Below are 144179 nucleotides of genomic sequence, written 5' to 3'. Positions count from 1 at the left end.
CGAGGAAACCAGAACTGAAAGAGACACGTGCACCCCAATGTTCATCTCAGCACTGTTTACAATAGCTAGGACATGGAAGCAACCTAGATGTTCATCAGCAGACAAATGGATAAGAAAGCTGTGTTACATATACACAATAGAATATTACTCAACCGTTAAAAATAATACATTTGAATCAGTTCTAATGTGATGGATGAAACTGGAACCCATTATACAGAGTGAAGTAAGCCAGAAAGAAAAACACCAATACAGTATACTAACGCATATATATGGAATTTAGATGGTAATGATAACCCTGTATGCAAGACAGCAAAAGAGACGCAGATGTATTGAACATTCTTTTGGACTCTGTGGGAGAGGGCGAGGGTGGGATGGTTTGGGAGAATGGCATTGAAACATGTAAATTATCATATGTGAAAGGAATTGACAGTCCAGGTTCAATGCATGATACAGGATGCTTGGGGCTGGTGCACTGGGATGACCCAGAGGGATGGGATAGGGAAGGTGGTGAGAGGGGTTTCAGGATGGGGAACACATGTACACCCATGGTGGGTTCAAGTCAATGTATGGCAAAATCAATACAATGTTGTAAAGTAAAGTTAATTAATTAATTTAAAAAAATAAAATGAGATAATAATAATAGTAACTAGTAAAAAAAAAAAAAAAAAAAGAGAGAGAGAGACAGAGTTTAAATCAACAGTAGACTATGGGAACCAGTGTTGCACCTAGGGATTGTATTCAACTAGAAAAATGCATGCTGAGGGATTTCCCTGGTGGTCCAGTGGTTAGGACTCCATGCTTGCACAGCAGGGGCACAGGTTTGATACCTGGTCAGGGAAATAAGATTCCACAAGCAGCCCAGCACAACCCTCCCCCCACCCCCCAAAACCCCCAAAAAACTAGAAAGGAAATGAATGCTAAAACCTGAAGAGACTGGAGCATTGATCCCACAAGCTGCTCAGCACTGCTAAAGAAACCAACCCTCCGCCCCCAAAACTGGAATATCTAAGCATGCTAGTTTTTTTTTCTCCCCGTTTCTACATCGTGTCAAGAATTGTATTTATTTGTGCAAAGGTTTTTACCTTTAAATTAATCCAATGTATTGGAAGCCAGTAGGACTCTCTTGTTAGGGTCTAATATTAAGTGTTTGCACAATGCCAGGTGCTGTTCTAAGTGCTGGACCTGGGTGGGAACATCTCATCTTTGTAACACTGTATGATGAAGACACTGTCTTCTCTGTTTTTCATCTGTGGAAACTGAAGCATGGAGAAATTGGACAACATGTTCAAGGTCATAAAGCTGGTAAACGGTATGAGTCAGGATTTGGATCCAAATAGTCTGTGCCTGTAACCACTATCTACATTGCTTACCAAGAATAGTCTTTGAGGATACCTTTGAATTTTTATTTTTGATGTATGATGCTAAAGTATATCAAAACTATTTAATCATTTTAAAAAATAATAAAATAATAATCAATTTCATATACAGTTGAAGCCATGTGTACATACCTTTCTAATCTAATTCCCTTCACTTATCAAATATGAAGATTTTGATATATTTTCTTTAGAACTTTCAAGGAAATAAAAACAATTATAAAATGAGTTGAAGGCTTCTCTCTATCTCCCTCCATTTTATTCCCTTATTCCTTTTCTAGAGATAATCAATATTTTGGATAAAAACCAAAAACTTAACACCTAGCCGGTAGTTATCCCAAGACAAGGGCTTAGAAAATGTTTATTAAGTAAATGAATTATTGAATTAATATACAAATAATTGATGAGTTGTGATTTACACACGCATGAATATTTGCACTCTTCATTTTGCTTAAAATGGTGTTAAAACAACTCAAGGCATTGCAGAGCAAAAATTTTCCTAACTTTTTTCATTAATATTTTTCTAACTGAGTTATCAAGGTTTATTCTGGTTAGATGGTGGAATGGATAATTTGTTGTTTAACCCTCCAGGTAATTCCCCTAGTCTCCTCTTCTGGACCAACTTTAAAGTCTTTATTGAATTTGTTACAGTATTGTTTTGTTTTGTTTTTGGCCACGAGACATGTAGGATCTTAGCTACCCAACTAGGGATTGAACTCACACCCCCTGCATTGGAAAAGGAAGACTAAACCACTGAACCACTAGGGAAGTTCCCTTCTCTTAATAGCTTCTATTTTCTCTAGGAGCATCCATGAGATTCCAGATAAACTGACTCTACTTCCAGGTCCAAGAGTGAAGTATGTGACCCAGGCTGAGGAATCAATTTATTTGATTGACTACAGAGATTGCTTTGGAGTGGTGGGGAGGCAGGAGGGACATATGCTAATGAGACTGACTCTCTGGACATCTGTTAGAATGTTGACACAAAGGCCACTCATGGAACAGATAGTTCTAGTATGTGTATGAAGAAACCAAAACTGCTGCAGCTCTCTTTTGCTGCTATGCAGAAAGACAAACGAAGGAGGAAGTCAATGCATCAGTTCAATTCAGTTCAGTTGCTCAGTCATGTCCGACTCTTTGCTACCCCATGAATCGCAGCTTGCCAGGCCTCCCTGTCCATCACCAACTCCCGGAGTTTACCCAAACTCATGTCCGTCGAGTCGGTGATGCCATCCAGCCATCTCATCCTCTGTCGTCCCCTTCTCCTCCTGCCCCCAATCCTTCCCAGCATCTTTTCCAATGAGTCAATTCTTCACATGAGGTGGCCGAAGTATTGGGAGTTTCAGCTTCAGTATCAGTCCTTCCAGTGGATATTCAGGACCGATCTCCTTTAGGATGGACTGGTTGGATCTCCTTGTAGTCCAAGGACTCTCAAGAGTCTTCTCCAACACAACAGTTCAAAAGCATCAATTCTTCGGCACTCAGCTTTCTTCACCGTCCAACTCTCACATCCATACATGACTACTGGAAAAACCACAGCCTTGGCTAGATGGACGTTTGTTGGTAAAGTAATGCATAGATTGGGGGAAATAAAAGGAAGCTCAGAAAAATTAAATCAGAGCTCTAATGGCAACATGAACATCTGAATCAACTTATACCCGAACTAATCTATGCCAGATATTCTCATTATATGAACCAATAACTTATCTATTGTTAAGAATATTTTAAATTATTATAAAATATATCTATTATTATAAAATGTATCTAATTATGACTATAAAATATATCTCATAAATTATTCAGAGGATAATTTAATTATTGCTTATAGTCTAAACTTAACCAACAAATTTAACACTTTGCCCTGTTTGCCTCTGAATTTTTTTAACTTTTTATTTTATATTGGGGTATAGACAACTGACAATGTTGTGATAGTTTCAAGTGACAGCAAAGGGACTCAACCATACATTTGCATGTATCCATTCTCCTCCAAACTCCCCTCCCATTCATGCTGCTGCATAACATTGTGTCTCAGAATTTTTGAAGAAATAATAGCAATAAGAATCAATTTCAGACAACATGGAAGTCAGGCGTACATACCTTTTCAATTTAATTCCCTTCATTTATCAAATATTAGCATTTTGCTATATTTTCTTTAGAACTTCCAGAGAAATAAAAACAATGCCAGAATTAGTTGAAAGGTTTGGTCTACCCCTCCTCATCCTATGTCCTTAATCCTTTACTAGAGATAACCAATATGCTGAAATGTGTATCTTTCCAATCCTTTTAAAAGTTTTAATAACTTTGTTACATATGCCATCATGGTAATAATAATCTATACTTTATCAGTTTTAAACTGCATAAATGATATATGGTGGTGTCAGACATGTTGAGAGATAATGAAAGCAATATAGCATAGTAAGAGGCACTGTAAGGAAAAAGTTGGAATAATATGCATGTGGGTATAAATGCTGATTATATTTATTTTCTTACTTTTTATGACCTAGGAAAAGTTACTTAAATTGTTTGAGCATCAATTTCCTCATCTGGAAAATGGGTATAAAAAATATGCAGTTCTTAGGGTTATTTTTAAGGAGTAGGAAAAACATATTGCATGAAAAGTGTGTTGGCTAGCACTTCGCATAGCACACAAATGTTAATATTTGAATTTATATCAATGGAAAGAAAGACCAAGAGGATGCAGATATCAGGGGAGTGGCATTTACTAATGAAAAACCCCACAGGTGTTTTTCATGAGCGTGAAGCATTCCTCCAGCTAAGCTCATGTTATGTTAGGTAATAAATGTTATGTACATCTTCTGAAGTACATATTCACTTTTTGATTTTCCTAAAAACTATTGCTTATCATAATTCCTTCTTTTGCTAACTCTAAGAAAAACCTACCATGGCTGAAAGCAAAGAACATGCCTATGTTTCTGTCATCTTCGACTTAGGAGTCTGCAGTTTTTCTATGCTTCTCAATTTTTATTTCTTGCCACACAAGGATGATATTTCAGTGAAATGAGCGAAACAGTAATAATGCAAGAAGGAGTAGAATTGAATAAGTATATTGCTAGTTACTAAGATTTCCAGACATTTTTTGAAGATGTTTTTATATTTAAATATACTCTAGTTGTCCTTTTACAAGAAGTCTCTTACAGAAAGTTTGCAAAGGGTCTCTCTGTCACTGATCATATGTTCTGATATTTTTGAAGATCCACGAATAAATCTACAGAACTTTCTGCTAATATTTACAGACTCCCTCACTCATGTATTCAACAAACATTTGACTCCTTCTGTGAGTTCTTGGGGACTTCCCCAGTGGCTCAGACAGAAAGAATCTGTCTGCAATGCAGGAGACCTGGGCTTGATCCTTGGGTTGTGAAGATCCCAGGAGAAGGGAATGGCTACCCACTCCAGTATTATTGCCTGGAGAATTCCATGGACAGAGGAGCATGAGCTCCTTGATATGAAAGATCTTGCAGTCTGAGATACCTACACTGATTTCGAGATAAATGAATTTAAAGTTTAGCCTAATGCTTGGAACATAGTAGGACTTTATCACATCGTTGTTAAATAAGTAGATGATTTGCTAAGCAGTAATGCCTGCTGGCATAAAGAAAGTAAATGGGTCTGTCTCATAATTTTCTGGGTAGCTATGCTGGAAATTTACATGGATATCCAGCAAAGTATTTTCAAAAGATGTATAACTATAACTTGCATTCATTTATCTCTTTTCAAGTCATGAAGTCATTAGATTCCCACCCCCCCCTTGGATCTGGCTGATCATTTGATACTTTATCATGGATACAAGTCTTAGAAACAGAAAGCATTTACAAAACAAGTTATAAAGAAATCCCAACACGAATGGTACATGGTGGATGTGAAGAGACTTGGGTTTAGGGCTTGGTTCCTTAACTGGTTTCCTATGTGACTTTCACTAAGTCCTTTCTCCTCTCTGATCAGAGAAAGAGGAAATGAGATTAGATCAATTGTGAAGGTTTTATTCTAGTGCTAGACTTTTAAGTGACATTGAAGTTCAAAGAATATTGGAAAAGGCACTGCGGTATTAATGGAAAAGCCAGGCAGGAATGGTTCAGATTCTAGCTGTTTTGCCAGCTCTGTGGCTGTAGGCCAGTTGCTTAGAGAAACAAGGTGATGTAGTGGGGAGGAGCATGGCCTTCAGCTCAGTTCAGATCTCAGTTTTGCCATTGAGTAACCCTGTGGATTGGAACAAGTTAGTTAATGTCTTTCCACTTCCTTTCCTCATATTTAACGTGCACTTAAACCATAGGCTTAGAGTAAAGATGAAACAAATGAGCATTTGGAAAGTGTAACAATATGTGAATATGTATTCATATACATGTATGTATACACACATACATGTATCTGTGGTTCCCAGGTGGTGCAGTGGTAAAGAATCCACCTGCCAAGGTAGGAGAAACAAGAAATGTGGATTCAATCCCTGGACTGGGAAGATTCCCTGGGTAGGAAAAGGCAACCCACTCCAGTATTCTTGCCTGGAAAATCTGATGGACAGAGGAGTGTGGCGGGCTACAGTCCATGGGGTCACAAAGAATCAGGCATGACTGAGAGACTGCACATGTACACACATGTATCTGTATGAGCGTGCATATATATATCTGTTTATATATATATTTTTTTAAGAGCTATCAATTATACTCTATATTTGCATGTATGCTAAGTCACTTCAGTCGTGTCTGACTCTTTGTGACCCTATGGACTTTAGCCCCGCCAGGATTCTCTGTCCATGGGATTCTCCAGGCAAAACTACTGGGTTGGGTTGCCATGCCCTTCTCCAGGGGATCTTCCCAACCCAGAGATTGAACCCCTGTTTCTTAAGTCTCCTGCATTGGCCAACAGGTTCTTTACCACTAGCGCCACCTAGGAAGCCCAACTCCCTATATAGGCATATATATACGCATATGTGTATCTATATAGATGTATGTACATACACATATACATGGACTCCCCTAGTAACTCAGCTGGTAAAGAATCCACCTGCAATGCAGGAGACCCCGGATCGAATCCTGGGTTGGGAAGTTCCCCTGGAGAAGGGATAGACTACCCACTCCAATATTCTTGGACTTCCCTGGTGGCTCAGAGTGTAAAGAATTTGTCTGCAGTGCAGGAGACCTGGGTTCGATCCCTGGGTTGGGAAAAGCCCCTGGAGGAGGGCATGGCAATGCACTCCAGTATTCTTGCCTGGAGAATCCCCGTGGATAGAGGAGCCTGGCAGTCTACAATCCATGGGGTTGCAAAGAGTAGGACACAACTGAGCGACTAAGCACAGCACAGCACACGTGTACACACACACATATACATACATAGTATAAGTGCTATCTTTTAAATATGTGTACATGTATCTTTCTACATATATCTTTTAATAAACTGATATGTGTGTGTGTATATATATGTTTGGGCTTCCTAGATGGCTCAGTGGTGAGTTTGGGTAAACTCCGGGAGTTGGTGATGGACAGGGGGGCTGGCGTGCTGCAGTCCATGGGGTTGCAAAGAGTCGGACATGACTGAGTGACTGAACTAAACTGAACTGAAAGAATCCACCTGCCAAACAGGAAATGTGAGTTCAATTCCTGGTCTGGGAAGATCCCTTGGAAAAGGAAATGGCAACCCATGCCAATATTCTTACCTGGGAAATCTCATGACCAAGGAGCCTGGCAGACTACAATTCATGGGGTCACAAAGAGTCGGACAGGACTGATCGACTAAACAACAACAGCAACTATCTGTCTATCTAGTATAACTAATAGCTTTTATTAACATCTCTAGGCCCTATAGTTTCCCATACCTACAGTTAGGATAATAATACGTACATCATCAGTTCACCATGTTTAGTAGGGCTGTGGTGGAGATTGTATAGGCACTGATTGCATCAACTTGCTGAGAGCTAAACACATGTTAGACTGGGTACTTTACATGCCTTTTTTTTTTTTTTTTTTTTTTAAGGTATTGATGCAATTCAGAAGGACAGAGTTTTGACTGGAGCCGAACTGTGATGGATTGTTAAGATTCATAATATCATTCTCGCTAAATATATAGCATATTATTTATGAAAGTAAACTGTAGGTGACAGGCATTGTTCTAGGACAGAGATGAATATGAAAGACCAATTACCCAGTCTTTGTTTAGCATATATTAAAAAAAAAGACTTAGCCAACATAAAAATTCATAGCTTTGGTAGCAAAACTTTCTGTAAAGTAAATGAAACAATGCTAGGGAACCATGACTGATGGAAAGGAAATGGAATGAGATTTAGAAAACTACTAAAGGTATATATATGGAATTTAGAAAGATGGTAATGATAACCCTATATGCAAAACAGAAAAAGAGACACAGATGTACAGAACAGACTTTTGGACTCTGTGGGAGAAGGCGAGGGTGGGATGTTTCAAGAGAACAGCATCGAAACATGTATATTATCTAGGGTGAAACAGATCACCAGCCTAGGGTGGATGCATGAGACAAGTGCTCAGGGCTGGTGCACTGGGAAGACCCAGAGGGATCGGGTAGAGAGGGAGGTGGGAGGGGGGATTGGGATGGGGAATACATGTAAATCCATATCTGATTCATGTCACTGTATGACAAAAACCACTATAATGTTGTAATTAGCCTCCAACTAATAAAAATAAACGAAAAAAAAAGAAAACTACTAAAGGTAAAATGTACAGGTATTAAAGATTCTGTTGAGTCTTTCAGTTCAGTCACTTAGTCGTGTCCAGCTCTTTGCGATCCCGTGGACTGTCACATGTCAGGCTTCCCTGTCCATCACCAACTCCTGGAGCTTACTCAAACTCATGTCCATCGAGCCGGTGATGCCATCCAATCATCTCATCCTCTGTCGTCCTCTTCTCCTCCTGCCTTCAATTTTTCCCAAAGTTGGTCTTTTCCAGTGAGTCAGTTCTTCACATCAGGTGGCCAAATTATTGGAGTTTCAGCTTCAGTATCAGTCCTTCCAATGAATATTCAGGACTGATCTCCTTTAGGATGGACTGGTTGGCTCTCCTTGCAGTCCAAGGGACTCTCAAGAGTCTTCTCCAACACCACAGTTCAAAAGCATCAATTCTTCAGTGCTCAGCTTTCTTTATAGTCCAACTCTCAAATCTATACATGACCACTGGAGTCTTAATTAAGGGGAAATTGTTTTTAGTACATTAGTACAAAGATGAATAATACATTTCCCTTTGAGATAATATTTTATAACCACTTTTCTTCTATTTAACCTGAATCTTAAATATCTATGGTTTCCTTCCTTTGCAAGTTGTTTCTGTTTCGGGTTCTCTGACAGGTGGATGATCCCCAGATGTAATGAACACACACTGGATTGTGTTTACACTGTGTCAGACAAGTGAGGTGTTTGACAATTTTAATTTTAATTCAGGAATTACTTTTAGGGTTATATAGGCAGAGCCTTCCAGGTGACACTAGTGGTAAAGAACCCGCCTGACAAGGCAGGAAATGTAAGAGACATGGGTTTGATCCCTGGATCAGTAACATCCCCTGGAGGAGGGCATGTCAACCCACTCCAGCATTCTTGCCCAGAGAATCCCTTGGACAGAGGAACCTGGAGGGTTATACAGTCCATGGGGTTGCACAGAGTCAGACTCAACCGAAGTGACTTAGCACATATAGATGCCTGTGGCACATATAAATGTGTGACTTAGCGTATATAGATGACTTAGCACATATAGATCTTGTAGTTTTAAGCTTTCTGCTAGAATTTGTAAGGAAGTTTCAGGTATGGTACTTGGTTCAAGAGTTTGGGTGGTATCTTTCCATCCATCTGTCATTGACAACATGAGCATGAACACAAGAAAGTCTTGTGAACTTGGAAGGGAAAATTAAACAGTTGGGAAATGAGGCCAGGAAGACAGCTTTGGTGCTGTGTCTATCCCACCTTGCTCTTCAAGCAATTTCAACTGGGGTGCACATGGACAACATGATCACACACTGTCAGGGTATAAATAATGTGCAGGAAACCAAGGGGCATTCAAACCCAAAAAGCTATGGAGCATCTAATATGAATTTTGTATTTTCTTTTTTAAAATTTTTTTAAGTTTATTTTTTCAAAAGAAGGATAATTGCTTTATAGTATTTTGTTGTTTTCTGTCAAACCTCAACATGAATCAGCCATAGGTATACATATATCCCCCCCTTTTGAACCTCCCTCTCATCTTCCACCCCAACCCATCCCAGTAGATTGATACAGAATCCCTACTTGAGTTTCCTGAGCCATACAGCAAATAAATTGGCTATCTATTTTACATATGGTAATGTAAACTTTTGTGCTACTTTTTCCATACATCTCACCCTCTCCTCCCCTCTCCAAATGTCCATAAGCCTATTCTCTATGTCTGTTTCTCCATTGCTGCCCTATAAATAAATTCTTCAGTACCATTTTTCTAGATTCCATATACATGTATTAGAATATGATATTTATCTTTCTCTTTCTGACTCACTTCACTCTGTATAATAGGTTCTAGGTTCATCCACCTCATCAGAACTGACTCAAATGCATTCTATTTTATGGCTGAGTAATATTTCATTGTGTATATGCACCACAACTTCTTTTTTTTTAATTTATTTATTTATTTTAATTGGAGGTTAATTACTTTACAATATTTTAGTGGTTTTTGCCATACATTGACATGAATCAGCCATGGGTGTACATGTGTCCCCCACCCTGAAACCCCCTCCCACATCCCTCCCCATCCCATCCCTCAGGGTCATCCTAGTGCACCAGCACTGAGTGCCCTGTCTCATGAATCAAACCCGGATTGGTGATCTATTTCACATATGGTAATATACATGTTTCAATGCTGTTCTCTCAAATCATCCCACCCTCGCCTTCTCTCACAGAGTCCAAAAGTATGTTCCTTACATCTGTGTCTCTTTTGCTGTCTCGCATATAAGGTCATCATTATCATCTTTTTAAATTCCATACATATGCATTAATATACTGTATTGGTGTTTTTCTTTCTGGCTTACTTCACTCTGTATAATAGTCTCTAGTTTCATCTACCTCATTAGAACTGATTCAAATGCATTCTCTTTAATGGCTGAGTGATATTCCATTGTGTATATGTAACACAGCTTTCTTATCCATTTGTCTGCTGATGAACATCTAGGTTGCTTCCATGTCCTAGCTATTGTAAACAGTGCTGAGATGAACATTGGGGTACATGTGTCTCTTTCAATTCTGGTTTCCTTAGTGTGTATGCCCAGCAGTGGGATTGCTGGGTTGTATGGCAGTTCTATTTCCAGTTTTTTAAGGAATCTCCACACTGTTCTCCATAGTGGCTGAATTAGTTTGTGTTCCCACTAGCAGTGTATGAGGGTTCTCTTTTCTCCACACCCTCTCCAGCATTTATTGCTTGTAGACTTTTGGATAGCAGCCATTCTGACCAGCATGAGATGGTACCTCATTGTGGTTTTGATTTGCATTTCTCTGATAATGAGTGATGTTGAGCTTCTTTTCACGTGTTTGTTAGCCATCTGTATGTCTTCTTTGGAGAAATGTCTGTTTAGTTCTTTGGCCCATTTTTTGATTGGGTCATTTATTTTTCTGAAATTGAGCTGCAAGAGGTGCTTGTATATTTTTGAGATTAATTCTTTGTCAGTTGCTTCATTTGCTATTATTTTCTCACATTCTGAAGGCTGTCTTTTCACCTTGCTTATAGTTTCCTTTGTTGTGCAAAAGCTTTTAAATTTAATTATGTCTCATTTGCTTATTTTTGCTTTTATTTCCATTACTCTGGGAACTGACTCATAGAGGATCCCTATGTGATTTATGTCAGAGAGTGTTTTGCCTATGTTTTTCTCTAGGAGCTTTATAGTTTCTGGTCTTATATTTAGATCTTTAATCTATTTTGAGTTTATTTTTGTGTACGGTGTTAGAAAGTGTTCTGGTTTCATTCTCTAACAAGTGGTTGACCAGTTTTCCCAGCACCACTTGTTAAAGAGATTGTCTTTTCTCCATTGTATATTCTTGCCTCCTTTGTTGAAGATAAGGTGTCCAAGGTATGTGGATTTATCTCTGGGCTTTCTATTTTGTTCCATTGATCTATATTTCTGTTTTTGTGCCAGTACCGTACTGTCTTGATGACTGTAGCTTTGTATTATAATCTGAAGTCAGGCAGGTTTATTCCTCCAGTTCCATTCTTCTTCCTCAAGATTGCTTTGGCTATTCGAGGTTTTTTGTATTTCCATACAAATTGTGAAATTATTTGTTTTAATTCTGTGAAAAATACCGTTGGTAGCTTGATAGGGATTGCATTGAACCTGTAGATTGCTTTGGGTGGTATATTCATTTTCACTCTATTGATTCTTCAGTCCATGAACATGGTGTATTTCTCCATCTATTTGTGTCATATTTGACTTCTTTCATCAGTGTTTTATAGTTTTCTGTATATATGTCTTTTGTTTTTTTAGGTAGATTTATTCCTAAGTATTTTATTCTTTTCATTGCAATGGTGAATGGAACTGTTTCCTTAATTTCTCTTTATGTTTTCTCATTGTTAGTGTATAAGAATGCAAGGGACTTCTGTGTGTTAATTTTATATCCTGCAACTTTCCTATATTCATTGACTAGCTCTAGTAATTTTCTGGCAGTGTCTTTAGGGTTTTCTATGTAGAGGATCATGTCATCTGCAAACAGTGAGAGTTTTATGTCTTCTTTTCCAATCTGGATTCCTTTTATTTCTTTTTTTCTTCTGATGGCTGTGGCTAAAACTTCCAAAACTATGTTGAATAGAAGTGGTAAGAGTGGGCACCCTTGTCTTATTCCTGACTTTAAGGGAAATGCTTTCAGTTTTTCACCATTGAGGATAATGTTTGCTGTGGGTTTATCCTTCTATGCCTGCTTTCTGGAGGGCTTTTATCATAAATGGATGTTGAATTTTGTCAGAGGCTTCCTCTGCATCTATTGAGATAATCGTATGGTTTTTATCTTTCAGTTTGTCAATGTGGGGTATCACATTGATTAATTTGCAAATATTGAAGAATCCTTGCATCCCTGGGATAAAACCCACTTGGTCATGATGTATAATCTTTTTAACATATTGTTGGATTCTGTTTGCTAGAATTTTGTTGAGGAATTTTGCATCTATGTTCATCAGTGATGTTGGCCTGCAGCTTTCTTTTTTTGTGGCATCTTTGTCTGGTTTTGGTATTAGGCTGATGGTAGCCTCATAGAATGAGTTTGGAAGTTTATGTTCCTCTGTTATTTTCTGGAAGAGTTTGAGTAGGATAGAAAGAAGAAGACAAAAAGAAAGACATCAAAAAATACTTGAGGAGGTAATAGTTGAAATTTTCCCTAAAATGGGGAAGAAAATAGCCACCCAAGTCCAAGAAACCCACAGAGTCCCAAACAGGATAAACCCAAGGTGAAACACCCCAAGACACATATTAATCAAATTAATGAAGATCAAACACAAAGAGCAAATATTAAAACCAGCAATGGAAAAACAATAAATAACACACAAGGGGATTCTCATAAGGATAACAGCTGATCTTTCAATGGAAACTCTTTAGGCCATAAGAGAATGGCAGGACATACTTAAAGGGATGAAAGAGAAAAACCTACAACTCAGATTACTAGACTCAGCAAGGATCTCATTCAAATATGAAGGAGAAATCAAAAGCTTTACAGACAAGCAAAAGCTGAGAGAATTCAGCATGACCAAACCAGCTCTTCAACAAATACTAAAGGGTCTTCTCTAGACAGGAAACACAGAAAAGGTTTATAAACTTGAACTCAAAGCAACAAAGTAAATGTCAACAGGATCATACTTATCAATGATTACCTTAAATGTAAACGGGTTGAATGCCCCAACCAAAAGACAAAGACTGGCTGAATGGATACAAAAACAAGACCCCTATTTATGCTGTCTGCAAGAGACCCACATCAAAACAAGGGACACATACAGACTGAAAAAGAAGGGCTGGAAAAAGATATTTCACGCAAATGGAGACCAAAAGAAAGCAGGAGTCGCAATACTCATATCAGATAAAATAGACTTTGAAATAAAGGTTATGAAAAGAGACAAAGAAGGACACACATAATGATCAAAGGATCAATCCAAGAAGAAGATATAACAATTATAAGTATTTATGCACCCAACATAGGAGCAACGCAATATGTAAGGCAAATACTAACAAGTATGAAAGGGGAAATTAACAGTAACACATAATAGTGGGAGACTTTAATACCCCACTCACACCTATGAATAGATCGACTAAACAGAAAGTTAGCAAGGAAACACAAACTTTAAATGATGCAATGGACCAGTTAGACCTAATTGATATCTATAGGACATTTCATCCCAAAACAATGAATTTCACCTTTTTCTCAAGTGCACATGGAACATTCTCCAGGATAGATCACATCCTGGGCCATAAATCTAGCCTTGGTAAATTCAAAAAAATTAAAATCATTTCAAGCATCTTCTCTGATCACAATGCAGTAAGATTAGATGTCAACTATAGGAAAGTGAAAGTCGCTCAGTTGTGCCCAAATCTTTGCAACTCCATGGACCGTGGAATTCTCCAGGCCAAAATACTGGAGTAGGTAACCTTTCCCTTCTCCAGGGATTTTCCCAACCCAGGGATCAAACCCAGGTCTCCCACATTGCAGACAGATTCTTTACCAGCTGAGCCACAGGGGAAGCCCACAAGGGAAGTAGATGTCAACTACAGGAAAAAAAACTATTAAAAATACAAACATATGGAGGCTAAACAGCATGCTTCTGAGTAACTAACAAATCACAGAAGAAATCAAAAAAGAAATCAAAATATGCATAGAAATGATTGAAAATGAAAACACAACAACCCAGAACCTATGGGATTCAGTAAAACCAATGCTAAGGGGAAGGTTCATAGTAATACAAGCTTACCTCAAGAAAACAAGAGAAAAATCAAATACATAACCTAACTTTACACCTAAAGCAACTAGAAAAAGAAGAAATGAAGAACCCCAGAGTTAGTAGATGGAAAGAAATCATAAAAATTAGGGCAGAAATAAATGAAAAAGAAATGAGACTATAGCAAAAATCAACAAAACTAAAAGCTGGTTCTCTGAGAAGATACATAAAATAGACAAACCATTAGCTAGACTCATCAAGAAATAAAGGGAGTTGAATCAAATCAACAAAATTAGAAATGAAAATGGAGAAATCACAGCAGACAACACAGAAATACAAGGGATCAAAAGAGACTACTATCAGCAACTATATGCCAATAAAGTGAACCACTTGGAAGAAATGGATGAATTCTTAGAAAGTATAACCTTCCAAAACTGAACCAAGAAGAAATAGAAAATCTTAACAGACCCATCACAAGCACAGAAATTGAAACTGTAATAAAAAATCTTCCAACAAAAAAAAGCCCAGGACCAGATGGCATCACAGCTGAATTCTACCAAAAATTTAGAGAAGAGTTAACACCTATCCTGCATTTTCTTTTAAATCTTTAAGATTGGGGATAATAGGAAGAGGAAAATAAAGCTATTTTAAGTCCTTTGCTACAGGGGAAATAGTGGAACAGCAACCTCTCTCTAAGGAGGAATTAATGGGAACTAATTTTTCCTGAGAATCTTTAGTTCTAGATATTATGCACTGTGACAAGCATTATCTAAAAGTACAACTGAGGGACTTTCCTGATGGTCCAGTGATTAAGACTTCGCCTTCCAATACAAGGAGTGTAGATTCAATCCCTGGATGGGATTCCATATCCCTCGGGGCCAAAAATAAAATAAAATAAAATAAAGGTACAATTGAACAACATACTACCTAAATTTGAACAACAGTTTCAGTGTACAGAGATCATTCATACTTGTTCATTGATATCATCCCAACAGATCTGTTTTATGTGTATTCAGTGGTTCAGATGTATGAGTTTTGGATCAGAATCAGTGGATTCAAATTCTAATTTCACTACTTTCTTGGTATGTGACTTTGAGGAGAGCCTTTCTCTTTGTGCCACATTGTTCTTATTTGGAAAACAAGAATGAAGATTATATTGACTATCTGTGAGGACTAAGTACTGTAATAATTGTAAAGCACTAAACATAAGACAGTGGCTTGTACATACCAAGAACGCAATAAGTGGTAGCTGGTATTATTGTTGTAATCCTACAGTCCTAAGAAAGAGGCTTTGGAAAATTTAGTGTCTTACCCAACAACATACAGATAACAAGTGTTTAACTTTGTGCTCTTATTTTTTGGATATGCGTTGCATTTAATGTCATATAATTATATGGAGGAGGAAAATGTCAGGCATATCACCTGCTCTTAAGAAATGCTCCTGGTCTTTTCTTTCTTGAGGGTAAAAGGAGACTCATGCCATAAGAAACTATAGAAAAGTAAGTATTGGATTATATCTTACTTAGCATTTATTAGTCATACCCAAGATGATCAGAAAGTGTTCACTGAATACATTCAAAGTATTTGAAAAGTTTTTTTTTGTCATCTCTTCAGAAAGGTTACATTGAATGATGAATAAAATAGTATTAATTGATAGAAAGCTTTAATTTGAGGAACTAGCAAATTCTCAAAATAAATCCCATTATAAAGAGATTAATAATAATAATAATAAAAGTACTTTCATTATTTTTGAAAATTGAAAGTCCCTTGACTATATCAAAGGAGAAGCTAATCTGAGGTGGAGAATTAGGCATAGGAGCAATGAAAACAGGTCACCAGAAACTTTCTCTTTATTTGAGTCTTTCACTCTCCATCATAATTCAATGATTTCCATTGCTCAAAGGATAAATTTCAATGTGCTTAAATGGGACTGAAAGGCTCTCCAAAAGCTGAGTATGCCTTCCTCCCCCCACAGCTATCTCCCAGTATTTCTTCTCTGTATTTGAGAAATGCCATCTGCTCAGTCCCACACTGTATGAATCTACACATGAGTCACCTCTCATGCTTTTTCCACTGCCCATGACCCTTGATCTCAAATCTTTTCCAGACTAAATCTTACTCATTCTTTGAATCTCGACTGAGGATCATCACTTCCAGAAAGTCTTTGCTGACAGGGTTAAAAGTCTGTTCTCCCCCATGTGACCTCTATATCACTGCTCTTATATCATGCTCTTATATCTTATATACCATGCTAATGCTCTGTGTGTTGCATGTGTATTTCCCCCTCTCACTTCCCAAATTTGGGTTTCTTAAGAATCTTTTCTGGCAGTTTGTCCTTAATTTCCCTTTCAGGGTAAATTTATGCCCACATTTCTCTGTAAACACAGCAGATTTTTGGGGCAGTAAGAGGAGTGCTATGCAGCACAGTTCAGTCATGCCCAAGTCTGTGTGACACCATAGACTGTGTCCCCCAGGATCCTCTGTCCCTGGGATTCTCCAGGCAAGAATACTGGAGCGGGTTTCTATTTCCTTCTCCAGTGCATGAAAGTGAAAAAGTGAAAGTGAAAAAGTGAAATTGAAGTCGCTCAGTCATTTCTGACTCTTAGAGACCCCATGGACTGCAGCCTACCAGGCTCCTCTGTCCATGGGATTTTCCAGGTAAGAGTACCGGAGTGGGGTGCCATTGCCTTCTCCAAATAAGAGGAATAATTCCCCACAAATCCTAATTCCCAGTATTACGTAGTAGTGCTTTTTCCTCTTCCCACCTCCTATGCCCCAACCCCTTTGTTACCGTTTAGTCCCTAAGTTGTGTTGGACTCTTTTGTGACCCTATGGACTGTAGCCCTCCAGTCTCCTCTGTCCATGGGATTTCCCAGGTAAGCCTACTTGAGTGGATTGCCATTTCCTTCTCCAGGGGATCTTCCTTACCACTTACCTGAATACAAAAGTGCACCATACAAGATGAAATTTTAGCACCAGATTAAAAGATGCTTTTTTCTCTATATAGTTCAAAATTACATCCTTGTCTTTATTACTAGTAGAAATTTTCCAGAATCCCCAGATCATAAGGGCATCATTTAATGAGGTAAACAAGCACCCTACTCCCCCGCTTTTAGCTCAGGTTGCCAATATGCAAACTTTCCAGGAAAGTTAGGCATCATTAAGTTTATTTCCCACAAACAATTCTCTTATACATATTAGAAGCCAACTGATTGCCAATGAATCTCCTTATGCATGGAAGGGAAAGGCAACTTTGGAACTTATAAAAATCATAGACTCATTGAGTTTTAAATTTGCAAAGGAATGGATACACAAAAGCTTGGAATTTTACCACTTTAAGCCAAAAACAAAATTTTTGTGAGCAAGAATGGCTTCTCACAGGACTTCCCTGGAGGTCCAATAGTTAAGACTCTGTTCTTGCGCAAGTCGAATAGAGTTCAGCATGCCATGTGGTATGGCCAGAAAATGTCATATATGAGATATTAAGCTTTCTCATAACCACATTAAAAAAGTGAAAGAAATAGGTAAATTAATATTAATAATATTCTAAACACCATATACTCAAAATACTATTTCAAAATGTAATAAAGATAATATATGAATATAAACAAAAGGTAATCAATATAAAAAATGCAAGCAATTAGTGTTTGATGTATTTTATAGTAAGTTCCAAAAATCCAGTGTGCATATTATACTTTTAGCACACTTCAATATGGATGTGCCTAGTAGATACTGTATTAAATACATGGTATCTACATATGTGTGCCCATGTATGTACACCAGTGTAAAGGACAGGGACTGTTCCACTGCATTTTTTTGTACTGCTAATGAAAAGGAAAATGTCCTGTGGTATATAGGAGTACTTAAAAACATATTTTAAATAATGGATTAAATTAATAAAAAACTTAATTCAAGAATAGAAGACAGTTCTATAAATATTAAGGATATGAATGTGTTTAAATAAGGAAAATGTGCCATTTTGTGGTTGACACACTGTTTATGATTCCCATAAACTTGGAAATAAGGAGCATTTTCTGGTGCAGATATAATGTTTTCCAGTAGAGGGCAGAGATTTAACTGCAACTAGACAGCGAGAACTTAATGGTATAAGATAGCTTATTCAGTGTGGGAGATCTATTCATACTTAAACTTTAGAAATGGAAAACCAGTAAGCGTTCTCACAAGCAGACAATTTTGTTATACTGGTAACTTCCCCAGTGGTTCAGGAGTAAAGAATCCACCTGCAATGCAGGAGACTCACAGGAGATGAAGATTTGATCCCTAGGTTAGAAAGATGCCTGGAGGAGGAAATGGCAACCCACTCCAGTATTCTTGCCTGGGAAATTCCATGGACAGAGGAAACTGGTGGGCTACAATCCATGGATTTGCAAAGAGGCAGATGTTCGGACATGACTGAGCACTAGAGCACACACACATACACACGCGCATGTACTCCCCAAACAACTTAGGCAGTGGCTGTGTGCAGAGACTGGGATGGGGTTGTATTTCTAGTTTAAGTTATCTTAATAAAAGTCTAATTATTTAATAGATGGACTACTTTAAGTAAAATTCACAAAACCTTTTAGGATAGCAGTTCACACAGAAAGCTCTTTTTTTTTTTTTTTTTTTAGCTTTTTGATTCTATATTGGAGTATGGCTAGTTAACAGTATAGTTATAGTTTAGTTTCAGGGGCACAGCAGAGCTACTCAGCCATACAAATACATATGTCCATTTACCCCCAAACTCCCCTCTCATCCAGGCTGCCGTATAACATTGAGCAGTGTTCCCTGTGCTATCCAGTATGCTTTTGTTGGTTTTCCATTTTAAATAAAGCAGAGTGTACATATCAATCCCAAACTCCCTAACTATCCCTTCCCCCCAACCCTTCCCTCTGGTAACTATGTTTGTTCTCTAAGTCTTCACACAAGATATGTCTGTTCATGCCCACTTGTTCTTAAAGATCATTCCATTGATTGCTTTCTAAATTTCATAAATATTTTAATCTAAGCCTCTTTTGTCAGTGCCTTTGTATTGGCAAATAATTTCTCAGTCTCCACCCTTTTCCCCTACTCTCTTCTTTTATTGTTTGTCTCATTCCTTATAAAAGCACACAGAGGAAAAGGAAAATTATATGGGATTCAGGCATTTCTCAGAGCTGGAAAGAATGTATTTTAAAGTTCAGAGACTTTCCTTGAGCAAGCATGCCTTAACATATATGTTCATGTGAGTATTTGCTTCCAACTCAAACTTCTCAGATAGCATTTTACTTATTTTCATAATATTGTCTTGATAAAAATATTTCTGTAACTTCAAATGGCACTGATTTCAGCATCAGCTTATTAGTAAGTCTAAGACACTGATTTCATCAGGATACCTTGTTTTCTTTCCCAAACACTGCTTCATTTCATTTTAGAACCCACATTGCTTTATAGTGTATAAGTGGAGGTCACTTTTGCCTGTTTTCAAAATAACATTCACCTACAAAGAAGAATGACTTTTTAAAAGTTTAGAAGATAGTTCCCAAAATATGTTGGGCAGTGATAGTATCTAGAATAAGCATTCAGTCTCTCAGAGGAATTATTTTGAAATAATGTCTCTTGATAAGTGAGCAGTTCAGGTATCACTCACTATACAAGCATTAAACTCATCCCTAAGTAAGTTCAAGTTAAAAGAAGAGAATCTGCAGATAATCTTAATTGCATGCGATACTATCTTGACAAATCCAATTACCTGACCTAGGCTATAAGATGAGCCATAATCTCATATGGTGTTAGCACACAATTAAGACTTTGCTAATAATAGCAAACCTGGCTAGTCCATGAGGTCTTATATAGCAAGCCTGAATTTATCTCAATTTATTTGCAAATCATTTCCTTCCTGACTCTGTGAAGTTGGTCTACAACCACATTTATACAAACTACTTGCTGCCCAAATTAGAGCTTATTTTCTGTATATGTCTTTTTGGATCAGTTCCAACTCCCATTGATCAAGCACTTAACTCTGTCAACTGGAACTCCAAACATGACTGTGATCCTATCCTTGACCACAGGGAGTTTAAAGTTGGTTAGCAAACCAGACACTTAAAACAATTTTAATTTCTCATATTCAGAACTCTGGTAGAGGGATGCAGTGGTATCTGTGAGAGAAGATTCATTTATTCATCAAACATTTATTATATACAGACTATGGGGAAAATACCAAGAATATAAGGTGTCTTGGTGGAGTTCAGCTCCTAGTTGGAGCTTATAGAGAAGCAGTGCATGTAACAGACCTTAGTCACCAAGGAGGAAAGAATTCATTTAGTTGCCTAGCATTTTCTCTCAGTTTGAATTAATCTGAATTTTAGGAAGAGTCTTGTGTCTCTGAGAAACTGATCTTCCTCCTGGTCCAAGTTCTTCTAAACTTTTAAAATTGCCAAGAAATTCTGTATTTTCATCCACTAAATCCTGACCTCTTTTTCTCTACCTCTTTTGCCCTCTGCTATCTTCCTGTTTCCCTCATTTACATGTCTGGATCCAACGTTCACCTAATGCACAAAGATTCTGACAATAAGTCTCTTTCCCAGTGACTTAACCATCATAGATGACACAGATGGCATTCTGTGTATGGTGAAAGAATATTAAAAATCATTTAGTGGCTATTTGGGTGTGAATATATCCTTGTAACTCAGAAATACAAATAGTTCAGTCTATATAAGGTTTTGCTTTCAAGAAGCATTGTCACTAGCTAAAACCAAAACTGACCTAGAGAAATTCCAAACATTACTCATGTTCCTTGTGAGAAATTAAAACATATCCAATTCACAACTTCAGCAACACTTCCTATATCCCATTTTCTCTTCTCATTTTTGTTGCATACAATTCTCAGGAGATATGCTTATTTATGACCATCCTTACAACTTCTACATTCAATATTTCTTCTTCCAGTAAAAGCAGCTCTTTAATTCTCTTTCTCTCCCTCTCTCCCTTCCTCTCTCCCTCTCTCATTACATTGATTAAGTCAATCATTTTTTCTCCAGTCTTCTTTTTTTACTCTGATTCTGCATGCATTATTAAGCTTTGACCAAAAATGAATCCCTGGGCTGAGAAGAGGGTGTTGCGAGTTGGCAAGAAGAGGAATCCTCTTTGGAGGCCAGATGAGTCAAAAAGTTTGCAAACACTCCAATTATATTAATTTTTTCTTTATATGTGCATATTTGCAGCTCTAACATGCGAGATGAAAGATTTTCATAATCCAAGGTAGATTGAACCTAAGCTTTTCAAGAAAACCACTGATTACATGGTGATTTTACATTAATAAACTCGGTGTGATTAGGTCTTTTACTCTATTTACAGCTCCCATTTTTATAAACTAATGTCCAAAAAGGCATAGAGTCTTGTTTTTATTAAAACCAAAATCTGATGTTCTAGGAATGGGAGTTGTTAGATGTGGCTTTGCCCCCAACAGTGTTTTCCAAATAATCGGTTGCAAATGTTGAAACAGGGTACCAGTGAAGAGTGTTCTGTAGGCGTTTGGGTAATTCAGATCTGCGTCTTGGATAACAAACTGATACAGTGACTACTGTTGGCTCCTCCAGTCTTCAAACTTCCTGGTTTTCAGAAAGGGCTCTGGATGTGTTTCAAATTGGAAAGAGCCAGAAGAAAGGAAAACAAGTCTTCTTGTTGACTTGAACTTTAGTTTGTTTTCTAGGAAATGTGTTAATTCACATTTTGCTTCATTTTCTCTGAATTTCCAAAACAACTATACTATAGTTTAAGCCACATTTTAGTGTTTGACAATAATTTTATGCTTATTTCTTTTATTTGTATCATCTTTGTGTCCCTCACTGGCTTCTAGGATACAGAGAAAGAAATTCATCTTATAATTTTTTAGCATTGTTCCCATCTCCTCAGAAATACAGAATAATTGAAAATTCTGAGAGGAGTCAAATGAGAATAAGTTGAGAGTTTTCTGTGTTGCAGGTATTATGCTAAATGTATTGAAATATTTTTTTTTTCTTACTGAAACTTCAGAACAATGCTGTGAGATTATATTATTTTCATTTTTTTAAATGAAGATTTTGAATTTCAGAAAGGCTATTTTTATTTGTCTGATACTTCTAGTGAGTAGCAAGCACATCTGAAATTTCTGGGATTTTTTTCCTGTTTACTTTTTAAAAAATTAGTTAACTTACTTATCTTTATTTTTGGCAGCACTGGGTCTTCATTGCTGTGAGTGGGCTTTCTTTAGTTGCAGTGAGCAGGGGCTATTCTTTGTTGCAGTGCCCGAGCCACTGCAGTGGCTTCTCTTGATGGGGAGAGCAGGCTCTTGGGCACGTCAGCTTCAGTAGTTGTGGCCCATGGGCTCTAGAGTGCAGACTCAACAACTGTGGCACACGGGCTTAGTTGCTCTGTGGCATGCACGATCTTCTCGGACCAGGGACTGAACTCAGGTCCTCTGCATTGACAGGTGGATTCTCAACCTCTGTGACACCTGGAAATCCTCCTGCTTCCTTTTTATTTCATAAAATACATTTTATATCTCTGTGTATGTATTCATATAAATATCTATCTATTTTAAAATACTGAACTCAGTAGAGTACGGATAGAAATGGATTCATTTTTCAATCACTGCCTGAAACCTGCTATGTCAGTTCCCCTTCACTGTCTCTGACACCATCTCAGGAAGTCCTAGCTGTTGCAGTCACATCTCATCTAAAACTTGAAATAAAACTTTCATGTTCAAAATTTTTCCTCCCAAGTCAAACTTGACCCTCAACTTCCATGGTCCAGCAGTGGGAAAAGAGATGGTCTGTTTTCCATCTCTCATCCCTCTAACTCTCAAGTTCTTCCCTTCCTTCTTCAACCTCACGGATGCCTCTGGATACTCCAGGTTTGGGAAATTGAAAATGAATGAGAAGAATTGATTGGCTTTGTTCTCCCTTAACTATTCAATGACTTCTGCATGAAAGACGCCCCAAATGCAGATATCTGTGAAGATCTGAATACAGAATAATCTGTTAGATCATTTCATTATAAAGAAAGATCTAGTTAGTGTGGCTTTTCATTCATAAAGTTTGGAGAATGAATGTGAGAGGATTCAATTAAGAAATGAATTAAAATATACACCAATAAGAGAAGAAAAACAATAAAGAAAGATTGCAATAGAAAAGACATTCAGAGGATTAGAATTGGTAGAAACACTTGTGTGAAAAAAAAAGATTTGTGAAATCTTTGCAAGAGTATTGATATGAAGAAAATGGAGAAGACTTGTGAAGTCCGTTCTGGATTGACAAGAGAGATAAAGGAAATACAGACTGAAAGACCATCTGTCTTTCATTTCCCAAGTACATGTTCATTGAAATTCTTATTCACAACATATGAGGATTTGATGCCAGATTCTGTAATTGCTTAGACTCTATAAAGAGTTTTGGAATCAAGCAATAATAGACAAGCTCATAATGGGGACTGTGTGCTGAAGAGTCAAGAAGAAATATAAGAAAAAATAAAGAATATATGCTTTCGTTTAGAAAAAAATGCAGTAAGTTTTACAATCCTATGGGAATTTTATTTCCAAACAGAGTCTTCCCATTTCACATTTCACTAAAATTTAAGTAACTTATTCTCTCAGACCATCAGCATGTCAGTTGCTTATTGTGTTGTGGCTTGTTGTGTGGTCTACTTGCCTATTGGAGTCAGACCTGAAAACTTTTATCTCTGGTCATATTTATTCAAAAATTATTTTCAAGTGACTTCAGATTTCACTTCAAATGTTCATGGAAGCATAATTGGTATTTTTCTAATAACTTAAAAATGTTAAGTAGTAAATTTCTTTTAAAAGTTTCTAATGAAATGTCTTTATTTTGTTTTAGTATCTTATATTTTCCCCTGATGGCTCATTGGTAAAGGATCCACCTGCCAATATAAGAGACATAGTTTCAATCCCAGGTTTCCAGGATCCCCTGGAGAAAGAAGTGGCAACCCACTCTAGTATTCTTGCCTCTATCCATGGAAAAATCGCATGGGCAGAGAAGCCTGGTAGGTTACAGTCCATGGGGCCACAGAACAAGTTGGACATGACCTAGCAACTAAACAGTCTTATACTTTATATATTTATAAACTTTCTATTTTATCACCATGTTGTGATAGTTTCAGGTACACAGCAAAGTGACTCAATAATAGATATATATGTATCCACTCTCCCCTAAACTCCCCTCCCATCCGGGCTGCCACAAAACATTGAGCAGAGTTCCCTCTGCTATACAGTATATCCTGTTGGTTATCCACCTTGAATATAGCAGTGCCTGGCAGGCTATAGTCTTTAGGGTCGCAAAGAGTCAGACAGAACTGAAGTATCTTAGCACACACGCACACATGCACATATTAATCTCACACAGAGTGCTTGTTTAGATGGCTGAGCCTGTGGAGGTAGAAGAATTGCAAACTACAATGTAAATATATTACATGAATCTTGTTTTAAAAGTTAACTATAAAACTATAATTTTTGGATATCAATCCACAGTCTTTGAATGTCAACTAAGTGTCTATAACAATAATAATGGTCAGAATCCATTGACTATTTCCTCCACTAGTTGAAACAGTATGTCATCTCCCTAAAACATGAAGTGCTCATTTGGAGAAGTTGTCAAATGCCCCGTTTCTCTCTCCCTTCCCCACAACCTCCACTATGCACATGTACACAAACACATCGTGGATCCCACCTCTATGTCTGTTGGATATGGGCTACATTTTCCTACAATATAATAATCTTTAGTAACATTTTAAAATATGAAAAGCTTTCCAAATTCATATATTTTAAAATAGTTGTACATTCTCAACATCAGGGCAGTAATAAGGTTCAGTTCAGTTCAGTTCAGTTCAGTCGCTCAGTCGTGTCCAACTGTTTGTGACCCTATGAACTGCAGCATGCCAGGCCTCCCTGTCCATCACCAACTCCCAGAGCCTACCCAAACTCATGTCCATTGAGTTGGTGATGCCATCCAACCATCTCATCCTCTGTTGTCCCCTTCTCCTCCTGCCCTCAATCTTTCCCAGCAGCAGGGTTTTTTCAAATGAGTCAACTCTTTGCATCAGGTGGCCAAAGTATTGGAGTTTCAGCTTCAACATCAGTCCTTCCAATGAATACCCAAGGTATTAAGGAATATGCTGGTCCTGACAGGGAGAAAAGGAATATACTCTTAAGAAAAGAAGCAAGATTTAGACAATGACAAGAACTGGGAGAGGATATATGGGAGTAGACTTTGAAGGTGTTTGATTGATTAAGGAGGCTGGAACACATTTAATAAAGGAGAGTTTATCAATCTCAGAACACTCTCTGGATATACAAAATGTAAAATCCTGGCAAAAACACCAAGAGATGGTGCAAAAATGCTACAAAGATGACTCCTAGAAGAATGGAAAAGACTATGGCTAGAACTGCTGTGGCTGATGATGAAAGAAGGTATTTTAATATTTCAAAGATTTGGTTGTGCTAAAGTGGATACTGTATATAACATCAGAGAACTCAACAGAGAACAATGTCCCCTGTGAATACAAAGAAACTACACCATTTACTAAGCCAATAAAAATTGCACTTGTAAGTGGAGCAGCAAAATAGTTTAGAAGTCCAAGGGTAACCTCTGATTGAAAATAGGAAGTTCTGTTTCAGAACTGAGTTCTGTAATACAGTGCGGTTGATAAAACCCCAAACAATAGAGGCAAGATGTTTTTGCATAATTGTCAGAGGCCAGGTAGACAATATCAGATCAATAGCAGGGGTGCCTGACTACAAAGAGCTGCAGACATAGTCAATAGAACTTGTTTTGTCTACCATAGATGGGTGACTAACAAGATTCCTACTCAATATATACAGTCATAAAACAGTGAGGGATGATCAAGAGAATAATGGCAATAGCCCCATTTAAATATCACAGTCTTTTGCCCAGTGTTAGAGCTAAGCTTGTTTTTGGACTTAAAACCCACTGGTTGAAAGAGAAGTTGGATCCATTACTACAGAAGGAGTCTATAAATTCAAGGCAAGTTTCCATGGTAATTATTCCATGTGGTATCTGTCCTCTGTCCCCACATATCTTTGATGTAATCATGGGAGGAAAAGAAAGTACAACGACAGCAGATACTTCAAGCCAGATGAAAAGAAGGGGAAAATACAGCAGTTGCTGATTTACTGTGAGAAGGAAATACTGCCTAAAGGTATTGTGAGTTTCCTGTTTTTGGAAGTGAGAGAAGTTTCCTTGATTCAATCCTGATTCTGCTCTCTGGGAATAACTCCAATGTTCAGTGTTCTCCCTGGCCCTTAGTTATTCCATCTGGAAGGTTTTTATTCATGCATTATCTTTCATAATGACACCTAAATAAGGGGCTGGGATCATGCCCTCATTGAGGGGTATATCATCCCGAAGTCCATTTCCAACTGGTTCAGGTGCAGAACTTCAAAGTTTTTTAAGGTTTGAAAAGACAGATTTTTTTGCTTTCAGCTCATTTTTTTTTTCAGTGTCAATACGATTCCCAAGAACATTTAGTAAGCTTCTATTCTATCTGTTTATTGACAAACTCATAGGCTACTCTCCACAAACATGTTCTTTTTATTTTTATTTTGTTTGTTCTCAACTCTGCTATCTTCCTTCCCTATATGATTTGTTCTTTAATGATGGCTATTTTGAAGCTTCTTGAGATAATGTGCTTTAGTAGAAAAGTTACATTTCTAAGTTTATCTTTGCCTCAGAGTTGAATGTTGGTGAGACTTTTTTGTTCTAATCCTTTTGTAAGCTTCTATCTTATCACTCAATGTGGTAGATAGAAATATATAACTCCTACCCAAAGGTGTCCATGTTCCAGTATCTATAAATGTGTTAGCTAACATGGTGAAGGAACTTTGCAAATGTGATTTAATTAAAGATTTGAGATGGAAAGATTGTTCTAGATTATTCAGTTGGGCCCAGTGTACTCAAAAGAGTTATTATAAAATTCCAAGTCAGAGAAGATATAGAAGCAGAAGTCACAGTGTTATGCAGACCAGAGCCAAGGAAGTGGGCAGTTTCTAAAAGCTAGAAAATTTGGTGTCTTTTGCTTCTACCACTTCTTACACCTTTCATCCTGGAACTGACATGTCACAGTTCCATTCACATTCAGTAGGGGAGTAATAGTCACATGCCCCTGAAGATTCAAGGACAAACTGAGACTTGTAGAACTGTGGCTGGGAAGAAGAGTTAATGGACTGTACTTAACACATAGAAGTTCTGTTGTAGTCAGAAGTCTTTCGGAGGGGGTATTTTTGCTGCAGTCTGAATTTAAGTAGGAAACAACTGGATAGATAGGTGGGTGGCTTGATATTAATCAAGCATTTAATAAATACAAATTAAATGAATGCAGGTTAAAGAGCATACCTTGGGCAGAAAGAAATATAGCAATTTGAGAAGCAGATCCTTGTAGGCAAGACGAAGTGAATATTGTAAAGGGTATTTGATGGTCAGAATACAATAAAGACAAGAACCAAACAAGGCCAGATTTTGTAGATCATGTCATTTTTTAGAGTGTTGTATGTGTGTGATGAGATTCATTGATGGATTTTAGAAGTGATTGTGGTTCCAGTATATGTTACAATGGATGCACCTAGGTACAGCAGATATAAGAAGACAAATGTGAGATTGTGGTAGCAGTTTTGGTGAGAGAAACAGTGGCTCTACTTTGACTTAAAGAAACTAAGATGAGAAGAGTGGATAAATTTGTGATATATTTTGGAATTTGTGCTTTCCATTGGAGTTATTATTCCTTCCAGTTTGAAATCATATATGCACAATCACACATATGCCAAAGAATTTTATTTATTTTCATCAGAGTTATTGAAAAAAATTACTCAAAATTTTTATTCCAAAGGTACAGACAGAAATGTGGAAAATATACATTAAATTTAGATTAAGAAGATTATAGTGACTACAAGTAAACTGAGTGCCAATTTGAGCTGACTGAAGTATAATGTGCTCTGAAAAATCAAAAGCAAATTTTCTTTAATTAGCTTTTGTTTGTTTCCATGCTGTAAGTTCTGTGGATCTTAGCTCCCTGACCAGGGAGAGAACCTACTCCCCTGCATTGGAAACATAAAGTCTTTAACCACTGGACTGCCAGAGAAATCCTCAAAAGGCAAATTCAAATAAAAAAGAGTGCCATAACGAACTCTTACTCTCTACCATGGGCACAGAGAAAAAGGAGATATATGCCATGTATTTGTATTAACATACTAGAGATTAAGCAGGAAGTACTATTTCCACTTTGCCTCCATTTCTAGATTTTTTCATTAGATTGGGGAAATGGAAAAGGCACAAAAAGAGGAAGAACATGCCAAGAGGGGCCACTCAGGCACTTGCAGCAGCTGTCCTGCAAAAAAGGAATTATAAAGGAAATATCAGCATAAAATAGATACAGTGTGTGTCCCATAATTGCAAAACCATACTGAATTCCCTGTTCACTTAAGTCGGGTTTCACATCTGGTCCATATGTGTAATTGGAAATCTCAGAATTGCATTTTCATCAAGGAAGATAAAGATGCCAAGAGCTTTACTAGAGGATTTATTTGTTTGTGAGTAATATGCAAGGAAATATGACAAAGAGAAAGCTATGCCTGGAACTGGGATTTAGCACTAGTAACTGAGAAAAAAAAATCTTCCTTTGTAAGGAGGCATATAAGAAGTTGTAAACTTTCATTTGATTTAGCGTAATTAATTACTGAAGACTGAAACAAAGCATAGATGACGTACAGTCAATCTAAAATCTTCTGGGACCTTTTGTTAAGACCAAAAATAAGCACAAGGGAAAGTGAAGGTTGAAAGTTTGAATTACTAAAAGTACATTGCTCAAATTCAGGAGAAAATTGCCTGCCTACTTCAATGCTTAACCTGACTGATTCTACATGATGCCAAAATGTTCAGATTGTTGGATAATTAGAGCTGAGGATAAACGATAACTTGGTGAATGGTGGTTCTTCTGACTTGTCATCCAGGTGTCCTGACCCAACAATGAACACATATTTTATTGCAGATGATAGTAATTTGAATTCAACATGTTACATAAAATCATCAGAAAGATTACTATTGAATACAAATATTGTATATTGCCTAGTATTATAGCCTAGCACTCATCCTAATCAACAATTTCACATTTTCCACAATGAGCATTTTGCTGTATTCACTTATGTTTGCCTTAAACAGGCAGGTGAAGTAGAACCCTAATCTTACTCAGTGGCCCCAGGGTGTGGGCATCCTGAAAGGCAGGAAAATGAAAGAAAGGAAGAAAGTGAAAGTCACTCAGTTATGTCCACCTCTTTGCAACCCCATGAACTATACAGTCCACGGAATTCTCCAGGCCAGAATACTGGGGTGGTTACCCTTTCCCTTCTCGAGGGGATCTTCCCAACCCAGAGATCGAACCCAGGTCTACCACATTGCAGACAGATTCTTTACCAGCTGAGCCACAAGGGAAACCCAAGAATACTGGAGTGGGTAGCCTATCCCTTCTCCAGATGATCTTCCCGACCCAGGAGCAGATTCTTTACCAACTGAGCTATGAAGGAAGCCCTAGAGGCAGGAGTTCTTGCAAAGTACCTATAGCTCTGGCCAAATTGTATGTTCTCATTGAGCTTCAGTTTTCTTCTCTTACAAAATAAAGGCATTAAAATGAAACACCATAGCAAAAATACTTTGGGCTGCAGATAGCAGAAAATCAACTAATAACTTCAACAAATATTGGTTTGTTTTCCTTACATAGGAAATGGTCTGGAGATGAATTGTCTTAACACAGGGCCAGTGAATCCACATCACCCTTTTAGACATAGGATTCTCCCAGATATTTGCTCCACTATTCCTAGGTTGTTTTTTACCTCATGGATAAAATGGCAACCATAGCTCCAAACACAGTTCCTACATTTAAGGTAGCAGTAGGAAGAACAAATGGTATTGCCTACTGTGCTGGCTCCTTCCAGTAGGAAAGTATACACACACACACACACACACACACACACACACACACACACACACACACACACATTTTAAAAAAGGAACATAAAAAAATAAAAATAAAAAAAAATAAAAAAGCAACATGTATTTATGATCTCACAGTTTCTGTGGGTCAGAAGTCTTGACATGGTTTAGTTGGGTCTTCTCCTTAGGATCTCATTAGCATACAATTAAATGTCAGCTGGACTGTAAGAATATATGATTTTTAGAAACAAAGTCTTATTAGATTTTTGTCTTACATATCAGTAACCAGAAATATGTAACATGGCCATGTCTAGTTGACATATAAAAGCAAATGTAGACCTGAGCACATTTTTACTCCAAACCCAAAGTACTATTAAACAGAGAGAAAATGGGACATGACTAGTTTAAATGAAAGCTTCTCTCACAGGGATTACTAAAGTCCCTTTCAAAACTCTGTGATGGGGAAAGTCGGGATAGATAAGGTTTAGTGGAATTGCCAAGTTGGTATTAAGAAATCATTGTTCAGTTCTTAACGACGATTTGGAGAGTTGCCTGTAACTGAGAAGAACCCTTGGGGTCTTCTCATTTATGACTACAAAACAGAACTTTCACCGAAAAAATTATGTGATTAGAAAAGTAACTTAAAACAGGATAACTTCTAAGTTTTTGGAAAGATTATCAGCATTACTTCTAGGATTCATGGGCTTTGTGAGAAAATTCCTGCACAACTTTTAATTAACGGTTGTCAAGACATTGCTTTTTTATATGGCAACCAGATGTATCTTTTTAGTTTGATTGTACTCACACATTTTCTGCTTTTTTGAAAATGGAAATACATATATATGTATGTATATGTGTGTGTATATATATATATATATATATATATATATGCATGTGATATGCACGTGAGTGCATGCTAAGTCACTTTCGTCGTGTCTGACTCTGTGCAACACTATGAACTGTAGCCGACCAGGCTCCTCTGTCCATGGGATTCTCCAGGCAAGAACACTGGAGTGGGTTGCCATGCCATCCTCCATAGGCTCTTTCCCACCCAGGGATGGAATCCACATCTCCTGCGTCTCCTCCACTGCAGGCACTTTCTTTACTGCTGAGCTACCAGGGAAGCCGGTTTATATATATATTTAAATAAAATCTGGGTATTTACTAGATTTCTTCAATCTTCTATGTCATATGTGTTTGTACGTATATGAGTCTGATGATGGAAAATAAAACTACCTTGCCATAAGATTCTGAAAGGTGAGCATACAAAAACAAAACTTAGGTAGAGACTTGGGAGGGTTCAGATATTTTAATAAATATTCTGTTCTGCTGAATTACTAGAATCAAAGAAGTTCACATGACTATGGGGAATTTTGGGGTATTCATTTATGCATTCAACAAATAATTATAGAGCAATTACTATATCCTAGAATGATAGGATAGTATGGTAAGAATTACTAGTATTATAGGAACTGCCTAGTCTCTGGGGGTTATAGTAATGAACAGGGTGGAAAAAAGCTTATCAGGCATTTCTTAAGTTGGCCTCACAAAAGGAACAACTGGAATTTAATCTGAAGGTATAAACACTAGTTTCTACACATTTATAGAACATTGCCAAAGTGATGAAGCACTTCATGCACTTTACATGTACAACTTTTTTGAGGCAACTTTTCTGTATGCAACTTAAAAGTTTAAAATTTAGATCCTATAATCTATCAACAATTATTTGGGTCTCTTAATAGAAGACTTTAAATGTTTTCCAATAACATTAGCTTAACAATGAACACAAGAGACTATGAGATGACTTAGAAGAGGAATAGGGAACATGGAAAACTGGGGCAATGTTTTCGTTTTAGCTCTATCTGTAACACACACAATTTACCTGCCTCTCCCTTTCATCACTTTAAAATAAGAAGTCAGGAAATGCACTATAAAGACCCTTAGTCTTCAAAACTAGAGTTTTTCTTTTAAACTACAGATATTTAACAACTCTGACTTCCTTTATGGGAATGCAGAGTGATCTTCTCTAAGATCAACCTTTACAGGAAGGAAAAGAAGGTTGATCCTCACTCAGTTCAGTTCAGTTGCTTAGTCGTGTCCAACTCTTTGTGACCCCATGGACTGCAGCACGCCATGCCTCCCTGTCCACCACCAACTCCCAGAGTTTAGTCAGACTCATGTCCATTGAGTCGGTGATGCCATCCAACCATCTCATCCTCTGTCTTTCCCTTCTCCTCCTGCCTTCTATATTCCCCAGCATCAGGGTCTTTTCCAGTGAGTCAGTTCTATGCATCAGGTAGCCAAAGTATTGGAGTTTCAGCTTCAGCATCAGTCCTTCCAATGAATATTCAGGACTGATTTCCTTTAGGATGGACTGGTTGGATCTCATTGCAGTCCAAAGGGACTCTCAGGAGACTTCTCCAACACCACAGTTCAAAACCATCAATTCTTCGGTGCTCAGCTTTCTTTATAGTCCAACTCTCATGTCCATACATGACTACTGGAAAAACCACAGCCTTGACTAGACGGACCTTTGTTGGCAAAGTAATATCTCTGCTTTTTAACATGGTGTCTAGGTTGGTCATAACTTGCCTTCCAAGGAATAAGCGTCTTTTTATTTCATGGCTGCAATCACCATCTGCAGTGATTTTGGAGGCCAACAAAATAAAGTTTGCCACGGTTTTCACTCTTTCTCCATCTATTTGCCATGAAGTGATGGGACCAGATGCCAAGATCCTAGTTTTCTGAATGTTGAGCTTTAAGCCAAATTCTCACTCTCCTCTTTCACTTTCATCAAGAGGCTTTTTAGTTCTTTTTCACTTTCTGCCATAAAGATAGTGTCATCTGCATATCTGAGGTTATTGATATCTCTCCCGGCAATCTTGATTCCAGCTTGTGCTTCATCCAGCCCAGCATTTCTCATGATGTACTCTGCATATAAGTTAAATAAGCAGGGTGACAATATACAGCCTTGACATACTCCTTCTCCTATTTGAAACCAGTCTGTTGTTCCATGTCCAGTTCTAACTGTTGTTTCTTGACCTGCATACAGATATCTCAGGAGGCAGGTCAGGTGGTCTGGTATTCCCATCTCTTTCAGAATTTTCCACAGTTTATTGTTTTCCACACAGTCAAAGGCTTTGGCATAGTCAATAAAGCAGAAATAGATGGTTTTTTGGAACTCTCTTGCTTTTTTGATGATCCAGCAGATGTTGGCAATTTGATCTCTGGTTCCTCTGCCTTTTCTAAAACCAGCTTGAACATCTGTAAGTTGTTTATGTATTGTTGAAGCCTGGCTTGGAGAATTTTGAGCACTGCTTTGTTAGCGTGTGAGACGAGTGCAATTGTGAGGTAGTTTGAGCATTCTTTGGCATTACCTTTCTTAGGGATTGGAATGAAAACTGACCTTTTCCAGTTCCACAGCCACTGCTGAGTTTTCCAAATTTGCTGGCGTATTGAGTGCAACACTTTCACGGCATCATCTTTTAGGATTTGAAATAGCTCAGCTGAAATTCCATCACCTCCACTAGCTTTGTTCGCAGTGATGCTTCCTAAGGCCCACTTGATTTCACATTCCAGGATGTCTGGCTCTAGGTGAGTGATCACACCATCATGATTATCTGGGTCAGGAAGATCTTTTTTGTACAGTTCTTCTGTGTATTCTTGTCACCTCTTCTTAATATCTTCTGCTTCTGTTAGGTCCATACCATTTCTGTCCTTTATTGAGCCCATCTCTGCATGAAATGTTCCCTTGGTATCTCTAATTTTCTGGAAGAAATCTCTAGTCTTTCCCATTCTATTGTTTTCCTCTGTTTCTTTTTGCACTGATCAGTGAGGAAGGCTTTCTTATCTCTCCTGGCTATTCTTTGGAACTCTGCATTCAAATGGGTATATCTTTCCTTTTCTCCTTTGGTTATCGCTTCTCTTCTTTTCCCAGATATCTGTAAGGCCTCCTCAAAGAGCCATTTTGCTTTTTAGCATTTCATTTCCTTGGGGATGATCTTGCTCCCTGTCTCTTGTACAATGTCGCAAACTTCTGTCCATAGTTCATCAGGCACTCTGTCTATCAGATCTAGTCCCTTAAATCTATTTCTCACCTCCACTGTATAATCATTAGGGATTTGGTTTAGGTCATACCTGAATGGTATAGTGGTTTTCCCTACTTTCTTCAATTTGAGTCTGAATTTGGCAATAAGGAGTTCGTGATTTGAGCCACAGTCAGCTCCCAATCTTGCTTCTGCTGACTGTATAGAGCGTCTCCATCTTTGGCTGCAAAGAATATAATCAATCTGATTTCGGTGTTGACCACCTGGTGATGTCCATGTGTAGAGTCTTCTCTTGTGTTGTTGGAAGAGGGTATTTGCTATGACCAGTGCATTATCTTGGCAGAACTCTATTAGCCTTTGCCCTGCTTCATTCTGTACTCCAAGGCCAAATTTGCCTGTTACTCCAGGTTTCTTGACTTCCTACTTATGCATTCCAGTCCCCTATAACAAAAAGGACATCTTTTTGGGGTGTTAGTTCTATAAGGTCTTATAGGTCTTCATAGAACTATTCAACTTCAGCTTCTTCAGCATTACTGGGCATAGACTTGGATTACCGTGATATTGAATAGTTTGCCTTGGAAACGAACAGAGATTATTCTGTCACTTTTGAGACTGTATCCAAGTACTGAATTTAGTACTGCACCCAAGTATTGCTTGATCTTAGACAAGATTAAAAACACTGTTTATAACTTCCCCTTTCTCCTTGTTTGTGGAGGCTCAGAGATGTAGACGATGCCTACAGATCACCCAGGCTCAAAACTAAGAAGGCCTTACCTGGAGAGTTATTGTACCTAAAGGTAAAAGATAAGGGTAGTATGGGGCCTTCCCTGATAGCTCAGTGGTAAAGAATTTGCCTGCCAATGCAGGAAATGCAAGAGAGGCAGATTCAATCTCCTGGAACAGGAAATGGCAACCTGCATGCTAGCGCGTCGCGAAGACTCAGACACAACTGAGCAACTGAGCACACACACAAAACATGGAGAACGATGCTAAAAACATGTCCTCAAAATAACAAGGTCTTAGCAATTCCCAATTTCCTTCTCCCACAGCCCATGGAAAGCTCTTTTCTATTCTCAACTTCTAATAGCTTGACTATTTTCAATACCACATTTAAGTGCAATCATACATTATTTGTCCTTCTGTGATTGGCTTATTTCACTTAGCATAATGTCCTCAAGTTTCATGCATGTTGTCACATACTGTTGGATTTTCTTCTTTTTAAGATTAAAAAATATTCCACTGATGTGTCTAGAGATATTATATTGTACATTTAAAATTTTGAGATAGTAGATCTCACATTGAGCATATTTACCAAAATATTTTTTTTTAAGGAAAAGAAGTAACAAATACTTAATGGAGACATTAGGAGGGAAATTAAAAAAAAAAAAAAAAAGTGGAAGTGAACCAATGTGGGATCCAGGAAGCTAAGCTGAGCAGACTCAGTGGCAATATACTTTTTATTTTATATGGAAGTATAGCTGATTAACAATGCTGTGATAGTTTCAGGTGTCCAGCAGAACACTCAGTCATACATATTCATGTATCCATTCTCCTCCAAACTACCCCTCATCCAGGCTGCTACAGTCCCCTGTGGTGTATAGTAGGTCCTTGTTGGTTAACCATTTTAAACGTAGTAATGAGTACCTGTTAATCTCAAACTGATATTTCAAATCCATTTACCAATTTGGGACATGTTCTTATAAATGATTAAAATGGAGGCTTTGGTGTAGTCAGTGTTTCATTGGAACATGAATCATACTCAGTTTTCAATAGCATAACTTCCTTTTTATTTCTTTAAATTTTTGGCCACATCCGCAGTGTGTGGGACCTTAGTTCCCCAATCAAGGATTGATCTACACCCTCTGCCTTGAAAGCCAAGTTTTAACCATTGGACTACTGGGAAAGTCCCAATAACATATCTTTCAATATGTATGCAATGAAATTTTCTACTGAATTTAGAAAGGAAGTCTATTTATGGTAGATGTATATTAGGCCTACCCCCCTCTAATGGGATAAAAGCAATTTTTTTTGTATGCAAAATTTTTAGACATTTTGCTAGGTAAATAAGGACATTCCTGGTGGCTCAGATGGTAAGGAATCTGTGGGAGACCCAGGTTCAATCCCAGGTTGGGAAGATCCCCTAGAGAAAAGGACAGCAACCCACTCCAGTATTCCTGCCTGAGAATTCCACGGACAGAGGAGCCTGGCTAGCTACAGACCATGCTAGCCAAGGGGTTGCATACTATCCATGAGGTTGCAAAGAGTTGGACATGATTAAGCAACTAACACTTTCACTAGATAAATAAAAATGACACTATATTACATAGATTAGATAAAAAATATTTGTTGGGTGGGAGGTCTAAAGTTGAATCTGTTGATAATGTTTTTGCCTCTCCTAGGACTATAGTAGAAAAGGATATGTGTATTCTTTGAAAATTTAACAGAGGCTTTGCCTACACATATAAATTCATTTTAAAATGTATTAAGTTCAGTCAACCAGTAAATACTTTGTCATTTTTCTATAAATTAAATTTTTTGCTGAATCATGCACATGCATGCGTGCTCAGTTGCTAAGCCATGGCTGACTCTTTGCAACCCCATGGACTCCCCTCCAGGCTCCTCTGTTCATGGGATTTTCCAGGCATGAATACTGAAGTGGGTTGTCATTTCCTTCTCCAGAAAATCTTCCCGACCAGGGATCAAACCCATGTCCTCTGTATCTCCTGCGTTGACAGGCAGATTCTTTACCACTGAGTCACCTGCAACCATGCACATTTTCTTCCAAATTTAGTTTTTTTGTTGATTTTTACATAGAACCTTTCAAATTACACATTGAGAGAGAAGGATCACCCTTTGCTGGAGTTATATCATTAGTCTGTAGTTAATGTAAAATTTTAGAATTAGATATTTGGTTTCAACCTTTTACTTATTTAATTAATAAGGAGCCCTCTTTCAGTTCATGTATGAGACTGGCGGACTATCCTCCAATTATAATATGCTAGAATTCATGATTCTACTTTATATATACATATAATAACTCAGGGTTAAGTGTGTGTGCATGTGTGTGTCTGTGTGTTTGTGCATGTGTGTTTCTGTTGGAGGGAGCTCATATTGTTGTGAAAGATGAAAACTTAAGTCCTTATGTGAGAACCACCAGGCTGCTGGAGGCAGGGAGCAGTGATAAAGAGCCTGACCTACCAAAGAAGTGAACCTGACATTTTGGGAGGTGAATTAACTCTTATTTTAAAATTTACATAAAATAATTTTAGCATCATTTTAAATTTGGAAAATGCATAGAAGGTATTGTTTTCATATTGAAAATTAGGAGAATGTTTTGACAAAGATGTTTGAAAATTACTAAGCAGTCTGCTGAAATCGCTCTAGGTTAATAAATTCAAAAATCAAATATTATTTGTACATTTCTTGTAGCTTTTCCTCTGTGTCACTGTAAAGACTTTTCTTTGTCATTTGTCTTGGCATGGATAGCTTATTTTTCTATTCTCCATCTCTCTTCCAACATATTAGCAAGTTGAGCTGGATAAAAGTTATGTTGGGAAAAATAAGTCATCAGTCTTCTAAAGAAAAAAAATTTCCCCCTACCTCATAGCATAGAGGTAAAAAGCAAAAGTATGGATTCAGAAAGACAATAATTGCAAACCTGGGATAAGTTATTGTCTATAAATTTGCAATTTCATATTAAAATAAAATTGACAAGTAAGCTGAAGGTGATTTAAGGATTCATGAGGAAACTGTTTGAAAAGAAGTATGAAGAAGTTCGCCTTCTTTGAAGCTCGAAAAAGCATATTTATAATAGTAGTTGTATTATAATAGAATAGCAATAATAATGGAAATAGTAATAGTAGTAACAATTGTTATCCATAGCAGAAGTCACCTTTAGCAATGCCTATTTTGGTATAAAAAAATCATATGAATAAGCCACTTAACTGTGAAAATAATGAAGTAAATATATATTCCTTATTCATGAGGAAGGCTTCAACCAGCAAAGTAATCTAAACTGAGGTGCATCAAAGTAACCTGCTACATATTCTCTTTGGTATCATAATCTGGTTCATTAACATAAGCAGAACCAGGCCGGATTACAATTCTTTCCCCTCAATCTTATTTTATTACCAAATATTTGTGTTTGTTTGCTCTAGGGAGGTTTGTGCATGTGTGTGTGAATATGTGTGTGTAAGAGAAAAACTCAGGATGGATTTTTCCTTCACTGTAGAAAAAAGTACTTGAGAAAGAATGCTAGAGTGCTTCAGGAACAGAACTCTAGTGTATCACACATATTTAAGTTAAAATTGCCTGTCTTTGAGATATTCAAAGTCTCCTTCAACAGCGTATATGATCTAAAAAAAATCAAAGAACAATTTTGTTCTTGTCATTTGTTATCACTTAGCACCTCCTACTTAGCATAATGCCTGATACTGGAAATTTTATATCTGGTGGATAAATAGATGAGATAATTTCAAATGAGTGAATATCCACCAGAGCACCCACCTCTGTAAATAGATGTTGTCATTCCATTCATTTGGGGGACAGAATTAAGTTGTTCCTGATCTTTTGGAAGGAAGTCTTCTCAGCTCTGGGGCTAGAAGAAAGTTGGATATAAACTCCAAGACATGACATGAAAACTGAATCTTCTTGTAAAGAATTAGCTTGCTTTCAGCTCAGAGAAGCAGCAGGGGTTTGGAAGGGACTGTGAGGGTGGATTTGGTCTTTATTTCTTAAGAATATCTATTTATCGTAGCAAAATGTTCAAATAATTAATTAATTTGTTTCATAGTCTGTTGATATAGACATCAAACTACTAATTATATACATAATTATATGTGGGGCTTCCCAGGTAGCACAGTGGTACAGAATCTGCCTGCCAATGCAGGAGACACAAAAGACACGGGTTCGATCTCTGTGTTGGAAGATCATCTGGAGAAGGACATGGCAACCCACTCTGGTATTCTTGCCTGGGAAATACCATGAACAGAGAAGACTGGCAGGCTACAGTCCATGGGGTCACAAAGTTTTGGGCAAGACTAAGTGACTGAACACGCATACATAATTATATGCAATATACATAGAATGCATATTTATATATATAGTTGTGTATTTATTTACACTTTAAAAATTATTATCCTAAGAATTTAAAAATATTATAGTCTTGAACCAGCAGCAATTAACCTGGAGACATGAGATTTTAGGTGATTTTCTGATTCAAATCAAAGTAGGAAGACCAACTGGAGAGACAAGTGAAAGATAGGACAAAGACCTGAGGCATATACATGTTTTTGAGAGGAAATCTCAGACACTGCTCTGGAAGAGGAACCTGGTACACTTAGAAAGGATGGGAGATTGAAATTTGGGTATGAAATTAAATGTCACCTTATTTCTAAATGAAAGTTGGTGAGAAAGTGATACACTCATGACATCCTCATCACCACATCATCATCCCTAGGAAAACATTGTCTGGCATGTAGAAAGTCCTCCTTAAGGTAATGTCATTGTTACCATTATTATTTTTACAATTATTACTCTGATTGATGTGGTGCCCAACCAAACAGTACATAGCGAAGCATCTATTACACAATGAAGTGAATCAGCTACATGTATACATATATATCCCCTCCCTTTTGGACCTCCTTCCCATCCCCATCCCCATTCCACCCATCTAGATCATCACAGAGCACCAAGCTGAGCAGAAACTACACAAAATTGTAAAACAATAGTACTCCAAAGGAAAAAAAGAAAGATTGCAAAAGAAAAAGGAAAAAAAAGTACCCCTTGTATAGCACAAGGAACTCTACTCAATATTCTGTAATGACCTATATGTGAAAAAGAATTTTTAAAAGACTAGATATGTGTATATGCATAACAGATTTACTTTGCTGTACAACAGAAACTAATACAACATTGTAAATCAACTGTACTCCAATAAAAATTAATAAAAAATAAAAATTATATTGCAAAAAAATATTTGTTGAATACCCTGTACTTTTGTAGATGTGATGGGTGATACCAAAACTTAACACTTGCAGTAAGAAATGTAAATTCAGCTCTTCAGATAAAGCATTTGTTCATAAAAGATCAAACCAGCAAAGAAAAAAGAATATAAAATTTATTTAGTACAAATTCATTTAGTACTAAATGCTAAGGAAGCCCATTCATTTTCACTTAGTGCTTTGAGTCATGTCTGACAGAACTGGGCCTGAGCTCTCAGAGACAAATCATCTTCTTTCTAGTTGAGGCTAGGACAAATATCAAAAGATTTCTCATAGTAGTTTTGCTACCCACACAACCTAAGAGTTGAATGAAGACTTAAAAGAATGACAAATTAGTGGCAGGATGTGGTTTTCAGGTCTAATTGTGTTTTTTTGCCAAAGATAACAAATGTCATTTTATTTCTTTTTTAAAGAGACATAAGTAAACTGTAAGGAAGCTGTTAAGGAATCCAGATAGTGAAAATTCATGGAAAAGTGAGGCATCGTTTTCAAGTCCCAAGAGTTGAGAACAAATGTGATTATCCAATGTGCAGGGTGTTCTAATTAAGAAATGAGTTAACAGTTACCTTTTGAGTAGCCCTCTCTATTGCTGATTGTCTATAGCAGAAATGTTCAAAGAGGCCAAATGTGCTTTGCGGAACTGACAATAAAGTACACAATATTTTGGTCAATAAACTCAAGCCAATACAATCTTTGCATGAATTATGCAGAGAAAATATAAACCTTTTCTTTTACTTATATGTTGGGCCAGCATTCCTTGAACAGAAATATCTTATATCTTTCCTTTGGATTATAAGACTTGTTAATAGAAAGGCAGAAAAGGACAGTGGAAATATAAAACTTAATATAATTTTTCTCTGAAGATGAAATCAAAGATTAGTTGAATGGTTTTTATGAAGTGTTGTTTATATTTATTACCTTCCCAGTATAAAAAGGAAAAATGAATTGACTTTCTTAAGGAAGGTTTTTGTTTGTTTGTTTGCTTGGTTTTATTTTGTTTGACTAAACTTGTATTTAATTAATTTACTGGTTAAGGAAGTTAAAATGGCCAAAAGTGTTCTGTATGGGAACAATCTCATTAATTTTCCTTTGTAAAGATATTAATTCATTTACTGATACCAATACGTTTAATATTGTTTAATGTTATTGTATTTAATTAAAATTATATATTGCATTGTTAACTTACACCCTCCCATGAACTCCTAGATCTAAAAGAACTTTTATCACCTTAATTCAGAAACTGTCCTTCTTAAAAGAGAGTCTTACAAAAATTCTAGACACATTTTAAGAAAGGTTTTAAGAACAGCAAACCTTAAAATTGTAAGCTTTAGTTTATAGGTTTAGAAATTTTAAAGTATGTTTCTGGTACCTAACAGGTGCTTATCAAAAATGCTCACTGTAAGTTCAAGAAAACAATTTGTATGGAACTAGAAATGAAAAAAGTGAATCAGGTTTAAAGTATAAACCTTCCCCTCTGAAGTTATTGAGGGGTGGGAAAAATTCTAAGGCAATCAAGTTAGAAATTTTTATAAGCAATGCATAGGAAAATAGTGAGCTTCTCCTTCTGATTTAATAACTAAAAACTTAAACAGAAAGGGTTTATTTAAATAGTTAATATCTGCAAAGTACATTAACAAAAATAAGAGGATGATACAAACATCAAAAAAGAAAAGTATAGTTTATAATTAGGTAAAGAGAGAAACAGAGAGTATTTTATCATTTGGGCTTCCCTGGTGGCTCAGTTGGTAAAGAATTATTTATTTATTCAGTCACCAAATGTACCTAGGTAACTACTAAGTACTTAAAACTATTCTAGGTTCTAGGGACAAAATAATGTGCCTAGATGAAGAAACAAAATATTCGAAATTAATCTCTAAGGGAAATAAGTTTTCATAGACTCTTCCACAGCTATGCAGGATCCCAACTGTGAAATAAAATCTGATGAACACAGAAAATAAGTTGCATAAAGACAATCTGCCCTTCTCTTCTATTAATAAATGTGCGACCTGATGGAATATGTTTTATTTGCAGTTTTTAAGGTTCTGTGATTCTGAGGATCTCAGAAGAAATGATAAATCAGAACTAAAATATGGACCAGATACAAAGGACAAGTGCTGTTTTCTCTTGGCCTCATGAGTTGCAAGTATGCTATCAGTGATCTTTGACCCATTTCTGTCAATTCAGAGAACATAACTACCACAGGAAAATAACACAGTATTATGCAGTCTTCATAGCTACCAAATATACTCCATATTACCTTATGGTTACAGGATTCTTGATGTTTTTCTACTGTAATGTTGATTTTATTGTTACCAGATGCTTGGCCCTGTGCCTTGGGTTACCCCGGTTCACTGGTCCAACAAACAAAACAAAATTGGAATCACATTGAGTACATACATCTGATGAAATAATGATATGAAAGAGAAATAAGAAGAATAGTTCCAAAGGGGAAAAAAATTGAAGTACTGTCTTATGAGGTAGGAACATGAATGCCAAGAACCTTTAAGAACTGAACTCAGCATTCTCAAGAAAGCTTTAATGTGTGAGCAAATTCCAGTGGCTACCAGGACAAAATGTACTTATATTGCTTCACACAGCTTTGTTTTAAGGGACTGGGAGAAGGACTGACCATGTAAGCAATGAAATGCATGTTCCCCCATCATGTCCAAAAACCCATCGTAGGGATATTTGTCAAAGCCTGTCTGCATAAAATCAGATTTTTAATAGACTTTAATATTTATGTTAGATTGATCTTGGCAGATGTTTTTTAGTTAATCCCTACATTCAATAAATCAGGCTGAAGAACTCACCTTAGAGCACAGACTTCTCTGTTGCTCAAATAAACAATAGCTGTGTGTTTAGTAACTTAAGAGAATGTTCAGGCAGTCCAATTGAACTTGACCACATAGCTTCCCACCTTTTCTGGTTCCTACATGCTAGCAGTACTGACTGCTCTTTAATCAGCCTCTTAAGTTCCTAACTCCTGAAAGATGATAGATAAAAGCAATCGGTGACATATGTGCAATAACACAAAAGAATGTGTCACTTAGAGCCAGAAAACCATAGGTAGGAGTAATAGCTCTGCCAATGATGAAGTGTAGGGCCTTGGAAAACCACTGCCTCTTTATGAGCTTCAGCTTCAGTATTTTTATCTATGAAAAGGGAATTATAATGCATTCCTTGTCTATCTAGTAAGGTAGGTGTGATGACTAAAGGAGAACATGTGTGGGAAAACTGTAAATTAGCAAGTGCCTTACCTTTGAGAAGTATTTGCAACATGTGAAAATAACATTGAAATTGGAACCTTGAAGCATTAGTATGTTTGACAATACACTATTGATATTTCAATAAATGTTTTGGAGACATTTGAACAAACCTTGTCACATTCTTCAATTTATTTTCAATTCCAACTTACTTGAGAGAACCCTGACTCCTTGTCATTAAATTTCCATGTAGTGTACATTCAGAAAGCATCAGGAGCTGAAAACATGTGCTAAGCCTCTCCAGGTTTTCACTGAGATGAATTTCTGCGGAATACAGTTTAAGTTTATAACAAAAGCCAGAACTATGGCCTCTGAATATCTGATTACAGAGACCATTTTCTCAACGAGAACATGGTGTTTAATCATATTTTAGGGGGGTTAAAAACACATAAAATTAAATATACCCTTTATACTATTTTTAAATGCACAGTTCAGTAGTGTTAAATATATTCTCATTGAGCAGCAAAGCTCTATAACTTTTTCATCTTGTAAAACTGAACTCTATAACCACTAAACACTAATTATCCCTCCCCCCACCTCTTAGCAATTGCCTACTTTCTGTTTCTATGACGTTGACAACTTTAAATACTTCATATGCAGGGACTCATAGCGTATTTGTCCTTTCATGACTGGCTTATTTTGCTTAGTATAATGTCTTCAAGTTTTCATCCATGTTGTAGCATGTAATAAGGTTTCTTTCTTTTTTAAGGTTGCATAATATGTCTCTTTCTATACACACACACACACACACACACACACACACACACACACGGTGGGGCTTCCCTGATGTCTCAGTGGTAAAGAATCTATCCGCAATGCAGGAGGGGCAGGAGACGTGGGTTCAATCCTTGGTTTGGGAAGATCCTCTGGAGGAGGGCATGGCAACCCACTCCAGTCTTCTTGCCTGGAGACTTCCATGCACAGAGAGCCTAGCAGGCTACAGTCCATAAGTTCGCAGAGTTGGCCACAGCTGAAGTGATTGAGCACGCACGTATACAGCACATTTTCTTTATCCATCTATCTGTTGATGGGCGTTTCGATTGCTGCCACCTCTTAACTATTGTAAATAATGCTGCAGTGAACTTGAGTGTGCAAATATCTCTTCGAGATCCTGATTTCAATTCATTTGAAGACATACTACAAGAAAGGCAAGATCACAAGGTAATTATATTTTTAATTTTTTGAGAAACCCCCAAGTTGCTTTCCATAAAAGCTACAGACTTCATATTCTCACTGAACAGTTGACAAACGTTCTAATTTCTCTACCTCCTTGCCAACATTTGTTATTATCTTGTGTTTTTTTGTTTTTTTGTTTTTTTTAGTGACTACCCTAGTGGGTGTGAGATGATACTTCATTGTGTGTGTCTTTGACTTGCATTTCTCTTATGCTTAGTAAAGTTGAAACTTTTTTCGTTTGAGGGTTGATCATTTGGATATCTTATTTGGAGAGTTACCTATTTAAATGGTTTTACTCATTTTATAATTGAGCTATTTGATCTTTTAATAATTGAGTCATTGATTGATTGATTTGTTATATGAATTCCTTGTGTATTTTAGATATTAACCCCTTATCATCAACCCATCTTAAAAATAATTTCTCTCTCAAAGACTTCCTTTTCCCTCAATGTATCAAAATTTTTAAGTTTGATATTATTATATATTCATGCCACCCAAAGTTAGATTCAACACAATGCATATCAAAATCTCAATGAAATTCTTTGCAGAAATAGAAAAACATATCCTAATATGCGAAAGAATGAAACTGGACACTTACCTTACACCATACTCACAAAAAAACCTTCAACATGGATTAAAGACTTTAATGTGAGACTTAAAACAATAAAACCTCTGGACAAAAACATAAAGGAAAATAGTATAGGACATTGGAGTTGGCAATAATTTTTTTTTTCATAAGACACCACAAGCACAGGCAACAAAAGCAAAAATTGTCAAATGGCACTATATCAAACTAATAAACTCTTTAAATTAAAATTTTAAAGTTTTACATTTTAATAAATGTACAATGTAATAAAAATTATGCTGTGAAATCTCACAATATATCAAATAACCACAGTAGAATACACTCTAAATTTTACAGGGGCTTGTAGGCAAGGCACTGGGGAATATGTTGGCATTAGTTGAGTGAAGTGGAAGCGATGGACATAGCCTGACCGTGTGTGTCATAGTTTAGAGACCCGAGACCATATGACCTAAGAGAAAAGGTTTAAGCAGTCATCCCTTGGTAGCTGAGGGGGATTAGTTCCAGAACCCATTTAGGTACCAAAAGCTGAGAATGCTCAAGTCCTTATATAGAATGGTGTATTATTTGCATTTGGACTTCCCAAGTGGCTCAGTGATAAAGAATCCACCTGCCAATGCAGGAGACGCAAGTGATGCAGGTTCGATCCCTGGGTCAGGAAGATCCCTTGGAAGAGGAGATGGCAACCCACTCCAGTATTCTGGACTGGAAAATCACATGGGCAGAGGAGCCTGGAGGGCTACTGTCCATAGGGTTGCAAAGAGTCAGATAGACCTGAGCGACTGATCACACACGCATATATTATTTGTATACAACCCTCAATACATTCTGTCATATACTTTAAATTATCTCTAGATTATTTATAGTACCTTATGCAATGTAAGTGGTATCTACGTAAATAGTTGCCAATGTGCAGAAGATTCACATTTTTGAAAATTTCTGGAATATTTTTTCAAATATTTTAAATCTAAGTTTGGTTGAATCCAGGGATGAGGGCACAGTAGGTATGGAAGACGGTTGACTGCAGTCTGGTTTGGCTGGATGAAAGCAAACATGTAAGAAAAAGAGATAGCAACTTACTCTGTTATTCAAGGAACTTCATGTAGCATTCTCCTATTTTATCTTACAATTTATCCTAGTTTGAATCTAGGTACACTTATTTTTGCTTAGTTCCTTTCTATCTTCATCTATGATAGATATTATAAAATCTTTATCCATTTGAACATTTCTTGAGTACTTGCTGTATAAAAGAGAGCTAAGGCTTATGAAAACATAAATCTTATAAAATTCATATTCCCTGTTGTCTACATTTTATTATATAAAAACCTCTTCTTGAAGTTAAATCTAGCTTATTCAACAACAATTTATTGAGTTTCTGTTATCTGTCAGGCCACATGAAAGGCTCTGGGAGTACAAAGAAAATACACTTAAGTTTTTTCATTTATATCCATGGATTCTATTTATCAATGTTTTATCTTTTCTTTGAGTCAGCCCTGAGTTCTTCATGGACATCTTAAGTTACATATCTCTGAACAAGATACATTGCTCTGCTCAGTGTCTAATAAACAGAATTTATTACCAATACTTAACACTAGTTGGATTCAGTAAACACTTATTGAACAACTCTATGTGTGAGGCAACACAGTACACAAGGGATGTAAAGATAGAGAAGAGGCCATCCCTTCTTTATTTTAAAATACGAAAGAACAAAATGATGGCAGGGAGATTTCTAACACTAATTCCCTCTAGAAACATCAACTTAAATAACTGTCCACATGCAATAATATCCTCTCAAGAGGCAAGGATTCCAGGTGAGAGATCACAGCACCTGGATGAAGCACAGAAATGAAGAGATGCATAGAGGAGGGCAGAAAAGACAGATTCACACTAGTCCATCATTCTTCCTTCAAGACCAGGCAGCCCATCTTCCAGTGGGAGATGGAGAGTGAATTTAGCACCTTATTTCACCACTGATCCTGCAACCAGCTTGCCCAGCACCAAGTTGATCCCTCCGGTCCTAAGTGGCTCCCTGTATGCTCCTGCAAATCCAGACCCCCAATCACTTCACCACTTACTGGCCCCAGTGGTGCTAGTTATCATCCTTGGCACAAGATTCCCAGCAGCTCCTGTGGATCCAGGACCCCAGCCTAACTAGCCCCTGCCATCTCCAGCCGAACCAGGCAACTCTAGCAGCCTAGGCAGCTCCTGTGGCCATCAGGCTCCCAGAGGGATCCTATGAATCCAGGCCCCAGGATTGATCCAGGACTTGCAAGTTTCAACAGACCTAGGACAGTTTCACAGCTCCCAGGGGTTTCCCCAGCCCTAGGTTCCCAATTCACCTCAGCACTGGCCACCTCCAGGAGACCCAGAAGGCTCCTGAGATTCCAGGCAGTTTCCAGGGACAGCAGGGTCCCAGAAGGCTCCCATAAATTCAAGTTCCTGGCCATCCCAGTGCCAGCCAGCTCCTACAGCCCAGGGCAGCATCTGTAGTGCCAGGATCCCAATCAGCACCCAAAAACTCACGTTCCAGGTGGGCACCTGAGAACCAGTCTCCCACTCAGGCCCTCCACTAGGCCAATTACCATAGGTGCACACTTTAAACCTACAGCCCCAAGTTTCATGCCTAACCCTGTGTCAGGCTGGCCTCATTGACTTAGATTTCAGATAACCCTGAAGACCCACGCTCCCATCCAACTCCATCACTAGGCCAAACCCCTGTGGCCCCAGCATCAGACTGGCCCCTACACCCTCCACCTCCAGGTCTACCCCCCAGCCCCTAAGTTAGAAGCCTCATTTTTATCATCTAAAAAAGGCAGTTGGACACAGAAACTTTTTCTCAGATAAACTGGTTGTGCAACCAGCTACTATAGCTAAAGGTTTTTAGAATGGCATTTGGTACTGATAGTCTAGAGTGAAAGCCTCTCAGTCATGTCTGACTCTTTGTGACCCTATGAACTGTAGTCCACCAGGCTCCTCTTTTCCTTGAAATTTTCCAGGCAAGAATATTGGAGTGGGTTGTCATTTCCTTCTCCAGGGGATCTTCTTGATCCAGGGACAGAGCCTGCATCTTCTGCCTTGGGGGCAAATTCTTTACCATCTGAGCTATGAGGAAGCCCTTGGTACTGGTAAGGGTTCAATAAAAGTTGGCTATTATAATTAATTTATCTTAATTATTTTTTTCAAATTGAAAGATTTACAGACGCAGGATTATGATTTATAAAGAAATACATGTCCATCTTGTTTTTATTGTTCTCAGAGACTTAATAGTTTCATCCATTTTCCTTATAAGGATTGTAAATTCTTACAAAAGCATTTACTCTTGGCCCAGAGGTGAACAGAACTTGGAACAACATATGAGTGTTGAAGACCTTAGAGGCTATGAACCATATTACCGAGAGGAAAATGTCTGGGCTATGGATTCGTGGTGATTCACTTAACATGAAGTAGGTAGGAGTGGCTCCTTCCCTGAATAACAAGGATGTGTGACCACACATGTGACATAAATTCAGATACCGTGGCACAAGAATACTTGGGTACTCAACAGTTAGAAACTGGGTCTTGGGAGCTTCAAGAAAAGTTTGAGTAGCCAATTGGCATGGAGCTTGCGGTTTCTGTGGGCAGCATAAAAATGGAACATTGAACTGCAAACAGGCCAACAAAGCTTTGACAATGCTATTTTTATGTCAGTAAAATGGATAGAAAACTGTAGAGGCTTTCCCAAGAATGTTCTGCATTGCATAAACCCCAGCATATATGTGTTTGCTGTGAATCAGAATCATAGGGAGTGCCTGAGTCTCCAATGCATGGACGAAATACAATGTCCTGCCAATCTTGAGAAAGATTTGGTTTGATAAAGTACAATAATGTGATTTGTTTTGAATCTAAGAATTGTGGAGTATAATTCTTCCATTTAACTACCTAAGGGCTTGAGGAAAATACTCTATTAGACCCAGACCAATGTCAAGTTATAGAATATGGCTCGCTTCACTTTGTGTGTCTGTTCTTTATTGTGGTGATTGGATAGATGAGTGGAAATGAGACTAATAACATCAAATGTTCTTTCCACAAACACCAAAACAGAGATTCAATAAATTGGAACCATGTTGGGTCCAAGGTCATGCTTAAGTAGAATGAAGGAAGCCCTGGAGAATGAAAAAGACCCCCATACAGATGAGTAATTCAAAAATTAAATGGTCACATGTGAAAAAAAAAATTGACAGCACCAGCAGCATGTTGTCATATTGCCTCAGGAAAGTTTTACCAACTAGGTTTAATAGAGAATTTTATAGATGACACGTTGAATTTTGAATGTGCACAGGTGGAAGCTGTTTGCAGAATACCAGCATTTGAAAGTGTGGAATGAGTTTGAATCCCAACTCTACCATGTATTAGCAGTGCATATTTAGGTAAAACATTTTATCATATTCGGTGTCCATTTATTCTGCAGTAAACACTGGGATAATAATGACCAACTGGGCAGAATTATAAATAGTTACATGATTAATTCACATAGGAAAATCCCTCACTTGGTACTTGGCACATTTTAGAAGTTCAGTTGATTTGGTTCAGTTCAGTTGAGAGCATTCAAATCAGGAATACATTTTTTAAAATGTTGGTTAAATATCTGGTTACTGTGATGCTATCTAGACACTTAAAGGTACTTAAAGGAAAAAAAAAATCATGACTTTTAATAAAGAAAGGAGTCTCTAGCCTGTGAAAAGAAACTTCATAGTGAAACAAAGAATATATTTAATATTAAAGACTTTTGTTCATAATTCACCTTGTGAAAATAGAATACACAGACATATATATCATTTTTCACAACATTTTCAAGTTACTAAAGCTAAAATTAGTTGAATAATCTTGAAAAAGCAAGAGAAAATAATTATCAGAAAAAAAGCAGAAAAAATCAAATGGAACAAAGTGTTAAAAAAAATACTATCAACCTGGAATTCTATACCCAGCACAATTCTATACCCAGTATATCTACATCTGTACATCTATGAATACATATTCATGAATAGTTTCCTCCTTTTAATTTGTAACTAATATAAAGTAAAACATATAACACAGACTGGGATGAAACTGAGCAATCACAATTAGCCCATCAAGCTTTCCTGTCCTTGGAATTTTCCAGGCAAGTGGGTTGCCATTTTCTTTTCCAGGAGATCTTACCCACCCAGGGATCAAACTCATGTCTCTTGTATCAGCAGGCAGATTCTTTACCACTACACTACCTGGCAAGGATTAAAACTTTTTCACATAAAAATAGTGTATGAATTGTTATCTTCCCAACCCAGGGGTTGAACCTGGATCTCTTGCATCTCGTGAATTGGCAGGCAGATTCCTTACCAACTGTACCACCTCGGAATCAATAGCCAGTATATCTACATCTATATATCTATGAATATATATTCATGAATAGTTTCCATCTTTTAATTTGTAACTTCATAAACTAAAACATATAACACAGACTGAGATGAGACCCTGAGCACTCACAAGTAGAAAGAGGGCTGGATTAAATAAATATGCTAGAGGACAGGGAGCAGGATAAACATAAATAGGACATAATCTTTGGTGAAGAAATAATGATAGAATGAAGAAGACATGTGATAGTACTATAGAGCCGTAAAAGTGGTTGGGGGAATATGAATTCATAAGAGGTTATAAAGGAGAGTGAAATATATATGATGAAATTAATAGAGAAAATAAAATACAAATATATATTTATACATATGTTAATATAAGCAAAATAGATATGTTCCAGAAATAGGGAAAGTTTAAGTACTGTTTGAAAAAGTCAGAGAAAGCAGAAAGGCTTTTCTTGGTAAGTGTGATTATGTTTAGGGAAAAACATGACAAAGCAAGGCTATTGAAATTTGAGTAGAGATCCTCCAAGGGGCAATGGTATTAATAGCAGATATTCTCTGCAGTGATTGAGGGAATCCAACAGGAAGTCATGCAAAATAAAGTTGGAGAAGAGAAAGGGCCAGAATAGAGCACCTAATGGATGCCCAACAGCAAGGTTTTAAGAGGAAGATAGAAATATGAGCAATAGAATAATGCAAATAAGTCATGTTAGAGAAAATTTATTCTCACTGCTGTTTCACAGATTTAGAAGTGAATTATTATACCATAAAAGTTGATCAAGTAACATTTTGGATGAGGGACTTTGGTGGGTAGCTTCCTCTCCCTTGCAATATGTTTTCATAGTGAGGGAACATTTATTACTGCAATCCTCTGGGCTCCTTTTCTGCTTCTTTCCATGGAAAAGATGACTTATTTGATTAGGGAGGTTTATAAAAGGTACTGAGCATGCATGACTGAAATCCTTTTTCCCTTTGGTATTCATATTATAAGCTCATCTCTGACTCTCCATAAGTACATGTTTATGTGAGTAGACCTCTAGGAAGGGATTTGTGTGGGTGGGTATATATTTAAATTTGAGCTTTAAAACTAGGCAAGCTATAGCTACCATACTCCATCTGCTTGACTCCTACATTTCTCAATATTTTTGAAATTTGATGGGGAATAGGATCCTTATTTACTATCCCCATCAAGTCCTAGGACTAATGAATTAAAAATGAAATATAGGATATATCTTTTTCTTCTTTAATAATCCCACAATAACCTGGGATTCTTTATTTTTTATTTTTTTGAGCTATAATTTACATACCACACAATGCACTTGCTCTATTTGTACAATTTAACAATTTTTGGTATATTTAGAGTTGTGTAACTATCACTATAGACATAGAGTTCTTGCTTTTTATTTTTGGCCACACAGCATACGGGATCTTAGTTCCCTGACCAGGGGTGGAATACCACACTCTCTGCTTTGGAAGCACAGAGCCTTAACTACTGGACCACCAGAGAAGTCCCTAGCCTCTTTCATAAAATACTCCTGTTTTAGCTCCAGTCTTGAATGTCTAATTATTAATTGGCAATATTCTGGAAAGATGTTAGCATTAGTTACCTAAATTGGGGAGTCATAGCTAACTTTATTCCTCCATTTTTCTCTTTCAGGAGTCAACACGTTCTAATGGTGGTATATAAATTGTCCTAGTGAAGAGGTGAATAAAGAGTTGAAAAATTTTTTTAAATTGAGAATTCACTACACTAAGACAATATTTGGAGTTATGAGTGATTCAGTTTGTCCAAAAAGGAGATCGGGAAGATAAGAAGACACAGAGAACTTTGCAGTTGAAGTCATGGATTTCAGCCAGGACTGAAGTCATGGACTGAATACAGGAAGTGTCTATTTATAGAATGGAAGAAAAGTGGGATGCAAAGGACATTAGGGGTACTAAGGAAGTAAGAGAAAAGAGAGAAAAGATGAATAGGTTAAAAAAAGTCATCTAGGCGTGTGTGTGTATGTGTTCGTGTGTATGTGTGTGTGCTTAGTCATGTCCTATCCTTTTGTGACCCCAGGGACTGTAGCCTGAGAGGTTCCTCTTTTCATGGAATTTTCCAGGCAAGAATACTGGAGTGGGTTGCCATTTCCTTCTCCAGGGGATCTTCTTAACTCAGGGATTGAACCTGCATTTCTTGCATCTCTTGAATTGGCAGGTGGATTCTTTACCACTCTGCCAATCTAAACATGCACATATTTAAATGTAGACTAATTCAGAGTGAGGCTTAGGTAATGGATATGTTCCTTGAAGTAGTCACTGGAGTAGAGTGATGGTAACAACCACTAGTACTAAATTAATGAGTTATCTCATTTACATCTTTGTAATTCAGGATGATAGCCAGATTTTTGTGAATTGTTTAGATCTTAGCTATATTTAGTTATGATCTTGTTGTTGTTGTTCAGTCACTAAGTCGTGTCTGACTGTGACCCCATGGACTGTAACATGCCAGGATTCCCTGTCTTCACTATCTCCTGGAGTTTGCTTAAACTCACGTCCATTGAGTCAGTGATGCCATCCAATCATCTTATCATCTGTCACCCTCTTCTCCTGCCCTCAATCTTTCCCAGCATCAGGGTCTTTCCAATGAGTCAGCTCTTTGCATCAGGTGGCCAAAGTATTAGAGCTTCAGCATCATTTACCTATGATCTTAAAGAAGGATTAACAGTCACCATATTTTAATTGAACTTTTGCTAAATGTCAAACACTGTTCTAAGGCACTCTTGAATCAACAATAAACTAGGCTGACAAGATTCCTGATTTCCTTGAGCTTATATTTTAAAGGAAGAAAGAAATATTATGTGAATAAACAAGAAAAATGTCATATAGTGATCTTTCCAAGTAAAGTTTATAAAGAGGGATGTGATGAAAGTGATAGTCTGAGTTCTTTAAACTGGTACTTATAGAGGCCTCTGTTCATGTAAATATGTTCTTTAGGTTGCTAAAAGATAGTGATGGGTTGGGCAGAATGTGGCATGAGCCACAAAGGAAGATGGGTTCTGATCCTCCAGTCCTGCTGTGCCAAGGCATCATCCACAAAAAATGTTTCTTCCTTTCTCTTCTGAGAAGGCAACCAGCAAAAGCTTCTTAATTTGGTCTTATTTAGTTGTAAGCCAATTTCTATACATACAATTATGTTCCCAACAGAAGAGAACTAGATGAGCACATACATTAAAATCAGAAAGAGGAATAATTATTCCATCTTTTTAGAATACTAGATGCCTATAACATAGCAAGTTATATACTGTAGCTTAAGTTGGGCATTTTTTTCCATTAACTTTGAGATGAGGAAATTGAGTCCTTGAAAAAAAAAAAAAAAATGAGGCATTTAAGGCTTCATGTTGATTCTGGGGCTCAGCCCAGGGCAAGGTTAAGTCTTCTGATTCTAGTTTAAAGTTTTGGAATAGTCAAATTTCTCTAAGTTGAAATGACACTGTTGGCTAATTTTGTATTACATATTGAATGCCTTTATTGTAGTGGCCACTGGATGGATTGACAAAGAGAAATTAGACAGGCTTTTAGAATATCCAATGACTGACTAACCACTAAAATAGATTCAAGGAAAACAATGTCAAATACTCAGAAATACGCAATTTGGACTATATTTTAAAGGCATGTTGTGGGCACATCTGAGAGAAACAAAATGGCAGCTCATCAAAAGCACACTTATTTGGGCTTTAGCCACAGAGAAAAATCTGATTCCAAAGGCAATCACTCTAAGCACATATGGGTTTGTTTGTTTTCTTGTTTCAAACCCTCCCTGCCTTTTGCTCAGTTATTAAAGGTAGCCTCCACCAGCAAAGAGGAAATCATCAGAATCATGTTTTCCAGATTATTTAAAGATAGTGAAAGCAAAGACTATCTTTGTTTCACCAAAGTCCATAAGTGCATCAGGAAAATTTGTCATCTCTGCTGAGAAAGTGGATTAATTAATGATCTGAAATTCTGGCAGAGACTTAGATAATGATAGAAAGCATGGGCTCTTGATGCTTACTTATACAGATTACAAACAGGGCTTGAAACCACTGTATAAGGATTTTGAAGGGCTTGAAACAAAAAATAAAAATCAGGAAATTGGGTATTATGAAGAGTCCTTCACTGTTGAAGAGAAAGGGTGAGAGATTTTAGCAGAAGATATTTCATTTGATTCAGAGAAGGCAGCTGATAATCCCAACAAGAGGAAAGGAGTGGGAAAGGGAACTGTTCAGCAAATGCATATTTAAGGCATATTGTGTGTTTATCTGAGGCACCACAAACAAAAACAAATTAGACGTGATCTGTGCCCATAAAGTGTGCAGCCAAAAGGAGATAAGGAGCTATATCATAAGGAGCTATATCTTCTCATAGGGAAACATAGCGAATAAAAGATGGACATGGGAATAATAGAGGATTACTTTGCCAACAAAGGTCCATCTAGTCAAGGCTATGGTTTTTCCAGTAGTCAAGTATGGATGTGAGAGTTGGACTGTGAAGAAAGCTGAGTGCCGAAAAAATTGATGCTTTTGAACTGTGGTGTTGGAGAAGATTCTTGAGAGTCCCTTGGACTGCAAGGAGATCCAACCAGTCAATCCTAAAGGAGATCAGTCCTCGGTGTTCATTGGAAGGACTGATGCTGAGGCTGAAACTCCAATACTTTGGCCACCTCATGCGAAGAGTTGACTCATTGGAAAAGACCCTGATGCTGGGAGGGATTGGGGGCAGGAGAAGAAGGGGACGACAGAGGATGAGATGGCTGGATGGCATCACCGACTCGAGTTTGAGTAAACTCCGGGAGTTGGTGATGGACAGGGAGGCCTGGCGTGCTGCGATTAATGGGGTCGCAAAGAGTCAGACACGACTGAGCAACTGAACTGAACTGAAGGTTAATGAAACACAGAAGGCACAGAGAGAAGTCAGGGAAGATTTACTTAGGAGGTTATGTACTAGCAAGAGTTTGTTACTTTTCCTCAAATTGCGTTTTTTAATTAATTTTTATTGGAATATAGTTGATTTACAATGTTGTGTTACTTTCTCTGTACAGCAAACTGAATTGCTTATGCAAATACATATATCCACTCTTTTTAAGATTCTTTTCTCATATAGGTCATTGGAGAGTGTGGAGTAGAGTTCCCTATGCTATATAATAGGTCTTTATTATTTGTCTATTTTATATATAGTAGTGTGTGTATGTGGGCTTCCCTGGTGGCTCAGTGGTAAAGAGTCCACTTGCCAGTGCAAGAGACTCCGGTTCCATCCCTGTGTCGGGAAGATCCTCTGGAGAAGAAAATGGCTACACACTCCAATATCTTTGCCTGGGAAATCCCATGGACAGAGGAGCCTGGCAGGCTGTAGTCCATGGAGTCACAGAGTCAGACATGACTTAGAGACTAAATAACAACAACATGTGTATATATATCAAACAAAATCTCCCGATTTATCCCTCCCCACCTTTGCCCCCTTGGTAACCATGTTTGTTTTCTACATCTGTGACACTGTTTCTATTCTGTAAATAAGTTTAATTGTACTAGTTGTTTAGATCCCACATATAAGCAATATCATACGATATTTGTCTTTGTCTGACTTACATCACTCAATATGACAATCTCTAGGTCCATCCGTGTTGCTGCAAATAACATTATCTTGTTCTTTTTTATGGCTAAGTAATATTTCATTGAATATGTACCACATCTTTATCCATTCATCCATCAATGGACATTTAGGTTGCTTCCATGTCCCAGTTATTGCAAATAGTGCTGCAATGAACAATAGGGTGCATGTATCTTTTTGAATTATAGCTTTCTGTGGATACATGCCCAGGAGTGAGTGGTTGCTGGATCATATAGTAGCCCTATTCTCAATTTTTTAAGGAACCTCTATACTGATCTCCAAAGTAGTTTTATCAATTTACATTCTCACCAACAATTTAGGAGGGCTTCCCTATCTCCATACCGTCTTCAGCAATTATTGTTTGCAGATTTTTTTTTGATGATGGCCATTCTGACCTGTGTAAAGTGATTCATCATGTTAGTTTTGATTTGAATTTCTCTAATAATTGGAAGGACTGATGCTGAAGCTGAAACTCCAGTACTTTGGCCACCACATGCAAAGAGTTGACTCATTGGAAAAGACCCTGATGCTGGGAGGGACTGGGGGCGGGAGGAGAAGGGGACGACAGAGGATGAGATGGCTGGATTGCATCACCGACTCAATGGACATGAGTTTGAGTAGACTCTGGGAGTTAGTGATGGACAGGGAGGCCTGTCGTGCTGCAATTCATGGGGTCGCAAAGAGTCAGACACGACTGAGTGACTGAACTGAACTGAACTGAATAATTAGAGATGTTGAACATCTTTTCATGTGCTTTTTGGCCATCTGTATGTTTTATTTGGAGAAATGTCTATTTAGATCTTCCACTCATTTTTGATTGGGTTGTTTGTTTTACAAAGTAAGTTAAAGTGAAATCATAGCATCCATGAGTGTTTAGAATAGGAAAGACCCTTCAAAATCATATATTGTTCCCAGACCAGAGAGATTTAATTCATGAGTCGGGGTGACAATAACAATAGCCAAAATAAATTGAACCATTACATAACATGTGAAGTTCCAAACACATTTTCACAGGTCCCTTGGAGGGCAATCAAGCTAACTGCTTAGTAATGCATTTTGTTTGATTAAATTTCATTGACACTATTATGGAAAGTCAGTGAAGCTAGTGAAGAGAAAACCATTTCCCCACTCTAAGGTTGGGTTTTCAATATATACTAGGACAATTTGACTACATTTAAGATGTAAAATTGTCTTTCTTGTTATCCCAAGACTGTACTTAACCGCAGCCCTCAAAACTGATTTCATTCAACCTCATTGATTTAAATGTCTTTTGAACTCCCCAAGCCTCTCAGTCAACAAATAAATTCGGGGCATAGCAGAACTCTCTTCAAATGATCTTTAGTATAAGAAGAGAGAAAAGTTTTGCATATTAGTTCAGAAACAATTGAAAATAGACATATAAGTACACGTGTATTCTCCATATATTAGTTCTCAGAGGATTATACAAATGTGTTTAGTATTTATTTTTCAGAATCTGCGAGGTATCTGCTTCTTCCTAATAGGAATAAAGAGTTCCTCAATTCAAGTGCTCAGGTCCAGTAGCTTGGTAAGATGTGTGCTTAAATGCAGGAGGGACTTATCATTGACATTGAAGGTAACTTTTTGAGTTTTTAGCTGGTTTTTTACTTTTGAAACAATTAAAGAAAAATTCTCTCTGTTCGTACATTGTGTTGGTTTCATACTGGTGTCATAATGAATTCTCAAAAACTTAATGGCTTAAATCAATACAAAGTTTAATCTTATAATTGGAGCATCAGAAATATGAAATGAATCTTGCATGCATGTTAAGTCGCTCCAGTAGAGTCTGACTCTGCAACCCTATGGACGGTAGCCCACCAGGCTCCTCTGTTCATGGGATTCACCAGGCAAGAATACTGGAGTGGGTTGCCATGCCCTCCTCCAGTGGAACTTCCCAACCCAGGGATCGAACCCTCATCTCAGATGGCTCCTGTATTGGCAGGCGGGTTCTTTACCACTAGCGCCACCTGCTGCTCCTGCTGTTTAGTCGTTAAGTCATATCCGACTCTGCGAGCCCAGGGACTATGACCTGCCAGACTCCTCTATCCATGGGATTTTCCAGGCAAGAATACTGGAGTGGGTTGCCATTTCCTGCACCCGCACCACCTGGGAAGCCCCAAAATGAGTCTTACACAGCTGATATCAAGGTGTCCGAATTCTGCTTATTCTGGAGACTCCAGGACAGAATCTGCTTGCCTTTTCCATCTTCCAGCCTGTCGTTCTTTCCTCATGGCCCTTTATCACTCCAATCTCTGCTTCAGTCGTCACATGTCTCTATCTCTGACCCTTTGCCTTCCGCTTTTAAGGACTGTTGTGATTACACTGAATCCACTCAGATGATCTCTTCATTTCAGCATCTTTAATTAATCACATTTGCAAAGTCTATTTTTTTTGCTACAAAACATAACATTTTTGAGGCTTGAATATGAGCTTCTTTGGGGATCCATTATTCACACTACAATAGACATCAAAAGCTAAAAAAGAAAAAAAAGAAAAATAAATAACTTTCAAGAAAGTAATAATTTTGAAAGCAATAGCTTTTTTTGGAAAGCAACAGCTTTCAAAGGACATGTTTTTGTTCCCCTTTTTCAAAAAAAAAAAAAAAAAAAAAACCCAAAGGCATCTGAATATCTTTATAACCAACCCAATATGAACACAATATAAAATAAATGTAAGATTTTAAGCTTCTTCCAGAAAGTAAAAGAACTTTTGCCAAGTAAGTCACAGTTTCTAATTTCTAATGTGGTCAAGGACAAAAAAAAAATCTACTGTGCTTTATGAAGAAGCTATTTAATACACACATAGAGAGGAGTTCATTTTAAAACACATTATCTGCCAAAATAAAATTGCAATTTTAACCTACCAACCTGAAATTACACAGAAATTTCAAAAGTAATTTAGAATCATGAGCTGGAAGGGATTACAGGCAACATAATACCCTAAATGTGCATGACAGATGCTTATTTGTGCCAGAGGTCAATGCTCAATTATATGCTGTATGTCATCAGCTGAGCCAAAGCGGGGATGCTCCGAGGGGAGAAATGGATTAAATGAGGATGATCTGATATTAAGATATACAAAAAAAAAAAAAATTAAAACAAATTTTAAGAATCTCCTAAAGAAATGATAAAGAGGAAGAAAAACAAAACTATAAATAATTTTCTACAGGGCCAATTCCTAAATATACAAAAACAGGTAAGACACTGATGTTTGTTGAGCATTCTACTGTGTATTTGACACTCATCCTGCACTATTTAATTCTTTTGGAAACCCTGTGGGGTAGATACTGATATTCATTTTATAGATGAGGATCCCAGGAAACAAAGCTCTATTGATGGAATGAAGGCCACAGAGCAAATTTGGCAGTGGCCAAAAAAAAAAAAAAAAAGTCCTAAATTGGATCTTTTGTTTCCAATACCCTTTTTAGCCTGTTATTCCTGCTAGTTCCTGCTGCTTTAAATTTTCTGGAAAAATGCTTCTTCATTATGTTTTTTGGTTTTTTTTTTCCCCCTACATTAGAAGACATGACTAAGACATAGTATTTTTCTCAAGGTAACTAAAGTCATGCTTTTTAACTTTTTAGAAATGATATTGTGATGGGTAGATAGGGTACCTAATATGTTATGCGTCCCTGGTAGCTCAGTCGGTAAAGAATCTACCTGCAGTGCAGGAGACCCAGGTTTCATCCCTGGGTCGGGAAGATCCCTTGGAGAAGGAAATGGCAACCCACTCCAGTATTCTTGCCTGGAGAATCCCAGGGATGGAGGAGCCTGGCGGGCTACAGTCCACGGGGTGACACGAGTCGGACACGACTTAGCAACTGAACCACCAGCATGCTGAAAAAGCTAGCTTTTGCCTGTGTTCTCAAAACAAAAAAGAATAAAACATCAAAAATTCCTAGCAAGAGCTTGTCACTGCTCTAGGAGTTAGAAATCCAAAAATGAACAGGGTGGGCAGAGCCCACGATCACGTGAGGCTTACTGTTTAAGTGGGGAAGAAAGGCAACTGATTCTATCAAAGTTGAGAATATGGGGAGAAGAGTATTATGATAAGGCAAGTTGAGTTAATGTGGGTAGGCAGAGCAAGGGCACCTAACTTAATTTCTAAAGAATCAGGATAGGGTTCCCAGAAGAAATGGCATTTGTACTTAGACTCAAGGGACAGTTAGGAATTAGCTAGGAATAAAGCAGTCAATCTTAAAGGAAATCAACCCTGAATATTCACGGGAAGGACTGATGCTGAAGTTGAAGCTTCAATACTTTGGCCGCCTGATGTGAAGATCCAACTCATTGGAAAAGACTCTGATGCTGGGAAAGATTGAAGGCAAAAGGAAAAAGGGGGCGGGCAGAGGAAGAGATGGCTAGATAGCATCACCAACTCAGTGGACACGGATTTGAGCAAACTCTGGGAAATAGCTTCCCAGGTGGCACTGGTGGTAAAGAATTCACTGCCAATTCAGGAGATAAGAGACACGGGTTCGATCCCTGGGTCGGGAAGGTCCCCTGAAGGTGGGCATGGCAACCCACTCCAGTATTCTTGCCCGGAGAATCCCATGGACAGAGGAGCCTGGTGGGCTATGGTTTGTAGGGTTGCAAAGAGTTGGACACGACTGAAGCGAGTTAGCACACACACACACAGGAAGATAGTGAAGGACAGGGGAGCTTGGCATGCTGCAGTCCATGGGGCTCAAAGAGTTGGGCACAACTTAGCGACTGAACAACAACAATAAGGAGCAGAGGTAAAGATTAGTTAGGGGATATTATCTAATGAATCTTTATATTTCAAGCATCCTTAGTTCACTACCTGAAACATTTAGCTTTAGTGAGCGCTTGATAAGCTGATTTTAAGAAGGAAATTTAAAACAATGAGCACTATTCATGGTGGCAGTTAAGAAGGCTTATGATTAAAACCTGCATGGATGCTGAAGCTGTGATAAAAGGAAATGCACGTTCTCACCTATGTCTTTCTCTAATAGAACTGAGTAGGACCTGATACAAGAAACTCTGAAAATAAAGATCACTTTTTAATGTTTAGTAGTATTAAGAAACTATCAACTTTGAAACACTATAGTAGGCTCAGTAAGATATGTTTTATTTCTTTTTAAATTCCCAGAGCATAACAAAATCAAGTCATTTCTAGTGATGTGGATGGACCTACCACCTATCATACAGTTAGTCAGAAATAGAAAAACAAATATCATATATTAACATATATACGTGGAATCTATAAAAATGGTACAGATGAACCTACATGTACAATGGTACAGATGAATGTCGGGATAGAGATGCAGATGTAGCAAACAGACATGTGGACGTGGCCGGGGAAGGGAGGGTGGGCTGAACTGGGAGAACAGCATTGACACATATAGACACTGTGTGTAAAACAGATAACTACTGATAAGCTGCCACAGAGCCCAGAGAGCTCAGCCTGGTGCTCTGTGATGACCTAGAGGGGTGGGATGGGGGTGGGGTGGGAGGGAGGCCAAGAGAGATGGAATCATCCATACAACTCATTCGCTTTATTGTGTGCAATATTGCAAAGCAGTTATACTCCAAGAAAAAATACATATATAAACAAATAAATAAGTAAATTTCCAGAGCATACCCAGCAATTCACCCAGAATTTAACTAGTATCACTGTGGCTCTAGCAGAGTGGTGTCCAGAAGCTGTTGCAAGGATGGAAATGTTCTATAAATCTGCATCATCCAATATAGTATTTGCTGACCACATGTGGCTGTTGAATCCTCAAAAAGTGGCTAATGTGACTGAACAGCTACACTTTAATTTAATTTTCAGAAGTTTTAACAAAAATCTAAACACCACAGACTTATAGCATGAAGGGATAATAGAGCATATTGTATCTAAGAGGAATCTAAAGTGAAAATGTAAATACATTCAGATGACTATATGGTTTTATTGCTAACAAAGGCTTCCCTGGCAGCTCAGATGGCAAAGAATCTGCCCTAAATACAGGAAGATCTGGGTTCAATCCCTGGGTCAGGAAGATCCCCTGGAGGAGGGAATGGCAACCCATTCCAGTATTCTTGCCTGGAGAATTCCATGGACAGAAAAGCCTGGCAGGCTACAGTCCATGGGGTTGCAAAGAGTCAGACATGACTGACAGACTAACACTTTCACTTTCACTCCATGTTGAGTTCAAGGGGATTATCATGTTCCCTCACAATAGACTTCTAAGTGTCATGCCAGGGTCCAGCCTCGGCAGGATCCAGGGGGTACCCTCGGGATGAACGGCGTCGGCGAGAGAGAGAGAGAAGACACGTAAGACCAGCCTTGATAAGGCCAAGTCTGTGTTTTACTTTTTGACAACAGTTTTTGTACCCTTACTCAGAATGTTTTCAAGGTACAAGATGCTTACTCATGCTTACACAGGATTAGTATTACATCATTTTGTTTTTTAGGAAAAGCAGGATTTTTTTGCTTTCTAATTCTATAGTAAATCTTAGCACATGCTCTTCTGGCCTTGGGCTTATTAACATTTTATTCAGGTCAGGTGAATGTAAACCTATTTTCCGTTTCTATGGTGACCTTAACTGAAAGGTAGCAGTCTCATAGGGCAACAGTACAGAGTAGAAGTATAACCTTGTTAACATAAAAATTAATCCTTCTGCAGTTGTCAGTTGTGTTTATCTAAGAAGCTTACCCCACACTGATTCTGCGACTTTAGTGAGGCAGCCTCTGCCTAGCGCTCCTGGCTGACAATTAACAACCATCTCATTGTTACCACACTAGGGCTAAGCTCTTATTTTTCTAGATCTATAACTATATTAACAATGGTTTCTATAACACAACCTTAGCACATTAAGAGCAAAAACACAGCAAGCAAATGTTAACCCAATAGTTACTTTTAGAATACTTTTTCTTGTGTTTTCTAATAGGGTTTCCTCACCCCCCGAAGGGCTCTATGTCTGTTAGGGCCTTTATATGATCAGGTTCTTTATGTTATTTCGTGATTAGGGTATTATGAGCAATCATGCATATTAGTACCAAGGGCATAAACGCATTTGCCAAACAAACTAAACTACCATCAAAGGAGTTTAAATTAAAACACTCCTTTCACCCTGGATAATCTCATAAAATACCACCACCCGGGAAACTTATTGATTAAAGTTCTAAATTGATTCTTATTTGGGAAGAGATCGGGGAAGGCCTTCTGCCTGTGTCACAGAAATTAGGGAGTAGTCTATTGAAGCAAGCATCAGAAAGACAGATGTCATCTTTAAGGTGAGCGCTGGGGGAAGCTTTTCGGAATCCCTGAAAACCTGATCCGCCTTGCCTGTCAGGTTTTCTCCCTCATGACTTTGTCATGGGTGGGAGCTCGTGTGCCAGCTCCCGGCAGTGTCAAAGTCAAGGACAGACTATTACCTAGAAGACAACAAGTATACAGTCCTGTGATATTTTATGAGGACTAGCCTTTATCTAAGTGATAGCAGTATGCAGCCATCTTGGATTAAACACTATACAGATCCTGAATATCCATAGATTTTTGATAACTCTTACAATCTCTTTGAGTGTCAGTGCCATAACCTGAAAAATGGGGATATTAATAAACACACACCAAAAAATGTGTTGTTGGACGAGTTCAGTATATGTCATATATTAAGCTCTTAAGAGAAAGGAGTCGATTACCCTTACCAGAAGCATCTAACTCATTTGGAAGAATAACATGAACTTTGAGCCTCATTTCATATTGAAGATTCATTTACGAGTACTTTCTGACAAGTCAATGAAACTCGAATAGGAGTGACTGTTAAGATGTAGACTGTGAAGAAAAGAATAAGACAACTGGTTAATTTCAGACTATCCCAAAGAGCCAAAATGGAACAATAACTGCATTATCTATTACAAATCATGACTGAAGTTAAGCTTCTGCTAATCCTTAGAACTATTCAGATTTTCCAAGGGGGGGAGGTGAGAGGATAAAGAAAGAAAGAGAAAACCCACTCAGCTCTAGGTAAAACTTTGCAACTGTTTACAAGACAAAAAGGAACTCTCTATAGAAACCAAATATAAACAGCATATGTTATTAAACTCAAAACACATGAAAGAAGAAAATAAAGTTATATATATTTTCTCAGTGTGACAGAGTCTGAGGCAAGTCTTGGGGGAAGTTGAGTAAGGCCACAAAAAAGGCTTTAGCTTCTTTCAAAGATCATTAAAATAGCCCCAGCCCCCCAGAAAAGGATTTTACCTCTTTAATATGGATGCCACTCAGAAGCCCATAGAATACATTAAGCTCTTAGAGTATACATTCATTGTCATGTGGTAGAAAGCAACTATAGCTGCATAACATGAATTCATAATTGGATAATAAAGCTCTTTCCTGATGAAACCCTTGAAACAGATGGGAATTGTTCCCTGGACTAACTTTTCATTTTAAAGGTTTCATTACAGCTTCATTTAAGAGGATGGTGGTGGTTCAGTCTCTAGGTCATGTCCGACTCTTGTGACCCCATGGACTGTAGCCCGCCAGGCTCCTCTGTCCACGGAATTCTCCAGGCAAGAATACTGGAGTGGGTTGCCATTTCCTTCTCCAAGGGATCTTTTCATCCCAGGAATTGAACCCGAGTCTCCTGCATTGCAGGCAGATTCTTTACTGACTGAGCCATAAGGGAAACTAAGAGGATAGCAAGTGTCATTTATTTTGGAATTGAGCTGTTTGAAAAAGTATGTATCAATCCTGAATATTGGTTTCCTACTGTTAGCACAAATTTGAGGGGTTTGAAGCAACATCCATTTATTAGCTCAGAGTTCTGTAGGGTTTTCTGCTTGGGATCTCACAAAGCTGATGCCAAGGTGTTTGCTGACTACACCATCATCTGGGATTTGGGGTCCTCTTCCAAGTCACTCCTACTGTTGACAGAATTCAGTTTCCTTACCAGCTTCTGCTAGGGGGCCTCTCTCAGCTTGTTAAGGCTCTCACATTTCTTCTCCAGTGGTTCCCTCCATCTTCACACCAGAAACAGTGAGTCAGATGCTTCTCAAGCTTTGAATCTCTGTGACTTCCTCTTTCTACCACTGGCCAGAGAAAACTCTCTGCTTTTAAAGTGATTCCTGTTGGGACTTCCCTAGTGGTCCTGTGGTTAAGACCCCGTGATCCCAATGCAGTGGGCATGGGTCCGATCCCTGGTCAGGGAACTTGATCCTGCATGCTGCAACCGAGAGCCCACATGCCACAACTAAGACCTGGTGCAGCTAAAAAAAAAAAAAAAAAGTTGGTAAAGTGTCTCATGAGATGAGATTAGGCTCGCTTTTATCATAAGGTTGACTCTGATATATAATATAACATAGTAACCAAAAAGATATCTTACATTTACTGTGTTTCAGGGATTAAGCCATTTCTGGGGAACCACTTCTGGAATTCTTCCTGTCACACTCTGTGTGAGATTCAAAGGGCATCTTCTGATGAATGCAAGAAGTATCAGCAGCATTAAATACAGCCCATAGAGTTTGCTCTTTTAATTAAGTAAACATGACAAAATGTAACCCATTTTCCTCTACCACATCACTACTAGAAGACTGGCTTCTGGGTTAGTTCCTCTAATTCTGAATATATTAATTTAGACAAAAATCTATTTAACAACACTAGGGGACAAGATATGTGCTGATTTCTCTATCAACTAGAAGAAGACAAGGTCTGTGGCCCATGAAGAAGCTGTATTTTAGTGCAGGAAATGGATACACAAACCACCATGTTAAAATGTGCTGAGTGCTTTACTGAAGGACTGAATGAAGAATCGTTGCCTAGCAGCTCCTATTAGGTAAATAACAGCATCCTGGATGCAGTATGCTGCTGCTGCATGCGTGCGTAATCAGTTGTGTCTAACCTTTTGCAACCCCATGGACCATAGTCTGCCAGGCTCCTCTGTCCACGGGATTATCCTGGCAAGAACACTGGAGTGGGTGGTTGTTGATGGAGTGTAAAAAGCATACAATTTTTGGAGACCACAGAGGGGATTCATAGATGGGTTTCCTCACTAGTTATTCAACCTTGGGATGTTGGCTTGACACATATTTGGAGGCAATAACTGAACATACTTCATGCATTTGTTGGAGGATTATAAATAACATACATGGAGGCATGCAAGCATTTATATGTCTTTTTCTCTTTCAGAAGAAGTCTCTATGACCTCTACCTCAATGCAAACTGCAGAAATTCAGACAGAAGATGAGTCAAATAGCTTTATTTTCAGGCTCTTGATTGTCTAGGGGGAGATCTTCCCCCAACCATTGCCCTACCTTTTGGCCCCTCAGGCTTCCATTTGTGACATTTCGACTAAGATTTGATGCTCTACAAGTTAATATCAGTATGATATGGAGCAATAAATACTTGCATTGTTTTGCCTTTCAAAAGCTTTCAGATTACTCACAGATAATAACCACCTAGCATGTGATGACAATTACCTTAAAATAACAAAACACCAATTAACAACACAGTTGTTGGAAAGGGACTTGAAAACAGTAGGTCACTTCTTGTATGTCAGGTGTCTCATGAGAACTGTTATTTGCACTACAGATTTGCTTATCAGATTTTTCTTCACAGGCAGATAAAAAGATGTATGTCACATAGAATGTTTGAATGCCTCCAGATTCTAAATTAATGGCACCTGAATCAGTAAGATATTCATCAGTATGCATGTTCCTTCAAGTATTTTTCACTTGGGTTGTTTGCAAAATTGCAGAACTCATCCCATAGAAGACCAGCTCCATGGGAGGCTTACTGCTGAGAACTATGAACTTCCTGTGTTTATAGTAAACACTGGGAATTTGAGAGGACCGGGCTCTTTGTCAGTCTCATGATGAGTGACTTTGAAAAAGGTGAACAGATCCAAATGGGAGATAAAGCCAGGAGGGTTGGATCATGTATCAGTTGCCTAAACTTTGTCAGTTCCTGAGATTTTACTGTGAAGGTTATTCACAGCTAACCACAGTGGGATGCTTACAGTAATTTACTGGTCCTGGATTTAGAAAGAACCTTGATTAGGGGAAAAAAAAATCAAAACCTTATCATATTTCAGTGTTTCATTTTTCATTTTTAATCATATTGGAAAAACAATTTTTAAGGCAGCATATACATGACATATGAGTTCCACTCTTGATTTTCAAAGCTCCCTGCCCTTCACAGTAATCCCACTGATCTCTTTTATTTTACTTAATAGATGATCAATAAGGGTTTAACACAGAGCGGTTGAAGAAGATGTAGTTTCCATCCTTTTCATTACCTGGAGAAGACTGTTAATCCACCCTTTGTCTTTCCATATATGTATGGATATGTATGTATGTGCATATACATACATATATGTATATATATATATGATATGAAAGAAAATGAGGTTTAAAATATATCAACTTCTTCCATGATTTTTAAAGGATTAGCTTGTGCTAAACTATGTCCCCACTGTTTCTGAAAGCAATTATATTTTGTAGCTTATTTTGAATTATTTCTTGGTTGGAGTATCTCTCCTATAATTCAATAAACTCATCCAGGATCCATGAACTTTATATTTAGAATGCTATCACAAGCACATAGCCCAGGGCCTTGTGTAGAAAATGTGCATTGAACTGAAATGAAATTATGGTCAGAGTTCTCAGTAGTAAATTCATGTATCTGAGTCAATCAACCTTTCAATATGTACCTGTTCCTTCTAGGAGGCCCAGTTTATTGGTACATCTCTGGGTCTAAAATAGAAAATAAAACATTAAAATTGCTAATTTTAGTATAAAAGCCTGGGAAATATGCTATCTTAGTTGAGGCTGAATTTGTAGAGGAAAGTGTCTATAGTGGGCATAGATACTTTCTGTTATCAGAGATTGAATGTATCATTTATAGCTTCTTGCTTTTTCTTTTCAGCTTCACAGATGACGGCCACTTCTCTGATAAATAGAGTTTTTTCCCTAAGTGGTAAATACAAAGTAGTAAAAATATAAACTGTTTTATGAAGACAATGCATTTAGCAATTAAATATACTAAGTAATTTAACCTATGATATGTTTATTTAGCAATACCACAGATTCTCAATACAAACCATATATGGGCAGCAAATGTCCTCACCCATAAAATGTAGTGATTGAGTTGCCTGATAGATTTCACAGTAGCTGCAATTACATATTTAAATAATCATCCTCTACAGAAAAAAATACCAGGGTATCACTCTTCATCACAAAACTCAAAAACTTCAGTTCTCCTGTTTTTAAACAATACCTCATAGCTTTATTTTCAGAACTTTTTTCAGGAAGGAATCACAATAATTATTCACAAATGGTTGCAACAGTCCTTAAGAATAACTGTTATTAATCTCAATTTTAAAACCTGAGTTTGAAAGAACTCTGATTCCAACATGGCTATTTTATTTCAGCCTCTTCCTTTTCCCCCTATACCACCTATGGCATGGTCATGGCTAAGTTACTAAGCTATTCTAATAAACTGACATCTCAGATTTATCAGAATATAAAACCATACACCTACACACTGTATGCAATTTTTATGTTAGTTTCTTAGAGATAGTGGTTCTTGAGGTAGTTGTCAAAATGGATATGTCATGTTTAGATTGATTAAACATCCAACCACTAAAGACTTAGAACTGGATAAATTGTCATATATTACTAAAAATATGTTTACTTGTTCCAGTTTGAATTTTTAAATTTTTAATTTCAATTTTAATTTTTAATCTAGTAAGTAACCTTACAGATATGTTAACCCTCTAGAGCTACATTAACAAGAACAAGAAAATAAGTCTGAAAGTGCATGTCACCCTTTGAAATGGAACCAACAAAAAAGATGTCCTTGTCAAAATTTCTGAGTCTTCACAGGCCCTTTTTTTCTCATTCTTTTTTATTTTTTAAATTACAAAAGTATGATAACACATTTAAAAGATAACACTTGGAAAATATAGAACAAATTAACATAGTTTCACATTATATTGCAATTATTTTTTAAGTCAATATATTAAGATTTTTAGTTGTAGTTTCAGTATCAAACTCTCAAAAATTAATAGAATGAACATACAGAAAAATAGAAGGATATAGTAGACTTGAAAGCATTGTGAACCAATTCAACATAATTAAGATTTATGCAATTTTCACAAAACAGTTCAATTCAGTCACTCAGTCATGTCCGACTCTTTGAGACCCCATGAATCACAGCACGCCAGGCCTCCCTGTCCATCACCAACTCCCGGAGTTCACCCAAAATCATGTGTGTCGAGTCGGTGATGCCATCCAGTCATCTCATCCTCTGTCGTCCCCTTCTCCTCCTGCCCTCAATCTCTTCCAGCATCAGGATCTTTTCCAATGAGTCATCACTTCGCATAAGGTGGCCAAAGTACTGGAGTTTCAACCTCAGCATCAGTCCTTCCAATGAACACCCAGGACTGATCTCCTTTAGGATGGACTGGTTGGATCTCCTTGCAGTCCAAGGGACTCTCAAGAGTCTTCTCCAACACCACAGAGTAAAAGCATCTTTTCTTCAGGGCTCAACTTTCTTCACAGTCCAAATCTCACATCCATACATGACCACTGGAAAAACCATAGCCTTGACTAGATGGACCATTGTTGGCAAAGTAATGTCTCTGATTTTTAATATGCTATCAAGGTTGGTCATAACTTGCCTTCCAAGGAGTAAGCATCTTTTAATTTCAGGGCTGCAATTGCCATCTGCAGTGATTTTGGAGCCCAGAAAAATAAAGTCTGACACTGTTTCCACTGTTTCCCCATCTATTTCCCATGAAGGGATGGGACCAGATGCCATGATCTTAGTTTTCTGAATGTTGAGCTTTAAGCCAACTTTTTCACTCTCCTCTTCCACTTTCATCAAGAGGCTTTTTAGTTCCTCTTCACTTTCTGCTATAAGGGTGGTGTCATCTGCATATCTGAGGTTATTGATATTTCTCCCGGCAATCTGGATTCCAGCTTGTGCTTCTTCCAGCCCAGCGTTTCTCATTATATACTCTGCATATAAGTTAAATAAGCAGGGTGACAATATATAGCCTTGACATACTCCTTTTCCTATTTGGAACCAGTCTGTTGTTCTATGTCTAGTTCTAACTGTTGCTTCCTGACCTGCATATAGGTTTCTCAAGAGGCAGGTCAGGTGGTCTGGTATTCCCATCTCTTTCAGAATTTTCCAGTTTATTGTGATCCACACAAAGGCTTTGGCATAGTCAATAAAGCAGAAATAGATGTTTTTCTGGAACTCTCTTGCTTTTTTGATGATCCAGCAGATGTTGGCAATTTGATCTCTGGCTTCTCTGCCTTTTCTAAAACCAGCTTGAACATCTGGAAGTTCACGGTTCACATACTGTTGAAGCCTGGCTTGGAGAATTTTGAGCATTATTTTACTAGCATGTGAGATGAGTGCAATTGTACGGTAGTTTGAACATTCTTTGACATTGCCTTTCTTAGGGATTGGAATGAAAACTGACCTTTTCCAGTCCCGTGGCCACTGCTGAGTTTTCCAAATTTGCTGGCATATTGAGTGCAACACTTTCACAGCATCATCTTTCAGGATTTGAAATAACTCAGCTGAAATTTCCATCACCTCCACTAGCTTTGTTCATAGTGATGCTTTCTAAGGCCCACTTGACTTCACATTCCAGGATGTCTGGCTCTAGGTGAGTGATCACACCATCGTGATTATCTGGGTCATGAAGATCTTTTTTGTACAGTTCTTCTGTGTATTCTTGCCACCTCTTCTTAATATTTTGTGCATCTGTTAGGTCCATACCATTTCTGTCCTTTATTGAGCCCATCTTTGCATGAAATGTTCCCTTGGTATCTCTAATTTTCTGGAAGAGATCTCTAGTCTTTACCATTCTGTTGTTTTCCTCTATTTCTTTGCATTGATCGCTGAGGAAGGCTTTCTTATCTCTCTCTGCTATTCTTTGGAACTCTGCATTCAGATGGGAATATCTTTTCTTTTCTCCTTTGCTTATCGCTTCTCTTCTTTTCCCAGCTATTTGTAAGGCCTCCTCAGACAGCCATTTTGGTTTTTTGCATTTCTTTTCCATGGGGATGGTCTTGATTCCTGTCTCCTGTACAATGTCACGAACCTCCGTCCATAGTTCATCAGGCACTCTATCAGGTCTAGTCCCTTAAATCTATTTCTCACTTCCACTGTATAATCATAACAGATTTCATTTAGGTCATACCTGAATGGTCTAGTGGTTTTCCCTACTTTTTTAAATTTAAGTCTGAATTTTGCAATAAGGAGTTCATAATCTGAGCCACAGTCAGCTCCTGGTCTTGTTTTTGCTGACTGCATAGAGCTTCTCCTTCTTTGGCTGCAAAGAATATAATCAATCTGATTTCGGTGTTGACCATCTGGTGATGTCCATGTGTAGAGTCTCCTCTTGTGTTGTTGGAAGAGGGTGTTTGCTATGACCATTGCGTTCTTTTGGCAAAACTCTATTAGCCTTTGCCCTGCTACATTCTGTACTCTAAGGCCAAATTTGCCTGTTACTCCAGGTGTTTCTTGGCTTCCTACTTTTGCATTCCAGTCCCCTTTAATGAAAAGGACATCTTTTTTGGGTGTAGTTTCACACAACAGTAGGATATAAATTCTATTGAAGTGCCTATAAACTAGGAGACACTAGAATATATCTAGGGCCATAAGACAAGGTGCAAACATTTCATGGTCTGAAGCATTGAAATTAAAGAGAGTCTGTTCTCTTATCACTGTGAAATTATGTTAGCAATCAATATCAAAAGCTATTTGATAATAATCCACATATTTTCAAGTGCAATGTGTCATTTACCAAGAGAGATCTTTGACTTAAACATTAAAAGTCTCATTAAAGTTAGAAGATTGAAAAAACACAGAGGGTAATTGCAGAGAAGAAAGCAGTTAAATGAGAAGTTAATATCAAAATGAAAAATTCATATAAAAGATACTCCAAAAACTCCATGTATTTGGAAATTAAATATCCACTTTTAAATGACTTATATATCTAAGAAGCCATAAGAAAGAAAATTAGAAACTATTTCACAGGGTCTTTTTATTGTTATAGGACATGAGATGGATCTTGTGGTTTCAAAGATGTGTTAGACGTGAGTTCCTTGACTCTAGAAAGGAGGATGCTAGGCACTTGGCATTTTGTCATTTCATACTAAGACTGGCTCTTGAGGAACTTTCAAGATATGAGCAGGATGAAGAGGGGCTATTTTTGATGCATGACTGTCCTCCAAGAAAAATACCCATCCCCCCCACCCATGGTTAGGTGGAGTAGTAGTTTGTTTTATAGATTTACATCTTTTTATTTTAAAGTTTTTTTTAATGTTTATTAAATTTCTAAAAGGAGTCACCATCTTTTAAAGTTTTTCCTAGAAGTTTTATTAGGCAGCTTGTTGTGACTGAGCAGTGTGGGGGAGGGGCTGCAACTCCTTTCTCTTAACTCAGCCCAACTTCCCATTGCTTATTTTTTAGAAAGCCCTACGGAGTTGCTAGTCATCAGATATTATTGAAACCCCATGTAAAATAACCAGAACATTTGTATTTTGTTTCCCTATGGATTATGCAAGGGTTTCCAAAATAATGTAAAATATATTTGGCTTGCACTTTGTGAACCTAACATGAAAAAAACCCACAAAATAGTCCCCCCCCCCCCCCCCAACAATATATGAACCTAGGACACAGCTGGTTTTGTCAATTCGGCCACTAATAAGGAAATGATAGAGAACCAAAAGCCCAAAGAATGGATCTTCTTTATAAACAAACAAAATGCCCATCTATCAAGTAGAATGATTATAGTCAGAGAAGTGCTTATAAAACAATGTAGTCTAATCAGTGAGGCATGTGCTTGAAAGCAGATAGACTGGGGCTTCGGCGTCACTTCACCTTTCCCTCACCATACTACTGGCAAATTATTTGTCCTTTCCAAGCACCGCTGTTTTTCTTTCAGGTATAAAAAAAGGAATAATGGCAATTTTCATTTATTTATATTCTCCATGTGTTGAGCGCCTATTACAAGCTATTAATACATACTCTCCTGGGGCCAAGGAAATAGCAGCGAAGAAAACAGATGAAAATCTGTCTTTGTGGAAAGCACCTTTCAATGAAGGTGAAAAAAGCAGAACAATTTAACAAATACAGAGTGTACTGAATGATGAAAATGAGATAAGTCTGTAAGATAGGAAGGACTAGGGAAAGTTATTTCAAGTAGTGTGGTTAAAACACCCTATCTATAATGGTAACAATTGAGCAAACTATTTTAAAGATGAGGCAGTGAATAGATCACAGTGGGTGAAGACATTTCAGGAAAACAGAATGTGGGTCTGTTTCTTTTGGCCACTAAGCTGCTGTTCTCCAAAATAAGAACACTTTGCTCTTGTTCGCAATGTCCCATTAGAATCAACTTGGATGTTGACTTCAGTAAACCTGGATTCAAGGTTATCCTTCCCATAAGGGATAGAATTGGAGGTTTCTCCAAGGGGGTGGTATTGGAATTAGTAGAAAACTATACGGACTATGACCAAGATCCATCATATGTATTGTAGGATAGAAACAGTTCAGAAATGAAGAAATGGAATTTTAAATTCTTAGACTGGTAATTCTCCTAATCTATAATCAATCATGAAAGCAGGAAAGAAGAAGGAAAAAAAAAAAAAAAAAGCATCAATGCTGTTCTGAATGCGTGTTTAAAAATTAAACAGAATCACAAACACTAGGCTCTGGAGAGTCATTTTCCAGGTGTTTTCCTTCGCAGATAATGGTTTTGTTTTTCTTTTTTAATTCTCTAGAAAAATTCATGCTAAGAAAGACCATATACTGGAAAGTCTAACTTAAATCAATACTAGTAAGTTAATATTCAATCAATTTATTAAATATTATTAAACTTATACTACTATTGAGTTGAATATTTAGTTGATTATTAAATATCAAATTTAGAGCCTACAGGATAACCTTCATTTTTAATTTGTAGGAAAAGCTTAACAAATACCCCCTGCCTTACTTATAGGCATCTGATAAACTTCTCTGGTTATTTATCCACTGGCTATTGAATGGGAACCTGCTATGAATCACTTTGTAAAGCAAATCAAGTGCCCTGAATGCTTATATATTTATATATTGGATTTTTCCAGAATGGGGAATATCTGTTTCTCCAGCAAGAAGGACAACTCAGTGCTACAAAAAAATAAAACTAGTTACTCCATTTCTTTAGTTCACTCTGTCTTGCTCAGGTTAGTTCCTGTGGTCCAGGGAAGAGCGTAGTTGAAGCCACCGTCAGAATGCATTGCACTCATCACTGGGGAAGTGAGCAAGGATTGGCCTGTTCTTTGCTTTGTTTCAGTTTTCTTTCCAGTCATCCTGGTGAACCCAGAGGGTGGATAAGTAGCCCATGTTAAATAGCTCGTGTTCAAACCATGACCCCGAGAACCCAGAGGAAGCCTGTTCCACCTCTCTGTCACACAAGAATCCAGGTGTGTGTGGTTTTGCTCTTTGCTTCGCTGTGGATTTCTCTTCCACCGGCCCCAGGATTGTTGTTTTTCCCTCCAAAGCATGAATACTTGATCCTGTCCTCCAATTTAGCCAAACTCACTTTCCCCGTGCAAGCTACAATCGAAGGAAGCTGCGTTGTGTGTGCAACATAGCCGAAGCAAAAGCATGCTGGAGAGGCTGTGGAGGAAAAGGACTCCTACACTGCTGGTGGGGATGTAAATTGATGCAGCCACTCTGGAGAACAGCAGGAAGGTGCCTTAAAAGAATTAAAAATAGAGTTATTATATGATCCTGCTATCCCTACTCCCAGACATATATCCAGAGAAAAACCATAATTTCAAAAGATACATGTACTTCTATGTTCATTACAGTACTATTTGCAATAGCCAAGACAAGGAAGCAACCTAAATGTCCATCAACATATGAATGGATAAAGAAGACGTGATATATATGTATATATATACAGTGGAACATTACTCAGCCATAAGAAAGAATGAAATAATGCCATTTGCAGCAACATGGATGGACCTAGAGATTATCATACTAAATGAACCAGATGGAGAAAAATAAATATCATATGGTATAGCTTATATTTGAAATCTGAAAGAAAAAAAAGAAAGAAACAAATAAACATTTCCAAAGCTCAGACACAGAAAACAAACATTTGGTTACTAAAAGGGAAAGGAGAGGGAGGGATAAATTAAGAGTTTGGAATTAGCAGATATAATCTACTATATACTAGCTAAATAGGAAGAAGGTCCTGCTATATAGCACAAGGAATTATATTGAGTATCCTGTAATAAATCTTAATGAAAGGAATATGAAAAAGAATATATATGATATACATATAACTGAATCACTGTGCTGTATACCTGAAACTTATGTGATATTATTAATCAACTGTACTCTCAATTTAAAAATTGTTTAAAAAAGCAGAGGCTTTCAGTTTTGTGCTGGGCCATTTGTAACCCCATTTGTATAGCTCTCTGTGAATTCATACTTAGCACTTATACCTGGCCACTTTTAACAGAGGATGCACTGTAAATAGAATGTCAGCCTGGAAAACTCAGAATTATGAGTTATTATACAGAATGTTGGGCTGATGCCACTTCCTCCCATCCACCACCTCCATTTCTTGGTCTTAAAAGAGCCACCATGATAAAGCCATGTTCTATCTATTGGTATGGCCTTTAACTTTTTTATTATTATTATTAATGCCTTAATTTCACCTGCCACTAAGTTCACTTCCTAAAAATGGTGAATTTTCTGAAAATTTTTGGTAATGATGGTAAATGATGGTAAACGATGTAAATATGGTAAAGCGTAAACTATTAACATTCACATACAAGGGTTAACTATATAAGGGGATTCTCTGGAGGCTCAGACAGTAAAGAATCTTCCTGCAATGCAGGAGACCCAGATTCAATCCCTGGGTCAGGTAGATCCCCTGAAGAAGGGAATGGCTATCCACTCCAGTATCCTTGCCTGGAGAATTTCATGGACAGAGGAGCCTGGCGGGCTACAGTCCATGGGATCACTAAGAGCTGGACATGACTGAATAGCTACAGAGTCATAGGCATTTGCAGTAACCAGATATCTATGTGTAGAAGTAAATTTGAGATGATATGAGTGAGGCACCTTTCTTACTATCTTAATGCTATTGTCCCACTCATGTCCACTGCCACACCAACTTCCATGCCAGTAATCTCTAGATTACTTAGGAATTTAGGAACGCCTCCATCAGGGCTTAATATGGTACCCTATGTAGAGATGCCGAGATGCTTCCTTCAACTCCCTGAACACAGTAGTTTCTCTCAGGTGGAGAAATGGAGAAAATAATATTTCTGCAAACTCTAGATCCCCACCCCCCAAATTGTTATGATTTGAAACCCTCCTACCAGATCCACCCAATAATCTGTTGGGAGTTGAAACAATAAAACATCTGGTAAATTCAAAACCAGTAGAATAAGTATCTTCCTTATTGAAGAACCCAGAGACTGAGAACTTCCTTTCCATACAGTTTTTGACAGTCCCATTTGAAACAACCTCTGGTCAAAATACAGCAGCCTGGGTGTATGGCTTAATCATGGAGTGAGGTATTTCATATTAATTTTAGATTTAAAAAAATGGAGATGAGAATTTGCATAAACTTTCCAATTCTTTTTCTTTTCTTCCTTCTTGTAAAGTGGGATTAGAAGATCAGAGGTACCTGTCTCTCTATTCCTTGAATTGGCATTAAATGGCATTCTGCTAAAAAGCTCAAGGAAAATTCTGTGGTTGTCTTCTCAAATGCATCCCAAGTTGACAATGTATTGTTAAAGCAGATGAAAATTTAGTGATCTGAGTTCAAGCCACAATCTGACTTCCAATCACTTCACCTTTCTAAGAGTCAAGTTATTTATCAAAAATCAGATAAAGGTAACACTCTCACAAGATAGTTAAAAACACTAGATGATGTGTTTTATATGTGTTTAGAATACATATAAATGTATATTTATATTTATACACACACACATATATATATAAGTTTATTAGTTCCTCTTTTAATTCTAGAACTGTCTTTGTTTACCTAAAGTAAGTAATTTAATCTCATAGCTATTGCATCTATAAAAATAAATTGGATTATATCAGTGGTTCTCAACTGGGGCAAGTGGTCATTTGTCATTGTCTGAAGACAGCTTTATTTGCCACAATTAGAAGGTGTGTGTTACTGTCATGGAGTGGATAGAGAGCCAGAAATGTTGCTGAACATCTTACAATGTGTAGGAAAACCTCCTACAATTATCTGGGTCAAGTGTCAGTAGTGCCAAGATGAGAAATCCCGGATTAGACGACCACTGAAAATGTGTAATAACACTAAGACTTTCCCCTGACCCCCTCCCAAGATGTTATTGCTTCAATTACAAACAGTTGTTGAGTAACAATGGCTTCTCATTACAGTTGAAGAAAATCTAAAATCTTGGCCACGACCTACAAAGTTCTATGTGATCTGGCCCTGGCCTGCTTCTGTGGCCCCATCTCAAGCTACTTTCATCAGCAGTCACTCTGGTCTAGTCACTCGGGCCTTTATGATGTGCCTTCAGTATAGTCCACTGTTCAGGGATTTAAATGTTTATTACACTAGAAATCTTGTCCTCCAGTTTCTGCTTTTTCATCTTATTTAGTTCACAGCTCTGCTCAGATCTCACTCTATCTGACCTTCTGATGTGAAATGCCACCATGTTTCAGGTTTATCCACCTATGTTTTGACCACTTTATTTTTGTTCACATAGTCATTCCTAGTGCTGAGTATGGAAAAGGTTCTCAAGAAACACGTGTCAAATGGAAAACTTGGGGTCTTATGTCAGACACTTTTTTTTTTTTTTGGTCTATGCTCTTTGAATTCTTTTCTACTTTTAAATACTGATTTTAATTTTGTAATTGTAACATGGAAGATGTCAGACATTTTTAAATACAAATAACAATTAAAGGAGGAAAGATCTTTTAAGGATTACAAAGGTTATTGATTTTCTTCTCACAGAGGTAAAAGGAAATAGTGCTTTCCAAGTAATTATCATACTACAAAGATAATGATGGTTTCATTAGGGAGATAGAAGTTTATAGGAAAAGGTTCAAGTTTGTAGTATTTATTTTGGGGACTAATGATCGACAGAACAATACATTTTGTGTGCTTTTTTTGTTTTGTTTTTTTTTTTTTTTTGCTTTGGTTTGTCCCACAGTGCAAGTGTTTCTCTAACCCGCCCCCACCCCCAACATAGCATGTTAGGGTCCCACCAACTCCTATGAAAGCAAGGCCAGATATTAGATCTGCTTGTGTTTAAATTCTTGTCACTAGGGCCAAGATTTCACAGCATTTGTTAATTTAATAACCTTCTGAATCAGTGTGATTCATTTGGTGTTTTCTTTTATCTGCCTGTTTGTTTATACGAGCACAGTAAGAGTTGCTGACTAATACATGAAGAACTTAGTGTATGGTTAATAAAATGGTCCTAAATTATACTGAGACTCAGGGGCTTTCCTGGTGGCTCAGACGGTAAAACATCTGCCTGCAAAGTGGGCGACCCAGGTTTGATCCCTGGCTCGGGAAGATCCCCTGGAAAAGGAAATAGCAACCCACTCCAATACTCTTGCCTGGAAAATTCCATGGACAGAGGAGCCTTGTAGGCTACAGTCCATGGAATCGCAAAAAGTCAGACACGACTGGGTGACTTCACTTCTTCAGAAAAAGACTCTATTTTCAGGAGATCTTGTATATCCTCTGGGGTTACAACTTGTATGTCAGAAATATCTAATTGTCTCTATCAGTTTGCCAACAGATATCAAGAAACAATCATTACTCAGTTTACTTCTCCAGGTTTAGCCTGACCATTGCAGGAATATTCTTTTTATTCAGAGATCTCCAAGTTTGTCTGTATTCCTGGCCTACCAGAAGGGAACATTACTTAGCTTCCTGTAAAGCTGAGAGTTCTTTAGTGATAGACCAGATAGCAAGACAATTACCATGGGGGACATTTTTGGTATCAATTTTGACATCTAAATTTTCTATGTTACCCCAAATTTCTAAAATGAATCCAGGTTTCTTCTGCATATAGAAAGCATACATAGGGACTTCTCTGATGGTCCAGTGGTTAAGACTTCACCTTCCAACACAGGGGATGAAGGTTTGATCCCTGGTCAAAGAGCTAAGATCCCACATGACTTGCAGGGCCAAAATACCAAAACATAAAACAGAAGCAACAATGTAATAAACTCAATAAAAATGATATATATATATATATAATTAGAAAAAAGATCAAGAGAATGAGAAGACACATCACATACTGGGAGAAAATGTTTACAAAAGACATATCCAATAAAGATTGTTACCTAAAATATGCAAAGAATTCTTGCAATTCAGTGATTAGAAAATGAACAAACCTGACCAAAAAATGGGCAAAATCTATAAAATAATATCTCACTAAAGAAGATATACAGATGGCAAAAAAGCCCATTTAAAATAGCAATAGGATATCACTACATATTCCATAGGGTCACACAGAGTCAGACACTATTGAAGCAATTTAGCACATATACATATTTCTTAAATTGGCCAATACTTGGAGCATTAACAATACCAAGTGTTGGAGAGGAGATGGAACAATAGGAACATTCATTTATTGCTAGGGGAAAGTCAGATGGTACAGCCATATTAGAAGACTGGTTGTCAGTTTCTTACCTAATTAAACATAATCTTACATCATTCTATCCAGCGATCACCATACTGAGTATGTATTTATTCAAATGAGTTGAAAAGTTATGTCCATGCAAAAACCTGCACACAAATGTTTATAGCAACTTTATTCGTAATTGCCAAAATGTGGAAGCAATCAAGATGTCCTTCAGCTGGTGATTGGATAAATAAACTGTGGTACATCCATACAGTGGGATATTAATCAGCACTAAAAAGAAATAAGCTATCAAGCCATGAAAAGACATGAAAGAAACTTATGCATATTACTAAGTGAAAAATCCACATCCTATATGATTCCAAATTTATTACATCCTGGAAAAAGCAAAAGTTTGAAGACATTAAAAAAAAAATCAGTGATTGGGACTTCCCTTGTGGTCCAGGGGTTAAGACCCCATGCTCCTAATGCAGGGGACCTGGGTTGATTCAAGGTCAGAGAACTAGACTCCATGGGCCACAAAGAGCTTGTGTGTCATGACTAAGACTTGACGCAGTCAAAAAAAAAGAAAATCAGTGGTTGCCAAGTGTTAGGAGGTCTGGAGGAATGAATAGACAGAACACAGGATTTCTAGGGCAGCGAAGTTATTCTGTATGATGCTGTGATGGTAAATACGTCACAACGTACTTGTCAAAATGCATAGAATGTAAACACCATGAGTGTATCCTAATATAAACTGTGGATTTCTGTTATAATGTTGTGTAGGCTCAAGGATTATAACAAATGTACCACTCCAGTGTGAAATGTTGATGGTGGGGAAGGCTGTTTACCGGGGCTGGAGTAGAGGAGTAGGGGAAATAATAGAAACTCTGTACTTTTTACTCAGATTTGCCGTGAACATAAAACTGCTCTAAAAATAAGTTCTGTTACAAAAAGATAAAGAAAAGGTGTAGGAATGTTGGTTCCCATTCTGGGCACAGCATTTGAGATAGAATAGCTACCATCCATTGAAAAGTAATGCAAAAGGAATTTGGCATAGACATAAGGAAACATATAAGGAAAAACAGGTTCTGGTAAGATCTACAATTAAGTGCTAAATATGGCCCTTGAAGGAGTGTGTTTTCACTGAGGTGGTCTGCTAATTGATCAAAAGGTTTAACGTTGAATGCTTTCTTAAATATCAAGCCAATATCCCAAGGTATCTTTAGCTTCTCCTCCATTCTTGAGCCAGGTACGTAGTATCTTCCAAATGAAGGTGAAAGTTGAGCTGCTTGATTTTTTGCAGTAACAGCATTTCTGGGAGGATGGATTGATTTCTGGATCACTTTCCCCCACAGGCTTGGAGTAACCACTTGTACACAGTAGAGATGCAATTAGTAGTTTTTTTTAAAGTGTAATATGAATTTATCCCATGACATTTTCCTCATTGCAGATATTTTAAAATGAATTTAAATAATCAGTGTTTCATAAAAAGTAAATACATTAGAAGAATTTAGATAATACCTGTAATATAGATGGCTTTACTCTGAATATCCACTTTTGTTTTCATTGCAAAGATCCTTTTTAAAAAAGTTACATAAAAATTATAGATTGCTGCATCCTACACTTCCTGTGTCTCATCTGCATTCAGTCATGTCCAACTCTTTGCAACCCTGTGCACCACAGCCTGCCAGGCTCCTCTCTCCATGGAATTTTCCAGGCAAGAATAATAGTGGGTTGCCATGCCCTCCTCCAGGGGATTACCCCAACCCAGGGATTGACTGTGTGTCTCTTGTATTGGCAGGAGTATTCTTTTACCATTGCACCACCTGGGAAGTGTCCTGTGTCTCAAACATTTTAAATTAACGTCAAGCTTTTCCCTCAACTCTAAATGTTAACGATATTTGCTTCTGTTTTTAAATGGGAAGTGTATACATTTTTTAAAACAGTGATATTTAGGTCTTCTTTGCCTGATTCTTCAGAAAAAAATGTTTCACGCTGAGTTTGAATAGCAACTGAGGGTCTGGTCCAGAAAGCAGTAGGTAATTACAGAGAACCAGCGGTACACATCTGTCAGCTCAATTTCCATGAAAAGGGTATTCCATACCCTTTCTGGAAACTTGAGATGACTGTGGAGGCTACCTGCAAATTCCATCTGCTGTCAAAACCCTGGCCTGGCCCTGATATCCACACAAGGCTTTGCAGCAAGCTGTGGTCCAATTTTGTCAGTTTCAGCCTCCGATGTCCTACTGTATGGTCAATCAAACATATGCTCCTGCAATATAGATTTTCCCCAAAGTGCCAAACCGTCTCAAGGACAAATGGCCCAGCTCACTGTGTGAAAATCAAACCTAAGAAATCTGCTAAATCAGCCAAGCTAGTCTTTTATTGCAGGCTACCCAAGTACTGCATGTTCTATTTCATAGCCTAGAAGGAAGAAAATTTGATGAATACCAGTTACACTATGTACAAATCTAGTGAAGATAAATATTTGTCCATTTGGAATCACAAAAGGAGTGCTGACTTTGGCAGCACATATACTCAAACTGGAATCACAAAAGCTTTTATCTGGGGAATCAACCACATGAATAATCCCGTTGATCTCAGAGATCCCTAGAATATCTTTATCGCATTCAGTTACATGATAAACCATGTCTTGTCCTTAACGGTGAAGTATTGTCTGTCTTTCTTTTTTTTCTTTCCTATTTTATTGAAGTGTAGATGATTTACCATGTTGTATTAATGTCTGCTATACAGCATAGTAATTCAGTTATACATATAGGTTATTTTTCATTTCTTGTCCATTATGATTTATGACAGGATACTGAATATAATTCCCTGTGCTATACAGTAGGACCTTGTTAGTTATTCATTCTGTATATACTAGTTTGCATCTGCTAATCCCAAAGGCCAAGGGGGAGAAGGCGGGGGAGAGAAGGATTGAGAGTTTGGTTCTCTTTCTCAGCGTATCATTTTAAAATTCTTCCATCCAAAGCTCATGCTCCAGTTCTGATAAAATTCTGAGGTATTCTTCCCCCAATTATAGTAGCTTGCTCTTTCCCATGATTGGACTTATTTTCAGTTGAGTGAAATAAAGCCACTACAAGTAGTAACTCAAATAATAACTTCCATTTTTGTCTTCCTTACACATCCTTTAAATAGTTCCTTCTTGTTAGGAGGAAGTGTTTGCCACCATTTCCTTATACCCAAGAATACTTACAATGATTACAAGTAGTTTCTACACTGGTTTAAGAATTATCAAGAGAGGAATTGGACAAATTGAAACTGTGAAATTAGGAAACTCCTGATGTCTCTTATGGGAGAACAATTTGGAGGAAACAATTTTGGAAGAGCAGAGATGAACACAACTTCTTTTATCTGTGGCTGCCTTGAAAAAGAGTCGTAAATTTTGGATAGTCCTCCAAATTTCCTTACTTTCGGTGCTCAAGAGACATACTGTTCTTTTGTTACAGAAGGTCCTATAGACATAAAAATTTCCAAGCAGAAAATGGAACTTATCACACTGATTTATTCCCAGGCCCGGGTACTTGCTGTATGGTTTGTTGTTGTTCATTGCTAAGTCATGTCCTATTCTTTGCAACACCAGACCTCCTTGTCCTTCAGTATCTCCTGGAGTTTGCTGAAACTCATGTCCATTGAGTCAGTGATGCCATCCAACCATCTTATCCTCTGTCGTTCCCTTCTCCTCCTGCCATCAATCTTTCCCAGGATCAGAGTCTTTTCTAATTAGTCAGTCTTCCCATCAGATGGCTGAAGTATTGGAGCTTCAGCTTCAGCACCATCCTATGAATATGCAGCGTTTCCTTTAGTCAATTCCTTTAGGATTGACTGGTTTGATCTCTTTTCAGTCCAAGGGACTCTCAAGAATCTTCTCCAGCACCACAATTCAAAAGCACTGATTACGGCTAGTGTGTTACATTTTCTCCAGTTGGTCAGTGAATTATATCAGAAGAAAAAACAGTTTATCAGACTGCAGTTCACAGGTGAAGCTTATCTTTCTGTTTTGATTAAAAAAAAAATTATTTGGCTGCATCAGGTCTTAGTTGCAGCACGTGTACTCTTGTTGGGGCATGTAGGCGTCTCTCTAGTTGTGGTACTCCAGAGAGTTCAGGCTCAGTTGCAGGCTTAGTTGCCCCACGGCATATGCAATCTGAGTTCCTGCAGACATGTGTGGTCAATCGCTTCAGTCACGTCCGAGTCTTTGTGACTGTATGGCCCGCCAGGCTCCTCTGTCTTTGGGATTCTCCAGGGAAGAATATTGGAATGGGTGGCCATTTCCTCCTCCAAGGGGTCTTCCTAACCCAGGGATGAACCCATGTCTCCTGCATTGCAGGCAGATTCTTTACTTCTGAACCACCAGGGAAGCCATTAACTCCCTGACCAGGGGTCAAACCTATGTTCTCTGTATTAGAAGGCCATGTCTTAACCACCAGACCAGTCCAAAGCATACCTTCTTTTGCTTGATTTATCCAAACAGTGACAAAAGTGATGAATCCTTCCAATTAGTGATTGTGTTTATTTATGTGCTTCTCTGAGTGAGATAGTAAGCTTTGTAATTGTCTCTATCTTTTTCTCCCTTACTAAAAACTTAATGAAATAAAGGGTTTTATAACACCAACACCAGACACAATACCTGCAAATAATAGATGTTCAGTAAATATATTGGAAGAAAGAATGTATGAATGAGGAAAGCTGCTTCTTGAATGCCCAAAAGCACTAAGGCATAGTTAATAACCCTTGAACCACAAAGCAAATGCTCAGATTCATCCGTTTTCATTATCTATCCTTTCATAAATCTTGAAAGCTCTGAGCCTCAATTTCCTATTTGAGAAATGAGTAGCTCTCCATTTCATGAGCTACATCTTCTAAGATTTGTGAGGCTCCATCAAGATAATGCAGGTGAAAGCACTCTCAGCTTTTTTTTTTTTTTTCACTCTGAGCTTTAAGCTGGTTTATAAATACATGATCAGACATGGCATATCACCCTGACATCAATCAGGGAAATAATTTACAAAGTGAGTGGGGAGTGTAAGGAGGTAAAGAATGCTTAATTTGCCAGAATTCTCAGGGCAGTATGATACATAATTGGAAGAAACATTTGATAAGGTAGGAAGTAAGATCTTTTGCCATTCCCTTTCCAAGAGCCATAGTCTACTTTCAAATCATATTCAACAAAATTTTCCTCTAAGAAGGTCTACACTTAATGACAGATGTTTTGAATATAGAGTGCAATAGAAATATAGAGCCAGAGATATGTTGCCTGAGGCACAGAGGATGAATTTTTCCAACAACTTTCCCTAGAAATTAATCAAAGAGGCAATATTTTATTTCTTTAAAGTAAAACTTTAAGATCATGCCTGTCTACCAAGCATACCAAATTAAAAGGCTCCCTGGGATGTACACATATTGTCATGGTCCAATCACATATATAATCATATCAGAATCATACTAGACTGTATCAGATTTAAAGAAACTATGATCTTTGTCCCATAAAGTCAGAATATATTAATGTAGGTGGAACCAAGCTCTATCTTGTTAGGTAAAAAAGTTAATCTCACATAGCAATATGGGGACTAAGCCAAAGTCAGAATCCAGTATTCTCCATCATGTTGTAGCAAATGTTTTATAAGTGATTATATTTTAATTACTGATTCAAAAGCATTGAACAGATCAGTCCTTTGTACCGTGTTTTCCCATTCCCTCTCTCCAAATGGATGGCCTACATTTAAACTAGACAGATGAAAACTGGTAACAGCTTGCTAATGGATGTCAGAATCTAAGCTCATTTTATTCAAGGGTCCCTTCATTTATTCTTTAATTCATCAAACATGTATTAGATGCCTAACTGGTCCAAGCATCTGGAGTTGCATAGGGAATTACAGTAAATACAAACAAACATTGTGTGTATGTGTGATCTGAAATGTTTACTAGTTGTGGTCTGAGAGAAGAAACATACCATTAAAATAAAACATTTGGCTCTTGGGCTAATTTCCAAGATAAGTTTGAAAAAAAAAGTTCATTTTCTGTGTTCCCTCTTCATGACTGTAGAATTGGGAATATAAAGCCACTAGACATTTGACTGCAATATTTCATTTCTCTTGTACAAGTTAAATAGAATACTGACATTCAAATTATGCCCACTCTCATCCTGATACTTTTCCAAGATTACCTGAAAACTTTAAAACAGTTTGAAACAGACTCTCCTTTACATTAACTCATGCATTCAGCAATCATATACAATACCCATCATGTGCCTGGCACAGTGAGTAAGTGCTGGCACAGGGGCATTAAGACACAAATGAGATCGCTCCAGAAGAACTCACTATTTGTATGTAAGCAGCAATTGGATAGACTACAATTCAGAGTGCTAGTACAAAGGTATCAATTCTTTTAAAATACAGATGATACACAGAGGCACATGGAGAAGAGTGAAGTTAATTGGACGTGGGTGTTCAGAGAAGGCTTCCTAAAGAATGTTAAGTTACATTTGGAAAGAAGAATACAGGTTGAAGGTAAGAGATGGTTATGTCAAAATGAAGGTTTAGCATTCAGCAAGGAAAAGAAGCCTACAACACACTGTATTCCCTGGGAACACAATTTATGACTGCCGGGGCAGAAAATGCAAAGTAGTTAGGGTAAAGTTATTTCCGATATGACTAACTTGCATACAACAAACCCATCTTTGTTTGATCCACTAGTTGAAGTTTGCATGTAGTTGTCCACTTTCTCTGTTTCTCCTTCAGACTGTATTGCCTTTGTGATCATACAGTTATAATGTGGCTAAAAACAACAATATACATGTACAAAATAAGGCTAACTTAATGTAGAATTTACTATATGAGTATTAAGATAAAATTGGAGAGGATATTTTTATGGCTATGAAAAGTTTTGTTCAAGATCTTTGGCCCTCTTTACAATTTTCCCCCCTAGTATCTTATTTTCTAATACTTTTTCCATCTTTCCCCTTTCCTCTTCCTCTTCTCCTTCCTCTCCTCTTCCTCCCTCTTTTCTTATTTCTTCTTTCCTTTTTTTTTTAAACGATGATCCTCTATGTCTGTGACTATATACCAAAACTAGACTTTCATCTGATTGAGTAGTTTCAAATCTGTGTTTCCAGAATTCTTTGGAACTTCTTGTGGAGAAGTCATCCTGGGAATGACTAATCCAGGGGCATTCGGGCTTACTTTCTTCCCCTGGTCTCAGGCAGCCTCACAAAAAGCTGCTATTTAAATTGGGAATTTGAGAAAGACTTCATTTGAAAAGAGAGTTCTTACGCTTCTTTAAATTTTAAAATCACTCTTTCTTGTCTAATTCTCATCTTCTGAGGATAAGCTGAGGCAAACAGAAGAGAAGCAATAGTATCAATACTGTATAGTGACCCAGAGAGAACTACACTTAAACATGGGTCTTTTTTTCTCAGGGATCCTCATCCCTTTAGGTGACTCCAGGTGAGGATCCTCCTGTGCCACATTGCCCACTTTAACAGACAACATCTCTTTGAGGAGTGTAATGAAAAGGACGTCACCATGTGCTATGTGTTTTCCCTCAAGTATCAATTTAACTGCCTCCTAACCTCCTTTGAGCTTTATTTATTTATTTAAAAATATTTATTTATTTGGCTGCATCTGGTCTTAGTTGAGGCATGTGGGTTCTAGGGTGTCTGGGCTCAGCAGTTGTGAAGAACAAGCTTAGTTGTCCCCCAGCCTGGGGGATATTATTTCCCCGACCAGGGATCAAACCTATGTCACCTGCCTTGGAAGGCATTGGAAGGTGGATTCTTAACCACTGGGCCACCAGGGAAGTCCCTTCCTTGTAGCTTTAATAAGAAATACTCTAACTCAATTTGGAAGACATGAACTATGAGTTTATTAAATTAACTATGCTCAGTCATGGAAACTATTTCTTGAAATGAAGTTTCTTATCAACTTCTTTGGGGATTGGGGACACAAACAGGCAAGCATCTGAATTTTTCAGTGAAACCAGATATGGAGTAGTCTTGTTGCTATGAGTTGAATTATGTTCCTCAAAGGATAAGCTGAAGTTCTACTCCCCATTACCTCAGAAAGTGAATTCAAATCTGTTGGAAATAAGACGGTCTTAGATGTGACTTATAAATTAAAACCAGATTATACTGGAATAGAGTGGGGCCCTAACCCAACACAATTGGTGTCCTTATAAGAAGATGGCCACATGAAGACACAAGAGACACAGGGAGAACACCATGTGAAGATGAAGACTGAGATTGGAGTGATGCAACTATAGTCCAAAGAATACAAAAGATTGCCAGCCATCATTAGAAGCTAGAAGGACATTGTAGACTACACTCTCCCTCAAAGTCCTTAGATGTACCCAAACCTGATTTTGAACCTGGTATCAGACTTCTAGTCTCCAGAATTGTGAAACAGCAAACTGTTGTGTGAAGACACCCAGTTTGCAGCATTTTATTACGGCAGCCACAGGAAACTGATAGACATGCTAGAGTTCCCAGATGAAGAAGCCATCATCAACCTTGCTGGGCGTCTGGCACACTATTGGGAGTAGCTGCCATCTGAGTTGGGTACTTGGAGTGAGTCGGAGTCAGCCAAAAGGAAAAGTGCATTCATAGCAGGGAAGAAAGCAGGGGCAAAGGACAGGCTTTGGAAAGGTCTTCTCGTGTTTGAGTAATGCTGAGTAGCTCTGTAGAGCTCCAGTGTGGAACATGGGGTGCTCGGCGTTTGGGCAAAAACTGACGCAATGCCCTTTTGCAACAGGAGAGTTTACTTAAATCAAGAAAAACTCCAAGTTTTGGAATCACTGTGTGTTTTTGTCTGTGTGTGTGTTTAAATATATATTTATCCCCAGATGGTTTTTCTTTCTTTCTTTTAATTTCTTTTTAATTATGGCAGCTATTCTCCAAACATGTTTTTGTTTATCTCAAACTAAGTATACAGTTTCAACATATGGAGCGTATTTTGTTTTACTTCAGTTTATCTTAAGAAATCAGCTTTCCTAATTCTTATTGGCAGTGAACCCAAATGATTTCTTCTTTTTCTTTCCCGCTCTACTTTCTCCTCTTTGTCTTTTTCCTTTAGTTATGATTTCTCTCTATCTTCATCACTCTCACTTTCTCTCCATTCCTCTCTCCCTCCTTTCCTTTTCCCCTTCCTTCCTCCTGTCCTTCTTTTCCTTTTCTTTCTGGGAGGTCGCAAAAGATTTCCCATGTTGATGAACTAGGTCATTTATGGCAAGAACCAATAGTTCCTTGGTTTGTGGACATTTCATCAGCCTAGAAAATACACAAAACGGAAATAATGTTAATAAATAAGTCAGGGATATTATTTGCTTTTTCATTTATAGTATTATGAACCTGGAATTTAAGTCTGTTCATAATCTAGCCCAAACAATTTTATCAGCCTTGTTTTGTATAATGCATTTTCAAACCTCAGTGTATTCAGCTCTTCTATCATTCTTTTCCTTAAAAAGCTAGTGTTCATCCTCTCAGCCTACAGCACTCCACTTACCCTTCAAGATCCAGCTCAAATATTCCTTCCTTTTGACACATTTTATGATTGCCAGCAGAATTAATCTTTTTCTTCCCTGGATTCACTAGAACTTTGTATGTTCCTCCAGCCTTGCTTTGTTATGATTGGTTTTTATTTTCATACACATCTCCTCCATTAAACTGATGTCAAAAATGGTTTCTCATTGTCCCCAAATCTGCAGTGTATATTCACAAATTCAGTTCAGTCACTCAGTCATGTCCAACTCTTTGCGACCCCATGGAATGCAGCATGCCGGGCTTCCCTGTCCTTCACCAACTCCTGGAGCTTGCTCAAACTCATGTCCATCGAGTCAGTGACGTCATCCAACCATCTCATCCTCTGTCATCCTCTTCTCCTCCTTTCAATCTTTCCCCACATCAGGATCTTTTCCAATGAGTCAGTTCTTCACATCAGGTGGCCAAAGTATTGGAGCTTCAGCTTCAGCATCAGTCCTGCCAATGAATATTCAAAGCACTCCATAAATTCCCGCTGAAGACACACTTGAGTGAAAGAGATTGTAATCCTCATACCAGAAGCAAAAAGCTTATCTTTAATATCCGTGCAACTCTTTCTTAAAATCATTTGCAGACTTCACAATGTGAAAGGCACTTAGAAATGTCGGAAACTGGGCATTTGTGGTAGGAAGCCACTTGGGATGCCAAATATAAGACTGATAGGAGAAAAATAAAATAAAACATTGTTAGAGAACTTATCCTTTCTTGGTGTGTATATTCTTGTAGCAGAAACTGGGCAATCCAATGGACTTCAAAAATAATGTAGGAACACAGTAATATATTCATGAGTATTTCTGCAGTGACACTGGAAGAAAAAGCTTTACCATTCAAACCAACCGTGTAATCAGTTACACCATGCTGAGATAGTTTTTGAGAGCACTGTTCTGTAAATGACTCATGAAGTCTGCTACAAGAATGAAAGGAGAAGTACTGGCATGTATGTTATGTGTGCTTAATATGGGCTTCCCAGGTGGCTCAGTGGGCAAAAACCCACCTGCAGTGCAGGAGATGCAGGAGACATGGGTTCAAACCCTGGGTCGGGAAGACCGCCTGGAGGAGGACGCAAAGGCACGCAAAGAGTTGGACGTGACTGAAGTGACTGAGCACATACGTATACTGAATATGTCTCTGAAAGTGAAAGTCACTCAGTCATGTCCAACTCTTTGCTACCCCATGGACTATACAGTCCGTGGAATTCTCCAGGCAAGAATACTGGAGTGGATAGCCTTTCCCTTTTCCAGGGGATCTTCCCAACCCAGGGATCAAACCCAGGTCTCCCACACTGCAGGTGGATTCTTTACCATCTGAGCCACAAGGGAAGTCCAAGAATACAGGAGTGGGTTTCTTATCCCTTCTCCAGCAGATATTCCTGAGCCAGGAATTCAACCAGGGTCTCCTGCATTGCAGGCAGATTCTTTACCAACTGAGATTTCAGGGAAGCCCGAATGTGTCTGTACTTCCCTAAAACAGAGCCTATATCTTTTTTCTTAAAACCCTCAGCACATTATTTAACACACTGAATATGGTCTAAGAAGAGCTTCTGAATGAATGAAGAGTGTCTAATCTAACAGACTGCAGGAAGAGCGCAGTCACCACTCCGTGGTTACACGTGTACTGTAACAATTCCGTCATGTCTGTCTGTGCGACACTATGGGCTGCAGCCTGCCAGGTTCCTCAGTCCATGGAAATCTCCAGGGAAGAATACTGGAGGGGGCTGACATGCCCTCCTCCAGGGGATCTTCCCAAGGCGGGGATTGAATCCACGTCTCTTATGCCTTCTGCATCAGCAGGTGGATTACTTTACAACTAGCTGTCAACCAGGAAGCCCTGGATATATTATATATTTATGGCTAATTTGAGTTGTTGTAAGGCAGAAACCAACACCATTCTAAAGTGATTATCCTCCAGTTAAAAAAAAATTTTTTTTTTTTTTTAAAGGAAGGAGACAAGTCTCTATCTCCATCTCTGGCACTGGAGAGAGAGTGTGGGGCAGTCTTCACTAGACAGCAAACCTGGGAGGAAGGTCGGCAAGACTTTCAGGTGGAAATTTGTTCCCTAGTTATTGCTGTTCAGTTGCTAAGTTGTATCCCACTCTGCAACCCCATGGACTACAGAATGCTGTGCTTCTTTGTCCTTCACTATCTGCTGGAATTTGCCCAAATTCATGCCCAATGAGTCAATGATGTCATCCTCTGTCACGCCCTTCTCCTGCTCTTAGTCTTTCTCAGCATCAGGGTCTTTTCCAATGGCTCTTCGCATCAAGTGGCCAAGTATCAGAGCGTTAGCTTCAGCATCAGTTCTTTCAATGAATATTCAGGGTTGATTTCCTTTAGGATTGACTGATTTAATCCCTTTGCTGTCCAGGGACTCTCAAGGGCTTTTTCCAGCCCCACAGTTCAAAAGCATCAATTCTTCAGCATTTAGCCTTCCTTATTGTCCAGCACTCACCTCCGTACAATACTACTGGAAAAACCATAGCTTTGACTAGATGGACATTTGTTGTCTTTTGCTGCAGGAAAACTCACCTACCAACCCATCCGTCACCAGCTTAAACGTTTCTCTCTTGTTCTTCCTTCACTTACCAGTGGGGAGAATTCTTCTCTGTCCTCTGGCTTATGAAACAACTGGGTTTCCCTAGCTCTCCCCACTTCAGCTAAAGAAGCCCACATTTAAAATCAACCTACAAATGCACAATCATCAGTCTGAGGGTAACTTCTTTAGAAACAGCCAGAGGCTGCATATTTAATACTTTGAAGCATATTTTCACCCAAAGTGTTAAACTAACGTCTGTTAAGAATTGTCTCCAGCTCTGTCACTGTGGAAACAGAAGCTCCTCCATAAACCCCAATTTCACGCCATGAAAAGATTCCACTCAGTGCTAAGACTTCAAGAATAGTTTAGGGGAAATGTTATAGTCTTTTAAAATAAGAAATCAGCAAACTTCCACAAACCTTCACGTCAACATCGTGATTTCTCATTTACAAAGCACTTTCCGCTGGTTAGCTTTGCCTCTGTTTGACTTTAAGCCACAGAGCAACCACAGTGGTTAGAAAGAGTTTGTTGTGGGAACCTCTCTTATACCACATCCAGTTCCATTGACAAAGCTCGGGTCCTAGAAAAAACCATGCTCCTCTCACCACCAGCACCTTCTCCCATTGTTTTCTCTTTCAGGACTTTCCAAGGGCAACTTGCCCACCCTCTCCCCCTCTGTTTAGTTCCTTTCCTCTTATGCTCCAGGTGTGAACTGAAAAGCAAATTTTTCAGGGGAGTCTTCCCTGACCACCCCTACTTCAAATATTTCTTGTGTACATGGGGATAAAACGTAGAATCACGTTTCTCTCTTCCAGAGTATCTGAAGTCAGTTTCTGGCTGTTCATTTTTCAGTATGATTGTGAATACTTGCCACCTTATTAGGTTACGTGTCATTTCCGTGCTTATAACTCAGTAAATACCTGAGAAGGAAATGAGTGACCACCATCCACCTTCTTTTTCAGCTGAGAAATTTGAAGCTCAAAGCACATGTCAAAGATCATGTTACTAATAAGAGTTTTTGATGTCAGAGAGACCTGAAATTTCCAATTTTAGCATTGGCATTTACTCATTTGGGTGATGGAGAAGGCAATTGCACCCCACTCCAGTACTCTTGCCTGGAAAATCCCATGGACAGAGGAGCCTGGTAGCCTGCAGTCCATGGGGTCGCTAAGAGTTGGACATGACTGAGCGACTTCCCTTTCACTTTTCACTTTCATGCACTGGAGAAGGAAATGGAAACCCACTCCAGTGTTCTTGCCTGGAGAATCCCAGGGACGGGGAGCCTGGTGGGCTGCCATCTATGGGGTCGCACAGAGTTAGACACGACTGAAGCGACTTAGCAGCAGCAGCAGCAGCATTTGGGTGATTTTCTTTGAGTCCCTGGCTCTCTGTTATCTGTTAAATTCATATAATAGAAACTAAGAGAATTGTAAGTTCTATAAGAAATAAATTGCACATAGTGTCTGTGTACTCTGAATATAGTCTTAACAAATCCATTCATGTCTTTTAAATCTACTAGTTGGACTACTGATTCTAGTCTATGAAACTATTTTTATATTGTTCAAAATCGTTAATGTCTCTTCTTACAAGGGGAAAATCTGAAGCAAAAAGCAAATAGTGCTAAAAGCAATTGTTTCTCTTTTTCCTTTCGCATTTATCTCATAATGTAGTGACAGAAAAGATTATGACATAAAATTTTCAAGGTGATAGAAATGGAAGCAAAACTACTATGTATTTAGTTTATTTATCATCTTCCTAAATGCCTGGTATAATGCTTGTTGCTTTGTCAGTTATTTACATTAACAAGGATTGTTTGAAAGACAGGCTCAAGAAGGAGATATTTTGGAGAAAATGAAAAATTTCTCATGGTAAAATCAGAGAGTGAAGTCAGTGTTTTTACTGGCCGATTTCCTAAGGGATGGAGCTGAGGAAAACGATACTAGTTAAAGAAGTTGTCTGGAGAGAAGGCTTATGTAGTTTTTTTAAAAAAAGGAAAAAATGGAAAGAAAAGGAATATAGAGAAAAAAGAGAAGAAAGAAAGAGTAAGCATTGTAATAGCAAGAGTTGTTTCACTCAAATTTCTTGACACTTAATCTTGTGTTTGATCCACCAGGCCACCTGGGGTGCTCTATAATATTATGATATCTAATGTATAATTTATATATTCTGTATTATATTCCTAGGCTTTTAGAGGTAGAACACAGACCAAAGATATTTATAAAAATTGTAGCATAGAAAAAGCAAGGGGATATAAAAACATTCTACTTCAAAGATTCTATTTCAGGCTGAAAATGAAAGGATATTGCAAAATTCACACATATATGACTTAATACATATTTTCTAATTCATTTAACTTTAAAACTGTTTTAATACAGCTATATTAGAAGCAACAATTATCCATATTTAAAATTTTGGCTGGAGAAAGCTCAGAACACTGACATGGGTAGCAAGATGTTTGTGTATGAGAACATGCAGGGGAATTGATATCAAAGGAACTGGGATCAAGTTATAGCTATGCCACTTATGATCTCTGCCACATTAAGGTTAGAAAATGAAATATAAGTTGGTAATGCCTACATTATAGGATAGATATGATTAAATAAGATTAAAATAATATGAATAACTTTTATACACTAATACTTTTAGTCTTAGAAGAAAAGTTATGACCAATCTAGACAACATATTAAAAAGCAGAGACATTACCTTGCCAAAAAATGTCCATCTAGTGAAGGCTATGATTTTTCCAGTAGTCATGTATGAATGTGAGAGTCGGACTATAAAGAAATCTGAGCACCGAAGAATTGATGCTTTTGAGCGGTGGTGTTGGAGAAGAGAAGTCCCTTGGACTGCAAAGAGATCCAACCAGTCCATCCTAAAAGAAATCAGTCCTGAATATTCATTGGAAGGACGGATGTTGAAGCTGAAAACCCAATACTTTGGCCCCCTGATGTGAAGAACTGACTCATTGGAAAAGATCCTGATGCTGGGAAAGATTGAAGGCAGGAAGAGAAGGGGACAACAGGATGAGATGGTTGGATGTCATCACCGACTCAATGCACAAGAGTTTGAGTAAACTCAGGGAGTTGGTGATGGACAGGGAGGCTTAGTGTGCTGCAGTCCATGGGGTTGCAAAGAGTCAGACACGATTGAACAACTGAACTGAACTGAATTTTTAGTCTAAATTTAATAAATAATGTTTGTTTTTTTAAACAGGAGACAAAAGATAAGGTATCTTTGAAATACTAAATGATGTAGAGCAGCTATGCTGCTGGAAACAAGAAAATAAATGCGCTTTTCTTATCAACAAGTTCCACAGTCATCCACCATGCACCATTTTCTATTCTCCTCTACCTTTACCTCAGCTATTTAAGGAAAAACATTGGGGTGAGGCCAAGGTCAACCTTATTCTAAAGAAGACTGAATGTTATACATGCACATCTAAACAAGCTGGTGATCTTCAGGGAGGAGAAGAATTCAAGCATTTTTCTTTTAATTCTATATAGTCACTCAAGTCATTATCTTTTTTTTTACTGTACTGGCTAAAACATCTATTACAATATTGAATAGAAATGATAAGGCCGAGTATCTTTGTCCATTCCTAACTTTCAAGGAAAATCATTTGAGTATTTTATCACTAAGTGTGGTATGAATTGTATGATTTTCACAAATGCCCTTTATTAGACTAAGGAATATGACTTCTGTTTCTAGGTTTATGAGACTCTTTTTCCAGGAATCGATATTATGATACATTTTTCTCTACACCTACTGAGAGAGTCATATTTTTTAGCCAGTTAATATGGTTAATTAAATTGATGAGGTCAATTATCAAAATATTAAACCAATCTGGCATTAGTGTGATAGAATAATTTTGATCATGATGTATTATCCTTTTTATATGTGATTTGACTTAACGAAACTGCATTAAGAATCTTTGGACATATATTTGTAAGAAATGCAAGCCTGTAATTTCTTTCTCTTATAATTTCTTTGTCTGGCTTTGGCATGCAAAGTACACTATCTTATAGAATGATTTGGATGTATTCTTTCTTCAAATTTCTGGATGAATTTTTAAAGAATTATGCTTTTTCTTTCTTAAATACTTGGTATAATTCACCATTAAATCAGCTTGGCCTAGAGTTCTCTTATGCAAAGGTTGTTTTTTATTTTACTACAAGTCAATTTTTAAAATAAGTATAGTACTATACTTGTTACTTATATCTTCTTTCATGATTGTTAGTTTATTTATTGTCTTTCAAAGGATGTTTTCATTGCATCTAAGTAATTGAATTTTTGAGCATTTTAAATTACCAAATGTAAAAAGTACTCATGAAAAGCAACCTGAAAGATTTTGAAATTTATAAGGAAATAGATCATGGTACTTTACTACTTAAATCATCCTAATATTTCCTATTGAATTTCCTATGGAATTCAAATTTCATTAGAATCATATAATGTGGCCCATTAAATATCTTAAAAATTGAAGCTCCTCCATAACGTTATCTTTCTTCCCTTGGCACTTGGGCTTTATGTTTCCTATACCTACAAAGTTACTCCCAAGACAGAGCTTTCACACAAGTCAGTTCTTCTGCTGGAATATTTTTTCTATGATTATTAGATGACTGCTTCCCAAAATTCAAGTTCCAACTCAAATATGACTTCCTTTGGAAGTCTTTCTTGGCTCTGCTAATTAAAAGTTATGGGCTTACCTCTGTAGTAGTCAGAAACCTAAGATGACTGACAATTACTCATATCCATGTATAATCCACTCTCTTTGAGGGTGCATAAGATCTGTGAATATATTAGAATATCACTGTCAGGATTTATGCCATGTTATTTGACATGAGGGAGTATGCAGATTTAGGCTTCCCAGGTGGCACTAGTGGTAACCACCCCAGCCCCCACCCCAACCAATTCAGAAGATATAAGAGATGTGGATTTGATCCCTGGGTTGGGAAGATCCACTGGAGGAGGGCATGGCAACCCACTCCACTATTCTTGCATGGAGAAACTCTTGGACAGAGAAGCCTGGTGGTCTACAGTCCATAGGATTGCAAAGAGTCAGACAGGACTGAAGCAACTTACCACACACAGTATGCAGATATAATTAAAGTTCCTAAAAAGTTGACTATAAATTAATCTAAAGGACAATTATTCTGGGTGGCCTTAACATAATCAAGCAAGTCCTTTGAAAGCAGAAATATCCATCTGTTTACATGGAAGAAACAAAAAATCATTTTGTAAGAGAGTCTGCAGAGACTGTCAAATGACATAAGCCTCAGGGTGGCCTCAAGGATGCTGAGATTACCTCTGGCCAAGAGCCAGTAAGAAATTAGGACCTTAGTCCTACAATTGCAAGGAACTGAACTCTGCCATCAACACTAATGTGTTTGGAAGAAGACCTGAGCTCCACATGAGACTGTAACTCCAGTTTGCATCCTGATTTCAACTTGATGAGACCTTGAACAGATTGCCTGGTTAACTCATGCCCAGATTCCAGATCTAGGAAAATTATGAGTTGATAAATTATGTTATGTTAAATTGCAAGATTTCTGGGAATTTGTTATGCAGAAATAGAAAATGAATGCTCTCAATTCTCTATTATATTCTCTATTACACTGCATTATTTTATTTCCTTCATAGCTTAAAACTTTGAAGTTATCTTACTTATTTTCTTGATTATTTCATTGTTTATTTCAGTATTGACCCCCAGAATATACATTCTATTAGAAGAACAATTTTGGTTGTCATTCTGCCAGGTTGATCCTTGCCATTCTGGCTGTTTGAGAGGTAGATTGGAAAGAATTATAAATCTGTTTCTGTTTTTCTGTGAAAAAAGAAACTAATACATATTGTATAATACTGAGATTTTTCTCAGTGGGACAAAATCTTTCTTTGGTATTCTTCAATATTCTAAATAATTAAATAGGAGGGAAAGTCTAAAAATTCTTCAAGATGAGAGAAACACCAAGCCAAAATTTCCCATAAATCAGAGGCATCCTGGTCTGTTATTTTTCAAATAAGCTAAGTAACATCTCAGTACAGAATTTTACTTTGCATAATGAATATATATATATATATATATATATATTTTTTTTTTGTATTTCCCCCTTTTTGTTGTTGTGACCACATGTGGTAATGGTGCCAGAACATTCCTCCCTTCTGTGTTTCATGCCCAAAGTGATCCTCATGCTCAGAGTTTCCAGCAAATCTGTCTGTTTTGTGAATTCTCGCTATTGTTATCCTGAAAAGGTATTCAGCAACTGGCTGAGCCAAAAGGAGAGACAGAGAGCTACAATATTGTCTTTTGTCCTGCTACAGGAAGAATTTAACTCCTTTACTGAACTCGCAAGCAAAAAATACACTGATTAATTGTTTTTAAATCATCATACTTTCAGGTACTATATTCCCTTCAGGCATATAAAATTCTTCAAGTCCAGAACTTTGTGGCCCATTATATTTATATTCAAAATCTTACAACTAAACAAAGAAATGTCACATTGGCTATCACCTTGAATTCAACCGTGTTGCCACATCCAGTCTTTACTCTTCCTCAGTGTCTAATTTTGTGACTGTTAGCAGCTGTAAACTTGTGACATATGATATGTCACCTTCAAATTCCAGGTCTGCAGAATGTCACACGATTACATTAGATAAACATCTTTTGCTCAGTCAAGCTGCTGGGTGTAAGCCCCAAATCCCAACTCTCCATTTAAACCAGTTTCAGTAACACCATCAGAATCCATTCCAAGATTTTAAACATGGCAAACATCTTCAAGCATATGTCTAGAAGTACTAATATCTTTCTTGTATGAGTTAAGGGATTCTAGACATTACCGTATTCAAAATAAATGTATTTCCCGTTGATCTTCATTGTACCTACAATTTTACCATTGAATTAAACAAAAAATTTGTGCCCAAGATTTACTGCTTACAAAATGATGGAAGTAGTATACCAAACCCCTCATATGTTTGCAATTTTGTTTCCTGCGACATAAATCTAGCCTAATCTGGTAGGTAGAAAAGTATATTGGGAAGAGAACAGCCAGGTAATCCAGGTTTAAATCTTGTATTTATTTCTTATTGAAATGACAACTTTTGGACCAGAGTATACTCACATGTTAAAACTTAATAAAATAACACTTGCCTTACAAGACTGTCATTAATATATTACATAATGTAAGAAAAAGATTAACACAAAGCATGATTATCAGTAGTTAATATTGTTTTTATTTTAGTGCTAGTTGTCCAGCTGTGTCCTACTCTTTATGACCCCATGGACTGTAGACTACCAGGCTCCTTTATCTATGGGATTTCCCAGGTAAGAATGCTTATGTGGGTTGCCATTTCCTTCTTTAGGGCATCTTCTCGAACCCGGGTCTCCTGCATTTAGTCAGATTCTTTACCATCTGAGCCACCAAGGAAGGTGACCTGTTAAAGTATTTATTGTGTTCTCTATAGACAGTTCACTATAGATACATGGAGATGGGATGGTTTTGTTTTATGTGACTTTCAGGACAAAATAAGAATCAAAGAAAACCATAGGAAGAAACAAAGTTTACTTACTTCTAAAGAAAAGAAAAAATAATTATTAATCATTTTAGTATTGTTGTTGCTATTATTTATTGACTGACTACTTTCTCTGGGGAAGTTACTGTGCTAATTGCTTACATGTATTATCCTATTGGGCTTCCCAGGTGGTGCTAGTGGTAAAGAACCAACCTGCCAATGCAGAAGGTTCAATCTTCTCTGGGCCAGGAAGATCCTCTGGAGAAGGGAATAGCAACCCACTCCAGTATTCTTACCTGGAGAATCCCCATGGACAGAGGAGCCTGGTGGGCTACAGTCCATAGGGTCACAAAGAGTCAGACATGACTGAAGCAACTTAGCAGCTGCAGCACTATCCTATTAAATCTTCACAACCCAGTTACCATTTACTTAATGGAGAATCATACAAAGTTCACAAAGAGCTTTGGAACTATGATCTGATCTCAGATATGTCAAATTATGGGAAGGTGTTGACCAGAAAAGCCAGCTATTTCTCCAGCAAAGGTAGATTTATTCAGAGAATTGCAATTTGGGGTCTACAACCATGGTGTGCTTAATCCCTCAGTCATGTCAGACTCTTTGTGACCCAATGGACTGTAGCCTACCAGGCTCCTCTGTCCATGGGATTCTCCAGGCAAGAATATTGGACAGGGTTGACATGCCCTCCCCCAGGAGATCTTCCCAGCCCAGGTATCTAACCCAGGTCTCCCACATTGCAGGCAGATTCTTTACCATCTGAGCCACCAAGGAAGCCCTTGTTAACCATGGTGAGACATGTGCAAGTCCAAAAGGAGGAAAGGAGAATGTTTTTATAGAGAGGAAAAGGAAGTTAGGAGAGCTATGTTAAACAGATAGCCTATGGCTTTTCATTGGCTGAACTAAGTTTTTCTTCTTGTGGGCTTTGCTATGTTCACAGGATGTGAGAGCACCCCCTTCTGGTCTTCCAACTCTGTTTAATTGGATTTCTTTTTATTATTTTTTTTTTCTAAAAGAAAACAATGAGATCTTTAGGACAGCTAACTTGGATGTATAAGGTAAAGTGAAAGTGAAAGTGAAGTCACTCAGTCGTGTTCGACTCTTTGTGACCCCATGGACTGCAGCTCACCAGGCTCCTCCATCCATGGGATTTTCCAGGCAAGAATACTGGAGTGGGTTGCCATTTCCTTCTGCAGAGGATCTTCCCAGCTCAGGGATCAAACCCAGGTCTCCCACATCACAGGCAGGCGCTTTGCTATCTGAGCCACCAGGGAAGTAACTGTCAATTAAACTTTGTATAACCTCACTTCACTAGCAACTTCACAAGTTGCTAAAGATTTATTAAGGTATGGAGTCTAGATTCAGTGTTATGGAGGTCTTACCTGATACCATGACACTTACTTCAGATGGACATTTGAGAATTTTGAGGATGTCATACTAATCACACAGTGCTAAAATTTGAGAAAATTTTGTGCTATTGTGGTTTATTTGGTCTTTGTTTGCTTTTCTGGCATAGGGCTCCTAAAAAAATCTTGGAATTTCCTAAATGATAAAAGCAATAAAGGTGGTTTCTGTTATGTTAATGAGGTGGCTTTTGGAAAGCACTTAAAGAGGACAGCTGGTCATCCGTGAATCCAATCATATGATTACAGGGTTGGAGCTTTCAGTCCTATCTCTAACCTTTAGGGAGACAGGGAGGCTAGAGATTGAATCAAACCACAGTGGCCAATGATATAATCCATCACGCCTATGTAAAGAAACCTCTATGAAAACCCAAAAGGATGGAGTTTAAAGAGCTTCCTGGATGCTGAATATGTGGAGTTGGGGGAGAGTGGTACATTCAGAGAGATCATGGAAACTCCATACCCTTTTGCTATAGCATGCCCTATGCATCTCCTTCATCTGGCTATTCCTCAGTTACATCCTTTCATAATAAACCTATAGTCTTGGAAACTGCTCTAGCAAACAATTAAATCCAAGAAAGGAGTTGTGGTAATCTCTACTTTACAGCCAGTTGATCAGAAGTACAGGTAACAACCTGGGCATGGGAACTGGTGTCTAAAGTGTGTGGCTGTGGGAGGAAGGGCTATTCTTGTAGGACTAAGCACTTAACCTGTGGAATCTGATGCTGCCTGGTTTATAGTGTCAGAGTTGGGTTGAATTCTTGGGCATCCTGCTGGTGTCCCAGAATTGCTTATTGGAGGTGTGAGGGAAACCCACCACTACCACCATATAGGAAGTGGGCCTTAAAACACCTAAACAATTTTCAAAAATAATTGAAGACAGTAAGAAAAGATATAGCTATGGATCAGAAGATGACCACAGACTGCAAAACTTGCTATAAATACATATTTAATAACATTTAAACATCCCATGACATTTGTTTTAAAATGATTTAGAAAATGTGAATAACAGTATAAAAATAATTATGTCCCTAATATATAATGATAAATAAAAAGTATAATGTCTCTAATAGAGTAGTAGTAAAGAATGTTCAAACTACTGCACAATTGCACTCATCTCACACACTAGCAAAGTAATGCTCAAAATTCTCCAAGCCAGGCTTCAACAGTATGTGAACCGTGAACTTCCAGATGTTCAAGCTGGACTTAGAAAAGGCAGTGGAACCAGAGATCAAATGGCCAGCATCCATTGGTCATCAAAAAAGCAAGCTCAGTTCAATTCAGTTGCTCAGTCATGTCTGACTCTTTGCAACCCCATGGACTGCAGCATGCCAGGCCTCCCTGTCCATCACCAACTCCCCGAATTTACTAAAACTCATGTCCATTGAGTCAGTGATGCCATCCAATCCTCTTATCCTCTGTCGTCCCCTTCTCCTCCTGCCTTCAATCTTTCCCAACATCAGGATCTTTTCCAATGAGTCAGTTTTTCACATGGTGGCCAAAGTATTGGAGTTTCAGCTTCAACATCAGTCCTTCCAATGAACACTCAGGACTGATCTCCTTTAGGATAGACTGGTTGGATCTCCTTGCAGTCCAAGGGATTCTCAAGAGTCTTCTCCAACACCACAGTTCAAATAGAATCAATTTTTCGGCACTCAACTTTCTTTATAGCCCAAGACTCACATCCATACATGACTACTGGAAAAACCATAGCCTTGACTAGACAGACTTTTGTTGGCAAAGTAATGTCTCTGATTTTAATATGCTATCTAGGTTGGTCATAACTTTCCTTCCAAGGAGTAAGCCTTTTTTAATTTCATGACTGCAGTCACCATTTGCAAGAGAGTTCCAGAAGAACATTTACTTCTGCTTTATTGACTACTTCAAAGTCTTTGACTGTGTGGATCACAACAAACTGTGGAAAATTCTTAAAGAGATGGGAATACCAGACCACCTTACCTGCCTCCTGGGAAATCTGTATGCAGGTCGCAGAAGCAACAGTTAGAACTGGACATGGAACAACAGACTGGTTCCAAATAAGGAAAAGAGTATGTCAAGGCTGTATATTGTCACCCTGCTTATTTAACTTATATGAAGAGTACTTCATACGAAATGCTGGACTGAATGAAACACAAGCTGGAATCCAGATTGCTGGGAGAAATATCAATAACCTCAGATAAGCAGATGACACCACCCTTTTGGCAGAAAGCAAAGAAAACTGAAGAACCTCTTGATGAAAGTGAAAGAGGAGAAGGAATAGTTGGCTTAAAACTCAACATTCAGAAAAATAAGATCATGGCATCTGATCCCATCACTTCATGGCAAATAGATGGGGAAACAATGGCAACAATGAGAGATTTTATTTTCTTGGGCTCCAAAATCACTGCAGATGGTGACTGCAGCCATGAATTTAAAAGACTCTTGCTCCTTGGAAGAAAAGCTATGACCAACCTAGACAGCATATTAAAAAACTGAGACATTACTTTGCCGACAAATGTCCATCTAGTCAAAGCTATGGTTTTTCCAGTAGTCAGGTATGGATTTGAGAGTTGGACTATAAAGAAAGTTGAGAGTTGAAGAACTGATGCTTTTGAACTGCAGTGTTGGAAAATACTCTTGAGAGTCCCTTGGACTGCAAGGAGATCAAACCAGTCAATTCTAAAGGAAATCAGTCCTGAATATTCATTGGAAGGATGATGTTGAAGCTGAGACTCCAATACTTTGGCCACCTCATGTGAAGAACTGACTCATTTGAAAAGACACAGATGCTGGGAAAGATTGAAGGCGGGAAGAGAAGGGGACGACAGAGGATAAGATGGTTGGATGGTATCACCAACTCAATGGATGTGAGTTTGAGTAAGCTCCAGGAGTTGGTGACGGACAGGGAAGCCTTGTGTGCTGCAGTCCATGGGGTCACAAAGAGTCGAACACGACTGATCAACTGAACTGAACTGAATAGAGTAGTTACATTAAGGGGATAAATAGTATATGGAAGATGGTTTTTAAAATATGTCATGTGGCATAAGATCTAGAGTTACAAGACTTCACTTAGAAATTTTATTTAGATATCTATGTTATGCTAGCTTGTGCTCAGTCATGTCCCACTCTTTGCAGCCCCAGGGACTGTAGCCTGCCAGGCTCCTCTGCTCATGGAATATTTCAGGCAAGAATACTGGAGCAGGGTGCCATTTCCTACTCCAGGGGATCTTTCTGACCCAGGGATCAAACCCACATGTTGCATCTCCTGCATTGGCAGATGGGTTCTTTACCACTAGCTCCAACTGGGAAGCCCCATTATGCTAGTGATGCTAGATTATATCTATTTTACTCATCTTTGTGAACTTAGACAATCCACTCACCTACCTTGAATGCGTTTTCCCTGTAAAATGGAAATATTATCTTGACTAATTTATGTAATTATTGATGGGGAAAAAAACGAGATGATTCATATGAAGATACTTTATAAATACCCCAGTGATCTGCAAATTTATGAAGAGTTGACAATGTTGATGACCATAGTGGAGGTGATGTTGCTGCTGCTGCTGGTAGTGATAAATAACAATCCAAATTAGCATGACCCAATAAAGTAAGTTTATTGATCTGAAAATGTATTTATCTATTTGTGATCTATCATCATCATCACCATCTGGTGGGCCAGAAAGGCTAATATGAATGTCAAAGATTCATACAATCTTTGATTGGGACTGATTCTGTCCAGTAAATATTTAAACTTTAGTCAAACTTTATCCATAGAGGGCAAGCAGTCACCCCTGAAAGGATAATTATGAAGGTTAAATTTTAATGATATGAGTTAGGTACTTTTTCTTGATAGAGCTTGTGAGTTTTTACATCTTTTGCAGATTTGGCATATGCCTAATAGGTATGGCTTTAAATACCCCAAGATGAACCCATGTCATGCAGACAAACTTCTGGTCTTCTGACATGGTGTTTTACAGGCTATATTAATGGAACCTCAATAAAGACAGATCTGCTTGATTATTCTTCTGGTTACAAACATAGAGATTTAATTGTTCCTTTCCAAAACACAATTTTTAATGAGAGCAGGAAATGAAAATATTTCATAGAGAAGAGAGAAGAAGAAGGGAGTTAGCACTTTCAGAATGTAGGTATTATTCCTACAAAGTGGAAAGTAGATACTTGAATCTGACAGCAATTAGATTCAATTCAAAGATTCAATAGGGTTTAAATTCCTAAATTTTAGGATTTCTTTAGATGAGATATCAGAATAAACACTTCCAGACTTTTAAAATGTGTGTTGTGCTCAGTTGCTCAGTTGCGTCCAACTCTTTGTGACCCCATGGAGTGTAGCTTGCCAGGATCCTCTGTCCATAGAAAATTTCCAGGCAAGAATTCTAAAACCCGTTGCCATTTCCTACTCCAGGGGATCTTCCCGACTCAGGGATTGAACCTGCATTCAGTACACACTTCATAGAATTTGTGGAGATCAAATGAAATAGTATATGAAAATTGCCTTCTGCTAAATGTTGTTTATACTATTTTATCCAAGTTAACTTATCTTCTCTCAATTCTGCCAAAGTGTCAGACGTTATCTTTGTGGGTCTAACATTGTTTTAGTACACGATTAGGTCAGTAATTTTTATATTTATACTTACTATAAATATATTTTATCATATTTTTCTATGTTAATATATTTTATTTTTATTGCTATCATTTAATTACTAAGCATTTATTGGTTCCATTACTAAGAATTGTTGCAGTTGCACATGAGTTTAGAACAGGAGAATAGGACAGGAAGCAGGAGGTGTTTCAGGAAAATGTGTTTTAGTTTGATGGTCAGATAATGACTGAAGAGTCCTCTTATGGCTTACATTTGATATTTAATCAAAGAATAATATAATACATATTGCTTTTCCAATACGACATTTTTTGGTATGATCTGTGAAAATATACAAAGTCATGAAATTTTAGATTTAAACCTAAAAAACACTTAAGGAAACAGATTATGTAATCCCTCAATTTATAGGTGAAGAAACCTGGGCCTTATAATTGTAGATAGTGTCTATTATTCCAGCTATAAGATAGACTATACAGTATGTTATATTTTATGTATAAATAACCATAGACAATCATCTGGAAGATAATAATGCAATGTGTTAGTTGACCTCAAAACTATAATCAGGAGCATTTTTCCTCACTCCTCCTTTCCATTCTTTAAACAAAAAACAATAAACAAAAACCTCTTCTTAGTTAAGATTTCTACTCAATTGCCTTTCTTTAGAGAGGTCCCTGAATCTTCAGTCTACATTTAATACCCACCCCTTTATGTGGTCTATGGAATGGAATGCAAAGAGGACTTCTCTAATGTCAGGTTTTACATAATCATTTGAAAAATAATTGTGGGTAGAACACTTAATTTGACACCTACCCTCTTAGAAAATATCTAGGTGTACTATATATTATTGTTTACTAGAAGCATACCGTTGAACAGCCTATCTCTAGAGCTTATTTATTTTTGCTTGATTGAAACTTTATGCACATGGATTATAATTTCATCTTCTCATGTATTATTCTCTCATTAATGTCTCTGTCCCTACTATACTATATGCTCCAACAGAGCAAGGATACTGCCAGATGTTTCTCACCATTGAATTTCCAGTCTTGGACATAAATATTGGCTCACTGTAGGTATTCAACCAATATTGATTGCATTAACAATACAAAATAATCAAAATGCAATCACATGTCATTTTGAAAATATCCTAAGAATTCTAGAGTTTCCAGAACAATTTTTCCGACTACCGTTGTCATTCTGGTGGTCTATAGGATCCTGTCAGTCCACAGTTTATTCCTAATCATAAATATTTCTGAAAGGAATATGAGATACTTTTTCTTTCTTACTGAGCAACTGCATGTGTGTATGTGCTAAGAGAGAGAGAAAAGGAAGAAGGGAGAGTGAAAGAGGGAGAAGAAAAAATAAAGCATTAGGAAGCAGAGATTAAATTTTTGCATTAAAAAAAGGGAAACAAATTCAGTAAGAGAAGAAAATAAAAATCACTTATGGTAAAATGGGGTCTTTCCTGGTGGCTCAGTGTTAAAGAATCCGCCTACAATGTAGGAAATGCAATTTGGATCCCTGGGTCGGGAAGATTCCTTGGAGAAGGAAATGGCAACCCACTCCATTATTCTGGCCTGGAGAATCGTATGGACAGAGGAGTCTGGCAGGCTGCAGTTGGTGGGGTTGCAAAAGGGAGAGATGACTTAACAACTGAACCACTACTAACACCACCCCCACAATAAACATTAATATTAAAGACATTTCAACTTAATATATGGGGAGTAGGTGGAGAGTAGTCATTAACTTTAGCCCCATACGTGAACATGGAGGTCATGGCAACCCACTCCAGTATTCTTGCCTGGAGAATCCCATGGATGGAGGAGTCTGGAGGCTGCAGTCCAAAGGGCTACAAAGAATTGGACAGAAATCCACAACACAGTGCACACATATGTATACATGCTTAAACTTATTTAATCTTCATTAAAATCTTACAATATAGGTATTTCCTTTCATTATCCTGAAGTAGGATTGAATCTTAGGTAAATTTAGTTTAGTGTCAACAAAACGACATAATTGCTTACTTTAAATACTCTTTCTGTTTCCTTCCCACCTCCTGTGGATAATGTAGAATGGTGAGAGTGGAACAGCCTCTGTAGAGCAGAAATTATTTAAGCCTGGATCCTTAGATAACCTTGTGGAATGGAAACATTTACTCACATCGGAGCACCCACCTAATCGGCGGCTGTTACCTCTAAGGGAAAGAATTTTTAAGTCTTATTTAATGCGTTGTATTTACAGAACATTTTCTTGTGTTCTAACAATAACAACAACCAAAAAAACCATGGTTTCTACCAAGTATACTTGGGGAAGGCTAAAAAGTTCCTAAACCTGACAGAACTGAAGTTTTAGTTAAAGGAAAATCCTCGTGAGCAACGTCATGGTCTTGTTACAATGGCAAAAATCATGGCTTATCATTTCTATAAGGAAAAGATATATACTCTATTGAGTGTATCTTATCTCAGGATCTCAATATTGCAGTCTCATATATCTACTTTTGTCATCATTACATAATGAACAGATACATCTGTTGAGATAGATTAAAATGGACTAAGATCATGAGACTGATGCATAAAAACAATGTCAATTTTTGAGTTTACAATGAGAAGTCATTGTCAGACAATCAGAGATACTCAAGTTCATGTAACCCCTTTATTTTCTTCATACATTCAAGATAAACAGGATGCCAAGTTATAATCAGAAGCTACTGCAGCTTTATGAGAACTGGATATATTCAGTCTATATAATCAGCCCCTTGAGTCCCTGTAGGCAGATACATGTGGGAAGCCAATTTTAATCAGAAGTTGCTTCATGACCATGAAATCAGATGTAAGGAGTTTGATAATTCAGACCTCACATGGTACATCTCGCAATGTGATTCCCTAGGCAATAGGAGCAGCTATGCTATTGTTCATCTTTAGCTAAAATCATAGTCACAATGGTAAGCTATCTGCATTTCCAGATTTGGAGTAGCTTAATCTTGAGGATATGAAAAACTCAAAATGAAAACCAAGGCTAACAGTTTCCCTTCACTTCTGTCCACTGTTTGCTACCATTTCATGTATTTGCCTCCTTTTCACTTGATTCCTCTTCTGGTCTACTTATTCTATTTTTAGCTCTTACTGCCTTACTCTGGACTAATGTTCCACACTTTTGCTATAGTCAAATGAGCTGATTTACTGCTTAGCTATCAAAGGGTAATCTTCTTTCAATCATTTCTGCATTTTGAGGGCCCATTAATAGAGCACCCAGGTATTCACAATAAAATAAATTTTTTCAGAAGTTAATTTTTAAAAGAAAAATGTTAAGGTCAGGTATTGTGAATTACCAGAATTTTATCACTCCTTCTTGACCCTATTCTGTGATTTGACTTTATTTTTTTTTGGCTTTCTTATGGCATTTGACCATGTATTGCTTTATAACTTGGAAATGTTATGTCTTTATAGTTCTCCTTAAGTGGCTTAAGGGATATAGCCATTGGTGATTTAACATTGCAGTCACCCCTACACAAGACAATGTCTTTAAAAGATAGATGTAATTAACATTTGAATAATTAATTCAGTTAAAAAGGTAATGAAAACAATTGAGATGAAAAACGCGCTAAGTTCTTTTTGTTCATATCCCATATCTAAAGGAGCTTTGCTAACAGGGTGACAATATTCTTATCCAGTAAACACCACTTTATATAAACACATCAAATTACTCAGAAGATAATAAAAATTCATATGATTATGTATTATCCATCACATGTTAATATTACTGTCATGATAATGGAATAAAATAAGTACCTGAAATATGCATTAGCTCAGTGATTTTACCCAAATGTTTTAAATATAGTAGTATTATCCCCCTTTTCAAATATAGAAACCAAAGCATAGAAAGAAGTCATACAAAGTCCCCTAACCTGCTGTTTTTTTCTCTTTTTTTAATTGATGTACAATTGACCCCCAACACTATGCTGATTCCAAAGGCACAGCATAGTGATTCAGTTTCTATACATTACAAAAGGAACACCATAATAAGTCTAGTTACTACTTGTCACCATACAAACTTTTTACAGTATTATTGATTGTCTTCCCTATTTTGTACATTTCATCCCCATGATTCATTTTTCTTTTGTGTAACTAGAAGTTTGTTTCTCTTAATCTCCCTCACCTGTTTCACTCATCCCTACTATCCACCTTCCTTCTGACAACCATCTGTTTGTACTGTGTATCTATGAGTCTGTTTCTGTTTTGTTGTTTGTTTATTTGTTTTGTTTTTAGATTCTACATATAAGTGAAATTATAGACCATTTGTCTTTGACTTATTCACATAGCTTTGTACACACTGGGACTATCCAAACTGTTGCAAAAGACAAGGTATATTTTTTTATGTTTGAATAATATTCATATATATGTATATGTATTATGTATATATACATATTATCCAGCCATAATATATGAATATAATCATGCATTCATATTTTTATATGTGTTTATATGAATATTATTCAGCCATATATATATATACTAGATGTGGCATACCACATCTCCTTTACCCATTCATCTATAGATGGGCACTTAGGTTGCTTTTATATCTTGGCTATTGTAAAAAAAACAAATCGTGCAATGAATACAGATGTGCATATATCTTTTCTTATCAGTGTTTTCATTTTCTTTGGAAAAGTAACCAGAGGCGAATCAAATGGCAATTTTATTTTTAGTTTTTTTTTGAGGAAACTCCATACTGTTTTCCACAGGGGCTGTACCAATTTATATGCCAACCAAGAGTGCATTAGGGTTTCCTTTTTTTCCACAACCACAAGTAGTACAGCTTGATTCTTTTGCATGTAGCTGTCCCATTTTCCTGACAGCCTTTATTTGAGAGACTGTCTTTTCCCCATTGTATATTCTTGCCTTCTTGTCATAGATTAATTGACCTTATAAATGTAGGTTCATTTCTTGACTCTCTATTCTGTCCCATTGATCTATGTGTCTGTTTATGTGCCAGTACCATACTCTTGATTACTGTCACTTTGCAGTATAGTCAGAAATCAGAGAGTGTAATATCCCCAGCTTTGTTCTACTCTCTCGAGATTGTTTTGGCTATTTGGAGTCTTCAGTGTTTCAACACAAAATTTCAAATTATTTGTTCTAGTTCTATGAAAATGTGTCATTGGTATTTTGATGTGAATTGCATTGAATCTGTAGATTGCCTGGGATAGTAAGTTCATTTAAAAATATGTATTTCTAAAACAAACAAAAAAATGTGTTCCTGTATGTCAATGCAGTCTCTCCACAAGAGAGGCACTTCCTTTCCCTTACTCTTTAGCTTTAATAAAAGCCATTCTTTCCGCCATATTAAACTGATTTATCATTTATATATTTTTTGTTGGATTTTAAGTTTCATGAGGACAGGATGAAAATATACGGCTTGTCTGTTATTGTTTCCCAGAAAAAAAAAAAATCCCACAGTGCCTGAGGCATATTAGTAACCTAAAAATTGTTAAATGAATCAATAAGCTTAAAGTTTCAGAAAAGTTTTAACAAGGAATATTTTATCCATTTAAAAATTTATTTGGAAAGAGTAAAACAAAAGATGTAGTAGATTTTTATATTATTAGTTAATATTTGTGTTAGAATGCTCCCATAGTTAGGGTTATAAATTTACATTATGAATAATTTTGATTTCTCATAAAATTGTTATGCTAGATCATTAAATTTAATTATAGGCAAAGAATCTGAGAGGAAATAAACTGCCTTTAATCTTCTAGTCTCTGTAACACTGACTCTTACTGTGGCTGGAATAAAAAAAAAAGAATTGCAGATAGTGGTGGATATTATCAGATATATTATCCCTGCAGGAAACAGGCAAACAGGTTTGGAAACTTCAGCAGGAAGCTTCTAGAAAAGATTTGCTGCCATATGAGATCTGGGAAAAGACATTGAGCTAATCATTGTCTGATATTTATGTGGGTGTCTTTATAAGGGAGGAAGGAAACGGACTTTATCCACAGCTGAATTCCAGATGTATCTAAAGGAACACATTTTATTCCTACTGATGTCAACTGTCTCCTAACTAACTTCTTTCACTAATTATTACAGATTGGGAACTGTAAACTCATGTCATTTCAGGAAACAACTCTCAATGTTCTTGGGGTATGGTTCCTCTCTGATCTCTGCTTCTTAGCTTAATAATAACAATAATAAGAAAAATAACCGTCAAGTAATAAGCACCTACTGTTTGGCATGTCTTTGCTCATATTACCTATTATAATAATCATAGCAAACATGGCAGTTGTTGTTGCTATCTATATTTTGCAAATGATGAAATCAAGGACTAGAAGTTGCTTGTGTTCACAGAGTTAGTAAACAGTTCAATACAGTCTTAAGCTGAGAGTTTTCTTGTGGATGTGTTTTCTACAAAACCTAATAAAGAAATTCTTAGAGAAAGAAGGTCAAGATTAAGTGTGAACATGCTAATTTCAGTTTTTCTTTCCAATTCCTTTGTCTACATAATGTTGGAACAACAGCTCCATGCAGACAAGCCTTTGGACAATGGAACAACCAACTTAAAAATAAATGAGTTATCAAAACATACAGTTTATAAACAACATATCCATGGTTTCATAGTCTTAGCATTGTAGGTGATACACAATTATTAAATAAGTTAGAACTACCATGACTTTTGTGCCTTCGATATTTTATTTGGTCTTCTTCATATTATTTCCGAGATTTGATGGTTAAAAATATATTTATCTTGTCCAGCCAAAAATGTGGTTTCTAACCTACTATCTAAGAAAGGTTTCAGACGTAAGAAGCAGAGAGATGGCCAATTCAAACCTTCTTCCAGATGTTTGGGTTTTGAGACAGCCACTGCTATTTGCCAGCTGGAATGTAATTGGATTTGGGAAAGGATAATTTTCATCATGAAACTTGAATAAGTCATTACTTTAGCCTTCAAGGCAAGATCCCTGATAGAGATCTAATTCTAAAACTTTGGAGAAAAAGAAACTCTTTCTCCTAAAAGGAGAATGTATTCACTGGAGGTTTGATTTCTCAAAGAATGTGATTCTAAAGGATTGATCAATGAGACACAGATAATGCCTAATGCCATGAGGATTCCCTATTGATCAAAAATTGTAATTGTCATATTGAAATATCCACAATATAAGTCTCTGACTAGTTGCTAGTCTTTACTTACCACTGGTTTCTCAACTTCAGTTTCACTTGCAGGCTTGACCTAGTACTAATTCTGAGGGATTTTCCTAACTCAAGATAGAAGAAATATAACTAGTACCCTGGGACTCAGCATTCAGCTCTGACTGTGTACTCAGTTCTGTTCTATTTCTGAGATATCGTCCATACTTTTACTTCATATTTGGTAACCAGATCCCTGTTTTGTTTCTTGTCTTTTTTTGATTCTGGGTCCCATACCTCTAAGGGCTTCCCTGCTGGCTCAGATGGTAAAGAATCTGCCTGCAAAACTGGAGACTTGGGTTCGATCCTTGGGTCAGAAAGATCCCCTGGAGAAGGGAATGACAACCCACTCCAGTATTCTTGTCTAGAGGGTCCTGTGGACAAAGGAGCCTGACAGGCTATAGTTAACTGGGTCACAGAGTTGGACATGACTGAGCTAATAACACTTTCACTTCTTTCATACCTCTAAAACTGGGATCTGAATTTATTCTTTTCAAGCCAGTTTGCAGAAACTAAAGTTCTGGCTCTGATTTTTTGCGTATGTGCTTGAGGCGTTTTTACCCAACTGCAGATTTTCCCTGATACTTACCGAGCTACCTAGATTCCTCACTATTATTTGCTCTGAATTCCCATAATCTCACTAGGCCTCTCTATGTACCTCTTCTGATCCCTACCTCATACTAAATGCTTCCTGAATACCACTTTTTAAATTACTTTTTGCATCTGTGGTTATGTTGATGGACTGGTACCTGTGGTTACTCTCTTTCCTGTTTCCATTTCTCTCAGAGCACCTGCATTTGCCCAGTTCAGTTGCATCACTCAACACACAGGGTCCCATAAATCCTAACTACTGAATATGCAGACAAATATTTCATTCTGGTCAGTGTGTGGGATTGCATAATCCCACATGCCATATAGCACTGCTGGCACCGTTCTTACAGGAACAATTCCTTTTCCTGGAAATAATCACAACCAGAAGCATTAAATTTTGCAACACCCTGGGAAACCACTTGAATTATTCTGTGAGAGTGAGGAAGATATCAAGTATCAGTCCTGGAATCAACTTTTCTTAGAACAAGAAAACTGTGTTTGTGCTATTTTGATCACAGCAATTTTCCCCTGAATATTTTGAGAAAACACATATGCTTATATTATTTTATCTATTTAGGTATACACTGGCTAAACTTCCCAGTTCAAACTGTGAAGATATTTAAACAATGGGGGTGTTTGTTTCTCCAGAAATCTTTAAAAATAGTATATGTGTGTGCTATGTGTGCTCAGTCACTTCAGACACTTTGCAACCTGATGAACTATGACCCTCCAGTCTCCTCTGTCCATGGTAACCTCCAAGCAACAGTGGAGTGTGTTGCCATTTCCTACAGGGGATCTTCTTGACCAGGGATTGAACCCATGTCTCTTGCATCTCCTGCATTGGCAGGTGGATTCTTTACCACTGCACCAACTTTGGAAGCCCAAAATTAGTATAGGTTCTCACTTATTTGGGATTTAGCACAAAAGCAAAAATTCTACCCAAATTTCTGTTTCTATATCAAGCCCTATATCTGTAGATTCCATTTTGTGGTGTTCATTTTGGCTCCTGAATCTCTATTTTACATATAGAATTTACCATTAAAATAATAAGAATAATAAATAAGTAAATATTTATATATATAGACAAGTTTATAAATTTATATACATATGTGTCTGCAGTCACATAACATTTACAAAGTGAATTTTAATATATCATTAAAAGTCTCAAAATACACTGAAAATGAAATATCTCCATTTTATAGATACAGAAGCAGAAATCTTAAGTGAGTTGATTAAAATTTCTAGCAAAACCTGGAGCTGAATTTAGGTACCATAGTTTCAAATTTCCAACTGTTTCCTCATTTTCCATTTACCAAACTCACTGCCTTAGTCATCACCTCTCATGATGAGGGTCTCCAGTACAGAGTATACAACATTTTAAAATATATGCTATAAAAGAAGACTGAGACCAAAATTTCAACAAAGCATCCAGTCCAGTAAATTGTAATATTTTTTATTTCAAATATCTTTAAGAAAAATTAACTTCCTAGATAATATAGGATGGAAAATTCTACTTTTTTCCCTTTACCAAGAATGAGAAAGTAGCAGAATCACCAAATATCCATTTTTGAAAATGAAATATTGATATTTCATTCCTCTTTGAGGTTTTCAAGCAGCACAATTTGATTGGGCATCTATGAAGTATTAGGCATGATGATAGAAATTCAGAATATAAAGATAAGAAAAAGACAGTATCTCTTCTGCAGTTGTTCATAGTTTGGTAGTGAAGGTTGCAATGTTTTTAATAGAGGGATCCACAAAATATTCTGAAAACTTCAAGGGGGAGAACCCCACTCTATTTTTGGAAGCATAAAAAGCTGAGTTGAATAAAATGTCACTTAAAGAAGGCAAAGAAGAAAAAAATATACATCTGCTGAGTAAAGAACTCAGATTGAAGTCCATATATTAAGACTTGTGTGTGTGCTGAATTGCTTCAGTCATGTCTGACTCTGTGTGACCCTATGGACTGTAGCCCACAAGGCTCCTTTGTCCATGGGATTCTCTAGGCAAGAATACTGCAGTGGGTTTCCATGCCCTCCCACAGGGGATCTCCCCACCCAGAGATTGAACCTGTGTCTCATGTCTCCTGCATTGGCAGGCAGGTTCTTTACAACTAGCGACATCTGAGAAGCCCATATTAAGGCTTAGTATAATGCAATTACAAAGAATATTCTCAAATTGGTGTGCTGTGAGGGAGAAAAAAAAAGGGTTATACATGAGTCTATAAGTTAGCCTAGGGCGAGAGGAATCATAAACGTCGCTTCTGAGATTTTTCTACTCATTCCATAGGTTTGTACATGGGGCTGTTGAAGGAGATCCTGAGATCTCCTAGCCAAGGCCACGCATTTGATTTCCCCCAAAAGCAGAGCCTGAGACAAGGATTTTGTAACAAGAAGTTTACTGGGGATACGATATCAGGAATCAAGGTGAGGGAATAGAGTGGTAGAAAGCCAAAGAAGGAAAGCCATTAGTGGATGTCTAAATGAGTCGGTTGTCACTGACCTTTAGGGTTCAATTTGGCTTAGAATTCATAGAAGACAGACTGTACTGTTGTCCTACCGAGTGTGTGGAAACTGGAGCATTCATTCACACACTATACTCCTTTCACTGTGGGTATTTCCCAGGGCCATTACCTCCCCAGAACTTCTGGCTTGACCTAAACTAAGAGGACTCTCGTGAGATAAAGCCTATAGCTTTTTTATCAGAGAGATGGAGATAATGTTGGCTCATTGAGGAGCCATGTGTAGGTGACCTCTTAGGTGGGCCTGGTCGTACAGGATGACAAAGAGGACTGTATTTACTTATTTACTTATTTTGCAAAGTGTGAAACTCCCTATTCTATCTGGAGGCATCAGCAGAGACCCCTTTGAGGAGGCTGTGAATTTTAAATCACTAGGATTTTCTTCCTTGTCATCTCCTTCAATTAGTCTGCCCCCATGGTAAATCGGAACCATGCCCAAACTGTATCATCCATGACAGAGACCCACTGCCTGCTGAGAGGGTTGGTTTTTAAAATCTGGGGTATCCTAATTGCAGTCAGCAGGCTTCCTTTGAATGCCTGTGGGGCTTGGGAAAGCAAACTGTGTGGTTGTTACTTGTCCTCCCTGGGATATACAGTATCGAGAAACAAGGCCCACCTTCCAAGGCTTCCATCTCTTTTGTAGCCCCAGATTGCAAATGACATCCTTGTGTGGGATGCATTAAAACCCTTTGTGTCCTGATATCAGCCGGAGGCCTGCTCATTGTACACCCTGGCAGCTCTTGTTATGAGGAATAATAGGCAACATGTTTCCTTAAGTTTTGTTATCTTTTCTCACTCAGCCCCAGCCAGTGTGTCTGCTGGGCATTTTCAGGCCCTGCTTTGGTGCAATAATGTGGAAGGCAAGATAGCAAAGCAGCATTTGTTATTGGATTCCAGCTGCAAGCCTAACATCTGCTGAGTATTCTGTAACTTTCTTTGAACATAATTAAATACAATCACCAGCCTTCCCCTTGGCCTCCCACCATAGACCCCATTAGAAAAGGAGAAGAAACTGACATCAAACCTATGTGGAAAATGCTGAACAATGAAACTAATTCAACTTCAAATTACCCATCCATTTCTGCTGAAGAAGCATTTGAAACATTATTGTCCTGAAAGATTTTATGCTCTTTTTCCTTTAGTCCTTTCTTTTTTCCTTCTTCCCTTTCTCTCTCTTTCCCTTTGTTTTTCTCATTTTTGTAAGGGGAAGGGGGCTTATATGGTTCAGAAATTCTTAGGTTTCTCTCTCTGGCTTTCTCTCTCTCTCTTTCTCTTTCTTTCATCCTTTTCTTAAATATTTATTAAGTACATTCTAGTACCCATGCAAGATAGACATCTGCCCTTATAAATTTAAAATTATTTAAAACAAATTCATCATAGAATCGTGATTAGTAGGAAAAGCATCGGCTTTGAAATCAGACGCACCTTGGTATAATTGCTTCTCAATTGTTTCCTAATTATTTCACTTCCCTGGGTCTTCTTCCCTCACATATAAAATGGCAAGCATTATTTTTTTTTAAACTCATAAGGTTGTTGTGAAGTATAAACTAATTAGCAAACCATAGTACATAATGCAAAATATTATAGATTTTCTTCTTTCTACTTTTCTCAGAACAAGTCCCTTTATTCTTTGAAAAGTGTTAGACAATTCCTGTTTTCTAAAGAAATGAGGGGAGGAATGTTAAAAAAAAAAAAAGAACATATGACTGTCTGTGGCCAAAAGAATACATTCCCATATTCATAGAAACACAACATTTCACAGTCAGAAGGGACTTTTACTCTATATAGACAAGAAAAATAAACAACCTTAACCAACACGCTTCGAGTCTACAACTAATTGAGGGTTGAGCATTGGCTGAAACTCAAATCTTATGACTTTTCTCCCAGTAATCCTTCAACTCATTGCTTCAGAAAGTCAGTTTGAGAATAAAGATAACTGGCCCAAAGTAGCACAGGAGATTGTTCGAATCTCTCTCACAGCATATATCTGCTACTAGGTTCATTTTCTTTTTAAAATATATTTGTAATAAAATGGTAACATTTTTGGGGTAGAGAACATCAGCTGCTCATAGAGAAGTCATCCTCAATCCTCTTCTTTTCTGAAATAGCATTCATTCCACATAGAAACCAAAAAGGATAGTTACTTCCTTTCCCAGCCACTCCAAAAACTAGGACATGGGTATAAAATTAACACCAGCTGATAGTACATGAGGGCTTGTGTTCTGTTACTTACACTTACAAACTCATTAAAAATGATATACAAAAATACTAGAACCAATCTATAATATTTCTATTTTATTACATACACTCATCTATGTGACTCAACATGTAATACATATATATGTGTATTTTGAAACCTTTTTTGTATGGTATTACCAATTTCCCATACAATTTTAAATTCTTCTACACCATTATTTTGGCTGCCCAATACTCTAACTTATGACTAAGTGGATGTTTATTTAAGCAACTCCCTACTGTTGATCATTAAGCTTATTTCCAACATTCTGTATTATAAACAGCATCGTTATGACCATCCATGAAACTAAAGTTGTCTTTCTTTCCCATAGCATATGGGTTTTCTCAAAACTGAGAAGCCTAGAAAGAACAAGTTACTTTCGTATAGGTTTATACTTTCCAAATTGTTTTTATATTCAATGTCTCTTTTGACCTTCAAAATGACCTTTTGAAGATGATCAGGTAGCTGCTATTAATTTTTAGGTGAAAAAACTAAAGATTACAATTTGATTGGCTTTCCTAACAACTAAGCTAATATGTGGTATATTATTTGAGGCTTTTGTTTTACTCTGAATTGTAGTATCTTACGTCTTTCTTTTCATCTTCCTAGCTATCTGCTTATCTGTTCAGGGTTTTTTGTTTTGTTTTGTTTTTGACTAAAGAAGACATTATCTTTGTCCTTGAGTTACTTATAATTCACTGGGGGAGAAAGGTAGGTAAATTGACATTTACATTATCTTGTAAGAAATCCAACTATGGAAGAACAAAGGAGTAGCTCTTAAATCAAATGGGAATACTATGAAAAGCTTCCTGGAAATGATAAAATTTAAGGAGAGATACCCCATAGCAGGCTCATAATTCTCACTGAGTTGTTTAAAGTTCCTGCTAATCAATTAGAACCTCACTTCATCTCTAATACTTTGAAATCACAATATTACTGTCAAATAAGGCAGAGCCCCTCCACATCTTTGGCTATCAACACTGCCCTCATGCTAAACACCTTGACCATACCAATGCTCCCTCATTTGTATACAATCAGTTGATTTATGAGTATTTATCCCTCTTAATATAATCTTTCTATAAATCTCTCTCTCTCTCTCTCTCTGAATCCTACACATCACATGAAACCCAGTTCAAGGTTTATGTCTTTCATGAAATCAGAACCAGCTCCTACAGCTATGCCTGAGAAATACATATACTTGTATGTATGGATTCTCATATAGTTTAAAGAAGACTATATCCCTGATTTTATAAAAATTTCCATTCTCTGACCACAGTTAAAGAAACACTAGATTGCCTACTAGCATCAGCTATTGTGCCTTCGAGCAGGACTACAGAGATATTTAGCATATAGTCACTTCTAAGAGAAGGTCATTGTAACAGACCAGGGGCAGTGGGATGGTAACATTCTGAGAAATGAGTTCTTTGTGCTTAGTCACACAGTCTTGTCTGACTCTTTGCGACCCTAGGAATTGTAGCCTGCCAGGCTCCTCTGCCCATGGGGATTCTCCAGGTAAGAATACTGAAGTGCGTTGCCATGCCCTCCTCCAGGGGATCTTCCCAACCCAGGGATTGAACCCAGGGCTCCCGCATTGCAGGCTGATTCTTTACCATCTGAGCCACTGGGGAAGCCCATGAGTTATTTATGTGTCCCTTTTCTTCCCTTCTACAGATTTCTGCCTTTGTTGCTTTTTGATGCAGGTGAATATTGAATGATAATGGTCTTACTTCTGAGTTTTCATAATCTTCTCTGAAGCTTAGAAGAGCTTCACAACTAACACAGAATATCAGAAGTCTAAACAAATACCACTTAGGAGACTGAATAAAGCTGATAACCAAAAGAGGCTTCCTGAGAAGGTGTTGATTGACAATGAAGTCCATTCATTTGACTTTGGTTTTGGAAGCCACTTCTCCTGGATTCTCAGAGATTTCTGATAATGCTTGGCAACACTGCTTTTGGAAATGGCATTTACCTTTATGTTAATAGATTTCTCTGTAATTAACATTGATCAAAGCATTCAGGGGAATTTACCTTCCTGGCGTGAGATCAATGCAATAGAGAAAAGGCATTTTGGTTGACAACTAAGCCATAGTCCTAGAGACAGCACTCAAGAACCCAGGATTTTTGGCACTGAAAATATCAGTGCATGAATATATTGCTGAGGGCAATTTCCATAAGTTGGTTTGAGTTGCCGAACCATGATGGAGAGCCATAAAGTAGGCAAGTTATGCAGACTGTTGAAAATTAAGTAGGCAAATATAGATTTTAAATTGCTTATGGAAATGATTTTTTTAATCTGACAGCCTAATTTATCCACACAGAGAAACACATTTAATTTTATCATACACACTTGTATTAGTTATCCATTTTTGCTAGACAATTACCACAAACTTAGAGGATTAAAACAATATACATCTATTATCCGAGCGTTGCTATGGATCAGGAGTCTGGACACAATTTATCTGGATTTTCTGCAAGTCTGTAATCAAGGTATTAGCTACGCTGCTTTCTCATCTGGAGGAATGACTGGGGGAAAATCCACTTCTTCCCTTCTCTGAAGAAGCTCCACAGGTTTTTGGCAGAACATATTTCCTTTTGGCAGGGTTGATGGCCCTCGTTTCTTGCTGGCTGTCATTTGGAGCCTGTCCTCAGTTCCTAGAGACTGCTCATAGTTTCTTGTTATATGAGTGTTTTCCCAACATGGCCTCTTAATTTGTCAAGGGAGCAAGGAGAAACTCCAGAACCAGCTGATTAATCTGAACGATTTAGTACTAACCCCTTATATTGTGTTGATCATTTTGTTTTTCTGTCTGCTCCAACTTGGCTCTGGACAAATTCAGGGAAGAATTATGTTTTGCTCATTTTAAAGTTCCTCAGTACAGTTGCTCAGTCATGTTTGACTCTGCAAACCCATGGACTGTGGCATGCCAGGCTTCCCTGTTCATTACCAACTCCCAGAGCTTGCTCAAACTTAGGTCCATCAAGTCAGTGATGCCATCCAACCATCTCACCCTATGTCATCCCCTTCTCCTCCTGCCTTCAATCTTTCCTAGCATCAGGGTCTTTTCAAATGAGCTTGCTCTTCACATTGGGTGGACAAAGTATCAGAGCACCAGGTTCAGCATCAGTCCTTCCAATGAATATTCAGGACTGATCTCCTTTAGGATGGACTGGTTGGATCTCCTTGCAGTCCAAGGGAAGTCTCCAAAGTCTTCTCCAACACCACAGTTTAAAAGCATCAATTCTTTGGTGCTCAGCCTTATTTATAGTCCAACTCTCACATCCATACATGACTACTGGAAAAACCATAGATTTGACTAGACAGACCTTGGTCAGCAAAATAATGTCTCTGCTTTCTAACATGCTGTCCAGGTTTGTCATAGGTTTTCTTCTAAGGAGCAAGCAATTTTTAATTTCATGGTTGCAGTCACCATCTGCAGTAATTTTGGAGCCCAAGAAAATAAAGTCCATCACTACTTCCATTGTTTCTCCATCAGTTTGCCATGAAGTGATGGGACTGAGTGCCATGATCTTAGTTTTTTGAATGTTGAATTTTAAGCCAGGTTTTTCCCTTTCCTCTTTCACTTTCATCAAGAGGCTCTTTAGTTCTCCTTTGCTTTCTGCTATAAGGGTGGTGTCATTTGCATATCTGAGGTTATTGATATTTCTCCTGGCAATCTGGATTCCAGAGTATGCTTCATCCAGCCCGGCATTTTGTGTGATGTACTCTGAATTAAGTTAAATAAGCAGGGTGAGAATATGCAGCCTTGATATACTCCATTTCCAGTATTGAACCAGTCCATTTTTTCCCTGTCTGGTTCTATCTGTTGCTTCTTGACCTGCATACAGCTTTCTGGTATTAGCAATCCTCAGTGTCATTTGAATGGATGGATAAATTAACAAAATAGTCCTTGTTAGTAAGTATATGATGTCAATTTTGGCTTCAAGATTTCTTTTTTTCTTGAACACACATCCTTTTTTTTTTTTTAATTTTTTATTTTATTTATTTATTTTTTTTTATTAGTTGGAGGCTAATTACTTCACAACATTTCAGTGGGTTTTGTCATACATTGATATGAATCAGCCATAGATTTACACGTATTCCCCATCCCGATCCCCCCTCCCACCTCCCTCTCCACCCGATTCCTCTGGGTCTTCCCAGTGCACCAGGCCCGAGCACTGGTCTCATGCATCCCACCTGGGCTGGTGATCTGTTTCATCATAGATAGTATACATGCTGTTCTTTTGAAACATCCCACCTTCACCTTCTCCCACAGAGTTCAAAAGTCTGTTTTGTATTTCTGTGTCTCTTTTTCTGTTTTGCATATAGGGTTATCATTACCATCTTTCTAAATTCCATATATATGTGTTAGTATGCTGTATTGGTCTTTATCTTTCTGGCTTACTTCACTCTGTATAAGGGGCTCCAGTTTCATCCATCTCATTAGGACTGATTCAAATGAATTATTTTTAACGGCTGAGTAATATTCCATGGTGTATATGTACCACAGCTTCCTTATCCATTCATCTGCTGATGGGCATCTAGGTTGCTTCCATGTCCTGGCTATTATAAACAGTGCTGCGATGAACATTGGGGTGCACGTGTCTCTTTCAGATCTGGTTTCCTCAGTGTGTATGCCCAGAAGTGGGATTGCTGGGTCATATGGCAGTTCTATTTCCAGTTTTTTAAGAAATCTCCACACTGTTTTCCATAGTGGCTGTACTAGTTTGCATTCCCACCAACAGTGTAAGAGGGTTCCCTTTTCTCCATACCCTCTCCAGCATTTATTGCTTGTAGACTTTTGGATAGTAGCCATCCTGACTGGCGTGTAATGGTACCTCATTGTGGTTTTGATTTGCATTTCTCTAATAATGAGTGGTGTTGAGCATCTTTTCATGGAACACACATCCTTTAGATATGAGTATTTGTAATTTTAGTAGTTATATTTTTCTACTTATTGGGTGTTTGAACTTCACCTATTGTTTTAGAAAAATTTTTTTAAAGTTTACAAACTTTAGATTTTTGAGATATAAGTTGCAAATATTTTCCCTTAATTTATCTATTTGATTTTGCCTATTATGTCTGGGAATAGTTTATAAGTTAACATTTTATAAAGTTATAAATATTTTCTTTTGATTATTTCCATGGGGTTATTTTCTCTGCTGATACAGAAAATTAAATTGTTATGTGCCAAAGTGGAAGAGGGAAATTAATTCATTCTTTGGTTAACCCTGATACCAAAATCATAATAGACACATAAAATGCAGTGGTTTAAATAAAGATATCTCACAATGCCTTTCACATATGAGGTGCTAAATAAATATTAATCGTGTCCCACTATTATTTTTACTCACATACAATGCCCATACCTACAAACACATACAAACATACAAACAAACTCATCCTTTCATATATTCTTAATTCAGAAACTGATTGTGTTTAGGGGTTTTTCTCAAACTATCATATTTTGTCTTACAACATATATGGCTTAAAACAAAAGAAATTAATCATGTCTCACCATTCAGCGGGACGGATCTTCTGCCCGGTTCCTCTTCTGGGGTCACCTGGGGTGACCTGTGTGCCTTCACTCAGCAGGTTGATTACCAGGAGCTGGGTGTTTCAAGAATGCTTCACTCATGTGTCTGGTGATTGGGGCTGACTGATGTCTGACCCTTCTCTCCACACAGTCTCAGTGTTCCGAGAAGACAAGTACAGAAGCCATAAGGCTTCTTGATGCCCACCCCAGAAGCTGTACAAAATCACTTCCACTGGTCAAAGTGTATCACAAGGCCAAACCAAAGTCAAGGTCTGGGAAAAGAGCCTGCTTCTTGCAAGATGCTGCAAAGAACTTGAGGTCAATTTTAATCCACCAAATTGTTATAGTTGGATTTGAGACCAAGTCCTAAAGGGGTTCTATTCAGTCATTTGAACAAGTATCAGAATATAAGAGGAGCTTAAGTACAGCCCAGGGAATGCTTTAAAAAGAGAATATTCTCCTGCTCATTAATCATTATAAAATATTTAGTTGTGTTAAGTACACCCTACACATATGGGGAACACTTGGAAATCTTAGATTTTACACCCCACCAACCTGAGTTCCTTTTAAACTTCTAACTTTATCTATAGATATGCATGTGCTCATATGCATAGAAATATATAAACATATGTATTATTTACATATAAGCATGCTGTTATTCACAAACTGTATATAAATGTATTTCCATAGTTAAAAATATTTTAAAGTTTCAATCCAATTCCTTTATTGTGATTACATAAGAGGGGAAAGTAATTTATATACATACAGCCTGAAAGTCTTTCAAAAATCCCCTATAGCATTTTTTTTTTAACTTCTCCCATCATTTGTTGATATGATGTATATGATAAAGACCACACAGAACTTTTATCTATATATTTTTTAAAATCACAGAAAATAACAAAAGGAAAAAAATAACAAAATGGACACTTTTTTTCAAAGTGTCCCATTACATAGTTCAGTAGAGGGTAGATTAGTAAAAACTTAAGAGTATCTTTGGATAAAAGCAGCACAGATCTGTATGGAAAGGTTTTAAGATTTATGATTGAGTTTTTTTTGAAACTTCAGCAGGTTCATTGCTAACTCTTTTTAGTTTTAATTGACCCTGATCCAATATCTATCTTATTTCAACTCCTTGTATCCCTAAGTGTGGTCTCAAAATATTTTGATCTGCATATACTCTCCTTAAGAGACAAGTAAGCAACCCTGTCAGACCAGAGATAATCATAAGTTACAATGAGATACAGAATGATGTTAACACAAGAATAACAAAGAACAGAAACTATTCTTTAGGATGCAAACCATAATTAAAAAAAAAAAAACTCATAAAGAAAGAGTCTTAAAGAATAATGGGATGAACAAATCAACAAGTCTTGAGTTGTAGATATCACAGACTATATATATCACTATATCACAGATGGCTATGTAAATTTCTCCAGTTTTTAGGAGAGCCATTGGCAAATTATGGCCTGCTCCCCAAGTCCAGCTTACCCTCTGCTTTTGTAAAGTTTTATTGGAACACATTCATTTGCTCATATTTTCTTCTGTCCAAAGTTGGTGCTATTTTATCTCTAACTTTAGGTGTTCCCTGGAGGCTCAGACAGTAGAGAATCTGCCTGCAATGCAGGAGACCTGGGTTCCATACCGGGGTTCCAGACCTGGGTCGGAACGATCCCATAGAGAAGAGAATGGCTACCCACTCCAATATTCTTGCCTGGAGAATTCCATGGACAAAGGAGCCTGGTGGGCAACAGTCCAGGGGATCACAAAAAGTCAGACACAGCTGAGGGACTAACACTTTAAAATGAACTTTGCTGCTTTTGATGTACAATAGCAAAATTGAATAGTCCTGACAGAGATCATGTAGCCAGCACAATCTCAACAATTTACCATCTTCTCTGTATGGAAACGTTCAATGATCTCTGCTGTAGTGCATTGGATTTCTTCTGGCTAGGTAAATGAGAACCAAAATCTGCAAACAAAATCAGGAGACATTTTTGGTTTACAGGGAAGAGTGTTTTTATCAGATCATTGTCCGAAGTTTGGGGTTTGAATTTTGGCTGGCTGTTAGCTGAGCAACTCTAGACAAGCTATTTAACCTTGGATTCTTCTGTTCCCAAAGTCTCTACTACTACCTTATCTCTAACCTTAAAATGAACACTGATAAACATCCTGGAGCAAATTTCTGAACTGTAAAAACGTAGTACATATGTGAATTACTATTACTTATAGTGACCATTTAATCCTGTTGACCAATATATTTTTCTTTCTTCAGACTTTCACAAGCTTTGTAAAATTGCAGTTGCCTGTCTTCCCAGGGCAAGGTATGGTTGCAGAGCTTGTTTTTGTCAATGAAATAGGAGTCAAATCATCAGTGTCACTTCGAAGGAAACGTCATTTGGTAGGATCTTGGAACCTATTAATTAAAAGCAAAGAAAGTTCAAATTAGGTGTTAACTTTAGTTACTAATAATGTATAAATATTAGTTCGTTAGTTGTGGCAAGTGGACAGCACTCACATGTGATCAGGGAAAACAAGGTGTAGGCTTTATGTAAACTCTGTCCTAGTTTTTCAACTTTCTTGCAAATACAAAACTATTCTCAAATAAAAAGTGTTTTGAAAAGATTACCTTGACAAGAATTCCTAGGGACTCACACATTTTCTCGTTAATCAGGGTTTTCAGGGTCACGTCAAGGTTGAGAATAAAATATTTCCTTTGTTGTTCACATATGCGTGAACTTTATTAATTCATGCATGAGTGAGTGCTAAGTCGCTTCAGTCGTGTCCAACTGTTTGCAACCCTACAGACTGCACCCCACCAGGCTCTTTAGTCCATAGAAAGTCTCCAGGCAAGAATGCTGGAGTGGGTTGCCGTTTCCTCCTCCAGGGGATCTTCCTGATCCAGGGATTGAATCAGTGTTTCCTGTGGCTCCTGCATTGCTGGCGATTCTTTACCGCTGAGCCACCAGGGAAGCCCTTATTAATTCATGCAAATGTATTAATTTGTTCAAATTAATAGCTGTCTTACAACAGACCACATACCAAGTATTGTGCCAGGCACAGGAGATACGTTGATGACCTGACTATAGGGTCTTACCAAATTATATCTTTTCTCTTTACTTGGAAAAAAAAAATAATAATCTTAGGTCATTTTGAATTGTATTTGTTTTTCTTCCACTATCATTACTATAAAATATTTAGAGAGGAAAATCCTCAGTTTTTAAAGGACATACCAATTGAGTTCAGGACTCTCTGTAACAGGACTAGCTCTTAGATTTTCTTTCTGCCAGAAGGAATGGATATAAACTTCAACTGGCCATCCCGGCTCAAAAGTAGAACAGAGAGGTCATTGTTAAGAGATGAAGATGTAATGCAGAAACCAAGAGAGCAGAACAGTGCAGCAGACACAAGTCAAAGCAATTCCCTGGTGATAAGTAATTGGCAACAGACATGCTGCTGAATGTATTGAAGACAGAATAAAACTTCTTAGATTTACTGAATTTTAAACAAAGGCCCCAGAGTAGTTAAAGACAGAGAATGAGGACTGAACTTCAAGTGGTTGCAAACTAAGGGATTAAGTAGTCTCTGCAATCCCCTGATGTGTACTCTAACACAGAAAAACAGCTCTGGCAATGCAAAAATAACTGAGGCAGGAAGAAATGGTGCAGAATGTGCAAAGTAGAAGATAAAGGGGTTACAGTTTTTAGTGCTGAGCAATTTGAAACAGTTACTACTACTTATCATTTATATTTTGTGAACACACAAACACAGATTAATCCTATGGCAGACTTTATAAAAATCTCCATCCATAGTGCAAAATCCAGTTAATCTAAAGTTGAAAAAAAAAGCAAAACTCCACATAAAACATACTATATATATACAGGCTAGTTGAAACAGATCTGACAGTTTCCTTTAAAGCTGTCATTTAAGTTTTACCCAGATAACATGGGCTTGCCTAGTGGCTCAGATGGTAAAGAATCTGTGTGTAATGTGGAAGACCTGGATTCAATCCCTGGGTCGGGAAGAATCCCTGGAGCAGGGCATGGCACCCCACTCCAGTATTCTTGCCTGGAGAATCCCCATGGACAGAGGAGCCTGGTGGGCTACAGTCCATGGGGTCACAAAGGGTCTGACATGACCCAGTGACTAAGCCCAGCAGCACACATCTCGGATAACATGCTCTGCGGTTTTGTATGCATTCTCATCATAGCACTAAGAGGTTGGAATTAGGAATTCTCATTTACAAATGAGGATTCTAGTTCACATAAGTAAATTAAACCACCAAATGTTGCTGCTGTTTAGTTACTAAATCGCAAATGACTCTTTTGAGACTGCATGGACTGTGTAGCCTGCCAGGCTTCTCTGTCCATGAGATTTCCCAGGCAAGAATATTGGAGTGGGTCGCCATTTCCTTCTCCAAAACTACTAAATGTTAGGTAGCAAATTACACTGGATCCAGATTCAAACCCATCTTCCTAACAAGTACTTTCAAAATTCTGATGATCAGAGTAGGCAAAATTAATTTTGATGCCCTTATCTCTTATCTGCTTTAGCTAGAATTGTATCTGGGTGGTAGACTGAACCAATACATATAATTCACCAGTGAAACGGATCTTGGTGAGCTGGTTAGAAACTGAAGAGGGGGGAGTCTGATTATTTGCTATAGTTTTTCATGAAATACTAAGGTCTGTATCCTGGAATGCATAGAGTGGGGCTGAGTGGGATGTTGGAATGGTTGGGCCAAAAAAAGAACTTTCATGAGAGATAGCAACTTCTTTGAGAGATATCTCTTCCTTGAGAGACAGCAGGATTGAGTTAGCAGAGAGATGTTTGCACCATCCAACAGGATATATATATATGTCTTATCGTCCCAATCTATAACTTGTGTTCTTTCTCTTCTGCAGCTTACTGATTTGGGGAGAATTTTTATATTGAAACATATCAAGAATTAAAAAGCATATGGGACTCATTTAAACAGTTAAATAATAACAATAAAACAAGCACCAGTGTAGCCAATACCAAACCAACAGTTTTGTCACCCTTAAGCTATCTTTACTCATTTCTTTTCCTCCCTACAAGGGGTAATACTAATCATGAATTTTATCTCTACCATTTCCTGGCTTTTCTCTATAGTTTTACCACCTACTTATGTGTCTGTATTTAATAAATTGCTTAGTTTTGGTTGGCTTTGAACTTTTATATAAATAGGGTGGTCATATACTCTTATTTTAGGCTTCCCAGGTGGCTCAGATGGTAAAAAATTCCACCTGCAATGTAGGAGACCTGGGTTCGATCCTTGGGTAGAGAAGAGAAGGAAAATGATCCTGGAGGAGGAAATGACAACCCACTCCAATAATCTTGCCTGGAGAATTCCATGGAAAGAGGAACCTGGTGGGCTACAGTCCATGGGTTCTCAAAGAGTTGGACATGACTAAGCGACCAACACACACACATACACACATACTCTTATTTTAGCCATTGTAAGTTTGGGAGTCTTTCCTGTTAATATGGATGAATTTTTGTTTCCTGGCAATTACTATTTTATTTCATGAATGCTTCAGTTTATTTACTCATTTAGCTGAGCTGAGCATTTAGGGTTTTTCCCTGTATTTTACTAATACTGGCGTTGTTACTGTGAATATTCTGGTGTCTGGCTCATGTGATCCAGGGCACAGATGCAAGTTTACCCAGGATATGTCCCAAAGAGAGGAGATGCTGTGTAGCATGGTGTGAAGCTGTCCAAATTTACTAGGTAATTCCACTTTTCCCCCAAAATAGTTCTATCAATTTATGCCCCACTATCAATGGGTAATAGTCCTCCATCGTTCCAAATCCTCATCAATATTTTCTATAATCCAGTTGCACACATAGTTTTACCAAACTGTGAAAAAAAAGTGAAAGTGTTAGTTGCTCAGTCATGTCCGACTCTATGCAACCCCGTGGACTGTAGCCTGCCGGACTCCTCTGTTCATGAGTTTTCCCAGACAAAAATACTGGAATGGGTGCCATTTCCTTTTGGAGTGGTTTCTCCATTTCTCCATTTCCTTCTCCAAAGGACCTTTCTGACTCAGGGAGTGAACCTGGATCTCCTGCAGGCAGATTCTTCACCATCTGAGCCACCAAAATTGGTTTATGTGAAATACTGGCTTCGTGGCTTAAATTTTTATGTCTCTGAGAGTACAGTTAAACAGTACTCTATATATTTATGGTCATTTGTGTTTCTACTTCTAAGGACTGTCCATTTGTGTCTTTTCTCATTTTCTTTTCATTTCTTTATTTCTCATAAATAGGAATTCTTTGTGTATTATGGACAGGAGCTTTTTGTCAACTGTTTGTATTAGCATATCCTCTTCTTGGATGTGGCTTTATCACTCTCTTTGTGGTATCTTTTAATGATTAAGAGTTTGCATTTTTAATTTTAATGTGGTTAAATTTATCAAGTTTTCCCCTTATGCTTTATATTTTTATGTCCATTATAATTTCTCTAAATCACTCTTTTGGAAGGCTGTGTCTGGTTTGTAAAGCTATGTTCCTTTGTTGTATAGGTAATATTTATAATCACTGAAGCCTACTTAAATTCAGTCTTCAAATTTTCCTTTCAGTTTAATCCTTCTCAAAACTTTTTCTGACCTTCTCTTTCCCACTGTCTTGTCTGAACCTTCTCTGTGAGATATTACCATAACTAATTGAAAATTATTCCAAATACCCCTAGAGTCTGAATTAAGAATTACTTCATGTGGGTTTAAATATCAGCTTCTTTCCACCAAGTTTCCCTCACATCCGGTCTACTCCCTGAAAGGTCAGGAACTTAATGGTTCTTCTTTCTTCTGAAATCATAGCAATCACAGACTCTGTGAGTTCCTTCATCTCGTCTGTGGAGAAATATTTTATTTTTTAAAAAAAGAGAATGATAGAAGGTTTTCTTTTTAATCCCATATAGAGAAACATTTCCTTTTGTAGCCAGATGTACATCAAGATGCAATCACTTGCTCTGACTTTTAATCACACTTGAATGAATTGTTAACCTTAAGAATGGTACAATTAAAGATATTTTCAGGTTTCTGTTCAGCCGTGTATTGTGGGTCTCAGTCCAGGCTTGCTCCTAACCACAAAATTTTCCACCAAACAATAGATGCACAGAAATCTCTGCAATCCTAATAAAAGATACAGATAATCTTCCCCCATAGTTTTTCCTTGTTATGAAGTGAAGAAGCAGTATTCTGGAAAAAACTTTGGGTTGCAATTTAAAAGATATAGTCAGTTGACCTTCAGTATCCATGGAAGATTAGTTCCAGGACTCCTCTGGATACCAAAATTCACAGATGTTCAAGTTTCTTATATGAAAACTGGTTACTATGTGGAGTGGTTAAATCTGGACATGAGACCCATGGATACTGAAGGTCAACTGACGTCTACCTTTAGTTTTCATGTTAGAATCACTCTCTGTGCCTCAGATTCCTCCTCTAGAGTACTGAACCAACAGTTTTAAAGTCTTTTGTTGTTATTGTTTCAATATGTATTTATTGTTTTAACTCTGTTTCTGGAAGACCCCACATTTTCAAATGGTCAGTCAGTATATGTCCTTCTTATTAGGCAAGCAGTTTTATTAATAGAGGAGGTTCTGTAAAACCCTTCAAACTCCTGGTATTTTGGGATACGGTTGGAGGCATTTCACCAGGTTGACTAAATATAACCAGGCATAGTATCTTACTCCAGACCCTGACCTCATTTGCTGCTGTGGAAGAAAACAAACTTAATTCTGTCCAGCTGTCTTTTCCAGCCATATTTTCATTGTCAGTGAGCTCAGACAAAACTTACAATATTACTTTCAATATAAGCTGGCCTTGACAATATATTGGTGTACCTAATTTCTGATTCACTTCCAAGGAAGAAAGCATTATGATTAAAACATGCTTGAATTTACTTTTTACTAAATCTTTTACTTTTCATTTTTCATCTCCTCCACACAAATATACAAAACAAATTTTCAAGTATAAGACAAAAATAATTCTAAAATTCATTTTTATATGTAGGAAGTATAAGGTAAATTAACATACAAATGCTTACAGTGGGATAAGAACTTAGCTTCTCTAGTCATTCATCTAAAAATTTTTATTGAAAATTAATTTATGAAAATTGTATCCGTCTAACTCTTGCCCCAGGATCTTTCCAGGTGGCTCTAGTGGTAAAGAATCTGCCTGCCAGTTCAGGAGATGAAAGACTCTGGTTCCAACCCTGGGTCAGGAAGATCCCCTGGAGTGGGAAATGGCAACCCACTGCAGTATTCTTGCCTGGAAACTTCCATGGACAGAGGAGCTACAGTCCATGGGGTCACAGAGACTCAGACATGACTGAGCACACTCACACTTTTGTTCCAGCTATCCTAAAACTTCTAATGAGAGAAAAGACCACATGATAGCTTTAGTAAGCATTATTGCTAAGTCTAGAACTATCTAAGAAATAAAACCATTGTTAGAACTTAATATTTGTTTCTAAGTCCCATTCTGCTGGAAGAAAATGGCATCAGTTCTTCCCAGGTATTTTTCTAGCATTATGCCACTGATCTTGGGTTATTGTGGGGACACCACTATCATCCTCGGCCTTGGTCTAGGTAGCCTCAGGCTTACTAATGCCTGAAATATTGTAGTTTTTTCTTGTTGCTTCTGGAGCAGAGGAACATTTTGGTAGATTTCCCATTTGCCTGGTTACTCTGTACGAACATTTCACTCACTGAGTCTTTCTTGTTCCCCTGGCTGAGTTGCCAGGAAATGGTGCTCTGATATCTCTTCATCTTGCTACTCACTTGCCCCAAAAAAGGGCCAGGGTGGAGGTCTAGTTGCTGGCATTTCTTTCTAATCTTGGATAAATTTTTCTCAGTTCCTCTTTCCAGCCAAGACATCTCTTCTCTAAAGAGATCACATTTAAAACTAAAGGAAGAAAAGGATCAAGTCATTCAGAGATTGACTGAGCAGATGCAGCATGGCCTGGTTTTGTTTGGAGAATTAATATATATAAAATGTATATTCTAAATATATTCCTTCAATTATTTCTTTCAACAGTCCCATGAGATAAGCCCTTATGATTTTACCAATAAGAATTAAAATTCATTTTGTTATGGAATGCCAAAATTCCCAGCAATTGTATACAGGTACAATGATTTTAATTATGTAAACTCATAAAATTTAAAAAAAAATATATGTGAAATAGGATACAGTGAGGTATCTGACCCTGAAGGAGAGGAAGAAAATCCCTGAGAAATAATTGAGTTTTGAAGCATTGAAGCAGCAGCCAAATGGGAAGTTGAAAGAGAAGCTTCAGGTTAAGAGGATATTGTATGTGAAAACCCTTAGATGACACATAAGTGAAATGCTCAATGAACCGAATGAAGACTAGAGTAATACTATCAGCACAAAGGTGAGCAGGCCACAAACAGAGCCAGAAGAATAAGGCAGCAGAGATGCTGCCTAGTCTTGAGAACAGGGATAGTTTTGTTACCTTGGTATCTGATTCTAAGTTCACCATAAAGTTAACAAACAAAAAACTAGAAAGAGAAAATGAAGGAAAGCTATATTAGTTTCTTACTGCTGTTGTGATGAATTCTCATAAATTTAGTGGCTTAAACAACACAAATTTATCTTCCAGTTTTTGAAGTCAGAAGTCCAAAATTATGTCTGTATGGAATTAAAGTCAACAGGACTGCATTCCTTTTGGAGGCTCTAGTAAAGGATCCATTCTTTGCCTTTGCTTGCCTCTAGAGTCTGCCTGCTTGCCTTGGTCCATGGCCTCCTGCCAACAATGACATCATTCTGACCTAAGATTTCACTGCCATGTCAACTCCTTCTCTGACTGGAGCCTCCTTTTATGAGGGCCCATGTGATTGCATTTGTTTCACTCAGCTAATCCAGAATAATCCCTTCATCCCAAGATCCTTAAGATAATCACATCTGCAAAATCTCTTCTACCATGTAAGGTAACATTCACAGGTCCAAGATTATCACACAGACAACTTTGGAGGACTATTAAAATGCCGACCACAAGGCCTAAATAATTATAAAGATTTTAGAAAGAAGACTATTCATAAAATCAAATATATTAACTGCATTGGTATATTAAATACTAAACAAATGGACTAGTATTTAATATTATACCAATGCAATTAATGTATTTGACCCTTTCAAATTGTGGTGCTGGAGAATACTCTTGAGAGTCCTGCAAGGAGATCCAATCAGTCAACCCTAAAGGAAACCAGTTCCGAATATTTATTGGAAGGACTGATGCTGAAGCTGAAACCAATACTTTGGCCACCTGATGTGAAGAACTGACTCATTTGTAAAGACCCTGACGCTGGGAAAGATCAAACGCAGGAGGAGAAGGGGATGACAGAGGATGAGATGGTTGGATGGCATTACCAACTCAATGGACATGAGTTTGAGCAAACTCCAGGACATATAGGAAGGACATGGAAGCCTGGTGTGCTGCGGTCCATGGAGTTGCAAAGAGTCAGACATGACTTAGCAACTGAACAACAGTGTTAAATGCTAAGCAAATGGGCTGCCAGGACACTTATTCAGTGGTTAAAAAAAAAAAAAAAAAGGAACAGAAAAGAGAACAATGAATGGGATCTTATTTTACCTAATGATTCATTAAAATATAAAGGATATAGCCAAAGTGAAAATGGGTTAAGTTATTAAGGGTTGATTAAGGACTTTTAGTTTTTTCTCCTATAAACAAAACTATTTGGAGGGATAGGCTAGTATCAGATGGGAAATATTTACTTCCTTATTAAAGAATCAAGGCAGAGGGTGATAATTGATTTAACAGATGTGTTGGATCTCTTCTCTTTGCCCTTGCAAATCTACTTTCTACCTCTTCCCACTCTGATCTCTGTTCCAGGAATCTGACTTTCATAGATTACATCAAAGAATGCCCTTGTCCCTTGACTTCTGGTTGGGCTCATCCAACAGGGAGACTCAGAAAGAAAGATAATGGTTTACTTGAGTAGTTTTCAAAACCAGCTTCCATTACAATTGTGCAGTGACCCACCCCTTTTCACACTGCTATTTTTTTTTTATAAGATTGTATATTAGAATTCAACACAGGTATAAAAAAGCATGTAAGAAATAAATGTTGAATTTTCACACTGTGTACATTCCTAGAATAAGAAACATACCATGACCAATAGCCCATGCTCCCTCCCTCTCACTGTCTCCCTAATATCTATCACACACATATAACTGCTATACTGAATTCTGATACTATATTTTATTTTTCCAGTTGAACTTTTTATAAATGAGATCATAACATATCATAAGTTATATTTGATGTGTTCACTCAACATCTGTCTATATATTCTTTGATTTTCAAATATTTGGGGATTTTCTAGTTATCTTTTGGTTATGGATTTTTAGCTTAATTCTACAAAAATCAGTTAATATCTCCAATAAAGAAAACACTCTACTTATTCAAATTCTTCCTTTCCCATCTGACAAAACCTGCAATTGGGAAATCAGTCACTCCTTCTTTGGCTTGTAGTGTTTGATTGGGTTCTGAAGCTGAATCCAGCCTCTGTTCCCTGACATTGAATGAAATCTTGGAGACAGAGTTTTGGATGAAGTAGAAAGGAATAACTTTATCCAGTTTGCCAGGCAAAAGGGGCCACAGTAGGCTAAAGCCCTCAAAATTATGTGTTACAACCTGGAGGAATTAGGAGTTTTATAGCAATGGTTCAAGGAGGGCATGATCAGCTTGTGGACATTCTTCTGATTGGTTGGTGGTGAGGTTCAGTGGGAGTCAGCGTCATCAAACCTTCTGGTTCCAACATGACTAGGGTCTACATGCTTGTAGGAAACATTCAGTTAACATCTTCTATCTGATGGAGGCTTCAGTATCTGCAAAACAGCTCAGAGAGATTGTTATGTATACTTTGGCCACCTGATGCAAAGAAGCAACTCATTGGAAAAGACTCCAATGTTGGGAAGAACTGAAGACAGGAGACAAGGGGATGACAGAGGATGAGATGGTTGGATGGCATCACTGACTCTGTGGACATGAATTTGAGCAAACTCCAGGAGATGGTGAAGGACAGGGAAGCCTAGTGTGCAGCAATCCATGGGGTAGCAAAGAGTCGGACATGACTTAGATACTTAGTGAACAACAACAACATATCCCCTGAGGAGGAACCAGGACTCTGTACCAAAGCTGCACTATTGTTTCTTGACCATCCTTCCTTTGTCTCTGCAGCCCCTCCCTTCCCTAATTAGCAACTGTTTGAACCTGTCTGTTAGAACTCAGGGAAGATCTAGGAGGCCAAACAAAGCCTGTAATGTAGAAATGTAATGAAGAAATAGGGGACACAGAAAGGCTTTTGTGCTCAGGAGCCACAGAGTCCTGCTGTTTCTGTACTATGACTTGTTTAGGCATTAGGAGAGAAAATCGTCATCTTTCTATATTCAGTGGCCACCACCGTTCCAAGCCTGGCCCATGTAATCCACAATCCTCTGCGTTGTACCTGGAGACAAGCTGCATGGGGCTGGAAGGTGCAATGGCAGCCTCATGTGAACCTGTGCCTCAGTGGAGCACAAATTGCCCTCTTCATCAAGAAACACAGATGGCGCCTTCAGCTTTGGGAGTCTGTGAATGTCGTGAAAGCACAAAGTCCTTGAGGTGCGTGTATCTGTCTTCCAAAGGCAGAAAAATGAAGTCTAACTATAAAGCCAGATTAACTTTGTCCATTTAAAAATATATCCCTCAATGTATAGTAAGATATTTACTCTAATAATATATCCATCACTCTAGGTAAGTTGTAGGTCTTTTCATGGAATTATCTTAGCCTTTAAGCAATGTTTCTTTTAAGTCTTGTAACAGGAAAGTCATCCTTTAAAAGTGAGTGTCAGTTTTGGAAATAGATTTGAAGTGTCTCAGTATAAAGATTAGGGAAGGACCTGGGTAGTATCTTTTTGGGTCAAAAATAAGGTGACATTGCAAAGTAAGAAGACTGATTTGTGTGGATGACAACCATCTTAATTTAGGCTGCTATAACAAAAATGGTAGAGACTGGGGTTTTCAACCTACAGAAATTTCTCACAGTGCTGAAGGCTGGGAGGTCCAAGATCAAGGCACCAGCCCATTCTATTCCTGGGGAGGGCCCTCTTCTTGGTTTGCCAAAGGACTCCTTCTTTCTGTGTCCTCATGTGGCAAAGAAGCATCTTTCCTATGGTTCTTCTTGTAGCATAGCTTACCTCATTCTTGAGAACTCCATGCTCATTACCTCCCAAATGCTCACCTCCAAATATCACCCCAGTGGGGATTAGGGCTTAAACATACAAATCTGTGGGTGGCATCAAAATTTAGTCCATAAAAATAATTGACTAAAGGTAGTTCAGGAAAGAGCAGTTCAGCTGTGTTTAAAGAAATGACATAATATTCTTGCCCAAATATGGTCTTTTCCTAGTCTTCACTGTTTCAATAAATAGCACAAAATTATATATTGACAAGTCATAAATAATTATTTATGCCTTTGATTGCTGTTATATTTTCAACTTCAGTTCAGTTCAGCCACTCAGTCATGTCCAACTCTTTGCGACCCCATGAATCGCAGCACTCCAGGCCTCCCTGTCCATCACCAACTCCTGGAGTTAACTCAAACTCATGTCCATCAAGTCGGTGATGCCATCCAGCCATCTCATCCTCTGTCATCCCCTTCTCCTCCTGTCCCCAATCCCTCCCAGCATCAGGGTCTTTTCCAATGAGTCAAATCTTCACATGAGGTGGCCAAAGTATTGGAGTTTCAGCTTCAGCATCAGTCCTTCCAGTGAACACCCAGGGCTGATTTCCTTTAGGATGGACTGGTTGGATCTCCTTGCAGTCCAAGGGACTCTCAAGAGTCTTCTCCAACACCACAGAGCAAAAGCATCAATTCTTTGACACTCAGCTTTCTTCACAGTCCAACTCTCACATCCATACGTGACCACTGGAAAAACTATAGCCTTGACTAGATGGACCTTTGTTGGCAAAGTAATGTCTCTGCTTTTTAATATGCTATCTAGGTTGGTCATAACTTTCCTTCCAATGAGTAAGCGGCTTTTAATTTCAAGGCTGCAATCACCATCTGCAGTGATTTTGGAGCCCCCACAAATAAAGTCTGACACTGTTTCTGCTGTTTCCCCATCTATTTCCCATGAAGTGATGGGACCAGATGCCATGATCTTAGTTTTCTGAATGTTGAGCTTTAAGCCAGCTTTTTCACTCTCCTGTTTTACTTTCATCAAGAGGCTTTTTAGTTCCTCTTCACTTTCTGCCATAAGGGTGGTGTCATCTGCATATCTGAGGTTATTGATATTTCTCCCGGCAATCTTGATTCCAGCTTGTGCTTCTTCCAGCCCAGCATTTCTCATGATGTACTCTGCATGTAAGTTAAATAAGCAGGATGACAATATACAGCCTTGACATACTCCTTTTCCTATTTGGAACCAGTCTGTTGTTCCATGTCCAGTTCTAACTGTTGCTTCCTGACCTGCATACAGGTTTCTCAAGAGGCAGGTCAGGTGGTCTGGTATTCCCATCTCTTTCAGAATTTTCCACAGTTTATTGTGATCCATACAGTCAAAGGCTTTGGCATAGTTAATAAAGCAGAAATAGATGTTTTTCCAGAACTCTCTTGCTTTTTTGATGATCCAGCTGATGTTGGCAATTTGTTCTCTGGTTCCTCTGCCTTTTCTAAAACCAGCTTGAACACCTGGAATTTCACGGTTCACATATTGCTGAAGCCTGGCTTGGAGAACTTTGAGCATTACTTTACTAGCATGTGAGATGAGTGCAATTGTATGGTAGTTTGAGCATTCTTTGGGATTGCCTTTCTTTGGGATTGGAATGAAAACTGACATTTTCCAGTCCTGTGGTCACTGCTGAGTTTTCCAAATTTGCTGGCATATTGAGTGCAGCACTTTCACAGCATCATCTTTTAAGATTTGAAATAGCACAACTGAAATTCCATCACCTCCACCAGCTTTGTTCGTAGCGATGCTTTCTAAGGCCAACTTGACTTCACATTCTAGAATGTCTGGCTCTAGGTGAGTGATCACACCATCGTGATTATCTGGGTCATGAAAATCTTTTTTGTACAGTTCTTCTGTGTATTCTTGCTACCTCTTCTTAATATCTTCTGCTTCTGTTAGGTCCATACCATTTCTGTCCTTTATTGAGCCCATCTTTGCATGAAATTTTCCCTTGGTATCTCTAATTTTCTTGACGAGATCTCTAGTCTTTCCCTTTCTGTTGTTTTCCTCTATTTCTTTGCATTGATCACTGAGGAAGGCTTTCTTATCTCTCCTTGCTATTCTTTGAAACTCTGCATTCAAATGTGAATATTTTTCCTTTTCTCCTTTGCTTATTGCTTCTCTTCTTTTCCCAGCTATTTGTAAGGCCTCCTCAGAGAACCATTTTGCCTTTTTGCATTTCTTTTCCATGGGGATGGTCTTGATCACTGTCTCCTGTACAATGTCACAGACCTTTCCATAGTTCATCAGGCACTCTGTCTATCAGATCTAGTCCCTTAAATCCATTTATCACTTCCACTGTATAGTCATGAGGGATTTGATTTAGGTCATACCTGAATGGTCTAGTGGTTTTCCCTACTTTCTTCAGTTTAAGTCTGAATTTGGCATTAAGTAGTTCATGATATGAGCCACAGTCAGTTCCTGGTTTTGTTTTTCCTGACTGTCTAGAGCTTCTCCATCTAGGGTCTTAATATATGTCCTCTATGGGGAACGATCCCTTATTTCTCATGTTCCCTGATACTACACAATAGGTATCAATAATTTTTCATTGAATAGAAAAGTAAATATGGGATTTTGGTTTCATGAAAGTGAAAGGGTTAGTCATGCAATTGTGTCAGATTCTTTGTGACCCCATGGACTGTAGCTCACCAGCAAGTTCCATTTTCCATGCAATTCTCCAGGCAGGGATACTGGAGTGGGTAGCCATTCCTTTCTCCAAGGTATCTTCCCAACCCAGAGATTGAACCTGGATCTTCTGCATTGCAGGTGGACTCTTTACCATCTGAGCCTTGTGTGCCCAGTATTTCTCTCTTTTCTATCTTCTCTGTGGCACCAAGGGTGTCAGAGCAGTCTTGATGGATGCAGCACCCCTGTGCAGCTAATGGACCCTTTTTTAAAAGAAACTTCTCTCAACCCATTACTATGGCTATGTCCCTAATTCTAATTGTCTCTATTTAGAGGGAGAGGATGGCACCTTTATTAAAGTTTCAGGGAGTTTTCAACTGATATCAGTGTTGAAATGTGAAGAATTGATTGAAATGAAGAGTTTTCAGTTCTTAGACATAGAGTAACTATTATAGTTATCTATGGCTATGTAACAAGGCACCAGAAAACTCAGTGCATTTAAGGAACAATGACTATCTTTCCTGGTTCTGGAGGTTAGGAGGCTCAGTTGCACATTTCTCATTTGGTATTTTTCATGCAGTTCAAAGGAAGTTGCAAATGGAGTTGGGGTCATACAGAAACTTCTTTACACATGTCTGCTGCCTGAGCAAGGATGCTAGCACAGCTGGGGCATGCAGCATCTCTCTATACATATGGCTTCTCCACATTTCTAGCATGGTGGTCTCAGAGCTCCAAGAAAGAATGTTGCAAGGCAGTGGAAGTTGCCAACATTTAAGGAGTTGGCCTAGAAATTGGCCTAATGCCATGTTTACAGTATTCTATTGGTCATAACAGTCACAGATCTCCCCCAGATTCAGAGTGGGAAGACTGTCAGTTGGATTCCCTTTGGTTCCACCAAAACCCAGGGCAATCTGCAAATGAATGGTTACTAATTGTGTAGAGCACACATTGGGGGAAGGGCAAAAGCTGACAATTAACACCTGAAGAAGTTAAGTATTTGGTAATACCACCTAAGAAATCAATGAAATTTTGGTAGATAAATTCTCAGAACCTGAAGGAATTATATTTGAAACTGAATTGCAAAAACAAAAACATGTAAACAGAAATCTATCTGTTGAGCCTTAATGTAAAACCTGACATCTAGAGTCTACTAGCTTTTAATAAGTTTAATTTTCAGAAATCTAATCTTGACTGATGTATGGTGGAAGAAATAAAATATAGTGCTTGATTTGAAGAGGTCACTTATCAAATACTCCCAAGGAAAAAAATAGCATTCCTGAGTTATATTCATCCAGCACTCTTTTCTCTTCTTAAGGTAATTTGAAAAAATTTTGCAATTGAGAGCTGAGCAAAATCTGCTCTCTGATATAGTCAAAACAGATAATTTATTGGTTGGAAATGTTAATTTATAACAGCTTGCAAAGAAAATATTGATGTATCTCGATATATTGACTACATTTCCTTGTGAAGTTACCTTTGAAAACCTTAAAAGGAAACTTACAGTGACAAGCAAACAGATATGGCTGAAGAATGGTTCAAATGCTGACCCAAAGTGGCCAATCTCTCCAACAGACACAAAAAATGTGAGGTTATGAAATAAGTTATGGAAGGAGAGATCATATGAGTTATTGGCAGCAGTAGACACAATTTATTCATTGGCAATTACAGCTGGAAAGTTCCACCTCCTTCCTGCCAAGCAGCTCATATAATATAAGTATTCAGTTTAGCACCTGTGAGTTAACAGTATTACTAAGAAGGAGATAACTTGCAGTAAACCTTGACTTTGGCCCTGGAAGATCTCTCTAGTGCCAGTCATCTAATTCAGATTTTAATGTGTTTCTGAATCATTTGGGGATCTGGGTAAAATGTAGACTTTTACTACAGTAGAGTTAGACTAAGTGATGAGATTCTGCATTTCTAACAAGCTCCCAGGTGATGCTGGCATGCCCAGTCTATGGACCACACTTTGAGTAGCAGGACTCCATCAACATATCATTTTAGTGAGCTGTCACAATTGTGAGTAAAGTTGAGCCTGAAGTAATATTTTATGACTCCAAAAGTCTTATGAACCGAGACAGCAAGTCTCATTATGGAGATGAAATAAATCACAGATCACCTTTAGAGTTCTAAAGCTGATAGGGATTCCTTACAAATTGTTTCATAGATTAAGTGAAATGGAGAAAGATGATCCAGCTAATCAGCAACAAGTCACGCTGTGCAATGTATTTGTGTTCTAGACAGCCACTAGTGATCCAACATGGCTAAATACTTTAAGAAGGGATTATCAAATTGTCAAAAAGGACAAAAGGACTGATGACATCCATGAGTTTTTCATTAGAGCTGATCATAAGTGTCGTGATAAAAGTGTAGAATCATTACTGTGATATATTTAGGACATTATGTCATATCTCACTATGATTTTAGGAGCTCACTGTGTCATTTTTATGATAAGGATCTCATTTAAGAAAAAAGATATCAGATACCCACTTTCTTGTCTTGGCAAGCCACCCATACTGCTATTAGAGAAGAAAATTTAGCGTGAGATAACAAGTCTCCACCTAACCAAGCATATCTGTCAGATTCTTTCTCATACACACCCTCTGTGGTGGGTTGAGCATAGCATAGCCTCAAGCTGTCAGTCTACTCCGCCCCTTAATTAGATGGGAAAATTGACTTGCACATAAAAGGTCGTACAGTATCTCACATTGAGATGTGTGCAGGCTGGCGAAAGTGTGTGTGACTGAATGTCTATGTATCTATGTATTTATCTATATTTTCCTCTATCTAAATCTATATGATATATAGAACTTTTTTAATTCTTTCTTTCGAAGTTTTATTTTGTATTGGGCTCTAGCCGATTAACAATGTTGTGATAGTCTCAGGTGAACAGTGAAGGGACTCAGCCACACATATACGTCCTCCCCCAAAACCCACTTCCATCCAGGCTGCCACACAACAGTGAGCAGAGTTCCATGTGCTATACAGTAGAACCTTTCTGGTCATCCATTGTAAACATAGCAGTGGGTTCATGACCATCCCAAACTCCCTACCCATCCCTTTCTATCAGCAACCATAAGTTCGTCTTCTAAGTCTGTGAGTCTCTGTTTTGTAAGTTATAGAACTCTTTTAAAAAGAAGACTCTGGAATCTGAAGTAGATCACAATAAATCAAGAGATGTGACAAAGAGACTTTTCAGGATTGGCTTAGGGAAAAGGAATTTTTTTTTTTTTTTTGAGGAATTTTATAGAAAAGTCAGTTATTTGGTTGAGTCTATTTTTTCCCAGAGAAGGGCTGGGGAAATAAACCCCTAACTGCTCAAGTCTATCCAGAATGATCCTAAGTTGTGGTTACATGAAAAGAATCTGATCTCAAGACTCTAATTTCAAAGTGCAGGAAGAGGAACTTGCTTCCAGATACTTCCTCTCCTATTACGAATGCTAATCTTTCATCTCACATTAAGAAACAAATTGCAAATGTCAACACCCTGTTGATACTTCAAGGATTCAATTTAACTTAGTATTTCTAAATTTATTAAAGTGGTACAATGTGCCCATTATGGTACTACCTGCCATGGAATCAGAGTAACTAATACATGTGTTTAACCTGGGTTCCCTAATAGTAAAGCTCAGGGAAAAAGGATAAAAGCAACATGTGGGAGCAGGATCCAATTTCAATTTATAGCTGTTAAAAAATAGAAGTGAAAAAGGAAGAGATGAGAATAATTCATTGAGTTAAACTGTTGTCTGCTTCCTTAGTATAAGCCTCAAAGAGAAACCACTGGATGGTATAAGGCTTATTTTCTAGCACACAGTACTTTCTCTGGGGGTGCTACACAGAAAACTGCACTTCAGAGTAGTTCATAGCAGGGAGAAGGAGGAGGAATTTAACTGTCTGGGTCCCTTCTAGCTTTGGCTTAATATTGGCTAAGGTTTATGCCATGGAGATGGGATTCCCTCAGACCTCCAGTTCGCATCATCTGACCCCTAGGTGACCACTCAATAGGGCCGATCCCACTTTCCCTATTGCCCCATTTCATCCAACTCCAAAGAAGAAAGGCACATGGCATGAACAGAGCTCAACCTGAGCTCCAGTTTAGACTCTGCCCAACTAATCTGGGAAGCTCAGATAGGGTGCTGGTACACGCAATCATGGCTTCCGAGTAGATTATGTATGGTCAAAATGAAGCAATCAAGGATATCAGAGATGGAGCAAAAGGCTTATGACAAACACAGCTATCTCCTTAGGGTACAACATCTCACACCTTCCAAAACATCTGGCTCCTCTATTCCAATATCAGATGTCCTTTCATTTATCCATGCTTTATTTTCAGAAAGGGTGACAACAACTATCACTTCATCACCCAAAAGACAATCACCCAGGAAATTCAATACATAATCTCCTTCAATATGTTATACAGTTGGCATGTCCTAGAAGTCAAAGTGGATTAAAAAAGCCCCAAAAAATAAAACTATAGTGCCTGCTACTGAGATAGTTTTAATGTAGTAATTGGCATTTATTTAGTTCCTCCTCCATTACTCATTCTGGATTCTCCTCACCCTCAGGCAGTCTTTGGCATTTACCACATCCTGAAGGAAAGTGGTCTAAGCCAGCCAGTTGCCTCCCAACTGAGCCTCAACCACTGACAGACTATTTCATGATTCCATGATTCCATGAAGCAAGTTGCTTCTGTGTGA

Source organism: Dama dama, chromosome 21, assembly GCF_033118175.1.
Source record: "Dama dama isolate Ldn47 chromosome 21, ASM3311817v1, whole genome shotgun sequence".
NCBI lineage: Eukaryota > Metazoa > Chordata > Mammalia > Artiodactyla > Cervidae > Dama > Dama dama.
Note: the sequence above shows the minus strand (reverse complement) of the source record.